Below are 144,179 nucleotides of genomic sequence, written 5' to 3' on the forward strand. Positions count from 1 at the left end.
ATTTAACAGCTGCCACATCACACTCCTAGCCCATTTCTTGCATATCACCCACGATTTTACAGTGCTTGGTTTCACAAGTCAGGAAGCTTATACCACTCTCCTTTTTTGGTAAAGTATCAAGTTCATTTATTCATTTATTCATCCAAAAATCTTTTAAGATTATGGGATGGTCTACATCATTGGTTTGCAAATATTGTACATACACACAAACACTGATTCATAAAACTACACATAGGTTGTTGTTCTTGTTGTTCCAGAAGCTTTGAAAGTGTACCTGCAAACCACTGTTTTGACTTTTTTCAGCAATAAAATGAAAACAGGTTGAAACTGAATAGAGCACAGCAGCAATTATTCCACAGCAACTGTGACAGAATGATAGTGTTTTGATGTATGGTCACCAGGGAGCATGTGTGTACCCATCTTTACAGTGCCATACTATGATACTGATTTTATTTATCTCTTCATATTATGCCATAATGCAATTTTACTGATTTTTAGATAATAGCATCAGCTGTAAAAAATTAAAATTTTGTGTGATATGCCTGAATTAACCAGAAATTACATCTTCAACTTGTAAGATCATGCTAAATTATAAGCATTAAATTTCTAGCAAAGCCTTTATTCCACAATTACAATATTTTCAATTCATTCATCTTTATGGGTGGTTTCTAAAAAATAAAAAATCTCTACAGTCAGCCCATATACATATGACATGTCCAATGGGTGAATTTTTCGAGCAATTTCCGAATAATAAGCACATATTTATCTGTGCAAATCTAATGTATCACAAGGGTAAGACTCATATAGAGACTTCCAGTTATGCTACTTTGGTTCACTGCCAGACCATTCAACATGCTACAGCTTCACCAATCATTCCACATGTTAGTTATTGGGTGATTTGACATCTTCCAAATTTGTTTTCGTTTCATAGTGAAAAGAACCAGGCTTCATTGCACAGTGTTTGTGATTACATCTTCTTGCTGTGTACTGCACTCTTTGAATTGCATTATAAATATGTTTATGTTGATTTCTGTTTGTATTCATAATATTGGGCAAGGTAAAAGATTCAATATTTGTTTTTGTTTCATATAAAGGGTGTGTGTTTGAGGTTTACGGGCGCTAAACAACGTGGTCATCAGCGCCCATTTCATATAAAACAAATGTTGGTGTCATAACATGGTATTCTGTGAACTTATGTGTATTTGTTACTATGTACAAATCCTCCTTGTGTGAGCTGGTCGATTTCAATGTGCAGTAAGTGTATTGCTCATTTTCTACTATTTTTCACATTCATTTTCTGTACTTTCTCACTTTTTAGTTGAGAGCTCAATGTTAGCAGCTTTTGACAGAATTATTATTCAGCTTATGACGTTTGGTCACAGATTGAGTATGTAACTCTGTTTTGAATGGTGTTGCAACTTGCCACTGATCATGACGCATTTCGCAGTTGTTTGCAGAATATGGATGTAAGAGTAGATGAGTACGCTTTGTAGTCTTAATGACTAGAGTTGTTTTCCATGCAAATGCTAAATATTCAACAGTAGTTACACAAATGTGTCCATACGTTATTAGCAGGTACTAAAAATGACACAGTTAGTTTCATCCTGCCACTCCAACAAAAATTTCTGAGTTCTCCATTAAATGTGAGAAAGTACAAAAAACAGACGTGGACAAAAGTAAAGTGGAGTACAAGAAAAATACGTATACTCTACTTAAACCAAGCAGTTTACACACAGATTCATAACCTGTGACAAACATAAATGAGTCCACAGAAGATGTGACATAACCTGCTTCTGTTCTGTATGAAACAAAAAAACATGGAATTATATATCACAGTCAATATTATAGATGTGAGAAAAAATGAAACAGAATATGAGCAAAGTATTTGCAACACAATTGAAAAAGTGCATTGTGCAATACAAATAAGAGTATGTGGTAAAATTCTACTTACAGCAGCGACAGAGTAGTGTGCTGATGTTGGCAAAGACTAGCTATGAAGTAAATAATTAATGCTGTTTCTATTCTATGATTGACAGGTTCTTGTTATTACCTTTATCTACCTTATGATGAAACCAGCTACCGTGTCATGTCATGTCAGATGATTTTTAGCTGTTGACATGTGCTAAGGCGCAATTAACTCAACTTGATAATGGCCACATGATTGAAATTAGAATACTGGGTTTTACAAATAAACATTTTTATAGTCAAAAGGCGACTACGATGTCATTTACAAATTTTTCGTGACTGTGAACCCTAGCTAAGAAAAGCTGATATTAGTTTTTTACTGGGATTTCACGAATGTATTATGTTGCAAGCTCACATAAACGTTTCCAGCCACACACAGCACCACCAGACTGTCATGCTGTATTTTCCCATATTCGATGCCAGATCACTAGGAGTCCTCCAGTCGTTCTGTGGTTCCATAGTGTAACATGGGCCCTGCACTTTTTATATATATTTCTACATTTACATCTACAATCTGCAAACCACTGTGAAATGGCCTGGTATGTCCCACTGTACCTGTTATTGTTTTTCCCTGTTCCATTCACTTATCAGGTGAGGAAGAATTACTGTCTAAATGCCTCTGCATTTGCTGCCGTTAATCTAATCATATCCTCACAATCCCTATGCGAGTGATATGTAGGGGTTATAGCATAATCCTATAATCATCATTTAGAGCCAGTTGTTGAATCTCTGTACGCAGGACTTTTTGGGATAGTTTACATCTATTGTGAATAGTCTGCCAGTTCATGTTCTTTAGCATCTCTGTGAAACTGTTCCACAGGAAGTGTGACCTGTGACTATTTAATAATCTCTGTTAGTCTTGTTTGGTAGGGGTACCACACACTTGAGCAATATTCTAGAACGGCTTGATGCAGTGATTTGTTAGCAATCTCCTTTGTGGACTGATTACATTTTCCCAGAATTCTACCAATAAACGAAAGTCAGCCACTTGTTTCATCCACGAATGAGTTTGTGTGATCACTTCATTTTATATCCTACGAAGTGTTTGCTATACCCAGGTATTTGTATGAGGTGGCCGATTCCTGCTGCGATTCGCTGATATTTAGTCATACGATACTACGGTTTTGCGTTTTGTGAAGTGAAAAACTTTACATTTGTGCACATTTAAAGCACCACTTTTAAATCTTATGAAAATATGGCTGAATATCAGTGCAGCTTCTTTCAGACAATACTTCTTACAGATAACTGCATCATCTGTAAAATGTCTGTGATTCCTATCATTATTGTCCGAAAGATCATTAACATGTAACATGATCAGCAGTTTCAATAAATTCAGAAATGAACTTCGCAACCACGTATCATTCGTTTAAGAATTCATTGTGGTCGCAGACGAGAAGCACTAGACAGAAAAAACAGTTGACTGAAATACGTTTCTTCTGCCAAAACTGCGGCGATTACCAGTTGACAAGCTACGATTTGTCTGTACATAGGTGAGCTGCGCTATAGCAATTTCGCTCAAAGATCCAATTTCCAGTGCTGTACACATCTCATATCTGTGTCGATTTCCAGTCTATCTCTCTGTGTGTGCGAATGTGTTATGCACAGATATTTCTGCAGACAGATTGTTGCATGTAGAGCCTTTACTTGTATTTGTGAAGATTTCATGAACTTACGCGAATCGGCAGCGTAAAACCAGCCTTGGCGAAACGCGCATGCCAACAAGAGATCACTACAGCTAGCATTCATTGACTATCAAATAACGCAACTTGCTTAATTTTCTCCAGAACAGAAATATTTCTTAAAATTTGGTATTACGAATCGAATCGAATTGCATAGTACGTTTCTTGCAATGGCCGACGAAGAAGTCATATATAAAAAAAGATTAATTATAATTTTGCTAAGTATGCGATATTAATTGCTAAATGGTCGTTATAAAATGTATAGTACTTTATATTCTCCATTTTGAATGCTCCTTTGGTTTAGTATATAACATTGATAAGTTGTAATTGTAGTCGTAGGAGATTCGCTGGACGGACTTCTTAACTTGTCTTTGGATGTGATGTAGACGTCAGAGATGTGTGATGTTTTCTGTATGGTTGGAGAAGAATGGCTGCGCGTGTGATGGCCAGCGAAGGTGATGTAAACATGCAATCTGACGACTTTGAGCCTCTTGAGCCTTCGCTTCAGAATATCCTGGAGCAGAAGTCTTTGAGGTGGATATTTGTTGGTGGTAAAGGCGGTGTAGGAAAAACTACCTGCAGGTATTAAGTTACGTTGATACTGTAGACGTTTATGATTAGTTATTTGTTGGTTATTCCATTTGTCGTTGTTGTTGTTTGGTGACCGACAGTTGTTGTATAAATACTGGATGGTCGCTCCCAGATTTTTAGTGTCATTGTTACTGCTCTATACATTTCTTGTGTCTTCTTGAGAGAAAACTGTATCAGTGCTTTATTATTCGGGTGTTGATCATGTGTCTGCGCAGATTAGTAACACTTGACAGCCATTTGTGTAAACTGATGTAACGTGGAGAACATTTTGAATTTCAGAAAGTGCTTCAAGCTGCAGTACAGTCCAATATCATTAAAACTATATTTTGCGTCAGTTGCTACAAGTGAGTGGTTAAGATGTGTACAATTTTACAGAGCAAATAAGAGTTAATAGTAACTACAATACTCGACAATCCCCCGGCGACTCTGTACACCAATGTTAATAAGGTCGATAGTACCTGTCGAAAATATACCCGCATTTCCTAACTCCTGACAGTTAGGGGCATATAGGATTACAGTGCATATATGTAATTTGAAACACTAGTGTAAGAATAATAACGCGTTAGCATACGTCACAGTATGATTGTCACAGATACTTTTGCTGATGATACTCTACCAAGTTCGTTTTCATCATATACTGGTACCAAGCTGATGCTGACTAGACTGACCCATGATCCGTTTTGTAGATAACATGTAAACCACTTTTTTGTGCTGTCAGTTATATCTCAAAGAATTTCGTAACTGTGTTAACCGTTATTGATGTTTGTTTAGTTTTGCTTGATTGACAACTTCATTATTGATTGCTATTCAGCAGCTTTTGATTATTTAATTGGTTTGGCAGCTGTGTCAGTAATCTGTGAAGTACAATGGGTTTGTGGAGAGGGCTGATACAGGACAATAGTGTTTAATCTGCTTGTGTTCTTTCTGATGTCGAATTCATTTAAGTTATTTTTGACAAAAAGCAATGCAGTACACATGTGAGGGTTTAAAACAGTCAGTATCTTGAGCTTGGTAAAGTGGCCCTACAGTAGCCATTTGGGATAGAAGTTACTTATTGAGACCGCCTTGCATTTTTCAATACGGCGTGAATATAAACGTGAGGCTTTGCTACTGATCCATTTTTTACCACAGTCATATCTTCTGCTTTCACATTTGTTGGGTTTCCCAACTCAACCAAATTGTCAGCTTCCAACCTAAAAGTTACACTACGAATCACTGTCACTGCTGCCAAGATTTCTAAAGGTGGAGGGATTCCAATATGTAACTTTAGTTACTTGTAGGTTCAGCTCTGCTTATTATTCTGATTACAGTTGTTTTTTTTTTCCTTTTAAATTTAACTATATCATTAACATAACAAGAATGTTCATCAGTATGCCATAAGAAACGTGTGAGTGAAATATGCCATAATGTGGTATTACTTTCAAATAAGCTACTTATTAATGAATTCATGTCAGTTCCCAGGTGAGATTGCACACTCTTGCTACTTTCTTGCTCATGTGACTAAAAAGTCCTTGGTGAGTAGCAATATATCCTTCTCTTAATATTGTCAGAATGACAGATTAGTTTTCTTTTACACAATTTCAGAAGTGATAAATGTCCAGAATCTTGCCACAGCTTTTATAATATCCTTGAGGGTGACAACATTCCAGTGAAGGGATTTCCTTATGAGGCTCAGTACCAGGAAGTCCAGTTGAAATCCTTGGGTAACACACAAGATATTTAATTAATTGCTGCAAATAAAGTGTAAAAATGCAGCAAATGAAACAGATGAAAGCAAATGCACAAGTCTAAAGAATGAGACTGACAGGAGAGCGAAATGGCTAGAGGAGAAATGAATGTAGAAGTGTGTGTAACTAGGTGAAAGATATACGCCACCTATAGAAAAATTAAAGAACCCTTTGAAGAAAAGAGAAGCAGTAGTTTGAATGTCAAGATCGCAAACCAGTTCTAAACAAAAAAGGCAAAGGTTGAAGGAGTATACAAAAGATCTCTGCAAGGGGAAAAAATTTGAAGAAAATACTGTAGAAAGAAGAGAGGAAGTAGATGAAGATAAATTGGGTGGTACGTTAGTGCTAAAAGAATTTACAGTGCACTGAAAGACCTAAGTAGAAACAAGGGCTCTGGAGTAGATGACATTCCTTCAAAATTATTGAGGTCCTCAAGAGACCCAGCCATGGCAAAACTATTTGACGTGGTGTGCAAGATACAGGAGAAAGTTGAAATACCTTCTGACATCAAGAAGGTGATAATTCCAATTCCAAAGAAGGCAGATGCAGACTGGTGTGGAAAACATTGACACAAATTTTTTGGAGAAGAATAAAAAACTGTGGTCAACTTTGAGGAAGATCGGGTTGGATTCTGGAAAAGTTTAGGAACATTTCAGGCAATATTTGGCCCTGTGACCTATCTTAGAAGATTAGGCTAAAGTCAGGGGAAGCAATGGTCATGGAGGGAGTGAGGTAGGCTGGTAGCCGGTACACTATGTTGTTCACTCTGTACATTGAACAAGCAGTAAAAGACCATCAAGTGTTACTCCACTGCCTTTCAGATTGGCATCTGTAACCTTCAATGCAGCAAACAGAAAGCTGTCCCCACATTCTGGTGCAAGATGCTGTAGAGTCGCCACATTGGAATTAAAGCGAGACTAGTTACCACACGCCCAGCCTCCATAACTGGAACACTGTGGATACGGAATAGTAAGAGGACAGACTGTTGCAGAGGTGCTCCAGATTATAGTACATTTGAGCCTGGCAGTATGCCACTCCCATGGCCTACACAATCTTACATTGTCCTGTCACAACAGGGTTGGGTCATGCAACTGTAAATACTGTCCATTGTAGCAGTGCATTATCTGCCATTGTTATTAGGCAGCTCTGAGACGTACTGGTGATAAGTAAAAAGCATTAATTGTTCATTCACATAATATGTATATTAAAAAATCTCTTTCTTTTTGTCGGTTTCGTGTCAAACAAGCAAGTTCTTGGCGAGGTGCTCCAATGGTGTTTTACCGATGCAGTGATCAGCAGTGCAGGTCACTTAAAGAAGAGTGCCAAAGGTTCTTGTTGGAGAGAAGTGCTTGGAATCATTATCAAGAACTACTATGCTGTCTATTGATACAAAATGCTCAAAAAAGATTGTGAATTGTGTATCAATCTTATATCTGTGCTGAAAAAATCTTCATATGTAATTATCTATGTGGTATTTATTAGTGTGCGCATAATACAAGTATGCCTTCATTAATTTGTGTCAAGCACGTCCTTTGAGTAGAGCAAGAAAATAAATATTTTTTGTATTTACCAGAAGTGATTAATATGGCCCAAGTATCAGTGAGTGATTGTAAAAGGCATTTCTTTATTTAGGAACTTAATCTGAACAGACAATCAACATTCAAAAACTGCTAGTGAGAAAATATTAATTTGCAAACTGTTACAAACTTCAAATAATATTGTTAAGTGTATTGATTCTTTGAGAAGTGACTTATGATTTATTGCATTGAATGAAGTGCTTATGTTGCATTAATGACATTGTAAGCAGTGATAATTACTTTTCGTAAGTGTGAGTCGGTGGTCAGTCCCATAAAAGTAATTCAGTTCACGATCCAAATTAGAATTTGAAACTAATTGTGCACAAACCATTTGATCTTAGAAAATTGTCTGTACATAAAGTTTGCAATGAATCAGGATATCTGTGGATGGCTTCTGATGACTGTATTAATGTTCAGAAGTATTTTGAAACCTATTAACGAGGAAGAATTGAGAAGAATGAAGCAGTTCTGTTAAGCAGAATCTGCGCTCTTTCCATTGCTGATGTGAAGCGTCATTGTACTTAAGGGAATGCTTACAATTTTACCCTTCTACGGTGATGTGCGTTAACCTTATGACACAGTCTGTTCTCTTCTATGTAGATTATTGGCCATACTTGATATCTGAAGAATTATTTAACCTATTCACAGTTAAGAGGGGCACAGGAATATAACAAAACTCATATAATGTGGAGATTGTGCAATATTTAGCACAGTCACACTAGTTCTTCAAGAGAACCTTTCTGTTTGCTATTAATGAGAAGCTGAAATCAAATACATAAGACTGTATAGTAGTCATACTTAAAAAGAATCAGCATTGGAGAGAGAGACTGGGTTGGTGAAGCATCACGGGAGATGCAAGTGCACGATTTATTGAAGACTATATAGATGAGTCTACATGTGGCATAGTCTGTAATATAAAACGGAAGTGTTCTGCAAACCAAAAGCACATTAGGTTACCACATACTCCATGACTCTTAGGCAATCCGATGTGGGTCATCCACTGTTACTAGACTCAACGTTCACTAGCTGCAAGTCTTGTGGACTGTGACTAGTCCTGATGCTGCCAGGATCTGAATTGGTGCCTTCCACCTGGAGAATATTTGCTGGCTGACTTCAACCGACTTAAAGGCACCTACTTTGGGGTCCAGGGTTAGCACCTGCACCTGACTTGTTGCTGAACCACTACCTGTCTGCATGCACACCCTCTGCTATGGGACACTTGCATCTGTGGAGTGTTGTCACTGCATCTTACATAGGGTTCCACAGTTCTTGGGTGCTGTGTGCCTCTCCTCTTCGCTTCAACTTGATGTGACCAGTGCTGGGCTGGCTGTGTTGATGTGGCATCTGATGGGGCACTGCTGGGATATGGTTACAACACAAGGCCGTGCCACTGCATCCTGATAAGTGGGGCTACTGTGGCTACCACCTGGTTTTGCCACTGTCAGCTCAGCCGCCTCGCTCGGCTCCCACTGCTGGGAGCTGACTGCAGAAAATAGATACTCTGGACTGAAGTATTGATAGAGATGAATAGCCCATTGCTTTTTCACTGCTCCTGTGACTTTGCGATGACCAACCATGTCGTTCATTGTTATCTTCTACCCTCTGACGATCCTGCACCAGCATTGTGTCCTTTAGAGTGGTCATTAGCACTAGAGCCATCCTGACCCTAGTATACAATTACAAATTTGGAGAATAAATTGAAGTACTGAGAGAAAAAATAAAAACTTTAAGACTTGGTGTTGATGATATGATTCTGTCAGAAATTGCAAATGACTTGGGAGAGCAGTTGAATGGAATTGGTAGTGTCTGGAAAAGGTGGTGAACATTGACAGTAGTAAATCAGGAGACTAGAAAGTAGTTGTATTGCATCAGGAGATACTGATGGGGTTAGATTAGGAAACGAGACACTACAAATAGTCTGTGGGTTTCGCTATTTCGTCAGACGGTGGCTGGAGTACCTGTTGATTAAAAAATAAAGAACAGATTTCAATTGTTCATTACACACAGACAAACTATAAAAGATAAACTCATTAGGCACATCACAACATGCAGGAAGAGCTAAAGTTTTGACACAGCTGCACTGCAGTTTGTTTGTAGTGACATGGTGACCACACCACAAGAGAAATCATTTTGTGCGTTGGAATTTGCGTTAAGTCCGTCCATTGTTCAAGTGCAGTATTCCTCCAAGGTCACCAGACCTCACATCTTGTGTTTTTTTTTTCTGTCGGGGTGCACAAGATGGCTGTTGCCCTACATATGGCTGCTACTCTTGAAGAGTAGGTTGTTAAAGCTGTTGATTCCATAAACAAAGACCTGTTGATTCGTGTGTGGTATGAAATGGACTACTGTTTCGATGTTTCTCGAGCAACGCACTGTGCTCATGTTGAGTGTATGGTATAGCGTGTGTGAGTGAACGTACAATCGTTGAACCTTTCTCTGTCTAGGGATATGTGCAATGTTCCATAGTTTGTCTGTAATAAAAAATTGAAATCTATTCTTTCTTTTTGAATCGCCCTGTAGACAGAATATAAAATGTACACTGTTGGAATAATAAGAATAGTATTTCTAAAGAAGAGAAATTTGTTAACATCTAATATAAATTTAAGTTTTAGGAAGTTCTTCTGAAGTGCATGTTGTGAGTGTAGCCTTATACAGAAGTGAATTGTGGATGATAAGCAATTCAGACAAGAAGAGAATAGAGGTGTCTTGAAATGTGATGCTACAGAAGAATGCTGAAGATTGGATGGGTAGACTGGGTAACTAATGAGGAGGCACTGAATGGAATTGTGGGAGAAAAGAAATTTATGGCAAAACTTGACTAAGAGATGGGACCAGTTGGTAGGACAGATCCTGACGCATAAAGGAACTATCAGTTTGATAATGGTGAGAAGTGTGAGCGATAAAACTTGTAGAGTGAGACCAAGGGTTGAATACAGTAAGCCGATTCACCAGTGTTTCTTTGGAGGTGAAGATGTTGGCATAGGATTGAATAGTGTGGAGAGCTGCATCGAACCAGTCTTCAGGCTGAGGACAGAAACAAAAACCATCAATGGCGTCTATGTTGTTAGTATGATTTCCTGTTCTTTGTCACTGCAGTTTCATTTTTACAGTTTCCCTTATAGAGTTCAACCAGTTACCTGACAGTCGCATTAAGTGATCATTTCTAAGCAATTTTGTCTTTGCTCTTAATTTTTTGAAATTTTTTCTTGTAAATCTTTACATATTTTACTCTGATGCAACACCATGAAAGTCACATGCAACAAATGTCAAGTCTCCATGAAGTGTGTTACATGGTTGGATATGCACATTATCAGCAGTTCAAGACAATTGCATAAAATTTGTAGGAGCAACACCATCTGTATTCTGTGTGTAATGCAAGATTACATAGACTTTTTCTTTCAGAAATAACATTGGAATGTTTGTTGCTTCTTGAGAAGAATGTTTTATGCCTTGTGAAAGAGGCATGAACATCATCATGTGTCAGATGTTGACAGCAGCAGGGTCATATTTTGTAGAGACGGTGTTTCATCATACCACATTATTGTTAATGGCAATGTCAGTGCCCCCACATGAGTAGCACATGAGATGACAGACGTACTGTTTGCTCAGCCATGCAAGATTGTACTGCCACATCACATATCTTGAGCCAGGAAACATCGTTTGAATTGAAATAAGTATCCACATGGACAATATGGTCACTTCTGAAGTACCATGAAATGGTAGCACTGTGTCCATTGTTAAGACTTTTCTTGATGCAGCAGCAGAAAAAGGTACATTGACAGTTGTTAGCACACTGCCAACAGTAGTACAAACAGAAGTAGCACCATGTTGCCTTTCCGGACAAGTCCCAGTTCTACAAACACATCACGATGACACATATCCCTGTGCAGAGGCTCCAATGAGAATGAACATTACGATACTGCATTTGTCATTGTCATACAGGCGCAGCATCAGGTCTGATAGTGTGTGGTGCCATTAGGAACACAAAAGCATCACCTCTGGTTTACTTAGCTGGTAATTTGGATATCACTTACTTTTCTGGTGAGTTCATGTCTATGGTTGTCTCTTATCTTTGAGGTCCCCATTACATTCTCTCTCAATATAACTGCAATATGACTTGTTTCTCATGATTTCTGGACCTAATTTAGTGCAAAATGTGTTTGACTTGAGCTGGCCAACATATTCTCTAGCTCTCAGCTGTTGAAAACATCTGGCCATGGGTTACCGAGGGACTAGCATGCACTGCTCACCAGGCACTACAATTTGTGAACTCTGGTGGCCTAGGGAATGATTTGCCTGTATCTGTCACCAAGCTAGGTTTAACTTGATGCTCAGCCGGGTTGGAACCACTGTTTGATGTCTGAGGTGGTTGATCTGTGTACTAAATTTTGCAGTCTGTATACCTTAAAATTACATTCAAATTTAATTATATATTCTTCACACTATGCTGTGTGAACAATATAAGTATACACACACACACACACACACACACACACACACACACATACACACACATCCACACATACACAGACACAAGCAAACGGAACCCTTTGCCTTTACAAATGTCTGCTTGTGTCTGTGTATATGCGGATGGATATGTGTGTGTGCGAGTGTACACCTGTCCTTTTTTCCCCCTAAGGTAAGTCTTTCCGCTCCCGGGATTGGAATGACTCCTTACCCTCTCCCTTAAAACCCACATCCTTTCGTCTTTCCTTCTCCTTCCCTCTTTCCTGAAGAAGCAACCGTTGGTTTTGAGAGCTAGAAGTTCTGTGTGTGTGTTTGTGTGTTTTATTTATTGTGCCTGTCTACCGGCTCTTTCCTGCTTGGTAAGTCTTGGAATCTTTGTTTTTAATATATTTTTCCGGATTGGAAATTTCTTTCTACTTTATTTGTATCATTAGGCTGTTAGATTTAATAAAAATTGATAGTCATTGGTAGTGAATAAACAGTTGATTTCAGGTGTATTTGTACAATCTGCCAAAATTTGTTGTGTATGAGGTCTTATGTAAAAGGAAACAAACCTGATGCTGCCAATTTAAGTAACACAGTCACTTATTGGTGACTGCCTTCAAATAGTAGACACAAATCACCATTTATGCAGTCCTCTGCTCAAAACATTTCTGTAAATCATTTGCCATGACAATGCATGGAAGCTGTCCTTATTGCATTTTCCAGTGAAAGGGTAAAACATGTTTGTAGTATCAGCAATTGATTTGGATGTAATTATGTAATCAGTCAATTTTATTTTTATTTTTGATACAGTGTATTATACTATTAACTAGTTTTCAAGCTGCAGCGGACCATCAGATAGGGGTGTTAAATTTAGTCCATGATATAATATTCCTGTAGCACTTTCATCACATGAGCCTGCAGTGGATTGAAAACTAGTTTCTGATCCAATAAATCATATAAAAAATCCAAAAAAGTGACTAGTTGTGTATTCATAGCCAAACAAATCACAGTTAAATTTGTCATCTATAATCAATATACTGAAATTTATGGTTAACTGTTGTTACCTCAACCTTCGCTGACTTTGATGGTAGCTGTGACAGCATAGGTTCAGAGCTAAAGGTTGGGAAACAATCACACAAGATATAAAATAATAAATACTCCATTAGTAATGTGAGCAGTCTCATTATTCCATTATGAAAAAGATGATTATTGTGGTATAGTCTGCCTGTAAACTCAAGAGTGTGCAGTGCTTTTGGTGGGGAAGTGGACTTTCCCAGAAGAACGCTGCCACCAGCCTACAGGGGCAACCAAAATCTGTTGCCCATTATCTGTCTAGCAGTGTAGATTGGTGTGCAGTGATATACTTCGTTTCTGTATGTGGGATCTTAGTTGCCAGAGTCAGTGAGTTAACTTTGTATACTTACTGATGTACTTCGATATTCGGAAGTGATGGATAATTGTCTAGCATTGCAAGAAAATGTGCAGAATACGAAGAGGAGGTGGTATTTGGGGAGTAACGAGCGTTCGATCATCTCTAATATTATTACAGTGTGTATTAAAGAGGCAACCCAAAAAGAATTGTTGGGTAATATTACCAGTCCCAATCAAAGGGCTGCAATTTATGCAAATGTCAGCCTCACCTAATAGGACCCATAAGTAATGGATGGAAAAATAAGCCGCATAGTGTACTGGAATTTCCACAAAGGAAAACTAATAATTTTGGGAGGAAACCCGTTGTTATTGACAGTTTCAAAAACACATAAAACCTTTGATGCTTATGGAGCACTGAATCTCTATCTCGGTCACTACTCACCTGATTCTAAGACATATTGCTTAAAACATGTGCGCAATAGCTATTCTAAACACTGCTGAAATTTCGTTCGAAACATGTACAACAATTCTGGACTTCTAAGCAAAAAGCTTGACATACGAGGTGTGCACGCATATTAATTTTTATTTTTTGGTAAGAACTTTATTTGTTAATCTACAGCAATGTTATACTTCTCAAAATATTCCCCATTACATACTATGCTTTTTCAAATTTCTGAAACCCTTTACGAACTGTTTCTTCAGGATAGTTTATAGGTCTCTTAACTGTGCATTTTAAATCTCGTCCATGCTTGTAAAACAGCTGTCCTATAAGGCCTGCTTTGAAATGTTTACACCACTCGTCTGCCCTGGGTTTACTCATAACAGGCTCACCAAAAGCAATATTTACCATTTCTAAAAATTTTATACACTTCATTCCATTCTTATAACAAAATTTAATACAGATTATCTAATTTATTTGTATACAAAACAAATCATCGTTGATGCTACCAAAACACATGTAACCTTTCTGACAGCTGACAACAGAGTAAATACCCAATATGCATAACATTGAACACATACTTTTGAGGCATGTTTACGAAGACAGTGACAAGAAAGTAGTGCAAATCGGACTAATACAACACACAAAATTATGAATTTCTGCTTACTTTTTAAACACTCTTTGTGTTTTCAAGAATTCTTAAGTTTCAATGTAGTCCTTCAAAGAAAACTTCTACCTTTTAGTAGAACCACAAAATAAGAACAAGCCTTAAATTCTACAGACTGATTGCATTATATGGGGTTCGTTTTACAAATAGCAATAGAGGAACATGCATTCACATGAACAGGCATTTGGTTCTATGTTTGTAATAGAATACTGACTTACGTTCTAATGTTAATATTATTTACTCTATAATGTTGTGTTTTGGAAGAAGCTATCGTTTTTTGTATTCCTTATGGTTGTAGTGCATTTGTCTAAAAATAAACGCAGCCTGTACATGGCATCACCACAGATTTGAGGTGCATACCGTGGCAGGGTCGGTACTATGTTGTGAAGCAGCCTGTAGAAGTGCCTTGTGACGTAGCTGGGTTGGCAGAGTGGGGACTCAGTTGCTCTTCAGTTTACCGACAGACTATATTTTCAGCTTAGGCTTTCACATCTCATTAATGGCCTCAAATCGTTGTCTGTCTGAAGCATCATTGATATATCTAAACTCAAGATTAACCGAAGGAGTAAGAACTGTGTGTGGGAAAGCTGTGGAATCTGAAATTAAAGTTTGAGTTATCTCAAAAGCTGCAGCTGCCATACGGGATCAAGCGTTGCACAAGACAGAAATCAAGCTCAAGACAGCCACTGAAACAACATTATATTACTGGCTTTAGATCTGTCTTGAACAATGTACTTACTGGCCATCTCTCTCTTGGTAATGCTCCAAAATTGGCCTACTTATATCACAGAGGATAATGAAAAGGATCTGAAGTATGTCTTTTGTTTCTTGTCCCATAATGATATGCTTTGATAACACATTTCAGGAATCCTTCTTTCAGAATTATGTAATGCAATTTTGTGTATGTATCCTCTCACTTTTGTCACAGAGCTAGCATCCAGTAGGCAGCACACATGTAATCTGCAGTATTGGAAAGCTTCATGACAGCGATAAGAGTTGATCTAACACTGACATTCAGTTCCTTGGGCAGAACCAGTTCTCACAAATTATGGCATTAGTTCGTCCATTATTCTCCGAGGGCACTCTGCCACCCTCTCTCTTGTATTTTTAATTATACAAACAACCATTAATTTTGTAGAATAGTTACATCATTTTAAAGATTGAAGAATGCTTTATTTTTTATACAATCCCCATTTTGGTTGGTGCAGTTTTTTAGGCAGCTATGGCGTTTTTACAATGCCCACGTCATACAAGCTCGCTGCCATTTCCCTCAGGTAATGTTGAACCTTGCCTTTCACCTCATATCTGGAGCACGTCCTCTGTCTAGATAAATGTTCCTTCAAATTAAGGAACAAGTGGTAGTTGCTCAGTGCCAGGCCCACACTGTGTGATGTATGGGTGATGATCCAACTAAAGTTTTGCAGGAGATACAGTTTGACCGGCAGCCTGTGGGCAAGTGTTGCTGTGGAGAATACTTATGGCCTTGCTCAATGTGCCTCTTCTCCAGTTCTGAGTTGTCCTGGGTTTTTTCAGTGCTTCACAGTACCTGTCAGCATTTCTTTTTGTCCCAGCAGGCAAAAAGTTGTCGACCTTCTGGTCCCAAAGCACAGTTCCCATGACTTTACTGACCGACAGTGTTTGTTTGAATTTTTGCTGCCTGGGTGAAGAATGATTGTGTCATTCATGTGATTGTTGTTTTGTCTCGCATGTAAAGTGGAATGCCCAGCTTCTGTCGCCTGCGATAATATAGTCCAAGTAGTTATCCTATTTGTCTGAATAATGGTGAAGAAATTCCTTGATGCTGATTCTGGTTTTCTGTCAGTATACACAGTACTCATATTGCACACACCTCCCCATATCACATTTTTTTCTGTTAAAAACCTGTGGATGGTGCTTCGGGAGCCTCAGGGAGTAAAATGCAGAGAGCATCCAGGATGATCCTGTGACATTTATGCATTATTTCCTCAACCTTTGTGACTGTCTTGTCTGAAATTGATGGCCTGCTACTCCTTTCTTTATCATGAATTTCAGTACAACTGACTGTAAAATCTCTACACCACTCTTGAATGTTTTTGACAGCTGTACACAGCTGTCCATACGTTTCCGTCTGTTGGCAGTGAACTTCAACTGGTTTAATACCCCTTGCGTTAAAAAAAATTAAATAACTGCACAAACTTTAAACTTGGTGGTAACAATAAATGTGAACTCTTTTGAAAGGCTTCCCAGCCAAGACAGAGCATCTAAGTGAAGTGAACAGGGAGTCATTTGGGATTGGAGGAATCACTGCAGTGTGACCAACAGCTGCACAACAGTTTCTCCATGTCACCGATGTTTGAGACCTTTTATTTTTTTGCTCTCACAATCATAAATGGCCACAATGAGCTGATCTGAGTGTTACATATCCACAAGTAATATTTGTTTTGTTCCACTCCCTTCAGTGAATATCTTGAGGTTATATTCCTGCTAACCAACAATATCTTATATGTAATTTCTGTTTTACTGCTAAAGACATCACCTTTTTTTTTCTACTGTGTTTCTCATTGTACAGGCAGTTCTGTCTCAATTAAATCTTTCTTTGTAGATGTTTGAAGCTGATAAAATGTTTCATTAATGTAATGCTGTCAATTTGGTGTTACTCTTTGAAAGGCATTAATAATATGGGAGTGAGTTGAGATTTTTTGGGAAAAGTACTAAACACCCATTAATTGGTATAGTTTGTAATGAAGTCATCAGGTGTCAAAAGCATGGAGCTGAATTGCTGGTCCACAATTATGTTGCTGCACTGTGTGCACCCTGGTGTCCTTAATAATCAGACATGGCATCATTGTATATTGTGTTTGGAGCAATGACTCTGTTCTGTTGGGGTGCAAAGAAGTGATTACTGCATTATGAGCTGGTACCTTTACCCCCAATTTCAATGCCAAATAATCACTCTTCCTTTACAAAGGGAAAAGGTTATTGCTGACCAGCCTCTGATGTTCTTTTTAGCCTTCTACATGGGCATGCTTACCACCAAATTATCAGTTAGGATGAACGGGCATAGGCAGACTGTATATACTGGCAACTCACAGTATCCTGTTGCAGGGCATGCTCTACAGCATGACATTCGTGACCTTCGGCGCCTGTTTCACCACACGCGCCATCTGGATTCTTCCCCAGACACCAGTTTCTTAGAACTCCCCGGGTGGGAACTAGCACTACAACATGTCCTTGGTTCTCACCACCCACCTGGCCTTAATTTACATTAATTTCTTCTGTCTCAGCTTTTCCTCACTGTAAACTACTCTTTGCTTCTCTCCATTTTAGTTTTCTGCATCTTTATCTTTCCTGTCTATTTTTCACTGCCCACTTGCATCTCTTGTTATGCACAATGCACTTAGCTTCTCACTCTTATTAACTCATGCACAATGTTTTAGTAGTAATCTCTGTCTTGCATATTACCCTGTCTTCCACCTTTAAGCTCTGAAGTTTTCAAATCCCATCCGATGCATTCCCCAACAGTCAGTCTTCCCTTCTCATCGCGTATGGTAAGTCTCCCCTGACCTGCAGTTCTGGGTGACTTTCCCAAGATGCAGTCCTGTTCCTTCACCCTTCTTCATTCCCCTTCAACCCTTCTGCCTGAAGGAGGAGCCACTGGCTCCAAAAGCTTGCTAATCACAAGTCTTTTATGTGTGTGTTCTGCTGCTGCTTGGTGAGTAGATTTTTTATCTATCCAATTAAATAATTTTATATGTCAGTTTGGATGATGTGGACTGATCACATCTTAGCATATTTTGGGTTTCATTATCTTTGCTTATGATCTGTAGTGAACTCTTTTTGGTTTGTACGCAATTGACGTCCAAAGAGCCCTTGGCAGCAGAAAATGGCGACACATTTTCTGATGTAGTTAGTGTTCTTGGAAAATGTATTATTTGTCTGTCTACTACTGTGGTCTGTGTACACGCCAGTGTAAATGTTCCAAGCTGATGATCATATATAACATTTTCTCACTTGGTCACTGGATATGTCCAACTTTGCAACTGTATTGACACATAATCTGAATTCTGAACACTAATGACAAACATAAACATTGTGTGAGACTAGAGAGGCATGTCTTTTTCTAACTGATTGTATATTTGAGTATCAGACCTTTAGCTTTTCTTCTTGTTTTGCTGGTGTTATACTTTACACAAATAACATGTTACCTTCAAATTAACTTGGAGGGAAGTATATTCTAGTCTTTTTCAACAACAAAACATTAAAAAATGGTGTAGTTCATAAAAGGTACTGTCTGTAAAAATGTTAGTCTTCAAATACCTACAAGTTGTTATTCTAGTGCCTTATAGTGGTCTCAGTTATTAAAATATTTTATTGCACAGTGTAAGATTCCATTCTATTGCTTGTAATGTCTGTAGAAAACCTGTGAAAATTGTATGTGTCTCATGTCATTGCTATTAACAGCAGACTTCACCAGAGCAATGTTTCTATTTTATATAGACCGACATCAGATTCCCACTATTCGTATTCATCGAAGAGATACTGTTAGCTGTCTGATTATTAACTTGACTTACCATAGTAGCACTATCAGTCCTACACATACGGTTTTTAGGAATAAAACTGTAATAAAATGTCAAGCACCTCTGAATGTACTTTAATTTTTTGTTGCAGTTGCAGCCTGGCTGTTCAGCTTTCCAAAGTACGAGAAAGTGTTCTCATCATATCTACAGATCCTGCACATAATATATCAGATGCTTTTGACCAGAAGTTCTCTAAAGTTCCCACGAAGGTTAAAGGATTTGACAACTTGTTCGCAATGGTAATAAGAAAATGTAACACCATGGGACAGATAATTCAAGAGTATGTGCATCTCATTGAATGTGGTTTATGTGATTTTGTCTTCTGATATTGCATGACAGTTCTACTATTCCAACAATTTTTCAAGGCAAATGATGTTTTAACTGAGGTATAATTTCCAGATAGAACATCAAAAGACCTTTTCAGTTGAAGCAAAACATATTTGTTTGTGTAAAATTCTTCTAGTGCAACTGTATTAGTTACGATGACATTGGGGGGAAGAGAACTTTCGTTGCTAAACAATGCACAATAATAACTAAGTAACTGTTCATAACTTTAAAGAAAAATAGGAAACATTTACAGAGAAAATTGTGAAGGGAGAAAGTGTGACTGAATATTGGAGTGCAACTTGATCTTTAAAAAGCTGTTGGCTTTATAGTTTACAGCTGAAAAATAGAATTTATGAGATGAACTGTGATGTTGAGTGAGTGCTTATTGGCAGTGGTGTTATTGCTTTGTGAGAAGTTAAAGGAATATTAAGAGAGTTTGCTAAGGGATCCTTCCATATTTTCTCTGTATGCTCCTGCATTCTATTTTAAATACTAGGGAAAGCTCAAGCACAGGAAAATATAAATAAAATTTTCTCTTAATAACTGATTCTCTATAAGTGGACTGTCATTGCATTTAGATGAAACAATGTATATACAGTTCTGTACTGCAGAAGTGCTGAGCATACCATTAGAAATAATGGACAAGATTAAAATCAGTAAATGAAGCAACATTTTCTGATTGTTACATGATCGTATTGATAAGAATTTGAACTGGAAGTAACATGCTGCAGAACTTTTTATACTTCCAAACTCATCCCCTAATGTCTTATGGCGTCATATTTTGGGAGTATCTTCTCATTGAACAAATAAGTGTTTGTTGCACAGGATTGTGTGTGTCGATAATACACAGATGGAAAAAAAAAATTGCAGCACTAAAAAATAATTAATGTAGAGTAATGAAATTTTGGGAATACATTTGGGTACTTTGCGCTTGCTTGTACGTGCTATAATTACCCAACTTACTCATTCTGTATCATGGCAAAAGTGCTCTATGGTACATGCAAATAACTAAACCAAACAGTTTTATTAGATTATATTAGCAAGTGTACAAGCATTTGCGTAGAAAACTGGGTAATACGTTTTTGTGGATTTCTTCAGATGATCTGGTCCAGAACTTTGATAGGATATAATAACTTTCAGATAATATCTCTAAAGTTTGCAATATTTTGATGGTGTACATGTGTGTTGCTTCAGTAGATGATGGTAGCTATTGGTAGAAAACCCCAACAATCAACACTGTTACCTGAAGATGAGCAGATGCTGTAGAAGTACTTTGAAGTTGTGGCAATGCCATATAGTGCAAAGCTCAGAGCCTTAGTGGAATTTATTGCTGGGAGAGTCTTAAAGGACATGTAATATCTAGATTTTCTCTGCAAAAAATATAAGCTGTTAAATTTAGTGCACAAACAGGAATCGGTAATCATTAGTAGGGAACACACTGATTATAGTTCAGAGAATTGTGAAGTAGACAAATGTAAAACTATCTAGAGAAGGAAGGTCTTGAATTCATATAGGAAAAAAAATCTACTTTGGGTTCCTAGCACATTTCTATACATAGGCCTTGTCAACATGGCATGGCCTTGTTTCTGCCAGTTTTATTGTAGCTATGACTTCTTCCACCAAAGCATTTCTTGACATCATGACTTGTATGTCAGTACCGCAGTAATGTTTCTCAGTAGGACTGACAGGAAATTCTTATGTTCAGGAGAAAGACTTATCCATTCGTCTTCCATTGTACAAGGTTGGTTATTGAGCAGTATTTTCAGTTCCAATAATCCTATCCATATATCCTCTTGCCCCCCTCCCATGGACCATGGATCTTGCCGTTGGTGGGGAGGCTTGCGTGCCTCAGCGATACAAATAGCCGTACCTTAGGTGCAACCACAACGGAGGGGTATCTGTTGAGAGGCTGGACAAACACGTGGTTCCTGAAGAGGGGCAGCAGCCTTTTCAGTAGTTGTAAGGGCAACAGTCTGGATGATTGACTGATCTGGCCTTGTAACAATAACCAAAATCGCCTGGCTGTGCTGGTACTGCGAACGGCTGAAAGCAAGGGGAAAATGCGGCCGTAATTTTTCCTGAGGGCGTGCAGCTTTACTGTATGATTAATAGATGCTGGTGTCCTCTTGGGTAAAATATTCCGGAGGTAAAATAGTCCCCCATTCGGATCTCCGGGCGGGGACTACTCAAGAGGATGTCGTTATCAGGAGAAAGAAAATCGGTGTTCTACGGATCGGAGCGTGGAATGTCAGATCCCTTAATCGGGCAGGTAGGTTAGAAAATTTAAAAAGGGAAGTGGATTGGTCCAAGTTAGATATAGTGGGAATTAGTGAAGTTCGGTGGCAGGAGAAACAAGACTTTTGGTCAGGTGAATACAGGTTTATAAAAGACAAAATCAAATAGGGGTAATGCAGGAGTAGGTTTAATAATGAATAGGAAAATAGGAATGCGGGTAAGCTACTACCAACAGCATAGTGAACGCATTATTGTGGCCAAGATAGATACGAAGCCCACACCTACTACAGTAGTACAAGTTTATATGCCAACTAGCTCTGCAGATGACGAAGAAATTGAAGAAATGTATGATGAAATAAAAGAAATTATTCAGATAGTGAAGAGTGACGAAAATTTAATAGTCATGGGTGACTGGAATTCGGTAGTAGGAAAACGGAGAGAAGGAAACGTAGTAGGTGAATATGGATTGGGGCTAAGAAATGAAAGAGGAAGCCCCGCCTGGTAGAATTTTGCACAGAGCACAACTTAATCATAGCTAACGCTTGGTTCAAGAATCATAAAAGAATGTTGTATACATGGAAGAAGCCTGGAGATACTGACAGGTTTCAGGTAGATTATATAATGGTAAGACAGAGATTTAAGAACCAGGTTTTAAATTGTAAAACATTTCTAGGGGCAGATGTGGACTCTGACCACAATCTGTTGGTTATGATCTGTAGATTAAAACTGCAAAAAGGTGGGAATTTAAGGAGATGGGTCCTGGATAAACTGAAAGACCCAGAGGTTGTACAGAGTTTCAGGGAGAGCATAAGGGAACAATTGACAGGAATTGGGGAAAGAAATACAGTAGAAGAAGAATGGGTAGCTTTGAGGGATGTAGTAGTGAAGGCAGTAGAGGATCAAGTATGTAAAAAGACGAGGGCTAGTAGATATCCTTGGGTAACAGAAGAAATATTGAATTTAATTGATGAAAGGAGAAAATATAAAAATGCAGTAAATGAAGCAGGCAAAAAGGAATACAAACGTCTCAAAAATGAGATCTACCGGAAGTGCAAAATGGCTAAGCAGGGATGGCTAGAGGACAAATGTAAGGATGTAGAGGCTTATCTCACTAGGGGTAAGGTAGATACTGCCTACAGGAAAATTAAAGAGACCTTTGGAGATAACAGAACCACTTGTATGAACATCAAGAGCTCAAATGGAAACCCAGTTCTGAGCAAAGAAGGGAAAGCAGAAAGGTGGAAGGAGTATATAGAGGGACTATACAAGGGTGATGTACTTGAGGCCAATATTATGGAAATGGAAGAGGATGTAGATGAAGATGAAATGGGAGATACGATACTGCGTGAAGAGTTTGACAGAGCACTGAAAGTCCTGAGTCGAAACAAGGCCCCAGGAGTAGACAACATTCCATGAACTACTGACGGCCTTGGGAGAGCCAGTCCTGACAAAACTCTACCATCTGGTGAGCAAGATGTATGAGACAGGTGAAATACCCTCAGACTTCAAGATGAATATAATAATTCCAATCCCAAAGAAAGCAAGTGTTGACAGATGTGAAAATTACCGAACTATCAGTTTAATAAGTCTCAGCTGCAAAATACTAACACGAATTATTTACAGACGAATGGAAAAACTAGTAGAAACCAACCTCGGGGAAGACCAGTTTCGATTCCGTAGAAATATTGGAACACATGAGGCAATACTGAACCTATGACGTGTCTTAGAAGCTAGATTAAGGAAGGGCAAACCTACGTTCCTAGCATTTGTAGACTTAGAGAAAACTTTTGACAATGTTGACTGGAATACTCTCTTTAAAATTCTGACGGTGGCAGGGCTAAATACAGGGAGCGAAAGGCTATTTACAATTTGTACAGAAACCAGATGGCAGTTATATGAGTCGAGGGGTATGAAAGGGAAGCAGTGGTTGTGAAGGGAGTGAGACAGGGTTGTAGTCTCTCCCCGATGTTACTCAATCTGTATATTGAGCAAGCAGTGAAGGAAACAAGAGAAAAATTCGGAGTTAGAATTAAAATCCATGGAGAAGAAATAAAAACTTTGAGGTTCGCCGATGACATTGTAATTCTGTCAGAGACAGCAAAAGACTTGGAAGAGCAGTTGAATGGAATGAATAGTGTCTTGAAAGGAGGATATAAGATGAACATCAACAAAAGCTATTTGAATTATGTTGGGTGATTCTGAGGGAAGTAGATTAGGAAATGAGACACTTAAAGTAGTAAGGGAGTTTTGCTATTTGGGGAGCAAAATAACTGATGACAGTCGAAGTATAGAGGATATAAAATGTAGACTTGCAAATGGCAAGGAAAGCATTGCTGAAGAAGAGAAATTTGTTAACATCGAGTATAGATTTAAGTGTCAGGAAGTCATTTCTGAAAGTATTTGTATGGAGTGTAGCCATGCATGGAAGTGAAACATGGACAATAAATAGTTTGGACAAGAAGAGAATAGAAGCTTTTGAAATGTGGTGCTACAGTAGAATGCTGAAGATTAGATGGGTAGATCACATAACTAATGAGGAAGTGTTCAATAGGATTGGGGAGAAGAGAAGTTTGTGGCACAACTTGACTAGAAGAAGGGATCGGTTGGTAGGACATGTTTTGAGGCATCAAGGGGTCACCAATTTAGTATTGGAGGGCAGCGTGGATGGTAAAAAACGTAGAGGGAGACAAAGAGATGAATACACTAAGCAGATTCAGAAGGATGTGGGTTGCAGTGGGTTCTGGGAGATGAAGAAGCTTTCACAGGATAGAGTAGCATGGAGAGCTGCATCAGACCAGTCTCAGGACTGAAGACCACAACAACAACAAACATATTCCTTTTGCCTGCTTCATTTACTGCGTTTTTATATTTTCTCCTTTCATCAATTAAATTCAATATTTCTTCTGTTACCCAAGGATTTCTACTAGCCCTCATCTTTTTACCTACTTGATCCTCTGCTGCCTTCACTACTTCATCCCTCAGAGCTACCCATTCTTCTACTGTATTTCTTTCCCCCGTTCCTGTCAATTGTTCCCTTATGCTCTCCCTGATTTCTGTACAACCTCTGGTTCTTTCAGCTTATCTAGGTCCCATCTCCTTAAATTCCCACCTTTTTGCAGTTTCTTCAGTTTTAATCTACAGTTCATAACTAATAGATTGTGGTCAGAGTCCACTTGTGCCCCTGGAAATATCTTACAATTTAAAACCTGGTTCCTGAATCTCTGTCTTACCATTATATAATCTATCTGATACCTTCTAGTATCTCCAGGATTCTTCCATGTATACAACCTTCTTTTATGATTCTTGAACCAAGTGTTATCTATGATTAAGTTATGCTCTGTGCAATATTCTACCAGATGGCTTTCTCTTACACTTATCTCCCCCCAGTCCTTATTGCCCCTCTATGTTTCCTTCTCTCGATTTTCCTACTCTCGAATTCCAGTCACCCATGACTATTAAATTTTCGTCTCCCTTCACTACCTGCATAATTTCTTTTATCTCATCATACATTTCATCAATTTCTTCATCATCTGCAGAGCTAGTTGTCATATAAACTTGTACTATTGTAATAGGCTTCGTGTCTATCTTGGCCACAATAATGTGTTCACTATGCTGTTGGTAGTAGCTTACCCGCACTCCTATTTTTTTATTCATTATTAAACCTACTCCTGCATTGGATGAACTACTACACGGAAATTGAAGAAGCAAGGGATCCCCTTCATACATCAAGTACATTGACGCCCGCCAGACACTGTGGTTGACAAATGCACATTCATCTTTGCATTCCATTGGGATTAACTTCCAGAGAAGATCAATATATCATTTTACTGCTGTGGTTTGATGCCGTATTTCCCACCTTATGTAGTGCTTTAAATGCCAGTACATTGGGCATATGTCTTCCCAGTGAACAGGTGATCCAATTTGTGGAGACTGTGGCTGACCATTTCATGAAAATTCCTATTGTGGGCTACCACCACCACTGTCAGTGTGGGAATGACTACACTTCTCTACCCATGAAGTGGGCTCACCTAATTTAAGGAATGTAAAATCCAGGAATTAAAGCTCACAGATCACCTCTTCTAATTTGAAGCTTGGAAAGTGTACTATCTTTTGTAACCAGTCTCAGTGATATTGACTTTTGTTGCTACTCTGGTCAGACCAGTGGCAGTACTTAGCATATTTACTCACTTGATGTCGATCTCTATTAGCCACACAAATTTGTCCAGGGGGGTGATAGGCCCTCGCCTCTTGTAGTTCTTGCAGCACCATCTTCAAGAACCGCTTTCCGCATCCAGCAAGAGAAGCAGTGTCATCCTCCATTGTCTACTGGTGACAGGGCTCCCTTTTGGGAACTTTCTCCTCTGAAATAAACACATCAGTAACTCAACACCAGCCAATAGTGGAAGAAGCCAGACACATTGGATCCCAGGGCTACCCACTCTCCTTTCATTCTGACACCCATAATGGATAAGCCATCATGAGATTGTCAACTGTCAAAAGTTTTAAATAAGAGAAAGGAAAAAATTTCCGGAGAAGGCTACTCTGACACCAGAGGCACCAGATCTCTCATGTTGGTGGACTCCGAACCAATTTTTATTGAAACTCAGTTGATTCATTGTTGATCTAGGACAGGAGCTGGTCAAATACTTTCCAAGGGAAATTACTAAACAGCCATATGTTTTGAGAAGTTAGTTTATTTAGGCAGCCAGTTTCTGCATCTCATTAACTCCATCTCCAGACTCCTATGCACTACATGTAAACATAATCAGATATATCATACTTGCATAAATGGAGCCATCAACATCTTGATTCCGTGAATTCATTTTTAGTGTTTACTTTGAAGACTTGACAACTAATATGGTTGTTTGGCATTTTACTTTGGTAAATGTTCATTGATGATGTTCCACATGCACCATTGACAGAGACCGGAGAGAGAATGTGGAGAGGGGTCTGTACGTTGGGTTGTACAGATGTAATTAGTAAGTGGGCTTTCCTCTATACCATGTTGGAATCAATAGCACTGTGACTGCAGGCAACCCCAGAAATCGCCTTTTGTATTATTTATTTTATTATTTATTTATTTTATTATTAATAAATTATTAATAAAATAATTATCATTATTTATTATTATTTATTATTTATTTATTTTATTATTTATTTATAAAATGTAGCCTGGCAATGGCAAGGAAAGCGTTTCTGAAGAAGAGAAATTTGTTAACATCGAATATAGATTTATGTATCAGGAAGTCGTTTCTGAAAGTATTTTTTTGGAGTGTAGCCATGTATGGAAGTGAAACATGGACGATAACTAGTTTGGACAAGAAGAGAATAGAAGCTTTTGAAATGTGGTGCTACAGAAGAATGCTGAAGATTAGATGGGTAGATCACATAACTAATGAGGAGGTATTGAATAGGATTGGAGAGAAGAGAAGTTTGTGGCACAACTTGACTAGAAGAAGGGATCGGTTGGTAGGACATGTTTTGAGGCATCAAGGGATCACAAATTTAGCATTGGAGGGCAGCGTGGAGGGTAAAAATCGTAGAGGGAGACCGAGAGATGAGTACACTAAGCAGATTCAGAAGGATGTAGGTTGCAGTAGGTACTGGGAGATGAAGCAGCTTGCACAGGATAGAGTAGCGTGGAGAGCTGCATCAAACCAGTCTCAGGACTGAAGACAACAACAACAATTATTTATTTACCTCCCGGCAGGGGGCATTTTCTTCAGATGATCATCTTATTGCAACCACTTCCCCTTGCCCCCTCTCTGCTTTTTTCCTACTTGGTGTATGAATTTGATGTATGAATACATACCACCTCCTGTGGGGATGTAACACTTCATTTGGTAGAGGCCTTCTGATTGACCACCTTCTTTCTAATCTTGATCTTTCTCTTCCCAATGGCAGTACTCTACCCATTCTAGTGATGCCTACAGCAGTTATCGACCTGTCATCATCATCATCATCATCATCATCATCATCATCATCATCATCATCATCTCCCTGGTAGAATGGCTTCACTGCAAAGGTCACTGCACAACTATTTTTGTGACAGCAGCAACTTTTCTATGAACCTGTTGCTTCTTTGCTACTGTCTGAAGAACCCTTACCACTTTGAGCACTTCAAAGGGCCAGCTGTGTGATGTATTTCATCTGTTGACACCTTCACTTTCCGCTAGATTGCATCATCAAGATTGTGAAAGACTTCTGACATGAGCACTTGTGCCACTGGATCTGTTGTTCCCCTTTCTGCAGGCACACTGTCACTGGCCAATGTGGTACACTAAAGATATTGCAATAGCTATTAAGGATCATTGAAGGACCCTGGAACACTTCAAGTGACACCCTTCACAGACCACCCTCATAACTTTTAAGTGATTTTGTGCTAAGGCAAGATATCTAAGCAGACACAGTAAGAAAGAATGATTGGAGTGAATGAAGCTGAACTGTTCTCCCTACTGGGTCATGAGCCATGTTTGGATAGTTCAGTTGGTAGAGAACCTGTCCACGAAAGGCAAATGTCCAAGGTTCAAATCCCATTTTGCACACAGTTTTAATCTCCCAGGAAGTGTCAGAAGTACCTTCTTGTCATTCTTAGTGTGTTCTTTACCAAATATTACTTTCCTTCCCTTTCTCCCCCTTGACCCCTCCACCTTCACTGTACTTAATACATGTCCATGTCTGATTATCAGCAACAGCAGCAGCAGCACTTGCCATTTGACACCTGGTGCAATATAAATGCATGTTCCAGGCTAATCCATCTTGCTCTTTTGTGTTTTGCAATATCATCTAACAACTTTCTATTAGGTTGTCACCCTGGTCTCAACCACCATCTTGGAATGCAAGAAGGAACTTCCTCCGTCCATCACCCATCGTTGTACATGGCTATATGTCCCACCATTTTCTCTGCAGTCCTTATTACATTGTGGGAGCACGCAGACAAATAGTTGCGTGTGCACAGTACAGGGGCAGTGGCAACTAAATACTGTTCATTTTAACATTCAGCTGTCTATATTTCAAATTTTAAATAGCCTACTTATACCCCGTTGCTACCTGTGGCTTTACGGATATGAGCAGCCCATAGTGAGTGGCCTTCATGCATTCTCCCTTTTTTTTTTTTTTTTTTGGCTAAATTCCTTCTGGCCTGTTACTTATTTTATATGTGACTTGTAAGTACTGCCGCTGTCTTGTATTGTTAGTCAGTACTTACACTTTTTTATATAAAAAGTTTCTTTTCCCATAAATTTGTAATGATGTTATAGGCCACTTTAAACATTTAAATTCTGATTAAGGCATTCTTAGAAATGTTGAAACCTGGTTAATAAGTCTAAAAATTGTGACAGAGGGAACATTTGTTTCAACTTTAATTACAAAGTAATGTTGTTGGGGGAAGCACAGAGCATACACTAGCTCTATTTGGCAATTATCTTCAAGTACATGCAAAAACGTTAGTAACATTGGCTCAGAATTGTTGCTTACCATTATTGAAGGCACTCAGCAGAAGCTTTTTAAAACAGTGGTTACTTTTTTTTTTTTTTAAAAAAAAAAGCTACTTATGTAACTAATTTAGTTCTGACACCATTTTATATAGTAAATTTGGAAAATAATGTATATGGTGCTCAGTAAGATCTTGTACTCTCCCTAATTTATGTGTTTCTTGTTTACTTTCCAGGAGATTGACCCAAATGTAGGTTTCAATGAACTCCCAGAAGAATATTTTGAGGGGGACAATGAAGCCATGAAATTAAGTAAGAGTGTTATGCAGGAAATAGTTGGAGCATTTCCTGGAATTGATGAAGCCATGAGCTATGCAGAAGTTATGAAGTAAGTTTCTGTAATGTTGGAGATGCACTAGTATTATTTAAATTCATAGTATGTTACTGCAATATTATTTATAATGCAGACTGCTCACTTTGTTTTGCACATCAATGTGAAGCAAATCGTTAGGCTAAAAGAAGGTAAGACTGCACTCCAAGCCCATCGACGATGATTTATATGTACAGTGCTACAGTTATTTCACATACAGGCATGTTCAGTTTTAATTTATGCTACACAGACTTTAATTTATAAAGGGACCTATTTCCCCTGTGATTGATTCCAGAATTTATTTTGGCCGTCTTTCCAAGCTTGTGAATTGGTTCATGTATTTACATGTTAACGCTTACATGAAATGAAATAGGCATACAGCATTATTGGCCATGAGACCCCATCTGAGATGTTCAACCACCTGGTGCAGGTCTTTACTTGGCGCCACTTCATCTATGAAGATGAGAAACCCCCCCCCCCCCCCCACACACACACACAGTCCTGAGCAAAGCAAATTCCTGACCAGCTGGCAGTCGAATTTGGGACCTCGTGATTGAGAGTCAGCAATGGTGCCCACAAGACCTTGAGCTGCTGACAACCCTTAGGTACAAACTGGTTACAATGTTTGTTGAAGTATCTAATGCACATAAATCGAAGCAAAAGAATTTTGAGCTGTTTAGCTGTAATTTGGTGTGTTTATTTGATAAATATCTGTGTTGAGCTTCCAGAGCCTGTGATGGTGATTAGTATCCCATTTAACAGCATTTTTGGTACATTACCACGTGCCCACAACTGAGTGTGTTTCAGTATGTTAACATAATACAATTAGAGACATTGTTGGCATCTTAGTGTGCCACTTCTCGATGGCGGCAGTTTCTGCCTAAGATGCCTGACCATTTATTATGCATGACCAAGTACAGGTATTTTTTATACACCTTAAGATGGGATTTTGACATTCCAAAACTGGTTGTAAATTGAATATATCATTATTACAACAAAATCGGTTGTCATTCTGTTAATCATGCTCCTCAGTTGTGGATTTTCTACAAATCTTGTGTAATTTGAGGTGTGTTCGCTTTTATTGTTTGTTCTAAATGTCTCTCTGTAGTTTAATGGGTTTGAAAGCATTGCATAATTTCATTAATATAGATACGAATCTGAATACTAAACAGCATTAAAGTTCACATATGAGGGGCATTCAGTAAGTAATCAACACATATTTTGCTGAAAGCAAATTGGTTTTACTCAGGATTCTAATAACCATATTGTTCCCCACTCATTTGGCTACAAAACCCATTTTTTTCCAACATAATCTCCAATCAATGTGGTGGCCTTACTCTTTATTACTGGGGAGGCCAGTATGCCCAAACGGCACCATTCTACTGGTTGACATCAGAGCCAACGTCTTAATGCATCAATGACCTTCCAATCATCCACGTACTGCTTCCTGTGGAGTTCATCCGTCATTGAGCCAAACACATGGAAGTGAGGTGCGAGATCCAGGTTGCTAAATCTATAGGGCAAGAACCAACTTGTTTTGCAAACTTTTTTTATCGAGGGAACTACAAAAAACCACCAACTGTAACACACTCTTCAAAACCAAAAACAATAAGGATCCCTTCTGCAGATCAAGCAAATAACAACTAATTCCTATAATCAGAGTGCCCTTTGACTCTATACCTGTACAACTGTTCCGTGTCAAAGTCAGCTGTTATCTGCTGGTAGATAGCCTAACATGAAGGAAGCGACATATCCGAATCATTGCGGAAGAGAGGATTTTTGAGGTGGCACACTACTTGACCAGGTGATCTTCTCTGCACTCGGTGTGAGTCGTGGACTGCCCGCTGAACAGCCGGGCACCAGCTTATCTGGCCCCGAGGGGAAGGATATTTCTGAGACTATTTGCACACATGTGATCACCAGGAAATAGTTCATTGATAGTCGCGTCACATTCCTCTGCTGCTGGTTGATGCCCTCTGATGGACATTGGCTGCACCTACATGTTTGATGTCAACTGTGATACTTGCTTGTAAACACTCTTGTATCGTCTAGACTTCACAACTGTAGGCAACCCCCATTGCTGGTTTGTCTGCAGTGTTGTTGCTGCAGTAGGCATCTATGGTGACTGCAGCAGTCCTCCCCCCAACTCCCCCAGGGTTGAGGTGAAGTCACATCTCGATGTTGGTCCCAGGTTCCACTGGTGGAGCAAGACCACGGGTTGCGGCGGAAGCGCTGGTGGTGGGGGAACCTCATCGACATCCATAGTTGAAGGATGCGTCCACGGAGATTATGCGTGGTGTGGCGGCAGTGACGATTGCAGTTGCTATGACAGCAGTAGTAGTAAAGAGACATCCGATAAGCCGCTGGCCTCCCGGAAGACCTCAGATCAGAGGCGCGGCACTGGAGATAATGTTAGTGCTGTGCCTGGCCCACAATGGTGCTGTAGCTGGTCAAGGTGCTTCTGACGGGGGTAACTATTGCCGAAGATGACAGTTATCATGGTGCGGCTGAGAAGCATGGAGACCTTGGCGGAATGCCAGCAGGGATGGCCCCTTGGGAAACACCAACTCCCAGGCTGGATCCTGCGGAGACAACAGCAGTTGCGCCGAGACCAGAGCAACTGTAGGAGGAGAAGCAGAAAACAGAAGTGACAAGGGCATCCAATGACGGTGGCTATGCAGCTTCTCTGCTGGAGAGGACCCATTGTGACCAGAAGAACAATAAGTAGACAAGAAGAGGTCAAGGGTAGCCGCCTGAGAGTTATGCTGACGCAGTTTGGCCATCTGTGATTGAAACGTGTGGACAAACCTTTCAGCCAACCCATTGGATGTGGGATGGAATGGTGCCGTATGGAGCAACTGGATGCCCGATGTAGCACAGAATGAAGTTAACTGGGCCGACGTGAACTGTGGGCTGTTGTCCGTCACAGTCGCCTTCAGGAGACCCATGATGGCGAAAATATGAGAGGAGGCTTGAACGGTGTGAACGGTGGTCGTCAAGGACATGCGTGCAACATATGGAAAACAACTGCTGACATCCCCCAAAATGACCCAGTAGGATCCTAAGAATGGACCTGCAAAGTCCAGTTGGAGCTGGGACCATGGGGCAGCGATCAAAGGCCTCGGTGGTGGCGCAGACTGCTGATGCTGACCAGAGGAGCAGGAACATACCATGTGGGCCATTTCGCTGTCCATTCCATGCCAATAGACACATTGGCGGACAAGGTGCTTCATCAGGACAATACCACAGTGTCACAGTAATAATAGTGTGAGGACCCGCTGATGGAGGGAGGATGGTATCACGACATTCAAATGATCAGTGTCCCCTAAGAGAAGAAGAACCCTGTCGTAAACGGCAAATTCATAGCAGCGAGGCCAGTAAGTCCGAACCCCCGGGTCCAACACCTAATGATGATTGGAGGGCCATCCAACTTGAACGTGGTGCAGAATCCTCTGGAGACCTGAGTCAGAGGTCATGAGCTGTGCGACGAGCTAGGCATTCAGTGGCAACACGGCGATGGAGGCTGCATCATCTGGATGAAAACAAGCAACCGGATCAGCATCAAAGCCGGAATCCGCCCCCACAGGAAGTCGAGAAAGGAGATTGGCCAAGGCCAAGGCATACTAACGGATGTCGTAAGTGTACCCTGCAAGCAACAATGCCCAGCACTGCAGGTGGCGAGTGGTCTGGGCAGGGATGGGGGATGTAACACTGAACACCGGGACCAAGTGCTTGTGGTTCGTGTAGAGCATGAACCGGCGGAGTAGATGAAGTGGTGGAACTTCTTGAATTCAAATACGATGGCTAAGGCCTCCTTCTCAATGTAGCTACAGTTGCACTGTGCATGTGATAGGGTTTTCGAGGCGAAAACCACTGAGTGCTCAACACCATTAGCGATATAAGACAATGTAGCCCCCAGCCCGTGATCCAACGCTTCGGCGGCCAAAGGAAGAGGCCTAGCAGGGTCATGTGGGACGAGGCATGGTGGAGTGAGAGGAGCAGATTTGAGATGCTGAAAAGCCCAATCACATTCCGGTGATCAGGTCCAGGGAACATTCTTGCGAAGTAGAGGCTCCTCCAGAGCCCAGCATGTGGGATGAAATCCTGATAATAGGTGAGTTGACCCTAGCTGGGAGAGTTTTAGCTGGGAGATGTTTTTCGGTGTCAGGAGTCGCTGAATAGCCTCGAGGTATCCAGTGTTGGGTGAATGTCTGTGGTACTCAAGACATGGTCGAGATATGTCACTTGTGGCAAAAAAAAATTGACATTTGGCCCTATTGCACTGCAACCCTGCAGCCTGCAGAACCTCGAAAAGTCTCCGAAGATTCCACACTAAGTCTGGGGCCAAGATCCGTGTGACTAAGATGATGTCTAAGTAATTGGCACCTCTAAAAAGGAAGTGTTGACTGGCAGTTGGAGGTATGCTTCCCTAAGATCAATCTTGACGAAGATCTTTCCACCTGCCAACTTGGAAAGAATATCATCGACCTACGGGACAGGGTAAGAGTCAGAAACAGACCAGGTATTGACAGTGGGCTTAAAATTGTCACATACACAGAGGGAGCCATTAGGTTTTTCGAGGATGACAATGGGCGAAGTCCAGCGACTTGGTGAACTGATGTCAGAACTCCCACCTCCTCGAGGCACCTCCTTTCCTTGTGTTGGGTGTCCCACAGGGCAAAAGGCAATGGATGAGCCTTAGAAACTTCGGAAATGCTGAGGAAGGTAGTTAGATGTGCGCTTCAAAACTGGACATCCCCAGGGAAGAATCAGAGAAGACGTTAGGGAAAGAATCAAAAAGCTCCTGTAAAGGAGTATAAGGAGACACAATTTGTACCGCCAGGGCTGAATTATGGATCTCAAGGCCAAGAGAATGAGTGATCCATCCCCAACAGGTTAGTGGCTGTGGGGGCAGCTACGACCAAAACTTGAGTGGTGACGACTTGAGAGAGATATCGTACCTGCACCAGGAACCAGCCCTGCATGCAGTTAAGGTCATTACTATAGCTCTTCAAGGGGGTCACGAACAGGCGCCACACGCAAGCGGAAGTGAGTCGCCGTCAATAATATTAACAGAGGAGTGCGGTTGATCTGGACCCTCAGAGAGATGGATGCTGCTCTGTGTGGGAGGACCATCTGGACAAAAGAGACGACGGGTACGACAATCACGGCGCTGGTGCGTAGTGAAGCATTGATGACAGGAGGGCAACTTCTGACATTGCTGAGCCCAAGAACCGATAATCGTTTCTGGAGGAGGAGGAGGAGGAGGCAGTGGTGGGGCGCTTGCTGTGGCCACTGCTCTGGTGATCGTAGCACCAAGAAATGACAGGATAGCAGTGTGGCAAAGACCTGTGGTGAGGCATGGATTGCTACAGACGAACGGGAAGACTGTTCATGGGCATGAGTGACTGTCAGACGTGTGCCCAAGGAGGGATCTTTCAGCTATAACAGATCCATTCGCAGGGCACTGGCACAAGCAGGGATCAGAATCATTTCGCGAATGAGGGCTGAACCATACGACTGCTTACATCCCAGATTGGGACAAGAGAACTGACAATCCTGGGCAAGCTATCCATTCCCTGTCAGACTGTGATGGAAGCTTCTTACAGCTGAAGAATGTGTGGTGAGCTGCTGCGACGTGGACCTGAGCATCAAAATGCTCCGCTAAACTGGCGGTAAGCTGTATGTAAGGGAGAGCAGGGGGTTCTAACTCCAGATGCAACTACTGCACTAAGTGATAAATGTCAGAACCCACATCAGGAAGAAAAAGTGCACGACGCTGGCCAGCGTCAACGATTCCATGGGCAAGGAAATGTTGTTCCAAGCAAGCTGCATAATCACTCCATGGTTCAATAGACTTGGCAAACACCTGGAATGCGGCAGAAGCGGCTAATGCCAGAATGCCCGGGGGAACATTAGTCAGAGCCTGCAGACGCTGAATCAGAAGTTAATTTGTGTATTGCATATGATCCAACAGCTCAAGGACACAAGCCAATGGCACATCTAAACCCAGAATACCTTCAGCCATGTCAACAAACAATGGAGCAATGCAGGAATTTGAACAAACTCGTCTTCACTGCTAGATTTACAGAACAAGAACCAACTCATTTTGCCAACTTTTTATTTAGGGAACTACAGTGAGTCACCAAGAGTAACACTCTCTTCAAAACCGAAAACAATAAGGATCCCTTCTATGGATCTAGCAAATAACAACTAGTTCCTATAATGAGAGTTCCATTCGACTCTATACCCCTACAACTGTTTGTCCAAGTCGGCTGTTACCAGCTGTTAGATAGCCTAACATGACAGAAGCGACGTATCACAATTGTTGCGGAAGAGAGAACGCTCGAGGTGGCACACTGCTGGACCAGCCGATCTTCTCCGTACTCAGTGAGTGGAGACTGCCCACTGAACAGCTGAGCGCTGGCGTATCTGGCTCTGTGGGGAAGGATATTTCTGAGACTATTTGCACACACGTGATCACCAGGAAATAGTTTGTTAATCCTCGTGCCCCCTTCCTCTGCTGCTGGTTGATGCCCTCTGATGGATGTTGGCCGCTCCTATGTTTTTGTTGTCAACTGTGGTACTTGCTTGTAAACACTCTTGTGTCAGCCAGACTTCCCAGTGGAGTTGGCAACCCGCATGTCTGATCTGTCTTCGGTGTTGCTGCTACGGTAGGTGTCTGTGGTGACCGCAACACAGGTGGACGAGTAAGAACACTTCAATGAAGTTTTTTGAGCTTCTCTCAGGTGCATAGACTTTTGAGGCCTTGTGTTGTCATTAAGAAAGAGATGTTAGTTTGCATTTTTGTGTCGACAAACACTCTAAAGTCTCTCTCTCTCTCTCTCTCTCTCTCTCTCTCTCTCTCTCTCTCTCTCTCTCTCTCTCTCTCTCGTTTTCTTTTTTTTCCCCTTCAATTGTCTGAGGGTAGCACAATACACTTCAGTGTCTATTGTTACGCTATGATGGAGGACATCAAACAGAATAATCCCTTCAGAGTCCCAGAAGACTGTCGCCATGACTTTATGGTTGAGGTTGCAGCTTTGAACATTTTCTTTGGAGGAGAGACGGCGTGGAGCCACTCCTTGGATTGCCATTTTGTTTCTGGTTCAAAATGATGAACTCATGTTTCATAGCTTATTAAAATCTTTGACAAAATGTGTCGCAATCAGCTTTGTAATGTGCAAGCAATTCCATACAGTCCTTTGTTGCTCTTATGGTCTTCTGTTAGGCGGTAAGGAACCCAGCGACCAAACACCTTTGCGTGCCCGAACTGGTGGACAAGTGTGCTAGCACTACTAACAGAGATATCCAGTTGTGCTGGGAGGTGTTTGATTATGACTCATTGATCACATTAACTGAGTGTGTCCACACATTCAAACATTGTAGGATTCACAGTTGTGTGTGGCCGGCAAACCGGCTGCCAGGCGGGATATAGGTCAGGTTTGCACGACTTTGTTGCCATTAAAAATGTCTCGCGCAATGACTTGTCATGCATCTGTTCACTGCCAGGTCTCCATAGAGATTAAGCAAGGACCTATGAGTACACCTTTGAATAACTGTAATGTTCTTGTTTTCCACCAAAAGGAACTCAGTGACAGCTCTCTGCTTGGAACTCGCCTCCGTTACAGACACCATACATGTAGTGTCACCATCTATTGTAACTTCATGAAGCTACAGAGGCTGAAGCAGGAATATTCTACTGTGTCCCACACCACGTTCTGTATTTTGTCACCTTAAATTGGCTGAGAAAAGAGGTGTCGCATTACTTATTGAACACCCCTCATAGTTATGGTGGCAATAAATTAATAACAATGAAACTATAATATAGTGTTTAAGAAAGAAAATTTGATGTTGAGAGATGTTTCTCATTAAACATAGTAGGGTCGATATAGATCACAAGTAGTCATTAACAAATTATAATTCAAATTTTTTTTTGTAATTACTTTTCAGTTGAAAAGCTTCCAAAACATACAAGGAGACCACACTCTGGTTTGTTTGTAGTTTTCATATTTCGTGAGATCCAGAATTCGCGTATGAATCTGACAGAGCGTTAAATGCAGGTCTAAAAAATTCTCAAGAAAATTGACTTTGAAGTTTTCCAAGCAATGTTAATTCACCAAATTTAGGATGAACCGTATGGCTTAATCGGTAGCGTTCAAGATTGGTAATAGTCAGATCACTGCCTTGATTCTCATTTTGGTGATTATTTTTTCTTTTGGTTCAATTTGGATACTTATGTGGCTGAAATTTAACTCGTCAAATATATGATAACTAACACATTTAATTATCATTTAATATGACAAATGCACATCACCTTATTTCTAATTGCATATTGCACAGTTACTCTCATAAGTTACTGTGCTGAGACTGATCATAAAGTGAAGAAGTCAAGGCAACCGTTGTCAGTTAATAGTAAAATATGTACTGCAAAGACTGTTTACACACAGAGGTAAAAATTAGCATTGTTAATTTTCTTCGTATAGGTGTGCTCTAATATTTTCTCAGCACTCACATGCATTTGTCATATAAAGCAATCATTATATATGTGTTAATTATCAATGTATGATGAATTTTATATTTAAATTACATTGTTGATAGAGCTGTACAGAAATAAACGAAAAAAGACCAAAATGAGCAAATCCAGTGATTATCAGTTTTGAGCCCCATTGATTGAGCCACGCAACTCCCTGAAGACTTGTCCTAACTTTAGTTAATTAATGTTGTTCATAAAACTTCCAGTCTGGTTTTCTTGAGAATATCTGAGAGGTGTATTGAACACCTTTAGGTCATTGATACTAGAGTTCTGAACTTCACACACTGTAAATATATAAAATCCAGGTAAGTGAAGTAGGACTCAAACACCGAAGGTTCTGTATGACGTAATGATGTATATAGATTGTTCATCTATTCTGGGAGTTTAGAATTTTGACTATTTTTTTCCGTTGTCAATATCAGTAGGGGCAAGATATCAATAAGTGACACAAATGGCTGTATGGTTTGAAAAGTTCTTGACCATGAGAGGTCAGTGCTAGTGCAACAAGTTGTTCACGTGATATTCATTTGACTGTTGCCTGTAAACACGAGCTATGTCAATGCTCTTGGAAGAGAGCTGTTGCATAGTGATTTGCGAAGATGGAAAAAATAGACATTCAAGCAGTGATTAAGCACTTCATAAAGCAAGGTATGAAAGCAAAGGACATTCATGCTGATTTCCAGAATACACTGGGGGACTTTTCTCCTTCATTTTCAACTGTTGCCAAGTGGACAAATGAATTTAAATTTGGTCAGGAGAGCTTAGATGATGATCGGTCTGTGGTCAGCCAAGATGTCACTACTCCAGAAATCATTGCAAAAGTGAACAAAATGGTCATGGAGGATCACTGATTGAAAGTGCTCACACTTGACAGATGTCATCTGAAAGGGTATATCACATTTTAACTGAAGAATTAGAAATGAAAAAAATTATCTATAAGATGGGTGCCACAACTCTTGACGCTGGACCAGAAACAGGAGAATGAATGTATCGGAACAATATTTGCCCCATTTTAGGAGAAACAAACAAGATTTTTTGTGCTGGTTTGTGACCACAGATGAAATGTGGGTGCACTACTATACCCCAGAGACAAAACAGTCAAAGCAGTGGAAACATGCTCATTCTCCACCACCAAAGAAACCAAAGACAATTACTTTGGTGGGAAAGGTCATGGCATCAGTGTTCTGGGATGCGGCGGGGACTATGTTTGTAGGTTAGCTCCCCATTGCCAAACAATTACTGAAGAATACTATGCTAACCTCCTGGACAAATTGCAACAAAAGATACGCAAAAATGGCCAGGTCTCGGAAGGAAGAAAGTCATCTTCCATCAGACAACGCACGCCCGCCCACATGTGCCATTGCCATGGCAAAATTATGCGAACTAAAGAATGAATTGTTGCCACATCCATCTTATTCACCAGACTTCCATCTCTTCCCAAAACTGAAAATTTTTCTTGGTGGACGAAGAATCACTTCAAATGAAGTCCCTTTTGTGGGTATGTGTGTGGCTCCGAGTTACTGCAGTCTCCTTCCTTTTTCCAGACTGCATTACCGTCCCTGTTCCTCTCCTTTCCTGTCCTTGTTCCTTCCTCCCTGCCTCCTCCTTTCCCTCTTGGTGGACTTCTTTGTATCAACCTGGCTATCCTCTTGGCTTTGTTTTGGTATGTGCTATTGTTTAGTTTGCTGTTTCTATCTCCTTTTTGGCGTTTTTGGTCCCCTTGGAGTTTGACCTTTTAAGTACCCACTTGGCTGAGCTCCCTGACAACACAGGGATCACACTGCTGGTACCTGAGCTGTAAACACCTTGTTTATACCAAGGAGTCGATGCTCATCACTTTGGGGCATCATAACTCCCAGCAATGGCCGCCGTACCAATCGGCCCTTGCGTTGGCTGGGTGGCGCCCACGGGCGAGCCCCTGGTCAGAGTGGGTGGTACTAGGGCAGACACCTTGCACATGAAGCGACAAAAGCTTCAACATCCTGGCCATTCTGTGTCGTGTCTAAGAGAGATAGAAGATGTGACACTCCTTATTCTGATCCTTCAGCCTTCCCCTCCCTGACCACCCATTGGGAGGAGGGTTAAGCTCACTGGCTTGGGTTTAAACCTTTCTGCCAGTACCTGGTTTGTACTAGGACATATGTCGAAAATTTTGCCACGACCAAGCCTTTGGTTTCCTAGTGACGATTGAAGATAAGTATGGTGAAGTGGAATCGATGAGTAAAATGCGGTCTGGTTCTTTGCTCATAAAGACATCTGCAGGTGTCCAATCTTAAGCCCTGCACGCTTGTGACCATCTTGGTGACAACTCAGTCTCCGTTGTACCCCACCAATTTTTGAACTTGGTATAGGGCATCATTTTCCAACGGAATTTTCTTCTCCAAACTGATGAGGCACTCCGTGCATACCTCGAGCGGCGAGGAGTTCAATTTATCCTCTGTGTACAGCGAGACCCTAAAAACAATTGCACTGATACAGTCGCCTTTATCCTGGCCTTCGAGGGGGATACTCTCCCAGAGAAGGTCAATGTCATGGTGTATAAGTGTGATGCTTTAAATGCTTACAGTTTCGACATGTCTTCCTGCTGCACCAATGATCCGCTCTGCGGTGACTGCGAGCACCCCCTCCATGAGGAGAGAGCCTGTGCTCCCCCACCAGTGTGCGCAAATTGTAATGCACAGCATCCTCCACGCTCGCCAGCATGCCCGGTGTATGTGAAAGAACGACGGATTCAAGAGTACAAGACCTTAGATCGACTTACTTATCCCGAGGCATGTTGAAAGTATGACTGGCTCCATCCCGTGCCTATAACTTATACATTTGCTTCAGTTACGTCCATTCCCCTTCCTACTCTTTCCTCTTCCCAACCCCGCTCCATTCACCCCACGCCTTCTGCCTCACGCTCCCTCTCCCACTACCTCTCCCCCAACCCATCAGTACCCATACCCTCTCCCGCCTGAGAAGCGCTCCCCTTCTTTGGCAACTGCTGGTATTGGAGCTGCCTCCCAGAACTCTGCTTCCTGGCACCCCCTTAAAGGTGATCTGCAACTCCACATCAGCTGTGTGATCCACGGCCGGTGGTTGCTAAGATTGCCACGTATAGTTCTGTGCCCGACCTCAGTGCAGTCTGCCGTTCTCTTCCTTCACAAGAGAAGAAGCAGAAACACAAGAATAAGTGCAAGGCCCCTCCGGTATCCCCTGAGGTGCTGCCTTGCCCTCCTCCAGCCAATGAACCAACAGAGTCTGACCTCACCTATATGGGCATTACCTCATCCATATCGGTTATGGATGGCGACTCAGCAGCATGACCAGCTCTGGTCCATTTGGTTACCATTTGGACTCCTTGAGAATCCTCCAGTGTAATTGTAATGGATGTTTGTGTCACCTCCTGAAGTTGCAGCCCCTTCTTTCCTTCTACTCTGCTGCTTGCATTGCTCTTCACGAGACCCAATTTGTCAATTGTTACTCATCCACTCTTCATGGGTTCCACACTTTCTGTTGGAACTGAATTGGCCCCTTGTGGTCTTCTGGTGGTGTTCGCACCTTGGCCTGCAAGGACATTGCTATAAATGGGTTCCCCTCTATACCACTCTGGAAGCAATTTCTGTCAGGGTCCATCTGGCCACTCCAATCACAATCTGTAATCTCTACCCCCCGCCTGACAGGCCACCCACATCCCTTGTCCTAACCACCCTTCAACAACTCCTTTCTCTCTTCCTGCTTCTAGGGCACTTTAATGCTCACAACCCTCTTTGGGGTAGTCACATGACTACTGCACTGGGCACGACAGTTGAAGCTGTTAAGGCAGGGCTTGACTTCTGTCTACTAAACACCGGCGCTCCCACACACTTTAGTGTGGCACATGACACTTTCTCTGCCATTGACCTCTCCATCTGCAGTCCGGGCCTTCTTCCTTCCGTTCAGTGGAGTGTCCACGATGATTTATGTGACAGCGACCATTACCCGATTGTTTTGACCTTCCTTCAATGTATCTCACTTCATCACCCTCCCAGGTGGGCCCAGCAGTATTGATGAGTCTACACAGACTTTGACTGTCGCCGTTCTTTCTGTACCTGTTTTAGCCATCCTTTCTTCCTTGGGTCCCCTTCCATAGGAAGAAGGTCCCTTGGTGGACTCCAGAAATTGTTGCGGCCATAAGAGACCGCCGCTGTGCTCTTCAACACTTCAAGCAGCATCCTCCTACTGCTCTCCTTCTGGTCTTTAAACAATGCCGCACTCGGACCCGTTACCTAATCAAATTTCAGAAATGGATATTCTGGGAACGATATGTGGCAGCCATAGGACCACACACCCCCTCTTCACAAGTCTTGGTGAAAGTCAGGCAAATTTTTGGCCACTGTCCTCCCACTGGTGTTGTAGGAATTTCTGTGCATGGTGTTGTCCTTGCCCATGCGGACTTCGTCGCAGAGCATTTCGCTCAACACTAAAGCTTCGGCATCGACTCAGCATCCGCCCACGTTCCTCCTCCTGAAAGAGCGCTAGGAATGACTGCCTTTGTGTTTCATTTCTCGATGCTTGCAGCCTTATAATGCCCCATGTAGCGAGTGTGAATTTGCCAGCACCCTTGCCCTTTGTCCCGACATGGCTCCTTGACTGGATCAGATACATAACCAAATGTTCCATAACTTAACAGTGGCTGGCCACCATCGTATACTAACCGGATTCAACCGTCTGTGGAGTGGGGGGGGGGGGGTATTTCCTACCCAGTGGCAGGACAGAATTGTTATTCCGATGTTGAAGCCTGGGAAGCAACCTTTTCAGTTGGATAGCTACCGTCCAATCAGCCTTACCAACACCCTCTGCCAGCTCTTTTAACTCCTGGTGGATCGGTGGCTGTTTTGGATCCTTGAATCCTGCACACTTTTGTCATCCACTCAAGGTGGTTTTTGCTGTGACCACTCTACGGTGAATACCTTGGTCCACCTGGGGTCTGCTATCTGGTCGGCTTTTGGCCATTGGCAACACCTCATTGGAATCTTGTTTGACCTGCATAAAGCCTACACCACCACCTGGCACCCCCACATCCTCACCACCCTTCACGAATGGGGCCTTCGTGGCACTCTGCCCATTTTTATCTGTAACTTGCTTTCTTGTCGCTCTTTCCGGTCCAAGTAGGTTCTTCCTACAGCACTTCCCATCGGCAAGAAAATGAGGTTCCACAGGGTGCAAGAAAATGAGGTTCCACAGGGTTCAGTGCTGAGTATCCCTCTCTTTCTCATAGCCATTAATGGACTGGTGGTGGCTGCTGGGCTGACAGTGTCCCCCTCTTTGTATACTGACGATTTTTGTATTTACATAGCTTCCTCCGTCATGGACACTGCAGAATGCCATCTACAGGGGGGCAATATTCTGAGTGCAACTTCGGGCTTCCTCCCATGGCTTTCAGTTTTCGGTGGCAAAGTCATGTTGTGCATTTCTGCCATCGCCATACAGTCTGTCCCCATCCGGACCTGTTCCTCGATGGCCAATCCCTCGAGGTGCTGGACACCCATCTGATCTTCAATGCCCGGTTGACCTGGCCCTCATCTTTGCCAGCTGAAGAGGACGTGCTGGTTACATCTCAATGTTCTTAGGTGTCTGTGTAATACCACTTGGGGTGCAGACCGCTCTATTCTACTGCAATTGTACAAAGCGCTGGCTCAGTCTTGTTTAGACTACAGGAGTCCTGTCTATGGTGCTGAGGCTCCTTTGACATTGCAGATATTAGACCCCATCCACCATTGTGGGGTATGACTTATAACTGGTGCCTTCTGGACAAGCCCTGTGATTAGCCTCTCCACCACTGCGAGTTTTGCGCCAACAACAGCTGATATCTTACGCGCTCTGTATTCGCTGCATCCCAAAGTACACTCCTTTATCCATACACAGAGATCCCCCTCCGCGGCGGCAGCCACGATGTGGGCTTACCATGGCTGCCCGCATTCAGTCGCCCTTTTCCGAGCTCCAGCACTTCCCTTTACCACCTCTTTTCTCCACTCTTGCACGTACCCCTCCATGGTGCGTCTCTTGGCCACAGCTCTGTCTTGATCTTCCTGTCAATTCAAAGGATTCTGTCCCTCCGGAGGCTCTTCACCACCAATTCTACTGTGTCCTCATTCATTCCAGGGTTCGGAAGTGATTTATACTGATGGCTTCATGGTTACTGGTTACACTGGTTATGCTTACACCTCTGTGAGACACACGGAACTTCGTTCCTCGCAAGATGGCTGCAGTGTTTTTACTGCAAGATTGATAGCCCTCTTGCGCGCATTGGACCATGTCCGCTTCTGCTCAGGACTGTCCTTCACTATCTGTAGTGACTCCTTGAGCAGCTTGCAAGCTATTGGCCAATGCTTCCCTTGCCACCCATTGGTCATAGCTATCCTGGACTCCCTTTCTCTCTTTAATCAATGTGGATGCTCCTTGGTTTTCATTTGGACCCCAAGCCATATTGGGATCCCTGGCAATGAACTTGCCGATCAACTGGCTAAATTGGCTACTAACAGGCCATTTCTTGCTATTGGCATTCCGGAAGTAGACTTTTGGTTGGCATTACGTTGTCGGGTTTTGGGCCTTTGGGATGCAGAATGGCACACTCTTTCTTCGTCAAACTAGCTCAGGGTGATCAAGGATTCTACAACTACATGGCGGTCCACCTTCCGGGCCTCTCCTAAGGCCTCTGTTGTCCTTTTCTGGCTCCGCATCGGCCATAATTGGCTGACTTACAGTTATCTCCTTCGTTCTGAGGACCCCTCTCTCTGTCATTGCAGATCAATGTTGACTGTGGTTCACCCCTTACTGGACTGTCGCAACTTAGCCACCCTGCGACGGACTTCCAGCTTTCCTAACTCGCTAACCCTGGCGTTAGCTGACAGTGCCTCAGTGACTGATCTAATTTCTTCGTGATTGGTATTTTTATCGCCTTATTGGTGGGTGGAGGGGATGGCAGGCCGTCTTGCTCCCCCCTTTGTCCCCATTGGACTAGCTTCGACTGGGCTTGGTGGTTCATGGTTCATCCCCACCCTCTGCCTTCCCAATCCTTTCCTTATGGGGTCTGTTTTACCTTAAGTGTCTATCTTGTTTACCTGTGCTTCTTCCTTCATGCCCCTGTCATTAGTCACTTTCTTTCCCTTCTCTCTTATTCTGCCTTTTTCCTTCTTTCTCTGTCAATAGTTTGCAATTTTATGGCCATTGTAGTTCCCTCTTACAGTGTGAGGTTTTTCGGAAGGACTGATGACCGCGTAGTTTGGTACCTCCTCCAATCCAACCAACCAACCAACCAACCAAATGAAGAATTGATAGCCGGAGTTGACAACTATTTTGCAGGCCTGAAGGAAACTCATTTTTGAAATGGGATCAAGGCACTAGAACATCGTTGGACCAAGTATATTAATCTACAAGGAGATTACATAGAAAAAATAAAAACACACATTTCAGTGATATACGTACCTTTTTTCTATTCCATTGCAAGAACTTTTCAAACCACCCTCGTAAGTGCCATAAGTAGTCATATTACGAGAATCAAAACTCTGCAACTCAACAGCACCAGTAGCGCTACCACCAGTTCTTAAAACAGCAACAGTAAATCAACCGTTACCGTGACTGAATGTATCGTTATTAACAATACTAAAATTAAAGTGATAGAGGTAGAAGTAACTCCTTTCAGTTTATTCTTTGTGATGCCCCCCTCCAGTGCCACTCTTCATTTCTGTGTTAAGAATCCTCTTGAGTACAGTAGCATGATGACAAGTTAGCAATTTTCAGATTTTTCCTTATTTGTATTGTGAAACATATCTTGCTAAATTTCATGAATCTAGGCCAATGCGAAGTACCCGGTAAGTTTCGATGAGTGACTTAGTGAGTATCAAAATATGTGACATAAATGACTGTATCTTTGCAATACATTGATTCAGAGGCTTAAATTTATTACACTGCCAAAGAACTGTAGACCTTAGTGTATGACAAATCTGAACTTGATATGTTTACCCATTCCTATGAGAAAGGGTTCTTAACAGTCATATGGACAAGACGGACAGCAAAATGATTCTGTAAGGTTTCCATTTTTACTGACAAAGACACACAACCCTAAAATTACAAAGATCTTATTGCTCAGTGATATTGTAAACAGAATTCCCATTGAAAGTGAACAGCACTGTCTTCCTTTTTACGGGTGATGGCACTTGACAGTGGCCTCTGTTATTGTGTTGTCTCTTTTGCTGCATGTTTGTAATACAAATATTTCACTTGTATAATTTACTGGCTCACATGCATGTGAACAGTTCATGAATTACACGAGAAATTCTTCCTTGCAGCATTGAAAGAAAAGTGGAAGGTAAATTAAATTGATAATGTTACTGCTATTGTGATTGATTGTGGATGAAATGTACATCATTTCAATGAAACAGTCATTCAGATGATCTATGTAACATGTAACTAACTAACTATCTAACTAGTTGAAACATAAGCCGTTGCTAAATTCAAACAAAAGTTACATCCTTAGTTCATGTGCAATTTATCAGAATTCCTGACAATAAATTACCTTATTGATCAGTAATTACCTTGAAGCAAAATTCCAAGACAAAAACTATACCTAGATTTCAGAACTGTTATAGTGATATGCACATGCATTGTGTGCTCTGTGCGGAGGGGGATGGCTTAGCATCACCACTGTGCGCTCTGTCTCTGTTCCATGCCTCACACTCCAGCAGTTGTTTACCCTGGTAACTAGCAACTCTGGGGTGAGCACCACATTGTGCCACTGTTTCTGCTTCTGACTTTCCCCAGAAAAAATTAAATGACTGGAAATCTCTCACTGCAATTTCTTAATGTAATACTTTGCTTTATATCACTTGTAATGAGCACTACAGTAACTAAGTACCCTCACCATACCTATTCTTAACATGAAAATCAATACTAAGTGTTCTACTTGCACCCTGAAGCACACACTACGTACAAACAACAGAAAGATTCTGTTGGTTGGAACATCACATGGTTAACTGCTCCTTGTCACTGTGCATTGTGCCACCATACGCTTTCTTACATGCATAACACTGTAGTTCTTTTCTCATGGAGGACAGTTGGAAAGGAGGGACAGATCACTCTGACGTCCAAATTGAGATGGATCCATTTGTTGTGAGGAAGCGATAGAAAAACATGTAAGGGTAGGTAAGGAGAGAGACTGTTTGATTTGATGGATCTTGCCTAGATGAGTGTTTCCACATGTGCCCTGTGAATGATTTAATGGGTGCTTTAAATGCTTTTAAGTAATCGAGATGATGTTGTTGAAGTTAAATTTCTGTTAATGACATTTATTGTCGGAGGACAGTTCCACAATGGTCGTCTTGCAGATAATAAGTTGCAGTATTGTTTCAAAATTGGTCAGCAATGCTCGAAGATGTAAAGAAGTCTAACTTAAATACATGGCAGTTTCTCTGAATATATGCCATTGACTTAATGGAACTGAATGCGTGGAATACACAACAGACTGAATGAACATGACTATCATATTACTGAGTTGACTGTCGCATTGTGCGCAGCTGCTACTTAAAGACTTTTGTAGGAAGGGTTTTAAATAGTGTCAAAATACAAAGCTGTTACATTCTTAATAGCAAAATAAAATCCAGTAATTTTAAGCAATATAGGGTTATTTATACGTACCATGCAAACTACAAGAGAATTTTTGAATCGCTGACAGATAAACACAAAGATAACTTTTTAGTTTTCAGAATAAATTCTTTGATAAGCTAGAGTGCAAATGCATACTGAAGCTTCCTGTCAGATTCCTCGTATTCTATGTTAAGGAATCTTTTACGTCTGTGGTATATTTCTTTCACCTTGTCAGTTGCACAGTTTCGTGGACCTTTGTTGTCAAAGACTTTCCTTATCTCACTGTTGCACACACTGTCAAGCTCCTTAAGATTCGGGAAAATAATAAACAGATCTTGCCAATGCTCATTGTTTGTCCTGCAGCTGCCCTATTTCAAAAATAAGATATGTTTCCGTTCCTTCCATTTTCTTCTTGACTTTTTCTCCTTTTTTGTATTCCTTAGTATTTTCTCAAATATTTTTGCACAGTGACCAGCACATCAGTGTCAACCTTCTAGTTGTTATACTGTATTTTGAAGGCAGAGACAATCATTTGTTTGTTCCAGTCTTTTGAGGTTGTTTTCTCCCTCCAAACTATCTTCATAACAACTGTTTTTCATAACAACTGTTTTTCCTATGATTCCAACCACTTGTACCATTTCTGCTGACTTTATTCACACATCTAGTGCCTTTCCTCCTTTCATACTGCCCAGTGCTGATTCTAGTTCTTCCCAGATCAAATCGTTTTCAATTGCCCTCCCCTCATTTGGCCTCTCTTCCTCAGTTATCGAGTGTGAATTTAAAAGAGATGTGAATTGGTATGTCCACATTACTTTCAACTTTTTGTATTATTTACTTATTTTCCATTTCATCCAGCATCGTGGTGTTTTTACTATCTCATGGCACTCACATGTGTGCAAATAGTGCCGGAAGTAAACTTCAGCCGGGGCTAGATAAGCCAGTGCTCGGCCGTTCAGCAGGCAGTTCTCGACTCGCTGAGTGCGGAGAAGATCGGCTTTCCATCAAAGTATTCTCTTCCATCATTTAATGTTGTTCTTCCAATGTGTGTAGTGCTAGTTCTGATTTTCTTATTTAGTGTAAGGCTTGCGCTCATATTTCCTCCCTGTAATGAAACACATTAATTGATTAGAATTGTTTTTCGCATTTCTGATAATGTTACTTCATACCATTTGATATTATTTGACTCCTCTTCCAATGCCATTAACCTATCTTTCTCTCCTAGAGTCCTGCAATTTATTTACAGTATAAATATTTATTTTGCTCTAGTGCCAGTCTGTGCAGTCTGTAGTTACAACAGATAATATTTAGTGTAATTATTCTGAATATTATTTCTTGTTAAAAGTGCTGAATCGTGATTGATGACAAGTATTAATTTAAGTGGTTATTTATTGTAACAATAATGGAAATTTTTCTGTACAGGCTTGTGAAGGGTATGAACTTCTCTGCAGTTGTGTTTGACACTGCACCAACTGGCCATACACTTAGATTGTTGTCATTCCCTCAAGTTGTTGAAAAAGGACTCGGCAAGATTATACGATTGAAAATGAAAATTAGCCCTTTCGTTTCCCAGGTATGTGTAAGTAAAAGAATGTGTTGTTAGCAGTAGCAAAGTAAGAAAAGTTAAGAACTACAACAGAAAGAAAAGATGAATAACTGTATGTAAATTATATACCAGCAATTTTTTTTCTTTTTTTTCTTTTTGTAGTATGTCAGTTCCTTTTTTCGACATTGGTGTGAAGTTACCAGGTGTATATGCATGCTTTCAATAATATTGGTAGCATTTAGTATCATACTAGGCATAAGTTTTGGAGTAATGACCATCAAAGATCCCAACTTTTCCTGTAATTTGCAACATTTTCTAATGATAAAATTTGTTGAAACATTTTAAAAACTTGGTTTATTTACACCATTTACAAAGTCAGAAATCTGAAGCAAATACAAGTAAACATAGGGTGCAGTGCAATGTGTCTCTGTGTTACACAATTGCAAATAGATCACGGTTCATATGTTCACTTCTTTTCACATTTTTTGATGCTTTTTATTTTTATCATCATAATTATCGTCATCATCGTCTTCTTGAAGTACAAGGCATATTGAAAAAGAAAGGGCCATTCAGTCATTAAAAAGGGTATTAAATAGACGCAGTTTTTTTGTTGTTGTTGTTGTTTTCGTGCCCAAAAATTTACTTTACTTTTCCACATAGTCATTGTTCATTTCCAGCTCTTTCCATAATTTTAACACACTAGATTTTTCAAACCCTTTGCATAAAACTTCTCCAGCTGGAAAATGGAAACAACTGACATCTGTGATCTTGAGTTCCTCGTCATCATCAAACCATTGTTTCTGGTACAGGAAGACATATAGTTGCTGTGTACGGAGTTTTGACCGTACGGAGAGTAGTTAAAAAGTTCCCAATGAAAGTGCTACATCTTATTCTTGGTATGGACAATGGAGTGGAAACATGTCTTCTTATGGAGGAAGTTTATCTTTGCACACGATTTATGATATCTGAGCTTTTTTGTGACAGTTGTGTAATTGTGGAGTGTCCAACATCAGGAAATTCATCGGCCACATCACCAACCATCAGTTTTTGGTTCACTTGTTCCATGATTTGATTGGTTTGGGTACTGGGTGTACCACACCATTCCTCATTGCACACACTTGTATGGCAACTTTTGAAGTCTTGATAGCATTGTCTAATGTGTTCTTCAATCATTAGTGTAGGCTCATAAACTAGCCACAACTGTTCATTGTTTCAAGCAGCTGAAAATCCGTATGCACATGAAAATACAGTTATAGCAAGGATTTCACAAGTATCGGGAGAAATTTTTGTAAGAGGCACTGTTTGTTACCCATAGTCAAATGACTACTGAATTAAAACAATGACTTCATGGTTTTGTAGATGAGCAATAGATAGGGCAGCATTTGGGCAACTTTGACCTATGCTGCCAACATTTAACTAAAAGAAAATGTCCCTTACTTTTTGAGTACACCATGTGTTCATGTGATAACTTCTTTATGCATGTCAGTAAATAATTTTAGGAGTGAAGGTAACAACTCACCAGATAGTTATTCTGAGTCATTGATAGGCACATACACAACTTGTCAAATAGGCCAATTTCATGGTATTTTTTTGTGCTTCCCTCCCCAGTGAAGAACCTTTCATTCCAAAGCTGTGGAAGAAAATCTGCCTCACATTACTGTCAGTTTCTCCATTATGGGCAAGATTTTAAATGAGCAGCAGCAAATGTTGAACATAGTTTAATTTACAAAATCGTTGTGGCTTTTGTGACCACTTATTGACATATTGCCTATTGGCTTCTGTCTTGGGTTCTTCGGCCAGTGTTTGACATTTTCTGACTTCATATTGCTCAAAAAAGGTGTGTAGACTATATACAAGCCAAATATGAAAGAGTGTGTCTGATGAACAAAAGAAAAAAAGGGATTAGGGCCCAATTGCAATGTCAGGATTATACTGCATACTCTGTACATTTGGAAAAGTGTATGTGGGAAAGACGAATCCACAAATCCATTTAAACCAGGATCACAGAACATAAATGGTACTGTGGGTTGCGACATGTTGAGAAATCAGCTATGGTGAAGCACGTGCTGTGTGAGACTTGACAGTATAATGAAACTCACCAGGATGGAACTGCTCATGGTGGAGAAGAGCTGCCGTGCCTGCTCGTTCAGGGAAGCCATAGAAATCCACAAAAATGATGAAAGCTTAAACAAAAAAGAGGAATGCCTCAAGCTAAATGGAGCATGGGTTCCTGTACTGCAGTGAACGACCATTGCAAGTACAAGGGGATAACACGGCAGTAATGACGAGGGAAAACCCCTCAGATGTTGACGTAATAGGTACTTATGATCTGTGGTCGTAAGCTTGTTGCCAGTCCAACATGAGCAATGGAGGGTGAAATTTTAACAATGCCAGCCATTCATGCTGGTGGAACATCAGAAAATTCACTAAACAAATTTCAAGAGAAGAAACAAAGACAGAAGCCAACAGGCATTATGTCTTAATGTAATTTACATAATGATGTGAATTACATTTTAAGTACTCATTATAACGTTCACTCACTGCTGCTTAATTTTGTCTGAAGGCAATGAAGTAATGTGAGGAAAAAAAGTAGAACTATCAAAGAATGATTTCAGGCTATTGCAGTTCCATTTTCTCATTCTTACTGGAAACCAGATCTTTTGAGTTTTAAAGCCCAAACAAATTTTAGTGCTGTTGTACTTTCTTCATGCACTGGTTTTTTTCTACTGCAAGGTAAGAGTACTGTAGGATCCTACAGATGCAGTCACGAATGATCATGGGTCAGTTTAAGCTTGTTCTGCGCACATGCGTTATGCATTCTCTGACAGACAGTGAACATTCAGTAGGATTCTGAGTACTCTGTCATAACCAATGCAAACATTAAACATCATTGTAGTTAGTTATTTAGTGAGGTTTTATTCGATTCATTGTGAGTTGTCTTTGGTGGTGGTGGCAAGCAACAAATTCTACATACGCAAGCGAGAGACATTATTTGTAAGGTACTTGCTTCTTCAGGTGCAAAGCACATGCATGTGCATACTGCACTTGTTGTTTAGAACCAGCAACAATGCAAACTCCGTCGTGCCTTGACCGGGATAAACTGCCTTCATTCATGAATCAGACTAGGCATAAAAAATGTCGATTGATACCTTGAGAACTTTTTATTTATTAATTATTTTTTTCCTCCCCTATTCATCTCATGCGATAACTTTGTTGAACAGAAAAGTGCACCAGGTTAGCAGTTTCTGCAACATGCCCTGAAGTTGGATGTACAGTTTGAAATGGAATACAAATATCACCACTTTCAGAAAAGCGTCACATGTACAGGACGAAAAAATATAAAAGGAGAAAGCTATGTGAAAGTAATATCTTCTGGATGATTAGGTCCATCATTTTCCTCTTTTAGTGCTTCAACAATGGACTCTTTCAAAACCTTCTACTGGAGTCTTCTAAGGTGTGTTCTGATGTTTACCGGAGACTGAACAATGTTGAAAGCTGGTTACACATTCACATGTAAATGGATATTCTCCCACTTTTTTTCTAAAGAAGGGTGGGGTGTTATGGGTGGCCTGTTAGTTTTAGAAAGGTATTGATAGAAGGCAGTACAAGATGGGGTTGGAGGGATGTTTTCAAAATGTCAGAAAAAAAAGAAAAATTATTATTGTGCTGCCAAATTGGCCTCCTGGGAATTGTTTGTATTCCTAACAGCGTGTTATTTACTGTCTTGATTGCTGAAATATTTGACATTAACAAGATGTAACCATAATCTCTCTTGCTCTCATACTCACTCTTGGTCACTTCAGTGTTCCCATACTTCTCTTCTGTAAATGTTAAATCTTTAGATGTATGATTTACAGATCTAACAGTACTTTGAGAACAGGGCATGCTGGGTGTGTCGTAGCACAAATAGGTATTTAGACACCAATTTGATCTACCACCCATCCCAGAAGCAAGCAGTACTAAACACAATCTTTCTTTCTGTTTTCTCTTTGGATTGCTTGCTATTAGTATCTAGCCAGTAGCTATGGTCTACCGATAAGAGCGCGAGAAATGTTTACCCCTTAATTCCTCTTCTTCAGAGAAAGCATGGAAGAATGCCTTTATGTAATGGAATATGACACTGACCTGTGGTCATCTCAAGACCACCCCAGGAGGGGGGTCAAAGCTTGGCATTGTTGAAGAAATAGAATGGAAAAATGGTGTGACATAGTATTCAACAATAGTATACATTGCTACAGACAGTTGACTAGGCATAAAATATGTCAATTGATACTTTGAACTTTTTACTGTTTTTGTCTAAGTGTGACACAAGAAACAAAACACAGGGTACAACAATGTCACTTTGGCTTGTACTGCTTCAGGGTATATTTCCAAGGTTAGCAACAAAAGCTGAATCTAGCACAATTTGTTCATATTTTCTGCTGCTCCAACACCAGGGAGCCAGGAGATCAACATGTTGTTGTTTTTATTCTGAATTTAATTGCATTTTCCATCACTTTCAAGTTAACATGCAAATTTTGTGAGAGTAAAGTAACAATAGTATTCACTGTGCTTTCATTGTCAAAGCTGTAATAGCAGTAAATTGAAGTGATCAATAATGACTGCATATGAGAACTGAGTCTTTGTTGGGGTACATGGATCCAAGTGTTCAAGTTTCATAATTAGTTTATACAGACAATATAATGCTATTTTCGTCGTGGTAGCCGTCATGACTATTCTTGGCAAGTCTGGCATGGCAAAATGAAGGGAAAAATTAATAATAAAGTCTGCATATTGTATTTTCAATACATATTTAATTTGCCAATGTACGTTTTGAAGTAAAACGTAATCAGTGTTATTATTGAAAATTGTGTATGTTTATATACTAATTCTAACAACTTGTGGAAGCTTTTTCACTGCAGTGTCATTGCACAGATATCAGCAAAATTTACAGATATGCATTCTGATGTGTTGACATCACAGTGCAGGCCCTCTCCTAACTAACTGAAACCATGATGGTAAAGCTGTGCTTTGAAATGTACATTAACAAATTAAGTATGCTATTAAAGAGACAGTTTATAATTTTTATTGTTAAGTTTTCCAATATAATGCCAGTTTTAAGTTAATCACAGTACAAACAAGAAGAAAATTTACTGTGAAAGAAGTGAAAGTTCTTAGGTGAACAATAACTTAAAGAACACCAGTTGTAAATTCCTAACTTTCAGGAGACTGAACCAGGAAAAGATTCATAATTGAAGCAGTAGTTAGTTTCACGCACGTGAGAAACACCGTGAAGGCTTCGGGATTACTTCAAATTTCCAGACTGAAAGTGGTGGAGACAGGAAGATTGCAACAGTAGGCAGCATGGAATTCAAAATTAGTATAGGCTGCTGTATGAGAATGATAAAGTGAGTGGGGATTCATTACAGTAAAGACCAAATAGAGCTCAGTGAGTTCCCACTTCACAGAATGAAGAACTACTGGCACTTCAACATTATGGAATCAGCCTAAGGGAACAATAAGCAGACACTTGTTTATTTTGGCATGATGTAGAATGATATATTGTTGTTACAAGATGTTCTGGCAATGAAAAGGACAGATCAGTAATGATGAGTGCTCTGGTTGATGATGATGATGATGATGATGATGATGATGATGATGATGATGATGATGATGATGATCATCATCATCAGCTGCCCCACTATGTGGTTATTCACAGGGGACCATATCAAAAAAGAAACCTCAAATTGGTTGATGGTTGTTTGGAGCAGAACACTAGTCTACTTGATTAACAGGAGGGGAATGGTGATGCTGGATTCTTTCAGGTAACACCTTCCCAGGGAAGCTAAGGTTCTGATATCTAAAGATAACACAGTGTCAGTAATAATAGGCTGTTTTCCTATGTTAAAAATATGGTTCGGATTATTATTATTATCCTGAGTGATTGTTATAATCAAATAGCATTTACGGCCTATACTCCTGCAAAGTATGTTGTTCATGTGATTAATGCTTAAAAATCATTAAGTATAAAGATTTGCTCACACAATAAAAAAGGCTCCGTTATTGGCTGAAGCTCTGGTGATGTCACAGATGAGAAGCAAGATGAAGCTATATGTGTCTTATAGGAATGTTAACCAAAGTTACTAGATTCTTGCATACGTTTCTGCAAATAGTTTAGCTATTTAGTGATGGAATATGCAATTACAATTTTTAAGTAACAGTAGAAAGGAATTTTGTGAATGCTCATAGTAGAAACCTTCCAAAAGTTGCTACGTTTATGTTCCACCCATTTACAGCGGTGATCTGTGCAAGGACGAACATTCTTTTCCCTGCTTCCTGCAACGTCGTTTAACTCTCAAAACTAAGAGCTGCAGAACTTTTACAAATGCGTCCATATCTAGTATCTAATTGTAGACTAGCAGGCATGAAATGACTGAGAGCACAGTAAAATTATCCTTAGCAAATATTAGTGCTGATTTCCTTATACAGCAAACTCTGGAGAAGTCCAGCTCTGTGGTGCAATGGATAGTGTATCTGACTACGGTTAAAGAGAAAACTGGTTCAAATACTGGAAGGATCATATATTTTTTTAGAAGTGTTGCACGAAATATGAAAATACTGTTAGCAAGAATTCACTGCAGCCACTGTTTAGATGGTGGGATGTATTATATATAGCTACACATTAATCTTTGTCTCTGAGAAATGGATAACTGAGGATAAATGCATTTACTTTGCATGCAAACAATACATCTTTTTGGAAAGCATTGCTTGTAGTGAAGATATCAACACATGCCAACAGCACAGAACAACGAGGTGTAGGACAATGAGGTTTTGTTTGGGGAGATACGTAAAGCGTTCACAACATGTGGGTAGCACAAACATAAGGCTGTGATGTAAACTAATGTTTGTGTCGGAAGCAGACTTACTTCATCTTTATTTAAGATTATGAAACTTCAAAAGTTTAAACAGTAAGGACTCTAGCTGGTTATACAAAGATAAAAAACATTGTTTCTAATAAGGTAAAAAGTTTGTGGTAACATCAACAGAAAAATATATTTTTGGACATGACGTGTGTGAACAGCAAATGAAAATGTAAGCATATGCAAACAGCAAGGAAAACAAAATAAGTGTCTGATTGGTGTGGTGAAGTTTTGTAATAGTGATTTGGTTTTGATGTAAAAGGACTGTTGAGTCATTTTACAAATAAGTTAAAACATTCTTTTGGTTGTATTTGAGTCAACGATTTATAGATAATCACCTTATAAATTTTGGTGGACTACCACTTTACCGACTGAGCTACCGAGTGATGTGCTAGATAGTGGGTATAATGACAATTTTTATTAACAGTTTAATTTTGTCGAATGACTCTATCCTTCCATTTAATAGTGGGAAAACATTTCTCGGAGGTAAATTGATGTCACCTTCAGAGTGCAAGAATTTTTGCATCAACGTGGTGGCATTTTGCTGGTGCTATGCAACCACATTGTACGCATCTTCTCATTCTTTGGCACATTTAAAAACAATTTTTCAGGAGTTTTTGTACCTGTATTTGTACAGAGTGGTACCACACGCTATTTGCAAACTGGTTTGCTGTAATGTAAATTCCAAAGCAACACAATTAGCTTCATGACAGTAGGAGCAGTGAGTTAGCCAGTGACGTCATGTGCATCACATGACTTAAAAGGAGCATTTTTGTGGCATTTCAAATCATTTGAATTTCATTTCCATTCCTTTAAAAGAGGGAAAAAGTATATTATGGCCATAAAATTACATAATTAACCATTTAAGACAATTTCCAGAAAATGATCAAATACCCATTACTGGTACAATGACCACACAACTTCAAGTAATGGATGCTGTTGTGAACAGGCCTTTCAAGGTTCATATTCAGCAGCCTGTCGTATGAAGCAACTAAAGGGAGTTTCCACGTTTCGGCCTTTATGTGATGGTCCCCTGTAGGGTTTGACCTCCATTCTTCAAAATTTTCCCAAAGAGCGAGCCAATTGGGGAAGGGTGCCTTAAAATGTGCTTCGTGTCCATCGTGCATTGAGATCTTTAGCCAACTTTCTTGTCATCGCATTGCAGTCCTGCCCATTCTCCATCTCTTGGGCGAGGACACCTTCCTGGGTGCCTTTTCCACGATGCACTATGCAGTGTCGATTTCTGCATCGACGATGACCATGGACTTCTTTGCACCTGATATCCAGCACGGTAGCCAATCCGTTGTGGTGGGGCTGCCATGTACCCAGTTGGTTGTAGCCCCCTGACCACTCTGCTGATGCGTGCCGTTAACTCCCCACATACACCAAAGGGTGGATGCCCATCCCCCTGGAGCATTGGGACTCCTGGCAATGACCATCGTGCCAGGTGGCCTTTGCTGTGGCTGGGTGACATCCATGGGAGGGCCCCTGTTTGGAGAGTGTGGGATCAGGGTGGAAGACACGCGATGGAACATAGTCCATCATCTCTTGCTGATGGTGAAACCAGCAGTCTCTAAGCGATCACGAGCTCAATTCAACGCACAGAAGTGCAAGCCCAAATCGTTTCTCTCCCTGGCGACACCACGGGAGGAACGTCAGGCTAAGGTTGGCAGCGGATCTTATTCACCCCGGTACCTCGTATGTTCGAGAGTTGATGGGGAATCTTTCATGACAATGAAGCCTCAGTTTTTTGTTGAGCATTTAGAGGACAAGTTTGGGGAGGTGGAGAGCTTGTCCAAAATGAGATCTGGGTCAGTCTTGATCAAAAGAGCATCCTCTGCCCAGTCAGGGCAATTACTCGCTTGTGACGAGCTGGGGGATGTTTCTGTAATCACACGCCCCATAAGAGCTTAAATATGGTCCAGGGTATCATTTCACAGAGACCTTCTTTTGCAGTCCAACGATGAACTGCATGCCAATTTAGAGCGGCGAGGTGTACATTTCGTTCGGCGTGTCCATCGGGGCCCGAAGAATAATCAGGTTGCCACCGGTGCCTTCATCTTGGCCTTCAAGGGTGATATATTGCCCGAGAAGGTCAAGGTGATGGTCTACTGATGTGATGTAGAGCCCTATATCCCTCCCCTGATGCAGTGCTTTAAGTGCCGGAAGTTCTGCCATATGTCTTCCTGCTGTACTTCCAGTGTCACATGCCGAGATTGCAGACTTCCATCACATCCCAATACTCCATGTGCCCCGCCTCCCATCTGTGTCAACTGCGGAGAGCACCATTTGCCTTGCTCGCCTGACTGCAGGATTCTCCAGAAAGAAAGGAAAGTCGTGGAGTACAAGACCCTAGACAGACTGACCTATACTGAGGCTAAGAGAGAATTTGAACACCTGCTTCCAGTGCGTATGAAATTGTCTTATGCCGCCGCTACAATAGTTCTGGCACCATCAGCTCTGCCAACCCAGGTCACCTCTCAGAGCCGGAAGGCTACACCTCCCTCTTGATGGTGGGGGCATTTCCCTCCCTGTTGATCCTGCACCACCTACTTTGGGAGCAACACCCTCTCTCCCCCCCCCCCCCCCCCCCCCCCAACTATTGGGGACGTCTGTCCCCACTTAGAAACCAGAGAAGCGTAAGTCTTCTTTGGCTTCTCTTGCTAGGTATGGGTCCCTTGGGTCACTCCCTTCCCAGGTTTCTTCTAGTGGGAAAAACAACCGCCAGTGGCTGAAGAGCCCAAAAGCAGCTGGTCATAGGGTTTCACGCTCATCCTCAGTCCCAGAGACTGAGTCAGTGAAGTCCTCCAAGCCAGGGAAACACAAGGAGCGGCGAGAGGGGGGGGGGGGGCGGCACTAAGACCAAGGAAATTGTGGTGGCACCCACACCACCACTACATACAAGCTCTGTGTCTGAGGATGGGGTGGAGATTTTGGCATCTGCTGAGGACCTAGATCTCGCCAGACCCTCAGACATAATTGATATCGACTGCTCAGGCAATAAATCGGTGGCAGCAGGTGACTCTGAGGTGTAAACTGTCTCATTGAATGATTGAATGTTCCATGCCTTCCCAGTCACACGATGTCAAAGATGTCATCCTCCAGTGGAACTGCGGCGGTTTTTTCCACCGCCTGGTTGAGCTATGGCAACTGTTAAGCTTTAGACCTGCTATCTGCAATGCCTTGCAGGGAACCTGGTTCCCAGCAATGTGGCCCCTGCCCTCCATGGCTATAAGGGATATTACAGGAACTGTAGCGCCTATAATCGAGTGTCAGGTGGAGTTTGCATTTATGTCCTAAACTCGGTCTGTAATGAACATGTTCCCCTTCAAACCTCTCTTGAAGCTGTGGCTGTCAGAATTAGGATGACACAGGAAATAACTGTCTGCAATGTATATCTTCCTCCAGATGGTGCATTACCCCTGAATGTATTAGCTGCACTGATTGATCAACTCCCTCAACCTTTCCTACTTCTGGGAGATTTTAATGCCCGTAAACCCTTGTGGGGTGGTACCATGCTTACTGGCTGAGCAAGAGGTGTCGAAACTTTACTTTTGCAATTCGACCTCTGCCTCCTAAATACTGGGGCTGCCACACATTGCAGTGTGGCTCATGGTAGTTACTTGGCCATTGATTTATCAATTTTCAGCCTAGGACTTCTCCCATCTATCCACTGGAGAGCACATGACCTGTGTGGTAGTGGCCACTTCCCCATCTTCCTGTCACTGCCCCAGCATCAGGTGGCGCACGGACACCTGGCCAGATGGGCTTTGAACAAGGCGGACTGGGGAACTTTCACCTCTGCTGTCACCGCTGAATCTCCCCCACACAGTAACATTGATGATGGTTGAGCAGTTGACTAGCGGCAGAAAACGTGATCCCTAGCTCATTAGGGTGCCTGAGACGTAAGGCAGTCCCTTGGTGGTCACCAGAAGTCGCTGAAGCAATTAAGGAGTGCTCGCGACCTCTACAGCGACATAAGCGGCACCCTTCCCTGGAGCACCTCGTAGCCTTTAAACGGCTTCGTACCCATGTTTGCTACCGTATCAAACAATGGAAGGAGGAGTGTTGGGAGAGATACATCTCCACCATTGGGTGTCACACATCACCTTCCAAGTCTGGGCAAAGATCAAACATCTTTTCGGGTACCAGGCCCCAGCAGCTGTCCCCGGTGTTACCATAAATGGCGAGTTATGTACCGATGTGAACGCGATTGCCGAGCACTTTGCTTGAGCCTCAGCATCAGAGAATTACCCCCAGCCTTTCGCACACTCAAGCAGCAGCTGGAAGGGAACGTCCTCTCATTCACTACATGCTGCAGCAAATCCTATAACACCCCATTTACAGAGTGGGAGCTCCTCAGTGTCCTTGCACACTGCTCCGACACAGCTCCTGGGCCTAATTGCATCCACAACCAGATAATTAAACATCTATCATCTGACTAAAAGTGACATCTTCTCGTCATCTTCAACCGGATCTGGTGCGATGGTGTCTTTCCATTGCCATGGTGGGAGAACACCATCATGCCGGTGCTCAAACCTGGTAAAAAGCGCTTGTGGATAGCTATCGGCCCATCAGCCTCACCAACGTTCTTTGTAAGCTGCTGGAACTTATTGTATGTCGGCAGATGGGATGGGTCCTGGAGTCATGTGGCTTGCTGGCTCCATGTCAGGGCGGCTTCCACCAGGTTCGCTCTACCACTGATAATCTTGTGACCATCGAGTCTGCCATCCGCACAGCCTTTTCCAGACGCCAACACCTGATTGCCGTCTTTTTTGACTTACGTAAAGCTTAAAACACAACTTGGCGACATCATATCCTTGCCACATTATGTGAGTGGGGTCTCTGGGGACCACTCCTGATTTTTATCGAAAACTTCCTGTCGCTCCATACTTTCCATGTCCAAGTTGGTGACTCCCATAGTTCCATCCATATCCAGGAGAATGGAGTCCTGCAGGGCTGTTTGAGTGTGTCTATTTTTAGTGGCCATTAACGGTCTAGCAGCAGCTTCAGGCCCTCCTTCTCACATTGTCTATATGCAGACAACTTCTGCATTTCGTACTGCTACTCCAGTACTGTTGTTGCTGAGTGGCACCTACAGGGAGCCATCCACAAGGTGCCGTCACGGGCTATAGCCCATGGTTTCCAGTTTTCAGCCGCGAAGTCATGTTTCGTGTACTTCTGTCGGCGTCGTACCATTCATCCAGAACCTGCACTTTACCTTAATGACGATCCACTCTCTGTAATGGAGACATATCAATTCCTAGGACTGGTTTTCAATACTTGATTGACTTGGCTCCTTCATCTTCGTCAGCTTAAGCAGAAGTGCTGGCAGCACCTCAATGCTGTCCGGTGCCTGAGCAACACCAATTGGGCTGCAGATTGTTCTACACTGCTGCAGTTCTACAGAGCCCTTGTCCAACCCCGAATTGACTATGGGAATGTGGTTTATGGTTCAGCAGCGCCTTCAGCATTGCATTCACTCGACCCTGTGCACCACTATGGGGTTCAATTAGTGACATGAACTTGTAGAACAGAGTCCAGTGACCAGCATACTGGTGAAGGCTGGTGTCCCTCCTCTGCAGATCAGACATGCGCAACTGCTCGCCAGTTATGCAGCACACATTCATAGTTCCCGTGAGCGTCCGAATTACCATCTCCTTTTCCCACTCGCGGCAGTCCATCTCTCGCATCGGCGGCCCAGATCGGGGCTAACGATTGCGGTTCACGTGCGGTCTCTTCTCTCCGAACTGGAGTCCTTCCCTTTACCAACTCTACTTGTGGTCCTTTCACATATACCTCCGTGGTGTACGCCTCGGCCACAGCTTCGTCTGGACCTTTTGGATGGTCCTAAAGACTCCCTTAACCCCGTCGCTCTCTGCTGTCACTTCCTCTCGATTCTTGACATGTTCCGGGGCTCTGAAGTGGTTTACACTGATGGCTCAATGGCTGATGGTCACGTAGGCTTCACATATGTTCATGGAGGACATATTGAGCCACACTCCTTGCCAGTTGGCTACAGTGTTTTTACTGCAGAACTGGCGGCCATATCTTGTGCTCTTGAGTATATCTGCTCATGCCCTGGTGAGTCATTTCTCCTGTGTACTGACTCATTGAGCAGACTACAAGCTATCGATCAGTACTACCCTCGCGACCCTCTGGCAGCATCCATTTAGGAGTCCATCTATGCCCTGGAACAGTTCCGCTGTTCCTTAGTGTTTGTGTGGATGCCAGGACACGTCGGAATCCCTGGCAACGAACTTGCCGAAAGGCTGGCCAAATAGGAGATGCAGAAATCGCTTCCAGAGATGGGGATCTCCGAAGTTGACCTGCGTTCTGTCTTACACTACAGGGTTTTCCAGTTTTGGGAGACGGAATGGCATAACAGCACGCACAACAAACTGAGTGTCATTTAGGAGACTATGAATGTGTGGAAGTCTTCCATGCAGGCCTCTCGCAGGGAATCAGTTGTCCTCTGCTAGCTCTGCATTGGCCATATGTGGCTGATGTATGGTTACCTACTCCGTCCCGAGGCTCCACCTCAGTGTCGCTGTGGCTCCCAAATGACAGTCATCCACCTCTTGATGGACTGCCCACTTTTAACCGCTCTGCAGCAGACTTTTAACTTTCCCAGCACCCTGCTTCGGTGTTGGGTGACAATGCTTCCACAGCAGCTTTAGTTTTACGTTTTATCCGTGAGAGTGGGTTTTATACTTCTATGTAGGTTTTAGTGCATGTCCTTTGTCCCTCTGTGCCCTCCACCCTAGTGCTCTTAGGGTGGAGGTTTTAATGTATTGCAGAGTGGCTGGCTTTCCCTTTTTATTCTCGTGGTTGACCAGCCACTGTAATCTGCTTTCATGTTTTATTCTCTTCTGTTTCTAGTGTCTCTCTGTTGTTTTCTTGTCCTCTTTTGTTCCTTTGAGTGTTCGTTGCCTTCCCTTCATTCTTGTGGCTTTTCCTTTCTTTTCGTTTTGTTTTATATGTTTCGTCTGTTTTATTCTCACATTTGTAGCATTGTTTTATTAGGAACAAGGAACTGATGACCTCATAGTTTGGTCCCTTCTTCCGCCTCTAAACAAACAAACCAACCAACCAACCAATCTGTACATACTTAAAATCATTAGAAACTCTAATAACACTTGCTGCAGCTGTTTTTGCTATATGTTCAACTGTAATATGTTGGTCTTCATAAATACTGTTGTCAATGCAGATGTCAAGCAAAGGAGCTGACACACCAATTGTCCAGCCAGGATATTGCTCTGTCACTGACATTTGACCATCTTTAAACTCTGTAATATTCACTTATGAAAAGGTTTGCAGTTCATACTACTTTTAGCATACTGTAGAATTGTTCTAGAAAAGATTTTAGGTGGCTTTTCATCTTCAGAAAGCAAAAAAACAGATCACTAAACATTGTTCAACAAATGTGGAAACTTCAAGTGAACATTCCATTACTACATACAATATTGAGGTTAGAAAGAAAACAATTTTTATCTGTCAGCATGTCTCTTCTCATCTCATTGTTGCCAATCTAATGTCTTGAAAGTATGAAACTTCTCCCAAATGTTTCATTAATACATCAGTTTGTCTCTCTAATTCTTGAAATGTCCCTTGTATAATAACACTAGTTACTGGCTTAGAAAGTAAGCAAAACAGAGGTTGTGAAGGTAAAATACAAGTAAACTATTTCTTTTTGTTTATTTCTTCTTACAGTACAAAAATGTGGATAATCAATAAATGGTGTAAGTTTACAGTAAGTAATGTTAGTTTTTTGGAAGATCTTTATATCAGTGAAACAGTTTGTAATCTTCATTAGCTAATATTTGTCCAAATAACAAAATTCACAAGAACCATTTTCAAATAGTGGATCATCTTTTATTGAAGGTTGTCTTATAGTGAGGTAATTAAGATAAAGCACTTGGCTGAAGGTTAAACTAGAAATTTTGCAACTATCAAGCTGAAGACTGTAGTTCGAAAGCTGAGATAAATTGACTTGCAACTGTAATTGTTCTGATTCTAGTTACATACTCAGTTGTAGATTCATGAGTAGACTAATGTGTAAATCTGTTGGCCAATCATTGTATTTGAAAAGAGGAAATAAGAATGTACACTTAATCCAAACTGTTTTCAAAATTAGGACTCAACAGATGTTTTCTATATTTTGCAGATAAAATTGTATTATTAAACATAGTTGTTTCCACGGTATAAATTACTGGGGGATGGTAACTTAGACATGACTAAATAAAGATTCAATATAAAGTATTAGAGATGTAATTTTAAAGATTCATTGAGCTTCCTATACACATCACATTCTTTTGGTTTTCTTTCTTTTGTGCTTCCCCCACATGCTTGTCGTCATGCTATGTTGAGTTTCTTTATCAGTTATATTGCACATTCTGTTACTGTGAATATGTATACATATATAGCCACTTAATGATACGTATAGGTTGGTGCACTCCTTGGTTTGTCTGACTTCAATGCAGATTCGTTTTCTGGGAAACTGGAGGAAATGCTGGCAATCATCCGTCAAGTGAATGAGCAGTTCAGAGATCCTGTAAGTACCTCTCACATTTTAGCTTGTATCGTTAAGCATAATTTACATTAATGGAATTAGAAAACTTTGATAATTTATAATAAAGTTGCGAAATGGTAAATAGTCTTTCTTCATAGTTGAATGAAGTAACTTAAGTTATTTTTGAGTACAAGTGCTAAAGGAAGTCCTTACCGTGTGGTAAGATTATCTTTCACGTTACTGTGTTGTGTTGCATGTATGCCAGTATCAGTCTGTTTGTTATCGTACTTCTCAGTATAGCTGAATGAAGACATTTGATTCTGTCAGTTGTTGGAAAACAATCTACTCATTCGGTTGTAGTTTTAAGTGTTGTTGGAATTATTATTCATTTCTTTCCAATGAAATCAAACTGTGAAAATGGTTGACACAGTCCAGTGTAATTCAGCATATTGACTGAATTTTTTTTTCCAATTAAAACCAGTGTTTTTATAACCATGTCTTCGTTCTTTCAGCTCAAACCACTCTTTGGTGATATAGTTCACTGAGTTACACATTAATTCTTGTGAATAAAGCCTGTCTGTAGTTGGTTGAACTAAAGCAGTGGTATACAACTGGGGTATGCATTGCCACGGGAGGTAACACTACTTCGGGGTATGTGAAGAGATCTGAGGGTACAACCAAGTTAAAATAAGCAGTATACATCTTCATTTAATTGTGTAATGAATAGATTAATTATTTTTTGTAATTTAAAATTGATTTGCTGTGGATTAAGTTGTTTTGGATGCAATTAACACAAAAATAATAAGCTGACATATTATTGGCAGTACAGAGTTAGTGTAAAAGTTCCCTTATGTACATGAGAAGAAAAAAGGAACGGTGCCAAATTTTAGTGGGAGTTTGAATTGCGTTTTACTGAAAAGGTATGATACCCTCAATAAATTAAAAAAAATTGAATCCAGCCCTTAAATGCTCACCCCACCATTTAGGTGTGTGGAAGGTAAATGTATTGTACAAAAATTTGACACTGGCTGTACACGTGCATCACATCCAGGCACACAAACCTCTTTACATTTCGTAGCCTGTTGAAAAGTAGGAGTTCTAGTATTTAATGTGTGTGAAGAAGTGCTGTTCACTTTCACTCATTGGTACTTCAGTTTCATAGTTAAAACTGTTGGAAGTGGCAATTGGACTCAGCTGACCCAAGCACATTAAATTCTGAACAAAAAAATTATATTGTTTTGATGTTGTTAAATAATTATTGTTGACTTCTGTCCATTGTCATTCAGTTCACTGTTGTTGTTGTTATTCAGATATTTGTTTTGTATTTAGTATTAACAAGTAACTTTCAGTTCAGTTTTTTGTGCTTGTGTGTTTACTTATGCCTGGATCAAAATGTTGAAATCGTCAGTCTGCTGGAGAGTGCAAAAAAGTCACATATCTGATGTGGCAATCTGAAAAACAGATTGAACAAAAAAAAACAGTTGTCTGGATAATCAGTTGTTAAAACCAGTCGGTTGTCCCATCAGTAAAGAACATAGATTCTGCATAGGGATAACATCAGGATTTCATGACTTAAGGCTTTTTTTTTGGGGTGATGTTTAAAAATCTACTTCATGTGCTTTGTGTTTTTCAATAACTATGTTGATAAGTAGCATAGGAATGCAGTTGGACATATACGATGAAAGTTATGTACCAGCTTCTGAGTATCTAGAATGTCTGGGTAGAGGCTCCATTCAAAAGAATCACTATATATATTGTGCCATTCACACTTATCACAATCCCATACTTCTGTAAACATATAGTATTTATGCTTCAGACATACATAAGAACATGGGAATACAAATAGCATAAAACAGTTGTCTGAAGATATTTTTATATTGTTTTAACTGTTAAAATTGGCTGATGGAGTTTCAGTCCTCAAAATGTGAAACAGGGAGGGACAAGTGAGATGTAAGATGGGAATGACAGTGAAAGCTGCAGAAATTTATAAATGAGTGAATGAGATGCTATTTAGTTTCTTGTTTATCTACAATTTTTAATTTTCTTGTCACCTTCTTAACAAGGCCATTCAACTATATTTCAATATGTTGTTATTTGTAGCTGAAATTTTCTTTCTTTCCATGTTTCATCTGTGTTAGTATGGCATGCTTGCAGCAACCACATGTGTGCCTGTGCATGTTGTCTTATGTGAAATGATTTAAAATGTTTTTTTCGTATTTTAAATTTTTTCTTCCAGGAACAGACAACATTTGTTTGTGTGTGCATAGCAGAATTCCTGTCACTATATGAAACAGAGCGACTTGTACAGGAACTCACAAAGTGTGGAATTGACACACACAATATTATTGTGAACCAGTTGCTGTTTCCCTCTGCAGGAGAAGTGCCATGTCGCATGTGCGCAGCAAGACACAAAGTCCAGGAGAAATATTTGGACCAGGTGAGCATGTATTCTTCGCTATTCTAATATAGTAAAACCTGTTTTCAATTAACATCGGAGAACCCATAACTTTTCCCTTAAACTGCAAATTTCCGTAAAGTGGGCTTTAGCCCAAGAGCACTGAAGTGGTGACCCACAACCTGAATTTTAACATTAAGCAAGATAAGAAATTTTTAATAATAAAACTCAGGTACTACAGACAAAAATCTATCTTAACATTAGTATAACTTGTCCTTCACAAAACTGAACATAAGCAAAAGCATTATCTTTCAATAAATACAGTCTTTTTTTTATTTATTTAGAAGAGTTGTTTGTTTCTTTCTTCCAACATAGCGCAGTGACAGATATCGCTTCAACACGTTGATGATGGTAAGGACTGAATTATCTGCACAGAAAGAGGAAAATAGTTCCTAACAGTATCAAGTCCTTGCCCAACTGCAGTGAAACTTAGTGCAAGTGACTCCTCGCCCTCTTCCTCATCATTGTTATTATTGTCGCTATCATCTAGTGCAGAGTGCTCTTTCAACATAGCTTACTCACATACAGCTGGGATGTGGAAGTGAGGGTGTCATCATTAAAAGAAATGGAAGTTCTGAAGTGGTACACTTGCTGCTCCTACTTCAGTGACGTGGCTTCTTTAACAACAGTGAGTGATTCTGGATTACAGCAAGTCTTCACAAAACAGTTCAGGGCAGTTAGTTGTGTCACGGCATTCCAGTGACAAATGTATTAGGGTCATTATTTAATTTCTCTTCAGAAATGAAATTGACCTGTGTAAAAACGGCTACTCCATATTTAGCTCGAAAAGACCTTTCTTGAAGATGTCAGTAAATTGTCAGTTATCTTCGATGTCGTAAATAATATTCAGCTCCTGCTGAACTGGAAGTTTCCTCCTTTTTCAGGACATAATTTTCTTTAGGTGTAACTGGCAGTACTCAATTCAACACTTGACTGAATAACACAATGTTAGTTATCATATTGATGTTTTCGTAGGGCAATTAATCATATTTGAATGTAAATCATCAGCCACAGTTTCTGCTTCCTGATTAGTTCAAGCTTTTGCTCAACATGTTATCAAAGTCCTGATAAGAAAGGTATGTATTGTAACCCCAAGTGCGAATGGATCTAGCATAAGGACCTCACCCTGATGACAAAGTTGATTTGTTTGATTATATGACTTGGAGCACAGTAATATTGATTTTCAACAAACACTATCTACCTTTTTTTGCTAGACCATTGACCAAAATAACCAGCTGTAATTTATCATTTGCAAACCTATTTTTATTAGCACAATGTGTTCAAAACATTAGCATATGCCACAAACTCTGTTTTAGGACTTTCACAGAAGCTGAGTGTTGATAGACTCTTTCATATTTATTTCTTAAAAGGAGCTGCCTTAAAGCAGAATTAGTTAAAAACAAATTTAATTAACATCATCCTTTTGGGGGTTACATTGGGACCTTAATTATCATAAAGTTTTCATTGGAACAGCAAGAAATGCAGTTGGAGTTTTCAGAGGTAAAAATGATAATCTTGATTTAACAAAACAGTGTAAGTTGTATTGTTTATGGAGGTGTGTGTGTGTGTGTGTGTGTGTGTGTGTGTGTGTGTGTGTGTGTGTGTGTCAAATTAATTACCAGAAAACTTCATATGACGAAAGAATTGAACACAGAGCTTTCCAGTCTGCCAATGTGCTGCCAAACTGCACCATACCAATAATGTGGCTACACCGTCTTTCTTCTTCCTGTATTAATCCTCCCATTCCAACCCAATTTTTCTTTTTACATGTCCATCCTCCATTCGTGCAGAATGATAAATACATTACTAATAGATTACATATAGGTAGTTTCAAAATAAGGCCATAGCTCTACATAAGCTGATGATAGCACAGCAGACTTTTGCTTACAAAGGAAGATAGAGAATTACTGCCACACTTAATTCTCACTACCTTTCTTGACATTGATCTCCATCTCACTGAAGCCCATATCTAAACATCAGTCCACACACAACCAAGCAACAGCGCCTACACGCTGACAGTTGTCACCCCTTCCACATCAAACTGTCACTTCCCTACACCCTAGACAACTGCAACTGCAGCAAACCACCTATACTGATGCCAACAGCCTGTCCTTGACTTTTCTCCCCTTCACAGGTCTTATTCACAAACAACTAAGAGTTACAAAAACCTCAGGAGCCTCCTCTTTGTCACTCAGTACTGGCTTTGAATGCTTCAGTGTTAATCCATCAAGGCTGTCATTTTCTCAGATCTGGCCCTCCTCCCTGATACCCTCCCCACACCATCCAGTCATCTTCTTCACTCTCCTAATCTCCGTAGTATCCTAGTTAAACAGTATTACTTTCCCCGTACCATTGCCCCGTTTGCAAGGTTCCTATCTCTGCAATGGTCCCCAATATAAAACCTGCACAGTGCGTCCACTCATAACAAATGTGCTCTGTCCTTGCCATTAAGTCGTACATCATATTTGAAGGCAGACCAACTTGCGAAACCATGCATATTTATCAATTAACTTGTGTCCACTGCATAGCATTTTATATGGGAATGACCACTGCAAAACTGGGTAACTTTGGAAACATTCAGTGCCCAGTTACTACAGTGCTCTGAGGGACCTGAGTGCCTGCTACACCACATGGGCTCTTTGGATCCTCTGATTCCATATTAATTTTCCGGAACTCTACAGATGGAAACTTGCCTTCCAACACCCCCTCTACTTTTTCTTTATGGTGGCCATTTTTAATCATATATGAATACATGTATTTCATCTAACCCTTTAACTGCAGGTGATTTTCCAATTTTTACCGAAAGAATTGCAAGGCATTTTTATTCAATAATTAGAGTAGTTGTAAGGATAAAATTAAAGGAAAGTAACTAGGAAACAAGAAACTTAATTTAGAGTTGATTGTTGCTTGATATTCATGTTACTTATAATGGGGAATATGAAAACTGCACTCAACATTGTAAAAGCAAAAAAAACTTAATGATACTTTTTGCGAGTGTCGTATATTTTGAATTAAGGATCCATACATGAGCATGGGAACTTGGTTACAAACTTGCTGGCACAAAAAGGTCTATGCAAGTGAAACTGGACATCATGTAAAATGTGACTCCTGATGCAGACCAAAAGATGAAATATTCAGCAGGAGAATAGTGACCTCTGATGTTCCAGGGCAACAGAAAAGTGTTTGATAGAAAATTTCAACTTCTGAGATGCAAACAGTGCTAAAATTATGTCCAGTGTGATAAGTGGGGCCTGCAAAGTTGTCTGGAAAGACTAGAGCTGAACGCATACCTCTGCACTTCACATGGCTGGAGGGTTAATTTTCCTTTTTTTACTGTTAAATTTTCATCTTTGTTGTCCTCCCTGCCACTTTCTCATATTTTTATTTTCATCCTTTGGTTCTTGATATTACTGTTTCTTTTTCTCAAAAATTCATCTTTCTCTCTCTGGATTGAAGCTGGCACAATGCTTACCATATCTGACCACTACTTACTCTCTCTCTCTCTCACACACACACACACAGCTCCCCCTTCATCTTTGTAAACTCTTCTCCTCATAAGAGGTGGTTCTATATCACCCATGGATAAGATAGCCTTCCTTTTTAATTTTTCTCAAGCTATCCCCTGCCTTTTTCCCAAGGAATGTGATGGTTAAAACCTTAACATGTTACACAATGCTAAGTACTATTTGCTACGCACTTTGCAGTGGTTTGCCAAGTATTTAGATGGAGATATATTGGACCCTTATGACAATCTGACATAAAAATAGAAAAAAAACAGAAAATAAAACAAATATGAAGAAATATGAAGAAATGACACAGATTCAACCATTGGAAACAACTCTTTGTCTAAAACTTACACAGGAAAGAAAAATAACATTGGGTTTTACGAGACACACACATTAACTGCTAACAGATTAAAACTATGTGCTGGACTGTGACCCAAACTTGGGAACCATGGCATTTCACAGACAAGTGCTCGACGAACTAGTGTATGCAACCTACACTCACTTCTTTACTTCTGTCAGTACCGCGTCCTCTACCTTCCAAACTTCACAGAAGTGCAAAATGAAAATTCATTCTGGAACCAATCCAGCAGGCTGTGACTAAGCCATGCCTCTGCATTAGCATTTCCTCCAGTACTAGTCCTGCAAGGTATGTAGGAGAACTTTGGTAATGTTTGGAAGATAATAGATGCAATACTGGCAGACATCCAGCTGTGAAGGCAGGTCATACTAGATGCATTCAAGTTCTAAGGGCTCCGATTTTTTTCTCCGGATTGGAAAGAGAGAGAAACATGCGCAATGTTTTAAAATGAGGCCACATTCATTGTCAATACGTTCCAGAGATGGCAGCACCGTACGCCAGATGGAATTTTACTGCCAGCGGCGAGAATGATAACTGTTTTAAATACTTAAAATGGCGACGTTTTCCTCACTTGAGCAGCGTGCAATCATTCGTTTTCTGAATTTGCATGGTGTGAAACCAATTGAAATTCATCAACAGCTGAAGGAGACATGTGGTGATGGAGTTATGGATGTGTCGAAAGTGCGTTCGTGGGTGCGACAGTTTAATTAAGGCAGAACATCGTGTGACAACAAACCGAAACAACCTCGGGCTCGCACAAGCCGGTCTGACGACATGATCGAGAAAGTGGAGAGAATTGTTTTGGGGGATCGCCGAATGACTGTTGAACAGATCGCCTCCAGAGTTGGCATTTCTGTGGGTTCTGTGCACACAATCCTGCATGACGACCTGAAAATGCGAAAAGTGTCATCCAGGTGGGTGCCACGAATGCTGACGGATGACCACATGGCTGCCCGTGTGGCATGTTGCCAAGCAATGTTGACGCGCAACGACAGTATGAGTGGGACTTTCTTTTTGTCGGTTGTGACAATGGATGAGATGTGGATGCCGTTTTTCAATCCAGAAACAAAGCGCCAGTCAGCTCAATGGAAGCACACAGATTCACCGCCACCAAAAAAATTTCGGGTAACCGCCAGTGCTGAAAAAATGATGGGTGTCCATGTTCCGGGACAGCGAGGGCCAAATCCTTACCCATTGCATTCCAAAGGGCACTACGGTAACAGGTGCATCCTACGAAAATGTTTTGAAGAACAAATTACTTCCTGCACTGCAACAAAAATGTCTGGGAAGGGCTGCGCGTGTGCTGTTTCATCAAGACAACGCACCCGCACATCGAGCTAACGTTACGCAATAGTTTCTTCGTGATAACAACTTTGAAGTGGTTCCTCATGCTACCTACTCACCTGACCTGGCTCCTAGTGACTTTTGGCTTTTTCCAACAATGAAAGACACTCTCCATGGCCGCACATTCACCAGCCGTGCTGCTATTGCCTCATCGATTTTCCAGTGGTCAAAACAGACTCCTAAAGAAGCCTTCGCTGCTGCCATGGAATCATGGCGTCAGCGTTGCAAAAAATGTGTACTTCTGCAGGACGATTACATCGAGAAGTAACGCCAGTTTCATTGATTTCGGGTGAGTAGTTAATTAGAAAAAAAATCGGAGGCCTTAGAACTTGAATGCACCTCGTAAGAAATGCTTGGACAGCTCAGTCGGTATAGTACTTGCTCATGAAAGGTCATAGTCTCAGATTTCAAGTCTTCTGTCCAGCACACAGTTTTAATCTGTTCAGGTGTTTGAAATTGGTGTACACTCTGATGCAAAGTGAAAATTCATTCTGGAAACTCTACATGTGGTTTTACAGTTCCAGAGGTAGAGAAAGCCATGCACTATAAGGTACCTGACTTGAAAAGGCGCACGTGCGTGCGCGCGCTCGCGCACACACACACACACACACACACACACACACACACACACACACACACACACACAGAACTACATTGTGCCAGCTGAACATACTGTGCTGGGACAACAACTGTTTTGTTGCTTGACTAAGATTTAGGGTTCTGTCAGGTGTACTGGTAGAGGGGAGGAAGGAGAAAGGAAATGGGACATGAGTTGCGGTAGTGTGGCTGAGGGCTGACTACCTGGATCCCTACTTGTCACTGTTGATGCCAACAACCACCCTCGTGTCCATAGCATTGCCACTGCCAAACACTACCTCACCCAGCATCTTCTCTGACTACAGCCACACCACTTTATTCCTTATACATCTAACAGAGTACATCTTCACACATAACAACTAATCCTGGAGGCAAGTGTACAAATAAATCCACAACATGACCACGGGCATCCATGTGGCTCCCTCGTATGCCAACCTGTCAGTGGGTTACATAGATGGTTGAATCTTTACTTTATTTTTTCCTTAAATGTTTACATATCTTGTGGCAATCTTAGGTGCAGAGAAGAATATCCTAACTCACTTTATTCATTGTCAAAGAGTGAAATAAAAATGCCACTTTTACATACCATCCACATTCACCACTACAGAGAATTGGTGAATAAAAATAATGTGCATTCCTTGAAAAGCCTGGGTGCAGAAATGTAGTGATCTACACTTCCTCTGTTACTGTGAATTAAAGACAACTCCAGTAAATCAAAACACAAAATGCAAGCAGAAATGACACACATCAATAACTTTTTACATATAATTATACCAGTATATATAGACATAAAAATTCTCCAAAAAATTGTTTCACAAGTAAATTCAAACATAAAGAAGGAAATTGTGTTTTTAAAACTCTTCCACCTTTCATACAACTTCGTTTTCCTTGGCATCTTGATCAAGAAACGAAATGAGTTCACTTGAAGGTGAGGGATACAATTTTTTCATAGCACTTATCGTGAAGTTTGTACAATTGTGCACTGTGCCTTTGTAATGATGGGACACACACCTAAGGGAATCCAAACATCATCTTTCCTATTGTGCCATGAAAAGAATTGTGATTCAGCAGGAGACATGCAGTTAATCTGAACACCTTTGAATTTGTGTGATACATGGGAAATGTGTGCTTTGTACCAGTTTTTATTGTATTTGAAAGCCAAATACTGCCTGAATGGCAGGTGTTCCCACAAAGCATTTTCATGAACTTCCATAGCAACAGTGCTCCCATCATGGTCTAACCTATGTTTTAAGCATTATATCAGCTGAGTAACTCCATAAAAAAATGAGGTCTGTAGGACAACTCATTACCAAGTAGTACGTCTCGGAAAATAGGGAAATTGGTGCCTTCATAATGAAAGAATTCACATGCTTGAGCTTTCAAACCTGAATTTATCGTCAATGGTTGGAGTTAAGACAGTGCTAGTTGGCCGTTTTCTATTAAAACGTGTATGTACCCATGTACCAAATACACTGAAGTGCCAACGAAACTGGTATAGGCATGCATATTAAAATACAGAAATATGTAAACAGGCAGAATACAGCGCTGCGGTCGGAATTGCCTGTATAAAACAACTACTGCCAGGTGCAGTTGTTACATTGGTCACTGCTTCTACAGTGGCAGGTTATCAAGATTCAAGTGAGTTTGAAAATGCTGTCATAATCGTTGGTGCAAGAGCGATGGGACACAGCATATCTGAGGTAGTGATGATGTGGTGATTTTCCCGTACTAACATTTCACGAGTGTACCGTGAATATCAGTAATCCAGTAAAACATCAAATCTCCGACATTGTTGTGGCCAGAAAAAGATCCTGCTAGAATGGGACCGGGGATGACTGGAGAGAATCGTTCAACATGGCAGAAGTGCAACCCTTCCACAAATTGCTGCAGATTTCAATGCTGGCCCATCAGCAAGTGTCAGCGTATGAACCATTCAACAAAACATTATCGATATGGACTTTTGGAGCCGAAGGCCCACTCGTGTACCCTTGATGATTGCACAGCACAAAGCTTTACAACTATCTTGGGCCTTGAACCTTGACATTGGACTGCTGATCATGGAAACGGGTTGCCTGGTTGGACGAGTCTCATTTCAAATTGTATCAAGCGGATGGACGTGTAGAAGTATGGAGACAACCTCATTAATCCATGGACCCTGCATGTCAGCAAGGGGCTGTTCGAGTTGGTAGAGGCTCTGCAATGGTGTGGGGCATGTGCAGTTAGTGATATAGGACACCTGATAAATCTAGATGCCACTCTGAGAGGTGATATGTACATAAGCCCCGTGTCTGATAATCTGCATCCATTCATTTCAGTTGTGCATTCTGACAGACTTGGGCAAGTCCAGCAGTACAATGTGACACCCTACACATCCAGGGTGTTGCTACAGAGTGGCTCTAGGAACACTCTTTTGAGTTTAAGCAATTCTGCTGGCCACCAAACTCACCAGACATGAACATTATTAAGCACATCTGGGATGCTTTGCAACATGCTGTTCAAAAGAGATCTTCACCCGCTTGTACTCTTATGGATTTATGTACAGCCCTGCAGGATTCATGGTGTCAATTCCCTCTGGCACTACTTCAGATATTAGTTGAGTCATGCCATGTTTGTTGCAGCACTTCTGTGTGCTCCAGGAGACCCTACACAATATTAAGCAGGTGTACCAGTTTATTTGGGTCTTCAATGTATGAGTAAATTCTGAAATAGTCACCTTAGGATCTACCAAAATATGAGAGTTTACATGGAATGACTGTAAAAGCTTTGTCACAGGGGCTGTGGAATTTGAAATGCGATGACCTCCACTGTGCTGCTAAATATTCAGAAGGAACTCGGATTGGACATATGGCACATGTGCGTCAACATAGTGTGTGTGTCCGCAGTGCACTCAAGTGGCAATTCACAGCTGCAGGTGATGCTTTGAAAACAAGACTAGTGCCCACAAGTTCTTGAAACTAGCTGTGATAGCTTTGACATCCTCACACGGAGCAAGGTAGCTGACATCCACATAGATGCAGATGCTAAAACCAAACAGGAACATCCACAAGATAAAAAGTATTTTGTCATTCTCACTTTTTAGTAAAACTTCAAGGTCATTCTTAGTTGATAACTTTTATATTCAGTAGCAGACTCTATAGAACAAGTGAATTATAAGACTTAAAACAGAAAAGACTAAAAATTATATATCTGCTAGTAGTGCAAGCTCTCTTGTAGATAGCCAATTGAAGAAACTCACTCCTGAGCAAGGTGAACCCAGCGACACACCACTTCGTAACTCTGCATCTCTGTTCATTACACTACACTGCACTTCTGTAACATACAACCATGTCTTGAATGTTACCATCCCCTGAAGGCTTTAATTTCTGATATTGCATTAGCTGAATTATTTTATTAATTGAATTACAACAAATCGCACCAATACAACATGATTTTTACGGGTCTTCAGTGTGATTCCATATTATGGTCACCATGGGCTACACAAACGTACCACTGGTGGTGCCATGTTGCTTTCCTGTCCCATGCAACTCTGTTTTTCCTTGTAGCATTCCTATCCCATGCACCTGTTATCTCTCCCAGCTACCGCAGCTGTCAACTACCCTTCCTTAACTGTCCCTCCTGCTCACAAGTTATAATGTGAAAAAAAGACTTCAAAAAATTTGTGAAAATTCTCCTGAGGTATAAGATAATTACTAACAGTTTAGTTTGTTGTAAGAAGCTTGAGAGCTGAGCAGAAGGAGGAAACCAGTATGAAACACATCCCCACCAAAGGATTAGCGAGAATCATTGATCAATCAGAAAAATCCAATACACACAATAAAATTTTTGTTCAGAACACTAGAACACGGTATATGCAACAGACTTGATGAATGCAGCACTGCAGATTTTACAAAACTGGGAAGCCCCAGAATTTGGTTGTGCAAATGTAGAACTTTGTACAGATGACTCTTGTAAGAAAAAGTATTTATGAATTCCATCTATAAAGTTTTACAACAACAACAACAATAATAATAGTAATAATAATAATAATAATAATAATATAAATTACCCATACAATCAGGAATCATGTTTTGAGAGTACTGTAATTCTGTGCCCTTTCTTTAGTTTACTCAAAACCGACATGGATATGTAGTTATGTATGTCATTTAATGGTATCACTTCAGTGGATACCCGATTTCATAGAATATTTAAAATAATCTTGAGTGTCGAAGGTGGCCTTTGAAGCCCCAACCCCTATAAGGCAGTTATGTTACCCTAAGACTATGATGTGTGTCCAGCCCATAGTTACAGTGTACACAAGGTACAGAGGATCTTCATGAGTGTACTATAATGTGTGCAAAAGCACATCTTCCTATAAATTATCTATTACAATATTGCAGCCATCATTGGTACAGTGATTATTTTCTGTTCCAGATAGCTGATCTTTATGAAGACTTCCATGTAACTAAGCTTCCACTTCTTGACCATGAAGTGCGTGGGGTGCAGCAAGTAAAGGAATTTTCTGAGAACCTTGTACAACCTTATCGTCCAAAATAATTTTGATATAGTTATAAAGAATTATTAAGTTTGTATTGTGATGAAACTTATTTTTAACCAAAATAAATTTGACAGTGTCTGTTTAAACTGGTGAACATTTTATTACAATTTGCTATTTAGGCCTTGTCTCATGATGTAACAAAGTCTTAGTAGACCTCTACAAATAATATTACTTTATTTCTGTTTGTCTTTCTTTTTGGTGAAGAAATATGTTCAGTGTAAACCCTCTGGTCCCTACTCCCTTACCTCTGTCAAGGTCTGACATTCTTTTTTGATTTAAATAAGCGCTAAATTTACATACATTCCATTTCTGCACATTTCTGTAAGCTCTATATTCGTTGCTACTTTTTGACATGTTTTGATTTGTATTTTTCTTTACTATCACATGATGTTATTTAATATTGTTTCACTCTGCAAATTTCTCAACTCCTTTTGATTTCTGTTTGCATAGTGCTCTTGCCCTGTGTCCATTCAGAGTTATATCTACATCTACATGATTGTAGTGTAGGATACCTTGTCCAAGTATTATTTATGCCATACTTCATCGCATTAAGGTATGTTGCGCTTACCTTCAACTCCATATGAAATCTAATGTATTTCATTACTGTTCCTGTATAATGTCTGGTAGAGGGGTGTACTATGTTTTCGAACGTGTAAATGACACTAGACTCTTCAGATCTGAAGAGCAGATCTTAACAGCTGTTTGATCCCTTGCTTGTAAGATATCCCCTTCAAATTAACTGTGTATTTCAGCCAAAACTCTAAAAAATAATCCTCTCAAAAATCATATGGCTTTTCTCTGAGCCATTTCAGTTTCATCAGTAAATGTGATCATGTATGGTCCCAGACAACTGAGCAACACTCATGGATGAAACTGGAAGTGGGGGTATTGGAATAATATCTGAAATACTTTGGCTTTCCATAAATTACCATAGGTTGTATCAAATAGCAAACGTTTCAGGGACATCAGCCAACAATATTTGTGATCAGGGTTACTGAACTTTGCGTTTCTGAGTGTGATAGCAGTCACTCTGACCAGTCTTCTATTAGAATAATCTCTGTGTATTCCTCATTAATAACTGTAAGGTCTGAGGGTGAAACATTGTGCATTAGAGAAAAACAAGGACCTTTAATTCCAAAGATGAATGCAGCCTACATTGAAAACTTAGATCTGGAAGTAAGGTATAGTGTGAGGGAAGAAAAAAGTGTTAAAGTGAAATACACAGTAGGGAATAAGTATCAAATCACCTTCTGCAGCCCATTTGAATCATATGATACTAAGTTCACCTTCATTTCCCTAACTTCTGCTGACACTGTTCATTGGAAAGTTAAAGCAGGAATGTTATGTAGTGACAGTGTCCAGTTATTGATGATGTGATTGTGTGACAGCATTGTGTGTGAAAACTCGGGTAGTGAAGACTGCATTGTCTAAATACACACATCAAAAAAAGTTTTGCATCACCTCAGTTCCGAGACTTCCACAACCTGTACAGAAAATAGGAATGGGGATAACATGAACATCATTTCCGCCCTTTTTATTTTTCATGAAAACCACACATTGCATTTTGTACCACCATACAGCGAGACCTTCAGAGGTGGTGGTCCAGATTGCTGTACACACCAGTACTTCTAGTACCCAGTAGCACGTCCTCTTGCATTGATGCGTGCTGTATTCATTGTGGCATACTATCCACAAGTTCATCAAGGCACTGTTGGTCTGGATTGTACCACTCCTCAACAGTGATTCAGCGTAGATCCCTCAGAGTGGTTGGTGGGCCACGTCATCAATAAACAGCCCTTTTCAATCTATCCCAAGCATGTTTGATAGGGTTCATGTCTGGGGAACATGCTGTCCACTCTGGTTGAGTGATTGTGTTATCCTGAAGGAAGTCATTCACAAGATGTGCATGATGGGGGTGCGCATTGGTGTCCATGAAGACGAATGCCTCCCCAATATGATGCCAATATGGTTGCACTATTAGTCAGAGGATGGCATTCACATATCGTATAGCCGTTACAGTGCCTTCCATGACCACCAGTGGCGTACATCGGCCCCACGTAATGCCACCCCAGAACAGCAGGGAACCTCCAACTTGCTGCACTCGCTGGACAGTGTGTCTAAGGCATTCAGCATTCAGATTGTCTCAAAACATGATTCCGATGATTGTCTGGTTGAAGGCATATGTGACACTCATTGTTGAAGAGAAAATGATGCAAATCCTGAATGGTCCATTTGGGATGTTGTTGGGCCCATCTGTACCGCACTGCATGGTGTTGTGGTTGCAAAGATGGAACTCGCCGTGGGCATCGGGAGTAAAGTGCAGCGTATTGCACACAGTTTGAGTCATAACACGACACCCTATGGCTGCACGAAAAGCATTATTCAACATGGTGGCATTGCTGTCAGGGTTCCTCCAAGCCATAATCCATAGGTAGTGGTCATTCATTGCCTTTCCTGGCGCAAACTAACAACGTGGATGTGATCAACTGCTGTATTGACCATCCAGGCATGGTTGAACTACAGACAACACGAGCCGTATACCTCCTTTGACGTGGAATGACTGGAACTGATCAGCTGTTGGACCCCTCTGTCTAATAGGTGCTGCTCTTGCATGGTTGTTTACATCTTGGGGTGGGTTTAGTCACACCTCTGAACAGTCAGAGAGACTGTGTCTGTACAATATCCACAGTCAATGTCTATCTTCAGGAGTTCTGAAAACTTTTTTTTTTTTTTTTTTTTAATGTGTGTGTATGATTTCTATAAAGCAGCCGACAGTTGTGGTAGCTGACACAGGTTACTGTCCCAGAGGAAGCAGTGCGACAACAGCCAGAGATCAGAGTAGTCTTCATACCACATCAGTTAATGCAAATTTTTGCTACAGAAGAGTTTTTCATGCTTGTAGGTCAAAAACATGTTCAGAATGGTCTCCAAATTTCCTTGTATTTTTGTATTGCCAGTTCAAACTATAATGACCAATATAAGCATGTGCTTGTAAGGCAGTTGCAGTATTCATCAAAGACTTCACACCTAATTGCTCTTACAATTCCATAAAATGAATAGATATGAAATTTGCTATGTGATTGGATGTCTGGAGCAGAGAGGAGCGTGCCAACATAATTACAGCACACTTTCACCATTGTGTTGTGACAGACAGGTAACATGAGGTTCAAGTTTGTTGCATAGTAGCTTGACACTTTTACTGTTCAACCTCTCGCCTTTGATGGTTATGGTTACTGTACTAAATGAGTCACATTGCTAAGTAAAATTCTGATAATTACGCATAGATGTTCGCAGTTTAACTAGCTAACCCAGGCTGATGCAGCGTATGCATGTTGCAAACTAGCGACTGGCACACAATACTAAATGCCTACTTATACAGATATGGATGAGAGTAAATATCAAAATTTGTTAGTTCTAAATACTGACATAAAAGATAATAAGATTCGAGAACATAGAGACACAAACATATTAGAAGCAAATCAGTGTAACTGTGTGTGGATAAATAAAAAATGACAAAGTATAGGCGTTATTTTATGAAAATGATTTACTTTAGGATTCCTGAAATCTGGCAAAAATTTTTGAGAAGGTGAAATTCCCTAATTTGTATAATCGGTGAATTAACAAGTCCATTTTATGAAGGGAAGTATTTTCGTAATCTGAAAAATTAGGACTACTGTTATATCCACAGATTAAGACTCATGTGCGAACAAAAATTTTTATTAGGTGGAGCAAGGCCACTGCTTAAATTTACAAACAGATAAACTTCCTTTGAAAACAAAAGGCTTGTTCTCCTACCAAAATTTTATAACAAGCCAAAGATTATGCCACCTTATCAAATTGAAATATTAGCAACTGAACTGAATTTACATTCCTTTGTCAGATTTTCTACGCCAGAAAAAGGCTTGTGTGCATGCGTAGTTCGCGGCTAATTGAATGTTTGGTTGGAACGCCTCTAGTGCCGGCTGGCAGAACGTGCCGGCACTAAGTTGCAGGCGCCGCTTATCTCTGCCGTGGTAGCCGACCGTTGCATTTGTGTGGCTGTGCGCGCCGCGGCAACTACAAAACTGTGGTTTGTATTTTGGAAGCAATCACAAGTTAAGATTGGTATTGTAGTGTAACGCGAGATTCTCCGAAATAACGTGTTTCACTGTTACCCTCTTTGATGAAAGATGTTCATTAAAGTTGAAAATGTATGTTAGCCAGTAGATAAACATTCAACAGTGCGTGCTTTGTGTTGATATATGTGCAGAGATAATTAAATAAGTGTGGACACAGGACACCGGCAAAGTGTGGCAGCCATTGAGCATCTCCACCTGCTGTAAAAGGATTGCTTATGCTTTGGCAATGGCTGAAAGGTTGTTTGGATGGCAGAGAGAAAGGGGCACTGTCTACAGTGTCAGTACCCAAGAAAACAATTGATAACTTGAGTCGATATCATAAGATCTGCTACAGATACAGTGCTCTGCTTAATGTGAGAGCTGTTCACCCAACTGTGTAATTGTAATGGAAACACGAGTCAATGAGGTGTTAATCATTTGCTCTCAAACCACACAGTGTCTATTTTGGGCCATGTCAGATTACTTATAGATTCTGGTGTAGGAACAAACTGCTATTTTGAAAAATATACAGTGTTTTTGAAAAAATGGCTAGATTGAAATTTACTGTTTTTGATGACCTACAAGAATTAACAGAATTCTGGTTTACAGCAAATAATGGTGCTTGGGAATTACAAAAATCCATTGACACTATTTTTCTTGTACATTGTGATTCCCCTCATTTACATGAATAGGTACAATATTGGAAATCAAATATAATTGCATGAAATTTTTAATTATTGAGTTAATCGGTTAATACTGTGTGTCCCTTTCTACAGAAGAATTACAATAACGAAAGTATGTAGTGAAACTCTGGAAGTTAACAATGATTTTGAAGAAACTTGGGTAGTTGGAATAATAATAAATTTATCATCATTATTTACAACAAATACCCATGCCCTGATCCCACACAAACCTGATCCCCTCATTAAGGTGATAAACCTTGAATGATGCATCCCATACAGTTAATGTAGTTACGAAGTATGAGAAGGGGGAAGCCTGAATCTTACCTGTCCAGAAAGGGGGAAGGGAAGGAAGGGGGAGGGAGTCCCAGAGGGGTGGGGGTGGCCTTGAAAATAACTTTCCCAATTGCCTCGGGTGTAACCTGACACAGGATGTGTAACCAAATACAGTCAAGGTTATCCAGAACCCATAGTGCTTATCAATGGTGATAGTGTGTGAGGAGTATTGTCAAACAGAATATTAGTCTATGTTTAACCCTTGCATGGCATTGTCATAAAGATGTATATAATGTGTGGCTGCCCTACACATGTAAAGATGCTACCACAATAGTACCTGTTTTGTTCACTTTGCCAGCTGATGCATGATTCCAGTATATTCCTTCCTTCCACATATTTTGGAAGCACCTAAAGATCTGTATAATTCAAATGATCTGCCCTTTGATGGCAGTCCTTGAGGGTTTCAGTTACAAGTGCCATATGAAAATTTAAATGCCGTGTGGTTAGGACCTCCTGTCGGGTAGACTGTTTGCCTGGTGCAAGTCTTGTGAGTTGACGCCACTTCGGCGACTTGCATGTCGATGGGGATGAAATGATGATACAGACAACACAACACCCAGTCCCTGAACGGAGAAAATCTCCGACCCAGCCAGGAATCGAACCCAGGCCATTAGGTATAACATTCCGTCGTGCTGACCAGCTACCAGGGGCGGACACAAGTGTCATGTAGAACTTTCTGATTAATCTTGGAGTGTATGTTTTTGTCTCATTTCTTCCTCCCCTCCTCTGCAACTGCAACAGTAAACCCTCCTCTGCAACTGCAACAGTAAAATTCCCTTATTGAATGGTTGCTGTTCTGTTTTCAAACTTAATTCTGAACCATGTGTTTCTATCCTGTCCAGTGATGGAAAATTATGAGCAAGTCCAGGTACAAAAAGTATGGTTTTAATTTGAAATAAGCGCTCCCTCTGTACTGACAACTGAAAACTTTCATTTCACAACATATCCAGTTTTTGAGAAGTTAATTGTTACATCTCTTTTAACAGTTTGCATTTAGCACTGCTTTGTAAATCATTTGTAAAGTGTAGACTTGCTCCACAGTCCAAATACCAAGAAATGATTTGTCTTTTAAATGAGAACCTGGACGGATCTCAAAACACTGGTCATGCGAAATCCATCCTGGGCTTTTCTAATATCACATCCTCAAAAAGCATTTTATACCACACCAATTTTTATCAACAAAAGTACTATTTTATGGAATATCAGACAAAATTGTTATTAGGTTGAGGAATTCATGATAAACAGAGTGCAACATGTTATCTTGGATGGAGAGTTGTTGACAGAAGTAGAACTACAGGTGTGTTCCAAGGAAGTGTGTTGAGACACACTTGTTTATGTTGTGTATTAATGACCTAGGAGACTGATGATAGTTGTACATAATGAAGTAAAGTTTTGCTGCTTCACATGCACAGAAATGTAAATTCATGCCTGTCACAAAATGATAAAATGTAGTATTCTATGATAACAATATCAGTGATTCACATTTTGAATAAGTCATCTCACCTGGGTACAATAATTCTTGGGGATATGAAACTGAACAATCACATAGATTTAACCATAGGTAAAGCAGGTGTGACAACTCCATTTATTTGCAAATAACTGGGAAAATGCAGTAACTCTGCAAAGGAGACTGCTTAAAAATCACTTGTGTCTCATCTTGAAACATTACCCAAGTATGTGGACTCACTCCAAACAGGACTTACAGGAATACTGAACATGTAGGAAGGGTGATGGTGCAAAAGGCCACAGGTTTGTTCCATTCATGGGAGAGCATCCTGGAAATACAGGAAAACATTATTCGCATTTAATCATGACAAATTTTAGTGTAGCATTAATTGAACTGAATTGTAACCTGCACACATTGTGTTGCACAATGGTCAACATTCTAGGATATGAGAGGAGAAGCACTGCATTTGTAGTTGACTTATACAATATCTCGATTTGAAATGCTGTATTTTATGTAGCATTGTCTCAGTATTTTCACACTGTGGAACAAAAGCTTGTTAGCTATTCATTTTAATCTGAAGTTTTTGTATTTTAGGTTTGTAAGTGCTGATTCATTAAGAATTTTAGTAAAGTACTGATGCTGTATGCGATAACATCCTAATAATTAGAAATATGCTGTCTTCTCAGGTAAACAGTAGTGACAGCAGAAAGAGACAGTGCACACGCACAGACAAGTTAAAAGCAAAATACCATGCCTCGTATCTGGACGAAATGAAAGTGAATCTAAATGTGTAGTATGTTATAGTTACTTTAATGTGGCATTAATGGGCGCTATGGACTTGGAAAGCCATCTTAGCACAGAAAACATACAAGGATGGTCGATTTTGTGACAAGAAAACATACACCTGTAGTTAGAAATGTTCAAGCCACTCTGATATGCCACAGTTTTCCATCACCATGTGTACAAATCTATGGATTGATCTACCAAATTAAATAAAGCTTTTACCAAAATCTTTGGTTTTACAAAACTTATCTTGTGGAAGTAGCAAACAGAAGCCATTATAAATGTCATTGCATTGGTATTCAAACAAAAGGTTCTTGATGTACATAATGTCTGAATGAAACTTCAGAAAGTATTGCCACCTATATTACAGGTAATTTGAAGAAGCATAACCTTACTACTTTTCAATGCATTGCTTTTGCTGGTGACAATGCAAATGTTAACTTAGGTGGTCTTGCACACAGTGGAGGGTTGTTCCCCCCCCCCTCTCCCCCAGGTCAAAACAGTTTGTGCTAGGCGATGGAACACTCCAGACCAACTCCCAGCCAATAATGGCATACCATTTAATTTTTATAATAGGAGTTGGATTCACTGCACATATAATACATATTATCTTGCAAGACGGAACTGATTCTGTACCTTAAGATATAGAATCATTTGTTACGGAAGTGTTCAACTTTTTTTCACGGCAATACGCACAGAAAAACTGAAAGCTTTTTGGAAATTTGTGGTAAGTTTCTATGGGACCAAACTGCTGAGGTCATCAGTCCCTAGGCTTATACACTAGTTAAAAACTAACTTAGGCTAAGGACAACACACACACACACACACACACACACACACACACACACACACACAAGGGACGACTCGAACGTCCGATGGGGGGAGCCACGCTAACCAAAGCATGGCGCCTCAAACCGCACTGCTACCTCAAGCAACTGAAAGATTTCTGCTAATTTGTGGAAATAAGGTACCAACAGGTTCTTAATCAGTCCAGGGCCTGATGGCTATCATTGTCTCCAGCATTAGAAAGGATTCTGGAGTTTTACCGAGCACTTAACGTCTTACGTCCTCTCTGAGGATAGGAAGTCTGTCCCTACAATAGTTGAACTCTGTAAGTTACTTATTTATGTGTGACATACATAATATTTTTATTATATGGTTCTTATGTAATAAATTTAAAAGAATGAAATTGTCCTCTCTTGGATTTCAAGATATGGTAACCCTAACTTCACCTCAAATGGTATGGACTGCGACCAGGAGTATGGACGTGACATACTAGGGCTGAGCAAGAGATCAACTGCGACCAGGAGTATGGATGCTACATACTAGGAGTGAGCAAGAGATCGCATATCTGTTATAAATCACAGTGATTGAGATGTCAGATTGCAATAACAACTATGCCAAATAAAGGTTGTGCTAAATGATAGACCTGTAGTGTAGCCTGGGGATGGACAAATCAACATCACACTCCAGCAAGTCTTTATCACTAAATACATGGCAGAAAATTGTGGGGTATGAGATGGCTTAAAGAAGATGAGAAGAGAATTTTCATTATTCACTCACAGTGGAGTTCACATTTATCTTCCCCTTGAAATAACATAATGACTTCAATGACACAATGTACCAATACTCATTTTGCACACTCACATTGTCAATTATGGCTCTTTTATTTATTTATTTATTTTTCAAGCAGTGAGTTTTTCAAGTCGTCTTGACTCTTCACAATTATCTCTTCTACATGTGGATGGGTACACAGAGCAGCTAGTAATCGAAATGGGAACTGCGTCTGGGAAGTCACAAGGATATGTGTAAACCATGTCATTACTTTCATTCACAGAATTGGAAACTAACCTTACTTCTACCAAAGACTGTGTAAAGACGCTGTGGCAGCTTCTCCAGTTCTGCTGTCAAAGATATTTTGAATTATGGTTATATGGAGTGACTGAAAATGTGGTTCAGATACCTGTGAAAGTAACAAGGTGGTTAGAATAAGTATTCTAAACATGAACTCTTATGATACTGTGTGGTAATTTTTGTCATGATTCTCAGCATCACACTATCAATATTTTCACACGTTACATTGCTACAAAATTAAAGGCAAAGGAAGAACATATGTAAAACATACCACAGCCGGTTTTACTGAGTCGAAATTTGGGCTGTGGGCATGCCTCTGTTTCATATATCATGTAACCACTGAGGAAGAATCATTAGCAAAATTAACAATACCATTTCATGTAAGTTTTTGACAGTTGGGTTCTTGAAACGTTAACCTTAGGTACTAAAGAGTAATCGCTCATACAGGCGAGAACATATTTCTTGATTTCATTGACACAGATCACCTCTTACTTGCGACTAATGACAGACATAAATACAAGTTTTGAATTCATTAGTTACTGAACTGTACCATTCACAAGAAAACACTAATAGCGGAAATCGTAGTTTGCACCACCCATTCTACATACACAATATCCTAATACTTGATGCACTTGCGTGCGCAGTTGACACACTTGCGAACTACATACCTCCAAAAATTGGTGTAAAAATTAGTTGGTGATTAATTTCTCTCTCTCCCCCCCCCCCCCCCCCTTTTATTGTAATTTCATGCCCCTGCTCCATATGGGCAGGGGAGGGCTGGTAGTGGCACAAGCCGCTGCTCTTCAGCTGAGTGGCTTTACAAAAAATATGAAAAAGGGAACTTATACATAAAAAGGGTGGAAATGGGGGACATGAAAACACAGTAAATAGAGATAATGGAAGTTAAAATATACACTAACAAGGGGGGCATTTACTGGGGGACAGTTAAAAAGTTGACAGAAAGTGAAAAGAACACAGTTGGCAATTCGTGGGGCAAGTAAAATACACTGGAGTCAAACACAAGTTAAAAGTCGACCAGAGCATAAAAAACACACAGAGCGAGAGACATTTAAAAAGAACATTGTAAATGACGGAGCACACACGAAGAATAAAAACTGCTGGTAGCAGCCTGGAGGCCTGAGAGGAGGGAAAAAGAGGGGAGGAAGGTGTGGTGATGGTGCTGGGGGTACACAAAAGGCAGGAAATGGGTGAGGCGGAGGTGAAGAGGGAAGACAAGGGAGGAGGGAGCGCAAAGACACAGAAGGGGGGGAGGCACAGGAAAAGGAGGAGGGAAAGGAGGTGGAGGGTGTCGAGATGGAGAGAGGGCGGGACACAGTGGGCTGGGGGTGGATTGGAAGCGGGACACAAGAGGATTGGGGGGGGGGGGGGGGATCAAGTCAGTCAATGTACAGGGTGTGGATGTGTTCGAGGAAAAGAAGAAGGTGGGGAAGGGGATGAGGTCGTAGAAAGGGTTGCCAAAATTTGTTGCCAGCACACCAGGATGTTTCTCTAAAATTAACTAAAAACAGCCATAATTTGTGAATCATAAACCAGGACATTTCAGGACACTTTTCTTAAAGTTAAAAAAGTGGAATACTTGTGCAAATTACTTCTTTATTCAATTGATCTCATAAAATAAATAAATTAATGAACACTTTATACTGTAATTAATTTAATAAAATCCAAGGCATTTTACAATATTAGTACTGGTAATCCAAGAATTTTTTATTTTGAAACATTAATACTAGATACAAAATTGTCTACTGAAACACTGTAGGTTGAAGTGCAAAGCTCACATAATTTGTTATCCAACCTTCATATTTATCTGAATTCTGAGATTTGTACAGGTCTTTCCAATGTAAAACATAGAGCAACTCATCTGATAATTAAAATACATGTAATTATTGCTTTGACGTTTGGTACTTGTAATCTCTTTTGTTCCTCAGTCCATTGCACTTCCATGAGAGAAAATACTTGTTCCATGTTTGCGTTATGCCCTGGAATACTGAAGACGAATTCACACAGATTCATTAACTGAGAATACTGTTCTTCGCATCGAATCTGTTGAAAGAAATAGGTCCATTTTTGCTGACATGATCAGTTATCACTATTCTTGTTGATTTCTGATTCAGTGAATTGCTCGAGTACAGAAAACAGGTCAAACAATAAACTGCCATCTACTGATAATCTACTACCTTGTACAAATGTTACTGTCCTTGTCACATTGGTCCACTTGGGTTCTGCGTCCAGCAACATCTATTTAAAAATGGAAAACTCATTGAGATTTGTTGGCCATTTTCCTAAATAAGCTGTACACTTTTTACAAAACTGTTCTACATCAACATGAAATATTTGAATTTCACTAGTTAATGCAACTTTGCTGTTCTGTAAGAGAGATGTCACTTTCAGTGGAATAAAATTTTCTTCTTTACGGCGTTCTACAATTCTGCTAGTATTTTCCTAAATCACAGCTACTTCTGTAACACTGCTGTATGCTTTCTCAAATTTAAGTATTTGTCTCTGAAAAACGCTCAAGTGACTATGCAAGAACCACAGATATGCTTCCATTAGTGGCTTCTGGAAGAGGGTTGTCAGAAATTTAGGTGCCTTTTCTTCTAAGAGGAAGAATGATTTAAGACCATCATACAACTTCAGTACTCTCTCTACATCAACAAACAAAGGTAACCATCTTGTTTTTGTATGTGACAATATTGGATGGTACTATTATGTCCACAAATTCACAAAACTTCTTAAGACGTTCCATTCATAGTGTGTGTATGGAGAAGTAATTGAAAAGTTTAATTATAAAGGTTTCTGCACCAACACTCATTACGTTGGCAGCTGTCTTGGCAGCATTGCGTAGTATGCGAGCAGGGCAGCCAACTCCTCAAAGGTTTTCATTTACTTCACTTTTCAGTTTAGCACATACATTGTTTGCACCTGCCCATTGTACTCTTCCAAAATTAGTGTTGGTATTGTCACTGCAAAATGGAATACATTTACTCATTAGTTTTATTTTTTTCTAATGCAGTACATACTTAGTGTAGAGGTGGTTGGCAGCGAAACTAATTTAAGCAGTTTCACTTGAATGCCATTCTGAGGTGAAAAATATTGAACAATTAATGGAAATATTTTTTTAGTATTGTTATTACTTACATCTATAGCTATTGAATAATAGCAGACCAATGAAAGGCAGATGCTTGAGGTGGTCAATAGTGACCACACCTCGGGCGAGGGGAAGGGGATAGGGAGAGGTGCGGACAACATAGTTAGGTTGGAGGAAGGTTTCATTAAGGATGAAGGAATTGGCCTGATGCTGGGATAGGGTACACATGAAGAGGTATTTGTTGGCAAGGAGGGAGCAAATGTTTAGGTAGAGGAGACAATACGGTTGACGTGCCAGGAGGTGGGGAGAAGGAAGTGGAAGGCTAGGAGGAGAAAGAGGCTTAAACGAGGGTGAAGGTAAAGTGGGTCTGGTTGTGGAAGTAGGTGGCATAGGTATTCGAATGAAAACGAAGTGGGCAGCAAGGGAAATCTGCTGGAGGGTGTGAGGGCGTTGGAAGGGGTGGATGTTCTGCAGGATGATGGTCAGGAACTAGATGATGTCGTCAGCCTTAGGGGGAGAACAGAAGGAATTGTTGGGGTGGATGCACTGGTAGATGGGCAGACAGGGACAGTGAGATCATGGTTGGTGGGAGGGGGTTTGGCTTTGCATTTGGAGGAGTAGGTGGGGTGGGGTTCGTTGCAGGTGTTGCAGGAAGGAGGAGAGGCAACATTAGGACAGGCTTTACAATGGGAGCAGGTGGAGGGGTTCTTGCAGTTCTGGTGAGGTGGTCATCGTACAGGAGGCAGCATTGGCAGCAGCGGTAGGATTGAGGAGGGGAGCGGGATGGGTAAACGGGGGTGGCGGCGTTGAAAATCGGGGCTAACTGAGTGAGGAGGTGATCTATAGAGGAGGCGGACTCAGTAAAGACGCGCATGAGGAAGGTAGGGCCAGAGAAGTTGTATATATGGTTGGCCGAGCGGATTTCCAGGGTGGGGTGGGCATTCAGTTCCGCCAACACCTCCACCTCTGTGATCACAGGGCTGAGTTTTGTGATCACGGCGGTGAGGGTTGGCGGACAACAAGGGGGTTGGAGCTGACGAGGAGAGGAGGATGTAAGGCAAGGGGTGAGGGAAGCATGGGGGCCAAAGGTGATGCGGAGAAGCGCCGGAGGCAATCACAATGGAAAGAGGGAGAGGGGGATTTGATGAGGACAGAGTCTCTGTGGAGGATAAGGTGGCTAATGGGGGCACTGGGATGTACTTAAGGATTTTGAGGGTGATGGTGCGGGCGTCTAGGAATTTCCGATTGGGGTTGGATGAATATGTACGTACCAAATGTAAACATCACATTATATAATATGTTGTTGCGTATGGAGCACCTTTATTATAAACAATTACATCTCAAAGGCACTTTATGCAACTTTTTTTTAAAAAAATGAAAGAAATATGTGGTTGACAGAGGTAAGATAACTTCTTTTTGATAAAATGTTTTTCCATGAAACTCAAAAATATGTAATGGTAACAACTACATGGTGCTGCTATCAACTGGCATGCCACACAATTAACAGCCCATTGCTAGGCACCGCTGGAAGATAGCAGTACAGAACACCAATTTATCAGAACTCCGAGGCCATCTTCCAACACAGTAACAGACAACGAGCAGTGCTCTGAGTGGCATGGCAGTGAACTTTGAATACGAGAAATATGGCGCAGAAATATGTATTATTGCTTTTCGGAATACTGCACTTCATCATAAGAATAAACCTGATATAAGCAGACATAAACACGACAATTGGTCAGAAGCTGTAGCACATGTACACTAGTGTTATGCTCCTTGTTGATTAGATATCTTACTACTAAGTTGCTTTAAAGGAAACTGTAAGATATTCAATGTATTAACAGCCATCAATGTTTTTTCTAATCACTATTTAACTATGTAGTTCTTATTTCAAAAATCGTGTACAGTCACAGTCTCTGTACTGTTGTGCTCTGATTGTCGCACTGTTAATACACAGTATGAAAATGGCTTAGGCTACTTCCTGCTTCATAGTGAAACATGGCTAAGAAGTACCAAGAAATACATTGTTCTTAATGTTTTCCATAAATTTGCTCAAAAAGTCAGCTCTGAAGTTTTCTGAGGAACTGTATTTGATATAGTTGGGATATAATTACAATCTGGAAGTTGAGCGGAGTCAATAGCACAGTATATTAATAATGTGAAGGAATCATTGGATTGCTGGTTTAAGTCTCACCTTGGTCATGCTTCTGTTCATTCAATTTGAAATACATATGTCTGGTAATCGAAGAAAAAAAAGAAAAAAAAATTATGGATAATGCATAAATTCTTAACTGTCAATACTTTATGAGAGACTGCTAATGAAGGTTGCTTAAATTAAGAAAGCATAACAATTTAACTCCCCTATGGACCATGGACCTTGTCGTTGGTGGGGAGGGTTCCTCAGGGATACAGATAGCCATACTGTAAGAATGGAGGAGTATCTGTTGAGAGACCAAACAAACATGTTGTTCCTGAAGAGGTGCAGCAGCCTTTTCAGCAGTTGCAGGGACAACAGTCTGAATGGTTGAGTGACCTGGCCTTGTAACATTAACAAAATGGCCTTGCTGTGGTGGTACTGCGAACAGCTGAAAACAAGGGGAAACTACAGTTGTAATTTTTCCCTGAGGGTATGCAACTTTACTGTTTGGTTAAATTATGACGGCATCCTGTTGGGTAAAATATTCTGGAGGTAAAATAGTCCCCCATTCGGATCTCCGGGCAGGGACTACTCAGAATGACATTGTTATCAGGAGAAAGAAAACTGGCATTCTATGGATTGGTACGAGGAATGTCAGATTGCTTAATCGAGCAGGTAGATTAGAAAATTTAAAAAGTGAAATGGATAGGTTAAAGTTAGATATAGTGGCAGTTAGTGAAATTTGGTGACAGAGGAACAAGACTTACGGTCAGGTGAATACAGAGTTATAAATACAAAATCAAATAGAGGTAATGCAGGAGTAGGTTTAATAATCAATAAAAAATAGGAGCCCAGATAAGTTACTACAAACAGCATAGTGAATGCATTTTTGCAGCCAAGATAGACACAAAGCCTATGCCTACCACAGCTGTACAAATTTATATGCCAAGTAGCAACACAGACGATGAAGAGATTGACAATATGTATGACGTGATAAAAGGGAGATGAAAACTTAATAGTCACAGGGAACTGGAATTCAATAGTACAAAAAGGAAGGGAAGGAGGATTAGTATGTGAATATGGACTACGGGCAAAGAATGAAAGAGAAAGCTGCCTGGTAGAATTTTGCACAGGACATAACTTAACCGTCCTAACACTTGGTTTAAGAATCATGAAAGAAGGTTGTATAAGTGGAAGAGGCCTGGAGATACTGGAAGGTTTCAGATAGATTATATAATGGTAAGACAGAGATTTAGGAACCAGGTTTTAAATTGTAAGATATTTCCAGGGGAAGATGTGGATTCTGACCACAATTTACTGGCTATGAACTGTAGATTAAAACTGAAGAAACTGCACTAAAGTAGAAATTTCAGGAGATGGGACCTGGATAAACTGAAAGAACCATAGATTGTAGAGGGTTTGAGGGGGGAGCATTGGGGAACAATTGACAAGAACAGGGGGAAGAAATACAGTAGAAGAAGAATGGATAGCTTTGAGAAATGAATTAGTGAATGCAGCAGAAGATCAAGTAGGTAAAAAGACAAGGACTAGTAGAAATCCTTGGATAACACAAGGGATACTAAATTTAACTGATGAAAGGAGAAAATATAAAAATGCAGCAAATGAAGCAGGCAAAAAGGAATACAAACGTCTAAAAAATGAGATAGACAGGAGGTGCAAAATGGATAAGCAGGGATGGCTAGAGGACAGATTTAAGGATGTAGAAGCATATATCACTTACGGGTGAGATAGATGCTGCCTACAGGAAAACTGAAGAGAGCTTTGGAGAAAAGAGAACCACCTGTATGAGTATCAAGAGCTCAGATGGAAAACCAGTCCTAAGCAAAGAAGGGAAAGCAGAAAGGTGGGAGGAGTATGTAGAGGGTCTATACGAGGTTGATGTACTTAAAGGCAATATTATGGATATGGAAGAGAATGTAGATGAAAATGAAGTGGGAGATATGATACTGTCTGAAGAATTTGATGGAGTACTGAAAGACCTAAATCAAAACAAAGCCCCAGGAGTACACAATATGCCATTGATGGTCTTGGGAGAGCCACCCCTGACAAAACCTTGGGCAAGAAGTATGAAAGAGGTGAAATTCTCTCAGACTTCAAGAGAATATAATAATTCTAATCCCAAAGAAAGCAGATGTTGACAGGCGTGAATATTACTGAACTATCAGTTTAGTAAATCATGGCTGAGAAATTCTTTACAGATGAATGGAAAATCTGGTAGAAGCTGCCCTACTGAATGATTAGTATGGATTTCATAGAAATGTTGGAACATGTGAGGCAATGCTGATCCTGCAACTTATCTTAGATTAAGGAAGGGAAACTTACATTTCTAGCATTGTAGACTTAGAGAAAGCTTTTGACATTGTTGACTGGAATACTTTATTCAGATTCTGAAGGTGCGAGGGGACAAATACGGGGTGTGAAAAGCTGTTTACAGTTTGTGCAGGAAGCAGATGGCAGTTATAAGAGTTGAGGGGCATGAAAGGGAAGCAGTGGTTGAGAAATGGGTGAGACAGGGTTGTAGCCTATCGCTGATATTATTCAATCTGTATATTGAGCAATCAGTCAAGGAAATAAAAGAAAAATTTGGAGTAGGAATTAAAATCCGTGGAGAAGAAATAAAAACTTTGAGATTTGCCAACAACATCTACATCCATACTCCGCAAGCCACCTGACGGTTTGTGGCAGAGGGTACCTTGAGTACCTCTATCGGTTCTCCCTTCTATTCCAGTCTCGTATTGTTCGTGGAAAGAAGGATTGTCGGTATGCCTCTGTGTGGGCTCTAATCTCTCTGATCCTCATGGTGTCTTCGTGAGATGTACGTAGGAGGGAGCAATATACTGCTTGACTCCCCGGTGAAGGTATGTTCTCGAAACTTCAACAAAAGCCTGTACCGAGCTACTGAGCATCTCTCCTGTAGAGTCTTCCACTGGAGTTTATGTATCATCTCCGTAATGATTTCGTGATTACTAAATGATCCTTTAACGAAGCACGCTGCTCTCCATTGGATCTTCTTCTATCTCTTCTATCAACCCTATCTGGTACGGATCCCACACTGCTGAGCAATAGTCAAGCACTGGGCGAACAAGCAATTGCGTTTCCTTATGATTCTTCCCAACACTGTTATTCTGACAAAGACAGAAGAGGTAGTCGAATGGAATGGACAGTGTCTTGAAAGGTGGTTATAAGATGAACATCAACAAAAGCAAAACAAGGATAATGGAATGTAGTCGAATTAAATCAGGTGATGCTGAGGGAACGGGAAACTTAAAGTGAGAAGCTTAAAGTAGTAGACGAGTTTTGCTATTTGGGAAGCAAAAAACTGATGATGCTCAAAATAGAGAGAATATAAATTGTAGACTGGATATGCAAGGGAAAGGATTTCTGAAGAGGAGAAATTTGTTGACATCGAGAACAGATGTAAGTGTCAGAGAGTCTTCTCTGAAAGTATTTGTATGGAGTGTAGCAATGTATGGAAGAGAAGCATGAACAATAAATAGTTTAGACAAGAAGAATGTTGAAGATTTAGCTCACATAACTAACGAGGAGGTACTGGATAGAATTGGGAAAAAGAGAAATTTGTGGAACAAATCGACTAGAAGAAGGGATCTGTTGGTAGGACACATTCTGAGGCATCAAGGAATCAGCAGTTTAGTATTGTATGGATGCGTTGGGGGTAAAAATCATAGAGGGAGACCAAGAGATGAATACACAAGCAGATTCAGAAGGATGTAGGTTGCTGTAGTTTCTCAGAGATGAAAAAGCTTGCACAGGACAGAGTAGCATGGAGAGCTGCATCAAAACAGTCTGTGGATGGAAGACCACAACAACAAAACAACAATTTAATTTTTTAGGAAAAATGAAAAAGCAAATACTCTTTATTTGGACTGTGTCCCTTGCGTTGTACCACAGTTTTAGTCTCACATGAATCTGAGTGAAAAGTGTTGTTGAAACATAAAAAAACCATCATTTACACTACATTGAGCACGTCATACAAATGCTGAATTTTTATATTTGCCACTGCGCCATTACACTATGAACCTAATAGAACCGATCTGGAGCCAAGTTAAGGGATTTGTCATGAGAAATAACAAAACTGTTAAGCTGCCAGACATCCTGGAGGTAACACATGCAGCTTTTTCACATGTCATTGCCGGGATATAGTATGGCATGTGATAAAAGAGGAGGAGAAAGTGCTGCAACTTGATGGTTTCGTAGAATCTGTTGTTCATCGACTCATTATCAGTGTAGCACATGATGATTCTAGAACTGAAATTTATTTCTCAGATTCGGACCAGTGGCTTCACAAGTAACATTCTCTGAATTGTCTCCAACAGATTGGGTATAGGCTAGGGACACGTGGATTCCTTGTGGAGAGGGGATTGGTTGGGTTGGGCCACGAAGTACTAGCAGTACCACTTAGTGGCCCCAATACTTCCGTAGCGCGTTCCTGACCCTAACCTCCTCCACAAGTCAACATGAAAAATAAATCAGTAGTACAGCAGATACAAGAATATTATGGCAGACATTTGGTGACTGTTACAAAGGAAGATCTTGAACTCCCTAAGGATGCTGTTAGAAGATTGAAACTGACAAAAAATAACAAGGCAGTGAAGGACTTTGCGATGTTGATGTAAGGGACTGCTCTTCTGTCCACATAATTTGCACTGGAGGAGACTTAGGAACACATGTCAGCGATTTACTGGATGATTAAGTTGTGTCTGGGAAGGAACGTCAGGCTGCAGAAGAAAATGTGCATGCTGAACTACTACCAGTTGAAGATGACAGTGAAGATATTAAATGTGTGCTACTGTTAAAGACTGAATACCATTCCTCATGCAATGAATGCTGTAATGTATGACTGCAATTAGCTCTCACCTTCTTTATGTCATTTCATTACTGTTTTTGTGGAATTAAAAAGAATTAGTGTGGCACACTATAAACACTCACACACACAAGTGTTTTCTGTTTGTCTTCCACAAATTAAAAATAAAAACATTTACTTCAGTTAAATACATAATTTCTGCATGTCCTACAGAAACGAATTTTTTGTCATTCTTGCTGAAGAGCAGTAAGTTTTATACCTAGTATGAATGATGTGTTGTATTAACTGTACAGTTCAGGCCACTTGCTGTCTCAGAGGATTCAGCCTGACAGAATGGTATAAAATGTAGAAAGTAACGCATAGCGTTAATAGTATTTGTTTAGTGGTATGATTGTAATTGGGCTAACCATTGAAATGTTGTAGGTAAAATTGCTAAAAGTGTAACTTTACTGAGTATTTTGTATGGTGTGATTGGTACCACCCATACTGAAGAAGTCCAGAGAACACACTGTATTACTAGGCTTGCCCAAAAAGTAATGCACTGCTGGTTGTGCTAAACGGTAGCCCTATAGTGAAGGATGGATGAATCAGTATCACACTCTGGCAAGTCTGTGTCACTAAATACATGGCAGAAAGTTCTGGGGTATGAGATGGTTTAAACAAGGTGAGAATGGAACTTTCATTATTCACTGACTGTGTAGTTCACATTTATTTATCATCCCTTTCAAATAAAATAATGGCTTCGATGGCACACTGTATCAGTACTCATTTTGCATACTTACGTTATCAATTATGGTTCTTTTATTCAGGGAGTTCTTCAAGTCGTCCTGAATATTCACGGTTATCTCCTCTACATGTGGATGGGTACACAATGCAGTTAGCAATCAAAATAGGAACTGTGCCTGGAAAGTCACAAGGGTCATTGAACTTTTATATTGCTGCTAATTACTAGCAATGCAATTCACATTATACAACTGCTAATATTCCTGGTAATGAAAGCAAGTGAGTGTGGGGGAGGTTTCACACTTTGCTTTCATTCACAAAATTAGAAACTAACCCTACTTCTGACGAGAACGGTATAAAAACACTGTGGCAGCTTCTCCAGTTCTGCTGATTTTTGAATCATCGCTACATGGGCTGACTGAAACTGTGACTCGGATACTTATGAAAGTAGCAACGTGGTTCTAATCAGTATTCTAAACACGAACTCTTATAGTACTGTGTGGTAATTTTTGTTATGACACTCAACATCATATTATCAATATTTTCACACTTGGTCCATTAATAAAAAATTAAGCCAAGGGAAGAAAATAAGTAAAACGTACTTACTACGGACTGTTTTGTTGAGATGAAATGTTGTCTGTGTGCATGCTTATCTTTCGTATATCATGTAACAACTGAGGATGAATCGTTAGAAATATTAAATTAACAATACCATTTCACCTCATTTTTCGAGGCGTTAACCTTGGTTTACAAAACACTCGTTCGGCCTATACTTGAGTATTGCTCATCAGTGTGGGATCTGGGATCCGTACCAGGTCGGGTTGACAGAGGAGATAGAGAAGATCCAAAGAAGAGTGACGCGTTTCGTCACAGGGTTATTTGGCAAGCATGATAGCGTTATGGAGATGTTTAGCAAACTCAAGTGGCAGACTCTGCAAGAGAGGCGCTCTGCATCGCGGTGTAGCTTGCTCTCCAAGTTTCAAGAGGGTGCGTTTCTGGATGAGGTATCAAATATATTGTTTCCTCCTACTTATACCTCTTGAGGAGATCACGAATGTAAAATTAGAGAGATTCGAGCACGCACGTAGGCTTTCCGGCAGTCGTTCTTCCCGCGAACCATACGCGAGTGGAAGAGGAAAGGGAGACAATGACAGTGGCACGTAAAGTGCCCTCTACCACACACCGCTGGGTGGCTTGTGCAATGTAAATGTAGATGGTGTCGAGGGCATATTTCTTGATTGTATTGACACAGATCACATCCTACTTGCGAGCTAACGACAGTGTAGCACTAGCATCTGTTGAAATCGAACGATCGGTGTTTACAATTTGCATAAATTCGTATTAATTCACATCTTTGGGCGTAGCAGGAATGTGAGCACCGCACGTCTTCAAAAATTGTTCAAAAAGTTTTGCACATTCGTCTCTACATAAATTCGTATTAATTCACATCTTTGGGCGTAGCAGTGAATTTGAGCACCGAACGCCTTCAAAAATTGTTCAAATAGTTTTGTCTCAACATAAATTCGTATTAATTCACATCTTTGGGCGTAGCAGTGAATTTGAGCACCGCACGCCTTCAAAAATTGTTCAAAAAGTTTTGCACATTCGTCTCTATACACTGAAAACAATACCGGATGCATATATAACATTACAGTACATAATGTTTTGCTGGGTGTGAAGCCCCTTGATCATAAACAGTTACAACTCAAGCCACTTTATACAACTTCTTTGTTTTCAGAAAGTAATATATGATTAACGGACGTAAGTTAACATATTCTTGATAAAATGTTTTCCATAAAACTCGAAAATATTAAATGGTACCATATATCTTAAGGTGCTGTCATCAGTTGGCAAACTACCGAACTAACAGACCATTGTTAGGCGCCGCCGAAAGATGGCAGCACAAAACTCCGAGACCCGTATTACGGCATGGCAACGGAGAATGAGCAGCGCTCCGTGTGGCGTGGCAGTAAACTTTGAATTCGAGGACTATTACGCGGAAATCCGTATTATTGCTTTTCGAAACACTACACTCTCTTCATCATAAGAATAAACCTGATGTTAACAAACACAAACGCGACGATTGGTCAGAAACGGTAGCACAGGCACACTAGTGTGTGCTCTTGGAAGTAGGTCCTACGTATGTATTAGACATCTCATTACTAAGTTTATGTTACATGAAACTTTACGATATTCTAATGCATTAACAGCTATCAAGGTTTTTCTTAATCTCGGTGTACCTATTTAGTTTTTATTTTCAAAATCGAGTACAGTCACAGTCTCTGTACTATTGTGCTCTGATTGTCGCGCTGTTAATACGCAGTTTGAAAATAGCTGAGGCTGCTTTCTGCTGCGTAGTGAAACACGGTTAAAAAATGCCAGGAAATAAGTTGTTCTTAATGTTTTTCATAAATTCACAGAAAAAATCGCCTTTGAAGTTTCCCGAGAAACTGTACTTGATATGATATAATTACATACTGGAAGTTTAGCGGAATCTATAGTGTAGTACTTAATTTCTCTTGTTGCTATGGTAAGATCTGCTTTTTTTGTCAGAACATGGCAGAGTTTAGAAATATTCATCTCCATAACATTGTGATGCAGTTGTAATTGCGACATAATACTGAAATAGTGTATTGTAAAATTAACAACTGCGTGCAAGTCAGGTCAATTGTTTAGAAATCAGACCATTCTCCAATAATACTGAACGTCTAACTTCATCTCATATTGTTACAAAACCTGCAGCAGTTCTCGTTTCACCAGCTACCGATGGCCCTGATTAATTACATTATTTGACTGTAAATACTCGCGGTAGATATGTAAGTTTCGCATATTAATCATATGGCAAAACACTCTCCTCTTTGAGCGCTATCATTTGCCAAGATCTGGTTTCGATACTACAAAACATTCATGAGATACGAAGAATATATGAATATCTCATCCTAGCTTTTTCACTGACGCATGATTTCGTGACGGAGAGCTTTGCATAAATTACATTTTCTCGAGATTGGAAACAACAGTTGGATCCTTCAAAATTTAAAGAATAATTACATAATCTCTTAATGTCCCGCTTGTTCCCGCCGGGGCGGGCTCTCCTACTTCTCGTTCGCCTTTGCTTGGACCAGGAGGCACTCGTGCATTCGGTCGCCGTTTTTGTGTAGATTCTTCGCCGCTGAGTCGTGACGCAGCGTTGCCCAGGGTGCACCATCGGGGAGGTGATCTACACTTCGCACCCCAAGAAGAAATCAGCTGCTGTCAAGAGAATATAGCAAAATACTGGCAAATCCAAACCTACCCATACATCAGGACCTGACACCAAAAAACCGCCTGAGATCGAGGTCACCTCTATGGCAAATACGTGAAGAGGTGTTTCCCTTCGACCCAGAAAATGAATGGAAAAGTTTATGGAGTAGAAGCGCAGTAAAGAACAAAAAACTAGTTACTGACCCAAGCATACAAATAGAGGGCTTTAAGCTTCCCAGAAGAGTGTGGACTACGCTGAACCGTGTGAGGACGGGTGTCGGAAGATGCAGGGAGATGATGACAACATGGGGCCTCGCGAACGACCCTCAGTGCGAATGTGGACTCAATCAATCAATGGCCCACTTGATCGAGTGTACTGTGCATGGTTTTAATGGTGAACTGGAGGATATACATAATCTCACGGACAATGCCATTGAATGGCTAAAAAAATAAGTCATATAGTATAAAATTTTGTATTATGTAATTAGGTAAAGCTGAATGTCTCATTATTAATACTGTAATGTTCAAATTTAATATTTCGCCTTGTAAATGCCGATCGAGTAAATAAATAAATAAAGAATAATTCAATATATTACCTACATTTAATCCACAGGAACACCTAAGCTCACACGCACCACATAAAAATTCATAGCGACATCTGTTTTTCACTGCAAACTAAGAAATTCTTGCATTAGTTTATGTATTATTGAAACATTGCAATGACTATGACAATTAACGGTATGGCAGACGGTTCATCACGGAGCTGACGAATTAAACTAAAAATGTGCGAGAATGAGAGTTTACTACCGAAAATGACCATCTAACATCCGCGTTGATACATCGCGATAAGCGCAGAAGTCATGGAAATCACAAAAATGGCATTAGTTGAGTGCGGACTGATACAAGATTTGAATTCGTTAATTGCTGTAAAATAGCATTCACACGAAAAACTGAGATCTAATAATCTTAGTTTAGCCCATTCATTATACATAGATTACATTACCATATCTATGCGTTCATCATTATTAGCGGGCGCAGTTCACGTGTTTAAGAACTACACGCCTCCAAAAATTGTTTGTAGCTAAATCAGCTGTAACATCACATTATATACTATATTACCGGGTGTGAAGCACCTTCATCATAAACAGTTATAATTCAAAGATACTTTATGAAACCTTTTTTTAAAAAAAGTCATTATGTAGTTGATAGAGGTAATATATCTTCTTTCTGATAATTTTTTTCCTGCGAAATTCGAAAATGTGAAATGGTGCTAACTACTACAAGGTGCTGCCATCGACTGGCATGCTACACAACTAACATCCCATTGCTAGGCACCGCCGAAAGATAGCACCACAGAACAGCAGGGCCAAAAGCGTGACAGCGCTGCCTGTGACTAGACCTGCAAGCAGCTCTATTGACATAAATGAAGTCAGTCAGCTGTTGGCGCAGATGTATTATACACGTGCCTTGAGCTGTCATTTAGTTTTTTTTTCTTTATCGAGTTTCGATCCCCCCGAAGGGGGCGGGTTGGCAGCATCTTAGTATGCCGCTCTTCAGCCTATTTAAAAAGACGAAGAAAATAGATAATAAATAATAAAAACAGGCGATAAAATCGTGGAACTAACATAGAACAAAGGGATGATGGTGCTAATAAAATACATATCAAGCAGACTACCTGTAAAATAATAGACAGACAATTAAAAAACACGGCGACAGTCTCGTTCCTGTTCGCAAAAGACATAAAATTCACACCCAGAGACAGCATGGTTTCTGTTCGCAACACTTTGGAAAGACGAACAACAGTGGACATTCACTTGAACACTGCACTAAAAAGTTGGCAAATATGACATACCACAGCCGAGAGTAGGTGGTGGGGAACTGGACAGATGATGAGAAAATAAAAGGGGGGGGGGGAGGAGAAGAAAAACGGAAGGGGGGGAGGGGGAAAAAGGAGCCGATGGAGGATGAGGACCCATAAGAGGGTTTGGTGGTGCTGGGCAGACGCGACAGGGAGAGGGGAAGGCAGAGGAGAGGAATACATAAGGACTCGGGGAGGGGCAGAAGGGAGGTAGGGAGAGGTTAGGCGGGAAAAAACAGGATGGTAGGGGAGGGGAGAAGAGGGAGCCCAGGGAAAAGGATGGAGGAAATGGAGGGTGGTGAGGATCAGAGTTTATAGGAGGGATAAATGGCGGGAGAGAGGGCAACATCCGGGAGGGGGAGGTGATGGAAGCCACCTTGGCAAAGGAGATGGAGGGTAGGGGGGACACAACAGTGAAGGCGTGGTAGGGGGCGGGGACGGGAGAGGAGAGGAGCAACCAGGGGGTGAGGGGGATCAAGGCGGCGGGAGGTGTAGAGTATGCGGATATGTTTGAGGAATAGGAGCAGATGGGGGAAAGGAATGAGGTCATAGAGGATCCGCGTGGGGGACGGGAGGCGTATACGGAAGGCGAGGCGGAGTGCATAACACTCAAGGATCTGGAAGGACTTATAGAATTTGAGGGGGGGAGGGACAGATATCCAGACGGGACTGGCATAACAGAGGATGGGGCGGGTTAAGGATCTGTAGGTGTGGAGGATGGTAGAGGGGTGCAACCCCCATGTCCGGCCAGAGAGGAGTTTGAGGAGTCGGAGGCGGTTGTGGGGTTTGGATTAGATGGAGCGGAGATGAGGGATCCAGGTGAGATGCTGGTCAATGGTGAGGCCAAGGTAGGTGAGGGTGGGGGAGAGGCAGACAGGACAGGCGCAGATGGTAAGGGAGAAATCCAGGAGCCAGAAGGAGCGAGTGGTGTGACCTACGATGATTGCCTGGGTCTTGGAAGGATTGATTTTCAGGAGCCACTGGTTACACCATGCGGCAAAAAGGTCAAGGTGCTGTCACTTAGGAACGTCAAGTTATTACATACTGCTTGAATGAAACTTCTATTATGAGAATTAAATATAGAAACAATGTTCGAATGCAAATAATCTCGATTATGGTGAGATAATAATCGGCAGCATAGTCAGACAGATTAGAGTCTTATGCTATTGATTGAAGCCAATTGATTACGAATTATTAGCGGAATGGCAGAGTGATTTACAGCATAACACATATTACGCCAACAGGACAATGTGTCTAAATGTTTTCTAGCATATGACTTGTGGCTTACTAATGTAGCAACCAGTCAGACGTGTGCAATACTTAACTACGAATTTGTCTTTACATTCGTACGAGCAGTAGCAAATGCTGAAAAATGGATCAAATTTGATAAAAGATACGTAGTGGGACACCCCTAGCATTTTTACAGTTTGTATGCAATATTTGTACGTAATATGCACCAAAATGCACATCGGATGCTTGTTCATTGTCTAATATATGTTTTCTGGAATGACTTAGTAGTTTTATTTTTTATTATGAGGAATACATTAAATATGGGAAACTGCATTTAAATAAAGCGCAAACAAAATATTAGGGAATGCAACACGTCCGTCTGTTACCAAAACCTTTATTTCTTATTCGCTGAGTTCCACAACTGTCAAGGAAATTATCACTTTTCAACCTAATGTAGACCTCAGACTATGCCACAGATCAGATAAACTTGTTACTCCAGCCAAGGTTTTTCTACGGAAAGGGGGGTGGGGGTGGGGGGAGGAAGAAATTCAATACAGTACTATAGCCCAGATATGTGCTCTTGCCCTGTCTGTGTTACTGATATGCTTAAATTCTGATTGTTGTTGTTGTTGTGTAAACAAACAGCTATATGCCAGTTACATCTTCCCATATGTAGTTTCTAAAAATTCAGTTTATTTTTATGTTATATTTTGATAAAGAGAGATGAAGGGGGGATTATTAACAAATGCAAGCAATACTGAGATCTCCGAATTGTAAGACTGTTACAGATGCAAGTCACTGATTATCAGAGTGTAACAGGTACAGTTAAATGTGGAACAGAACATTTGAAATAAGTCAAGAAGCATTAGGTTAGTTTTGTTAACATAGGAGGTTGTCACAATTTTCTTCTGTGTTTTAATATACGTACATACTACACAAACAACCAAATAGTGCATGGAGGAAGGTACCTTATACCACTACAACTCATGTGCTTTCCTGTTCCATTCACAAAGAGTGTAGGGAAGGAAGGCTATCTATATGCCTCCATATGAGCCCTAATTTCTCATATCTTCGACATTTTCTCAATAGTGTTCCACGAAAAGAACACTGTCTTCCCTCCAGGGCTTCTCATATGAGATTGCCATGTATCTTCATAATACTCACATGTTGTTTGAACTTACTAGGCCTATAACCTATCTAGCAGCCTGCCATTGTGTTGCTTCAGTGTGTTGGTTTAATCTGACCTGGTGGGTACCTCAAACACTTAAGCAGTACTCATGGATGAGTCACACTAATGTTCTTCACAGGTGCTCTATGTGATCTTCCCCTCATTCCCAATCTTCCAAAACATATCCATCTTCCCTGAGGAAGGAACTAATGGTCCCGAAACCTAGATTTTTTTTTTTTATCTAAGTGCTGTTTTTCTCTCATACTTCATAGAAGGCATTTCATTATTTTACAAAGAGTATGGTCAGCCTTACATATAACATTAATGTTAAAATTCTATTTAATACAAACTTTAGTGTTAACCAAGCAGAAACACCCTTGAGTCAAAACATTATGCTTAATTATAGGAGAGGCAAATACAATAATTTTTTACTTTGTATTATTTTAATATCTTAGGATTTCCAGTTTTTTGCCCGATGTCTAGCAGAAACCTGTTACAGACTTTTGTATTAGAATGTCAAATTCTGTTTCAGAACTGTAAGCAGGGATGCATAATCTACATGGCATTATTTTTACTTCTTGTATTTTGTAAGTTCATTTCACTGAACATAATAAAATTACATCTGTTGTTAACAACAAATACTATTAGGGAGTAAATATATTGACATGTAAGTGTAAGACTCCCAAGGACCCTGAAGATATTGCTGTAAGATGCTGAGCTATAAGTTTTTCACACTAATTTTACTAACGTGGATAAAAAGTTCTGTTAACTTGCCATGTCAAATCTGTATAAAATACCAAGCTTTTAATAACAGCCTTCGTCACCACTCACAGGGACTAAATCTGATTGTCATAAAACTGGTGAGGCTCACACTTCTATGCCCAGTGGATGGCACCTGATTGGCTAAACTACACATGATGTCACCATGGAGGTGATGTGTGCTAAAGTGACGTTCTCTGCATTTGTAGGCTACATTTGTGGTGCTGTCCTGCATAACTTGCAGCACCATCATTCATATCGGATGATGAATATCATATTGAATAGGTACCCAGATATATAAGTCATTTGATAACTTCCTAAGAAATATAACTCAGTACATTGTCCATGAGGTGAGTATTCATCAGAGATGAGTATAATGAGGAAGGCCCCATGGAAGTGTGATAGGCCTGCTATTTTTCTCTGAATATGTAAATGATCTGACAGACAGGGTGAGCAGCAATCTGCATCTTTTTGTTGATGATGCTGCGGTGTATGGGAAGGTGTTTGTATACAAGATGATTTATAGGAAGTTTCTAGTTGGTGTGATAAATGGCAGCTAGATCTAATTAAGAAAAATCTTTGTAATGCAGATGAGTAGGAAAAACAGTTACGTAATGTTCGAAATACAGATATGTTCTTTAAGTATCTAGGCATAATGCAGCAAAGCAATATGACATGGAACTGGCTTATAGGTGTTGTAGTACATAAGGTATTAATGCTCAACTGTTGTTTATTGGGAGAGTTTTGGGAAAGTGTGCATCATCTGTAAAGGAACCTGCACACAGGATACCAGCGCGACACATGCTTGAGCACTGCTAGAGTATTTGGAATCCCCACCAGGATTAAAGGAAAACATCGAAACAATTCAGAGGTGGGCTGCTAGACTTGTTACTCATAGTTTTGAACAACGTGCAAGTATTATAGAGATGCTTTGGGAACTTAAACAAGAATCCCTGGATGGATAGCAATGCTCTTTTTAAGGAGCAATATTGAGAAAATTTGAACTGGCATTTGAAGCTGACTGCAGAACGATTTTACTGCCACTAATGTACATTTCACATAAGGACCACAAAGATATGATGAGAGAAAATAGGGCTCATATAGAGGCATGCAGATACCCATTTTCCTCTCTCTATTTGTGAGTGTAACAGGAAAGGAAATGAATAAATCAATTTGAAAACTCCAAGGAAATAAAATGACTAGTAGTGATACAAGGTACCCTCTGCCATACATCATATGGTGGTTTGCGGAGTGTGTGTAGCTGTAAAACTATGTTTAAGTTTCCCTCTGCAATTTTTCTTTCTCAAGTGCATGTTTTCACGTATTGCTTTAGTAATAATACCTTATTTGAAATTATTTTAAAATATTATGTTTTAAATTCATATATATTAACTTATGTGTGACATTTGATCTGTTCTTGTATGTGCGATGGTTGGAACAGATTTGCATGACAATGTGCGGGTGCATACAGCACAAGCTGTGGCTGCTCTGTTCGGTCGATGGAACTGGGAAGTACTGTACCATCCACTATACTCCACAGACTTAAGTCGTTGTGACTTTGATTTGATTCCAAAGGTGAAGGAACCACTTCGTGGCATTCGCTTCAGAACTGTTCCAGAGATTCGACAGGCAGTAGACCGCTAGTCTAGTCTATTTTCTGTTTATGTCTTCCTTTGATCATGCATGGTCACATTCCATTTAATCATGCACAATCAACTCCATCTTTTTCTTGCTCCCCTCCCCACACTTATGCATTTCACATGTAATCATTGTGAAAATAAACTGATGTGGTTTTTTAACCAGGCTGAGTAACTTTTGTTTATCTGAGAGAATAGATGATTCCTTATTAGGTATCAAAACAGTACTGTAATTTTAATGCTATTCATGGTGTATTCAAATGCCTGCCATTTTCCTATGTTTAATGTTGGAGTACATGAACTCTTCTGAGGCCTGGTGAACACTATTCCGGCCCTTCATTGCATCTTTGGTGTTTATATGTTTTAAGATATTTTATTGTACTGGACTTTGTTTGTGCAGTGTCATTATAAGTCAATAAAGATACATTTTCCGAGTGCCCTGTGCTCCTTCACAATCCTCCTCCCCATTCCGGTGCATATTCACCCTTGCTTCTTCCTATCCCGACTTACTCATCAACTGTAAATAATATTATATGCAATACATTACCTGCCCAAGTATATACAGCTGTAATAACATATTTATGCACTATGAAGAAATTTCACTTTCGCCTTATTATGCGTTTTTGCAACACCTAATAGTAGGTCTCCCTTCTGTATTTTAAGTTTGCCAATGTTAGGTATTGCTGGCTATCGTTTACATAAGCTGCAATTATTTTGTATTCCTCCCATTGTATCCCTCTTGTCCTCCTTTCCTTCCCTTCCCATACTATCACCCCTTGCTCATACCACACGTATTACTGATGAACTTTCGTTTGTGATCTTTTGCACTTTTATGATTTTTAGTTTTCATAAAGGAACAAACCATTTACCATTGTTTACAGTTATTTTATGGTTGATTTTGTTAACAGCTGTCCATCACAATCTGACACAAGATCCCAGCAGCCGTACAACCATTCTATCTAGTGGTATGTTATGATAGCTAATTTTGTAATGGAATGGCACTGTTCATTGAGCACCAGTATTACAATAGATAATACTTGACATGATATTCTGAAATTAGGTTTCTCTATACTACGTAAACTTGTTTGTTGATGAACCCACATGTTCATACATAATTTGTGCTTGTATGGCAGCTGTGATGTTTTTTGATAGACATTCTGAAGATGGGCACTGCCTAAAACGCATTAATCAGAAAGTTTCAATAACAATTGGACTATTATTATTAGTGACTTAAAAAGGTAGTAGGAACATACTCAGTTGCTCATATAATTGCTGTGTGAATCTTGCGTGACTTAAGTTTGAAAATTTAATCAAACAGGGAGTAGGAACTGCAATAACTTATCAGTATAATTAAATATCCTGCATCTCAAAAGAGCTGCTGTTTTCCAGTTACAAAATTTAGCTGATGTTTACCTGTTACTGCTTGTTTAACATTTATGCAAGTATCTACACCACTGCTGGTGATTCATACATTAAAATTTTACATCCACCCATTTCCTTGTGCATTTATTAAAACAATTTAAAAATACTCCCATCTCAGAAAAAACAGTACATTGTTGTTGGAAAATCCATCTTTATTTGTTCTGTTACATGGGCCTGCCATTGTTTCAGTTTTTACTTTTTTTAATAGAATCATTTTACAATTTTTGCTTTCTTTAATGCATTTCAAAACACATAACAGATGATTGAAGCCACTCAAATACTAAGAAGAGTTTAGTCACAGCACACCCAGAAATTCTATAGAATGTGTTAATACTGTGGTTAAGATCACTTTACAGATAACTCTCAAAATAATCATTTAAACTCTCACTTTGCAATTTATCACTGTATCTGGTGAGATGCAAGGACCTTTATAAGATTCTGGCATCCAGACAATTTTAACTGGAAATATATGGAGAATACTATGCCAGTGATTATTTAGGCAAACATATTATTGACTTAACCTGGAAGTACAGTGTTTTCTAGAATACAGGAGATTTGAAAATATATTCCAATTATTAGACAAAATTTATCTCCTGTATTTGGTTTTCAAGTGCATCTTTATTTCATTTATACTTACCCTTTACTTTCACTTGGTTCTTTTATTTCAGTGCCCCAATACTCTTCTTTGTATTTTATTGTTTTGACAAATGCGTGCCGAGTCATCAGGTCTAACCTATTTAACCTGTAACTAGTACGGTCAGGTCTTGCGGACTGTAGGGAATTTTATTGTCTGTTTAGCTTGAAAGTTTGTAAAACTGTGGCACTGCAATCTCAGTATCTTTCAGTCCATCTGCTTTGAATTGTCAGATTAGTTGTGTTTACAGCTGGGAAGTTTGTGACTGTACCAATTTTTGTTTGAGTTAGGGCGAGACTGACACCATCCTACTGCCTAAGAGATTTCTCTCCTAGACTGAAGTGGTGTTACATTCTCATAAAGAAATGAAAGTAATTGAACAGATATGTTAACGTATGAGGATACAAAAGTACACATTGAGGTTTTACATGGATTTGCGAGGACCAGGAAGCTTGCTGTTGGTAATTTTTCTACATAAAAGAGCTGTCGTATGTTTGTGTCTACATAGCATGAAACTGGTTACAGATTGTGACGTGCACATCATCACCATTAGACATTTGAAACTTACAAAAGACTGAAACTGGCCAGTAATGCAATAAAGGCATCTTGAGTAACAAAACAGGAAACATACAGTGGTTTTTCAAAATGGTTTTGTCATTTAGAAAATTGGTTCTCTTCAACAACAACAATAATAATAATAATAATAATAATAATAATGACAAGAACTTTTTCAACATCATCACTGTTTTGCTTGAAAGTTGAACTAACAATCGCCTATAAAATAAATACTTGTTGACATCCTACACTGGTTTAAGTGCAACGGACTAACTCTAAATATTGAAAAAACTCGGTTTATGCAATTTCACATATCCCAGAAAGAAAATGAAGTATGCCACTTAAACTGTGGCAAACTAAATATACTATGCTGCAAATCATCTAAGTTCTTGGGCATTCTATTTGATGACAAGTTGAACTGGTCTGTGCATATCCTAGACCCATATAGAAGGCTCAGTGTGGCAACTTATGCTGTGCATGTAACCACCTCCATTGGTGATGTGGACACTGTCAAAGCTGCCTACTTTGGTAATTTCCATTCTATTGTGTCATATGGCATAATTTTTGGGGTAACCAGCCTTTAGCCAAAAAAATATTTACTGCACAGAAGAGAGCTGTTAGAATCATGAGCAGTGTTCATACGCGATATTCTTGCAGAAATCTCTTCTGTAAGTTACAAATATTAACAGTCACCTCTCAATGCATATTTTCTTTGATGATTTTTGTTTCTAATAACCAGTCTCTTCTTAAAACTAACAGTGAATGTCATGACCATGATACTAGATCAAAAAATGATTTACATAGGGGCCTCAAATATTCTGCCAAAAATCTTTCAACTTTCTTCCTTCAGATATTAAAGTTCACATTAGTGTCTTACGTACTTTTAAACATAAATTATGAGAATACCTAATGGGAAATTCCTTATACTCTCTTGTACCTGCAGATAAAGCAATGACTGTTTTGTGGCATGTTATGTAATCATGACTCATTCCACATCCATGTGACTCACCACAATACAGATTAATTGAATAGTAATAAAAATAAATAATCATTGTATTGCCATTGGTATTTATATCCTTAAGACTTTGTTTTAATGTGGTTTGCCATAACTCATCTTAACTGCTTAAATTGGGCAATGTACTATATTTTCTTGTTCGGTAATTGTTTTATGTTACTTGAGCTATACCTCTGATTTGATTTTAACTGTCAAGCCTACTCATCATTTTATGATGCATTTTTGTCATTTTACACACATATATTATATCTATGTTATGTAATCATGACTCGTTCCACATCCATGTGACTTACCACAATACAGATTAATTGAATAGTAATAAAAATAAACAAACAAGGATCATTTTGCTGAATTTGTCAGTTCATAACAAATGGCTAAACATATGCACATTTTTTGCAACAAACTGTCTTGCAATAAGGCACCAGGTCTACAAGTAATTTATTTATAGGTGAGGTTCGATTTGAAGGAAGAGAGCATTTCACCTTAGCATCTAAGATCTATATCAACAATATAAGGAAAAAAATAGATTACTAGTCACTGTAAATATGACACATTGACTTACGGACAGGCCAGGCATAACAAAATGACGTTTTAAATCAAAGCCTTCTTTTCTCTTTTTCTTTTTAAACAAACAACACACACACACACACACACACACACACACACACACACACACACACACACACACACATTGTGAATCAATTCATTTTCTGAAGAAGGTTTTGGCAGAAAGGTAATTTTTAGTGTCTTTTCATTGTGCCTGTCTGTAACTCAACGTGTCATCTTTACGGTGAGCAGCAATCTACCTTTTCCTTATATTGTTGATATTTCATCCTGGAGATTCCATTGTATGATTTCAACTAAGATCTATTTTAGATTAGTTGTTTAAGAAATAACTTAAAACTAAAACTGGATGATAAAGCATTTATATAAAATGATGCTAAAGATACATAATGAAGCCTATACAGAATTGCATTTATTCTGTGCAAAACAGAGATACACATCTAGTGGTTAATGTAGGTAGGCGATTAATATTCTTTCTAATTTGGCTTTAAATTTTGTAGTGACAGTGATGAGACTGAGCTCTGTAATGAATTGAGAAGCCTCAATCTTGCATATAGTAGGTTTATCTGATAAAGTGCAGTTCAGTGGCTTTTGAGACAAAACTGATCTCTGTTTCTGGTATTGTGTTTGTTCAGGTACGAGTTTACATTTAGATTAAGTGCTTGGGGCAACATAATTGGTTTAAAAATGTACACTGATCAGCCAGAACAATGGAATCACTGACCTACTATTGATATAAACCCATCCAGGCAATAGCAGTGTCACCTGGTGAGAAATGACTGCTACTCAGACACAGACATGGTGCATTGTAGTATAAGTGAGTCTGCTGTCCATGTGTAGAAGGGGGAAGGCATATGATCTGACTGAATTTGACCAAGGGCAGATTGTGACAGCCTGAAGGCTCAACACGAGCATTTTGGAACCTGCACAACTTGGCAGATGTTCGAGGAGTGCTGTGGTGAGTTTCTTCAACATGTGGTGAAATCAAGTCCAGACATCATGGGGTTGGACGGCCACCCCTCAGTACAGATGTTGGATGTCGTAGGCTGGGAAGACTGGTAAAACAGGACAGGTGGCAAACTGTGGCGCAAAAAACACGGGACTTTAATGCAGAGAAGATTGCATGTGTGCCTGACACACAGTGCACTGAACACTCCTAATGTTGGGCATCTGCAACCAACGATCAATGTGTATGCCAATGTTGACAACATGATATTGGCAGCTGTGACTGAAATGGGCACGTGACAATTGGCACCAGACATTTGTGCACTGGCAGAGGATTGCATGCTCTGATGAATCCTGACACCTTTTTCATCGTGCCAATGGGAAGGTGTGAATCCGTCATCCTCCAGCTGCTTGATACCTGTACTGAGGGATGCAGACAAGCTGGTAGCAGCTCCATTATGCTCTGGGGAACATTCACTTGGGTATCCATGCATCCAATGGAGCTTGCGCAAGGCACCAAGATGGCCAAGCAGTATTGTACACTGGTTGCACACAGATACCCTTCATGACAATCATGTTTCCCAATGGCAGTGGATTTTTTCAACAAGATAATGCGCAATGTCGCAACACCAGTAGTGTGATGGAGTGATTCGAGGAACGCGGTGGTGAGTTACAATTGATGTGCTGGATCCCTAACCAGCCAAAGCTGAACTGAATCGAACACATCTGGGATGTGATTGAACACGGCGTCAGAGCTCACTGCCATTCTGCCCTCAATTTATAGGAGTTAGGTAACTTGTGTGTGTCTGTATTTGGTACCAACTCCCTTCAGCGACCTACAAATGCTTCACTGCTTCCATGCCATGATGTATCACTGCTATTATCCATGCCAAAGATGAACATACCGGATATTAGGTGGGTGGTCATAATGTTCTGGCTGATCAGTGTACATATTTATGACCATTAATATCCCAACTTTAGGGAATAGAACACAGCGTGAGTCTCTTGGTTTTGCACCACAAGTTATCCTTACAGCCTTCTTCTGTTACTTTAACAAGATTTGCTTGTGTTATAGCATTTCCTAATTCTACTCCATACTTTATACTAAATATATTGACATACAATAAGCAGACCACAGTACATAGGTATTGTTTCAGTATTTGCTCAGCAGATTTATCACAAATATATTTTTAGCCATTATGTTTGCCAGAGAGTGAGCCTACATATCCTAGCGTTGTTATTCCCAGGATTCAATGGCTATATCAGTTCCACAGTAGAACTGAATTTCAAAATTTTGTCTTGTGGGGTTAAAATCCATTACCGCTGTTATCATGTGCTGACAATGAGATGACTTTCATTGAAATACTGAAGTATTTGTATTTTCTCATGATCTTTATGCTTGCACAAAATGGATATAGCATCAGCATACAGAACTATCTTTGAATTTCGGGAGCAGTATTTTATGTCATTTACATGAACCAATGAAAGAAGCCATCCCAGTACAAAGTCCTGGGTGTATTACACAACAGTAATGTTAGGTGTGTGTGTGTGTGTGTGTGTGTGTGTGTGTGTGTGTGTGTGTGTGTGTGCTAATCACCATTCTTAACAGTGAAAACTGATTTCTGTTAGATAACAATTATCAGCATAATTACCTAGCCGTTTTCCCAGAGTACTTACTGTGTCTCTCTACAAGCAGTTGATAGAGATTAGCTAAAGAAATATCAATACTTGCAAATGGAGGTCTGTCTATATCCAAAATTATGTCTCGCTTATTTCCTAGGGTTAGAAAGTTTTGGTGGATAATCTTGAAACTGTATTTTGATCAGTGGATCGTATCTCCAGATTTAACTCCAACCTGTGTAGTAACTAATTTTGCAGGTTGTATTGTCACCACATTTTTTTGTTTAAAGCCATAAATGTCCTAATTAAGCAAAGCAGGCTTGTCAAACAGTTATGAGGACACAAAAAGGTGACACACATAAAAAATAATAATAAAAAGAAAGATTCCAAAGGAATTCCTTACAGTTGAATGTAAAACTTATTTGCTTGTGGAGGTACTACTTACTTATGTTTTTCATCCGAAAATTTAAGAAGGCTGTTAGTTTAATGTCTTCAAGCCATAATGCTGCTTCATTGAGCATGGCAACAACCAAGCCTGAGATAACAGGGTACCTAAGAAGAAATTGATGCACTGGATGCAAAGTGCACAATTTACTCTACCAGCAGGTGTTTCAGAAGATAGCCTCACACTATTCTATATCATCATGAATATTTCTGTGGTAAATACAATAGTGATATATTCATCACTGACAGAAAATTGAAGTGTCACATTTTTGCTTCAAGTCCCTACAACAGCAGCTGATGAGACCATATTCCAAGAACAGCTATCAACCCACACTTTCCACAGGAGGTAGTACTACCAATGACCAGTATTCTGAAATGTGGATCTTTTAAACCTAGAATTGATCCAGCAAAACGAGAGTAATATGTGACATGTGTCCCAAATTAAAGATGAGAAAAAAAAAGGTTTCTGCATTAGTAATGGAACACAAATATGCAGTGATAGAACACAAATATGCAGTGACTAAGAAGAGTATGTAATGACTGTATTCAAAGCTCTGTAGATTTGTTTAATTCCAGGATTAAGTAATTTACATTATTTCATTGCTATGGTTCCTAATGTTATCCATTGTCATCAGAATGTCAACAACTACTTTGATACTTTAAAATCTTCACATGTTCATTGCAGTGTCAGCGAACACTTATAAATGTAAACACAAGCCACTAACCCCGTGCTTTCAAGTGTCAGTCGCAGTGAATGTGAGAAATGAGAGAATTTTTGCAATTTATTTGAAAGTCCTAATTCAGGTTTCTTTTTCAGGCATGTTTATTTTGAAATATTAAAACTGGTGCGAGTTTCATTTCTACACCCCAAATTTTGAAATCTGGGTGACATCATCCCAGCACTGAAACAAAAAGTGCACGATACACATGACAGCTTCAATGTCATCTCTCCTCTCCTACAAATCTGCACCTCAGACATGTCAGGATCAAAGAAAACTGCATCAAATATGTCAATATAACACTATAGTTCATTTTCCATGTATGTGAGTGAAACAAGTACTTACCTACCCACGTTTATCTCGTTTATCCTCTGCATCTTTCCCTTAACTTTAGTGTGCATTACAATAAAATTTGTATGGAAAGTTTTCTGAGTAAATTACCTCTTCTATACCAACAGCTAATGTTGTTTAACCCAGTGTGACATTCAGATGGGTTTACTTGTGTGTCAGTTAACTGTCAGGTTTGATTGTGGAGGGTTTCTTGAAATATATTCCCACATCAATTTGTAAGTATGAAGATGAGTTAAATGAAAACCTTAAATTTGTAATAATAAATCAAAATTTCATGCCATTATCCTGTAAGTTTGTAAGTGTGCTACAAACAGCATGCAGAATGGCCTGTAGGTGGCACCATAGTGCAGATGCACACATACCATCGCGGTATCAGTATAAAGATGGCTGCCCCACTTGCAACTTGCACCAGGAAAGAACAGTGTTCAGTTAATTGGTTTTTGCATAATGAAGGTGTGAAACCTTTTGAAATTCATCAAAAAATGAAGGTTCAGTATGGTGATGCATGTTTGTCACAGCAACAAGTCTACGAATGGAGTAGGAAGTTTGCAAATGGTGTGACTTCAGTGGAAGATGCTTCTCATCCAGGTCAGGCACAATGAGTTGTGACTCCACAGAACATTGCAGCAGTTGAAGCCATAGTGTAGGAAAACCACCGAGTGACACTGAATGACATTGCAGCATGTTTACAGATTAGTCATGGGTCAGCAAACACCACATTGTGCATGATGTGCTCCAGTTTCACATAGTGTCTGCAAGATGGGTGACACGGCAGCTGACTCCTGAAATGAGAGAACAACGTGTTGATGCTTGTAAGAAATTCTTCGGTGCTTTGAACGAGAAGGTGATGGCTTCCTTGCAAGAATCGTTACTGGGGACAAAACCTGGGGTTACTTCCACCAACTGGAAAAGAAGAGAGCGAGCAAGGAATGGCGCCATTCCTCATAACCAAAACCAAAGAAGTTTTGAACAGAACCGTCAGCAGGGAAGGTTATGCTGACTTTCTTTTGGGATGAAAAAGATGTCATTTTGGAGCATTACATTCCTAGAGGGACCATTCTCACCAGTGCATCATACACAGATCTCCTAAAAAATCATCTGTGGCCTGCAATCAAATCAAAGTGAAGTGGATTGCTGTCAGCAGGTATCCTTTTGCAACATGACAATGCAAGGTCCCACACTGCCTGTACAACATTTGCAACAATCATATACCTGCATTTTGAGTGTCTTCTTCATCCACCATACTCACCAGACCTTGCCACAAATGATATGTTTGGACCACTCAAGAACACAATGGGAGGAAAGAAGTTCCATTCTGATGAAGAGGGCAAATCAGTGCATGAGTAGTTGCGCAGACTACCAAAAGAATTTTTTTCTAAAGGCATTTATGCACTTTGTAAGCGCTGGAGGACTTGCATTGAGTGTGGGGGAGATTATGTTGAAAAGTGATACAGCTTTGTACCACTTCTGCACAATAAATAATATTTAAAAAAATAATTAAGGTTTTCATTTGACTCACCCTCATATTTATTCTCAGTTGCAAAAAACATTATGCCATTTCAATGTAAACACTTTAAATTATGCTGGGGAATATACTGATAACACAGTTACAGCATACCTCAGAAATTTAATTTTAGGTGCTTCAACCAAAGAACTAGGGACTAAGTCTTCCACTGCTCTCTTTTGTTTATTAACCCATTGACTGGCATGAAGGTGCTGGTGGTCATATCATATAGCTCTGCTGTGGCTGGCAGCATGGTAACAACCTTATATCAGCTTCTTTATGCTTTAATCTGACCGAGTAAAAATATTTATTTATATCTGATATTCCTTACCATTTCCAGAAGTGTTTTGGGTCTGCAGTATTTTTATTTCAATGTCTTACAAAATCAAACAATTAAACGACTAGAGAGTTGTTCATGAATTCAGTTTTGGACACATATTTAACATAAGATACTTAACTGTGTAAATGATAGTCACTCAAACAGTAATTAAAATTCTAGCTGTAAGACTATTTATTATAGATGCATTTTCTAGATGCTCAAGGTTCCTAAGAGCCTGCTTAACACATTGACTGCCATGCTACTGCCACTGGTGATAGCAGAGCAGCACAGTGCTGTATGCCTGACCCAGTGGCAAAACATCCATCGCTATGTCAGTACACTTCTTAAATATATAAAAAAACTACAGCCAAGAAAGCCAGCAACATAACCTCTAGGGAAATACTATAATCTAAAAAAGTAAAATTACAATTAAAAGGCAATTTACAATTATCTTTACCAAGCAAATTATGCTTTGTGTCATTGGTTACTTTTGCCATAACTGACTAGTAAACAATCATAAAAGGGGGCTGGTGAATATTCATACTTAACCCATTAAAAAGAAGCAAAGCCATTAGAAACAGCTATACACATAGTTCAATTTATGTTGAAATTATCAACTGTGCATTTAAATTAAATTTTGACAACTATAGGCAACACAATACAGGAATCAAGAGAAACAAACAAAGAGGCAAACACTGAATTACTTTCTTTATTAACAACACTTGGATTTCCACATCACCATAGATGTGAGTTTCCCCAGAAGGCCCATAAACCATGGAACACACAAAAAGCTACTTCTCGGTGTTTTCTCTTCTTTGAACTTCCACTTCAGAAACTCTGAAACATCCATTACAAAAACAGATTACACTACTCACACATCTGGATGCTGTCACTGCAATTCATATCTATTTTACTGTAAAAAATACTGACTATGGTCACTGATGTGCTTTTGACAATTCAAGTTTTCATGCGTGCAGGAACATGTTACTGAAAGCAAATATTCGAGAGGTACTGAAGTTAGAATACTGCTATTACACAATTCCTGACAAACAAAAAGTTACGATGATTGGAACTTGAATACCAAAGCCAGTTCTTATGAGGCTACGCCGTTACCACAAAAAATCCACATAGATGCACTGAAAGAAACTTTACAGCGTAACATTGCATCGGAATACTGTAGGCACAAACAACGAGTTTCTATAGGTCTACCAGACACTCTACTTTTATTGTGCATCATAAAAATTTTATACGAAGTCACTGACCATCCATTGGCTGGAATATCAACATTGCTTCCTCTGTTGCAACTCTGCCATTATAGATACAACCACAATGCACAAGGCATCAGCAAAGAATGACTTAGTTCAAAGAATAGCAGCGGTTCAAAAACTACCAGCAATAATGAATGGTGTGAGAGACGACATCAGAATATGATACATCTTGATTCCTCTGGACCTGCATGCCACATTAATGCGAGACCAGTGTTACGACACGATAATAGAGAACGGACCACATTCCATATGGATTGGCAGTAAACTTTGAATACAAGAAATATGAAGCAGAAATCTGTATTATTGTCTTTTGAAGTACTACACTCTCTTCAGTATTAGAATAAACCTGATATAAACAAACACAAAAGCGATGACTGGTCCGTCGCACACATACACTGGTGTTATCATGCTCTTGGAAGTAGGTCCTACTTATGTATTAAATATCTGGTTACTAAGTTAAGTTAAATGAAACTTTAAGATATTCTAATGTATTAACAGCCATCAACAGTTTTCTTAATCACGGGTTAACTATGTAGTTATTATTTAAAAAATGGTGTACTGTTGTGCTTTAAATGTCATGCTGCTAATATGCAGTACGAAAATAGCTGAAGTTGCTTCCTGCTCCATAGCTGAACATGGTTAAAAAGTGCCAGGAAATAGGTTGTTTTTAATGTTTTTCATAAATTTGCAGAAAAATAAAATCGGCTTTGAGTTTTCTGAGGGACTGTATTTGATGCAATTGAGATATAATTTCATTCTGGAAGTTTTGCGGAATCAATAGCATAGTAGAAATTAATGGATCGCTGCTTTAAGTCTCACCATGGTCATGCTTTCTCGTTCAATTTGAAATACGTAAATCTTGTAATTGTACTTCTCTATACGGCGAACATGCCATCACTCCAACCCCCCCTCATCCACCTCCTCCAATATGCCTATGATACCACCTCCCTTGCCCTCGCCCCTACCCTTCAATGCTCCCAACGCCTTGTCCAATCCCATCTTGACCAGTTCACCGCTTGGTGCAACCAGTGACTGCTCAAAGCAATCATCATAGGCGAAACCACCCCTTCTTTCCATCTCCTGGATTTCTAGCTTACCATCTATGGCCGGCCCATTAACCTCAACCCCACCCTCAAGTACCTTGGTGTCACCTTCGACCGCTGCCTTTCCCGGACCATCCCATCTATGGACAGTCCAAGTCAAGGCACGAACCCGTCTCCATCTCCTCAAACTCCGCTCCGGCCGAACATGTGGTCTGGACCCCTCCACAATCCTCCACATTTAGAAGTCCCTCATCTGCCTCATCCTTTGTTATGCCCACCCCACCTGGATATCCACCCCTCCGACCTAATACATGTCCCTTAAAGTCCTTGAACACCAGGCACTCTGCCTCGCCTATTGCATCCGTCTCCCTTCCCCCACATGTATCCTTTACAACTTGATCCCTTTCCCGCACCTCCTCCTTTTCCTTGAATGGATACGGATTCTCTACACCTCCTGCAAGCTCGATCCTCCCCACCTGATTGTCTCTCCCATCCTCTCCCACCCCACCCACTGCCATACCTATACTCTTGCATCTCACCTGCTCTCCATCTTCACACTCTCCACACCTTTGCCCAAGGTGGCTTCCGCCAACTCCCCCTTCCTGAAAATGTCCTTGTTCCATCCATATACCCTTCCTATCAGCTCTAATCCTCCCCTTCCTTTCCTACCTTCTCCCCTCTTTCTCAATGACTCCCTCTCTCCTTTCTCACCTTCCTTTCTCCCTCCCCCCTCTTCTCTCCCATTTCTCCCACTTCATCCCCCCCTCCCTGGGCTTTCACACCCGCCCTGCCCTCTCCCTTCCTTTCTCCCATTGGCTTCTTCCCCTGCCCCTCCTCCCCCCTGCCCATATCCTGCACCCAGTGGCAGCCCCCCCCCCCTCCCAATCTCCTCAGTGTGTTCAGTGCGCCGAAGATCATCACCAATGTGCTACAGTGTTCTCTTCGTCTTAAGTGTGTCAGTGTTCTTCTTCAGGGTGCTCCTTTGTTTGCTTGTGAAAATGTTTGTCTACATTTGAGTGCATTGCTGAGCTTCCCTTCCTCGAATGCCTTAATTTCCTTTCTTATGTATGTCTCCTGTTTTTACCATTCATGTATGCCTGTTTTTGTGTCTCCATGATTACTGTCCGTTTTTCTGTGGCCAAAGAGTGGCGTAGATAGGCCACTGCAGGCCTACCTTTTTGTAAGGTATTTAAAAAAAACTAGTTGTAAAATTCTTCATCATTTTTTATGAATATCACACGTCTCCTTGTTTCTAATTACATATTGTCTACGAAATTCCTGTTTTCATTTCAAAAATAAATTCTTAGCTTTCGATATTTTATGAGAGATTGTTAACAAAGTTTGCTTAAATTAAGAAAGCATAACAATCTAATCTTTTAGGGAAAAAACAAAATACCAAACACTCCTTATTTGGACTGTGTCCATTGTGTTGTACCACAGTTTAATCCCACACGAACCAGAGTGAAAAGTGTCGTAGAAACATGAAAAACCATCATTTTCACTGCATTGAGCACACCATTCAACTGCTGCATTTTTACCTTTGCCATTTTGCCATTACACTATGAACCTAATAGAATTGATATGGAGCCAAGCTAAGGGATTTGTCGTGAAAAATAAGACTGTTAAGCTGCCAGATGTTCTAGAACTAGCACATGTAGCTTTTTCACATGTAATTGCTGAATGCTGTTGGGATATAGAATGGCATGTCATAAAAGAGGAGTAGAAAATGCGGCGACTAGGTAGCTTTGTGGATTCTGTTGTTAATCGATTCATTAGTAGTGTTGGAGTTTTGCTGAATATTATTTCGCACTTAAAAAAAAAAAAAAAAGGTATTCAAAGCTATATTGTTTCTTTACTTGTCTCTTTTTACATTTGAAATGCAACTGCACACACAACACTGCAAGTTAGTTGGACCAAATGGCTTGGACCGAATGGCTGGCCATTGCTTTCCAAGTTACATGTACTGGTAATACTTTGTCCCACATTATAGCTCAGTCTATGGGCCTGTAACACAACATAAAATATATCCTTATGATCGTACTTGACTGTACTGGACACAGCTTGGCTTCGATCCACATGAAACACAATCCAATGGGATTCAAGCAAATACAGGAGAATACGTGGTGTAATGTTTACATCATGTTTATTCTTAGGATGAACACAGTGTTTTACTAAGGTGATAATATTTTTCAGTTATTCTCCCTTTGTCAGAGAAGTTCCAGGACAGGTGTTTTCATTTCTGAGTTTGCAATACTAAAATGAAACAAATGATTTTATGTTCTGGATAGATCCAGATGTGGTCCCACATTTCTGTCAAAGATTATTGCTGGGGATGAAAGTTGGTGCTATCAGTATGACCCTCACACAAAGCATCAAGTGCTGAATGGCGGAGTCCTGGATAACCAGCTAGAAAAAAAATAAATTCAAATGATAACATTCGAGGATAAAGAATATTCATTGTATTCCATGATAATAATGGATTAGTTCATCATTAAGATGTTAATCCAGGTCAAACAATGAACCAAACTAGTTACTTCGACGTGTGGAAACATTTGCGACAAGCAATTCAATGTTGCCACACTGATCTGTAGCATTCTCTGAACTGGATCATACTGCATTATAATGCAAGGCCACTGCTGCTGTTTCCGAGTATGTGACCAGGCATTATGATTGCCCCAGAATCACCATATTCACCCTACCTCTAGCCTTGCGATTTTTTTTCCTGTTACCATCAATGAAAAGGTGACTGAAAGGAAAGCAGACATCCAATCAGTTGTAACAAATGAGCAATTGAAAATTTTCCTGCTTGCTTGCAAGATCTCCAGAAGCATTGGCAACTGTGCTTAGATATCCAAGGGGACTACTTCGATGGGAGCTAGGATCATTACTTGGTAACTGTTATGGGCAACGGAGTACTATATAGGTGAGTCTGGTGCTAAAGAGAACTTACTTGCAAAACCAAATACTGCAGTTTCGATCGTGTGGCTGTTATCAAGTGGCAGTTTTGTTCCTGATTTGTTTATTTATTCATCCACAGATGAATATACATTGTATGGATGTCACCAAATGTTTCTACAATATTTCTTATTAAAATAAATATTTCTCTTACAGTATTAATAGCTCTTACACTTAGTCCTACATTAATAATCATGTCATAAATTGTTAGATAGCACAATGTTCATGAACTTTAAGTTTCTGTATGATCTGTAGTTATTTTAAACACTCTTGTAGGTTAAATTTTTATATATCTATATTGCAATTTCAGGCATTGTAACACAACAAACTGACAAGAAAGGAATATCTCTTGACTAGATCTTTAATGCAATGTAGCACTGAAACTGCATATTTTCATAAAAATTAAATCTACCAAATACGGAACGACAGCTTTGGAAACAGTGAAATTGAGATTGCGCAACACAATTTGATTTTATTATCCAATCTGAGCATGGGACATGTGATCTAATTAGACAATTGCAGTGAGTATAGGAGATCTGATCTATTCAGCCAACAATAACGTGACTATTATGTCAGGTGCACACACAAATTATGAAATATATAAAGTATAGGAATAAGCAGAGCTGTGGCTTCATACATAATTTTGGTTCTGCCCTTTCTCTTTTTGTCAGAGATGTGGTTAGGCTAGGATCTAATTTAAGAATTGATGTGAATGAAACAATGACATAGCTACAATTGTCTGAGGTAAATTTATGTCTCTCTTATTCCAAACCAGATGCGGTTTCCATACTGCGATTTCCGAGGATATGGTATGTCTTGGATGTAACAACAAAACTTAATCCTAGAACATTAAAGGGAAGGACATGCTGACATTGCTGCTAAACCGGCATAAATTTTACTACACCATCTTTTAATCAAAGGAAGTCATAATTTATAGTGTTTTTTGATAATTGAGAAATGTTTCCTAATGAAATGCAGATGAAACAACTTTACTGGAAGGAAGGAAGGAAAGGGAAGGGAAAGAAAGAAACAAAAATGTTTCCTAATAAAATGCAGAAGAAACAACTTTACATACATACATAACATAAATACATGGATGGATGGATGGATGGATTGTTATATTGATTGATTGACTGACTGACTGATTGATTGATTGATTGATTGATTGACTGACTGACTGATTTATTGGTTGATTGCCAATTGCCTATTGCATAGCAAATATTTTTACGACGAACTTTCAACAAGAATTTATGATAAAATCCCTCAATATGCTAGAAGAATAATTTTATGGAATAGATGTGCTGACAATGTTTTTATATTATATGATGGTAATACTGTTGAAAGTGACCAATTTCTCTGGAATCTGAATAGTTTGAACCAAAAGATTCAGTTTACTGGGCATTGCACTAAGGGTGACACTTTACCATTTTTGAAGCTTTAAGTGACTGTAGGAAGTGGAAATATTGGCTTAATTATTTACTGACAGTTATTTTTATGCACAGGCAATCAAGTCACCCAATGAAATATAAATTATAAATCTGCAGCATTCCGAGCCATATTTAAGTGAATGCATGAAGTGCCCTTCACTAGTGAAGCTCAGATGGCTAAATATGAGGTTACACAGTATACAGCATGTCAAAATGGTTATAATCCGAAATTTGTTAACACAATTAATAGAAGTATATCAAAAAAGAAAAATCTTCTTTACCGAAATGGATCAGAAACAGATTTCATAATGCTTAGACCAGACAAACAAACAAAGGAATACTCTTTTTTTTGTAGAATATTGTATCTGGATGCAGTATCTGAAAAAATAGGCAAGACGCATGACACTTTAACAACCTTATTCCAGCAAACTTTACTTTTTCGGATATAAGTAGAAAACTCAGGCACAAGGAAAAACTGTGGTAAATCAATATAATGAAGTGGGTGCAAAATTTAACCTGAGAAATATACAGTGCCATTCTGGAAAATCTTAATTTGAATGATCCTCGATGTGCATTAACACTTATCCAGAGAGAGGCGCAGCATCACAAAACTCTTCAGAAAACTTAAAAATACATCACAAAAAAGAAAAATAGATTTATTTCAAATATATTAGAGAAAGCTGAAATTTTAAGACATAAAAAAGAAAATGCACAGTTAATGTTGAATGATCAATTAGAATTAAAATTCTGTAGCTTCTGGCTGATTTTGATTGTTTCTATGAGTAACGTAATAATACTTTACGTTATTATAGCTTGTGCTTGTGGTATTCTAGCCAGTGCTCCTAGTCATGAGTATATGACATCACACTGTCAACATGGATAACATCTGTTCTGAAAACCAGCTTGTCTCTCTTAGTCATTCAGGGTAACTTTCACTTTGCCCAACACTGGGTCACTCTGCTGTCACACCATTAAGACACTGCCACCTGACACAGGCAACTTAGTAATTTGTGTAGTGCCATGTTTATTCACATTAGCAATGTAAATTTTTCATCACCCGTCTGGCCCATCATCCTCTCACTGTAAAATATTTTTCCTTTTTTTCTTTTTAGATGCAGACAAATGTTAAAATATGGTTCTGTAACAGCAAATTTCCCCTATCAGCAATTTATCTTAAATGACTGGAGCACGTGTTTGTTATCTTTTGTTCACCATAGTATTGACAATACTCATCAAATAGAAAATTTTCAGTTGGAGCAATGGCTATGTCTATGACCCTTAATCATTGAGAGTATATTTTAGACATTGTTTTATTAATTGTCGTATCGAGAAAGTGGTGATGATGTACCCACTGCTCTTTACCATGTAGGTAGTATCTGAGGGTGTGGCTTTCAGCTGTGAAACCAGTTTTTTTTAAAATAAATAACAGTTTTACCAGATGTTAGTGGAATTCGTCTAACACCATGCCTTTTAACAGCTTTGGATGCCCAGAATAAAAAATAATATTTGGGCTAGCAAAATGTTTGTCAAGTGCTACCATCCCCATAATATATGAGGCGATAAGGGCTGTCCTTAATAAAAGTTCGCTGGAAGATGCTTGAGGCTTGAAAAAAAATATTGACTAAGTTAATGAGCAGAACATGCCAGAAATTGCTGCTTTGTTGTGAAATGTTGTCAAATTGCTACAACATAATGCTTGTATCAGGACTTTTATTTTATCTTGCCCCCACCTAGTGTCAATCTTTTCTTTCAAATAGTGTTCCCCTGTAGCCGACTAAGTATATGACTCTATTCTATGTTGTTAGTAATAGTACCTCTGTAGACAGTATTTTGCCAATGTATGTGCTCCAAATTCAAAACCGTGTCTCCACTTAGCAACGTAAACAGAGATCGTAGTTTGGTTCACTCTCAGAAATAATTTAAAAATATAGTTATATCACAGACAGCTCAAATTTAAGCAGTGACTATTGTTGTTACAGCCTTTCGACAAGCGATTGACATGAAAGTTTTGTTTGTGGGGACCAGAACAGCAATCTTTGTGGCCGTCCTGAGCAGATGCGCTGTGGCAATCAAGATGCTGTGCTGTTCTGTTTGGATGTCACGAATATTTTTGCAAGCTGTTAACTACTGACATTACTACCATGTTTCCCAGGAAGCTTACTCTAAGATTTGGATTTCACAAAGAAACCTGTATGTTCCGACGAGTTCACTGGAAATTCATGACTGGATCATTGATGTTATTGGAATTATTTTGGATCAGATGCACACTGCTCATTACGACTTGGAGCAATACTGCTTTTTTGTGAATCTGGTTACCCCGTTGGTGTTGGAACAGATATTATAGAAATTTGAAGGGAAAGCTGAATTCCGCCATCACAACAGCGCGGTGGATACAGTCACCATTTCAAATGCTGACGTTGATTATAAATAACTCAAGAGTATTTAATTTGTCCCTTGAGGTAGAAAACTGCTATTTTAAATTTGTGCTACATAGATTGCAATGCTTTAGGGGAGTTCATTCTGTCGAGATGAATGTGAAACAAAATATCCAATCTCATGTTTTGGTTTGTGGTTACATGTTTATGATGGACAGACTTTGACTTATCACATATGTAACATTAGTGGGGATCTCTGGTAAAACTGCCCAAACAAGGTTTTTGGTTCAAAAATGGCTCTGAGCACTATGGGACTTAACAGCTGTGGTCATCAGACCCCTAGAACTTAGAACTAATTAAACTTAACTAACCTAAGGACATCACATACATCCATGCCCCAGGCACGACTCGAACCTGCGACCGTAGCAGTCACATGGCTTCAGACTGCGCGCCTAAAACCGCGAGACCACCGCGGCCGGCAAGGTTTTTGTATTGCCGAACAATTTACTACAGCATAAAAGGGTTATGGTGGCTAATCATATGACCAAAAATCAGATGACAAGTGGTGAAGGTTCCAGCATTACGGGAATGTAGAGGACAGGCCACAAAATATAAGCATTTCCACCTTTACTTAAGAAAGGCACTGTAGACAATACAGTTGCAAAAAGTAGTACAGTAACTAACAAGAGACATCAAACTTATGACAGCAGTAGCACAGATGAAGAGGAAATCAACCTTTTGTTGAATGCTGTAGTGACATTCACTGCCGAAGTCCCACATTGAACAAGTGGAGTTTTACAGCAGGTTCATTCCACGTCAAATCCTCCAGAAATTTTAGGAAATGACACCCATCATCATGCAAATCTTTGAAATTTTGGGTAGTGGAAGTTTACCTAGATATATTCACATTTTCAAAATGTAAAGGTTGCAGGTCAATTACTTTTTCACATATGATAAAAAGAAGTTCTATAGATTCAGGAATTCAGGCTTTCATAGACGAGCTCCTTTATAATTTAAAAATGCAATAGTTCCTACAGTTTTTGCAGTGGAAACTTGAATTTTTTCAAAGATATGCTTCTTGTGTGAATATCCATCATCGACATAAAAAAAAGAGAGAGAGAGAGAAAGAAGGAAAAAAATTGTAAATAATTTCTTTTAAAAAATTCCATGTATGGGCATTGTAATTTTTAAAGGTTTGTCTCCTCACGGATACCTTTGAAAAATTTACAATATTATTATAAATATTCCATTATGTCACACAAAAATAATGGGTTTATAGAAATATTGGGAAGTGTGAAAAACAATGTTATTGTAAAAGAAATACTGAAGCTGCTAATTCATGACTACCATGTCACCATTAAATTGCTGAAGTAGGCTACACTGGTTTTCCCTAGGAAGAAATCCTATTTGAGAACAGTTTTATTCCCACTACATGTATTGCATCATCCAGTTCCTTTGTTTTGAGTTGTGTTCACTAAGCATGCAGTTCTGAGCTCTCGTACTGAGTTGTACCCAGAGTCAGTTATTGGTTAAAAATTCAGTTGTTGCAGTTTTTAACTATTCATTCCAAAACAAAAGTAAGTCCCTTAATTTTAAAATAATAATGTGAAGTACTTTTGTAATGAAACAATGGGACAGAATGACTTTTCATTATTTAACTACTTTTTAGGTTACACCAATCACCTTTTGAATTATTTACGACAAATAGTGGTTTTATGACTGAAGCCGTATGGAAAGTACAAGTAATCAGTGTTTTCTTGGACAGTATCTGCAAGATATATGTTATAAAGCCCTGACTTGTGTGAATGAACTAACCAGTGAAGAACAAGAACTTTTACTATGGCAAAGCAACAGTCATTCATACTGTGATTTAAGTGTTTCATGTGTGTGTGTGTGTGTGTGTGTGTGTGTGTGTGTGTGTGTAAAACACACCTGCACAGATTTTCTCCACACAAGAAAATTTGCTGTGATACCTTTGAGCACCATAAATGATCTGTTTCATCTGGATTGCATGAAATTAGTTTAGACAAGGCAAATACCTTCAAAATTAGGGGCTTTAGTGTTATTCCTGGGGAGAAAATGTGCCGAACCTCTATCAAACTTATTAATGAAAAACAAGCAAGTGACGACTCTCACCAGGCTATATAAATGACAGTAATGTGAAGGTGCAGACTCCTCAAAAATCTGTGCTCAATGCTCACTTGTGGGAGAAGACTGAGAGGAAGAAGGAGATACAAGATAATAGACGTCATAAAGAGAAGAGGAAATTATGTGGACCTGAAGAGGATGGCAGAAGACCGGACAGCCTGGAGAACTACCATGTGAAAACCTGCCTTTTGGCAGAACACTAATGATGATGATGATGATGATGATGAATACTAGCTTAACTAGCTTAGGAATATCTTCTGCAAAGCTGCATTCAGCTGCTTGACATAATCGGTATGCAGCAGCCAGACGAAAATTGGAATCGGCAGCTGGGTCTCTGAAAACTAAAATTTCACATACATATTAAGTTGAGCTGGCTGCTGATGCAAGCACTATCCCTGACAGTGATTTAATAGTACTGGAAGAAAAGGCAAAACATCATGGTGAACTCATGGACAAAATGAAACGGAAAATTGAATACGCAAATAATAGTGAAAAAATTTCAGTTACTTGTGCCGCTAAATTTGTCTCAACAGAAAGTCAGTTGCAGATTTCAGGTTTCTGAATATTTGATACGACAAGCAAGAGCTCTTTTAATGGAGAAGCAGAAAAGAAGAAAGAAATTGCCACATGATACAGTGTAAAAAGTAAAGATTTTTTATTTGGATGATGAGTGCACAAGAACAGTGCCTGGGAAAAAAGACAAAGTGAGTGCCAGCAAAAATACCTATGAACAAAAGCTTCTTGTTTTAAATAATTTAACTGAACTGTATTCCCTCTATAAAAAAAAGTATCCAGAAGGCAAAGTAATGTTCTGAAAATTTGCTTCTCTTTGCCCAAAACAGTGTACACTTGAAAGATCATCAGGAACACATACTGTATGTGTGTGCATTTGCCACCGAAACGTTAAATTGCTTCTAAATTCTATTTCTATTAAAGAAACATACCATAATCTAATTAAAATAATAATATGTGATATAAATAACCGAGCCTGTATGCTTTGTCTGTGTGAAAAATGCCCCACCAGTTCATTGCTTCAAACCCATTTAGAAAATGAAATAGAAGACTATGATCCTGATGAGATGATACCCCAGTTGATACCCCAGGGTATCAACTGATAGAATGATAATAAGTGTTCAAATCACTTATCTATCAGAATTCTGTGACTCACTAACTAAGAAAATTGAAAAACTTTCTCCACACTCTTTTATTTCTCAATCACAATCTGATTATCTGAAAATGAAGGAGGAGACACTTGATGAAGAACAAGTGTTAAATTTTAATGGATTCCAGTGAAAATCTCAATTTTGTTGTTCAAGATGGACAGGGGCACCTTTACTCTTCACACTGTCCGTATATATTACAGAGAGAGAGAGAGAGAGAGAGAGAGAGAGAGAGAGAGAGAGAGAGAGAGAGAGAGAGAGAGAGAGAAGAGAGAGAGAGAGAGAGAGAGAGAGTGTGTGTGTGTGTGTGTGTGTGTGTGTGTGTGTGAGAGAGAGAGAGAGAGAACAGTGTGACATTACATTATTTAGTAAGTTATTTGTAAAAAAAAAAAAAGTATTGTGTACCAGGAATAAATCTAATAATTGTCTCTAACTAGAAGTCTGTATATATATGTGTATACAAATTAGCTTATTTTAAATTGATCTAAATTTGTAAATATATGAATATAATAGAAAGAAACATTCCACATGGGAAAAATATATTAAAAAATATGCTGCGAGTTACCAAACGAGAAAGCATTGGTAGATAGACACAATAAAAAACACACAAACACACACACAAATTTCAAGCTTTCGCAACCCACGATTGCTTCATCAGGAAAGAGGGAAGGAGAGGGAAAGACGAAAGGATGTGGGTTTTAAGGGAGAGGGTAAGGAGTCATTCCAATCATGGGAGCGGAAAGACTTACCTTAGGGGGAAAAAGGGACAGGTATACACTCGCACACACACACAGAACTATCCGCACATATACAGACACAAGCAGAGATCTACGGATGAATAAAGCTAATATTACTGCTACTACTACTACTAAAAAGGACAAACAGTTGTATACAAGAAGTATTTGTATTGTTTCTGATGATCTAGAACATGATGCCTTGGTGTACCAGACTCAGAAGACTGTATCGAATTTTTTAAGTGAGAATTTCCAGAAATTCATCTTGCGTATGCTGAATATTTCACTGATGGTTGTGCTGCATAATATAAAAATTGTAAGAACTTCAGAAATATCTGCTACCATGAACACGACTTCACCATAAAGTGCAGCTGATCCTTTTTTGCTACCAGCCACAGTAAATCTACCTGTGATGGTATTGGTGGCACTGTTAAAAGACTTGTCACAAAAACAAGTTTGCAAAGAATTTGTAAAGATCAAATCCTTACAGCTTCACAGGTATCTGCATTCTGTTGCCAGGACTTGCAAGGCATTTTAGCTCTCTTTGTTTCAAAAGATGAAATGGTACAAGTCACACAATATCTTTCTCAGTGCTTCACAAGTTCAAAAAGAATTCCTGGAACACAATCTATGCACCAAATTGTACCAACATCAACAACCATGACTGGTGCAAAAAGGCTGAGCTGTGGTAGGGATTTTAGTATTGTGCATGAATTCTCAGATGCACTTCCACCACTAACACCAGAATGCACTGTGCAGCCCAACTGTTATGTTGTATGTGCATTTGACTCTTTTTGGTATTTTGGAATTGTTGAGAAGGTGAACTGTGAAGAGGATGTTACAGTAAGGTTCATGCATCCTCGAGGACCATCCCCATCCTCCTATTGGCCTGATGAAGATGTTTGTGTGGTTCTTTCTCTCAAATTCTGTGTGAAGTTGATATCACCACAGCGTTAGGCCATACTTATTCTCTGAGCAAAGAGTCCTAAAAAGTGATTCTCTTCAGAAAAATATTATTTAAGCCTGAAAGTGTCTTGTCACATGTGTAGTTTCAAATAGACGTGAATGCAGATTGCAGCACCAGCCTTTTCTGCAGTGTTGACAATTTTGGCTTTTGACAAAATGCTTAAATATTATAAACAAAATGCTATGTACTTTTTCATTGAGTAATTTGGTTTTGGCAGAGGTAAGGAAGTGTTCATATGTCATGTAATGTACAAGTTGCCCTATCTCAAGTTGATTCCGTATTTCTAGATTTCCGGAAAGCTTTTGACACCGTTCCTCACAAGTGACTTCTAATCAAGCTGCGGAGCTATGGGGTATCGTCTCAGTTGTGCGACTGGATTCGTGATTTCCTGTCAGGAAGGTCGCAGTTCGTAGTAATAGACGGCAAATCATCGAGTAAAACTGAAGTGATATCAGGTGTTCCCCAGGGAAGCGTCCTGGGACCTCTACTGTTCCTGATCTATATAAATGACCTGGGTGACAATCTGAGCAGTTCTCTTAGGTTGTTCGCAGATGATGCTGTAATTTACCGTCTAGTAAGGTCATCCGAAGACCAGTATCAGCTGCAAAGCGATTTAGAAAAGATTGCTGTATGGTGTGTCAGGTGGCAGTTGACGCTAAATAACGAAAAGTGTGAGATGATCCACATGAGTTCCAAAAGAAATCCGTTGGAATTCGATTACTCGATAAATAGTACAATTCTCAAGGCTGTCAATTCAACTAAGTACCTGGGTGTTAAAATTACAAACAACTTCAGTTGGAAGGACCACATAGATAATATTGTCGGGAAGGCGAGCCAAAGGTTGCGTTTCATTGGCAGGACACTTAGAAGATGCAACAAGTCCACTAAAGAGACAGCTTACACTACACTCGTTCGTCCTCTGTTAGAATATTGCTGCGCGGTGTGGGATCCTTACCAGGTGGGATTGACGGAGGACATCGAGAGGGTGCAAAGAAGGGCAGCTCGTTTTGTATTATCGCGTTATAGGGGAGAGAGTGTGGCAGATATGATACACGAGTTGGGATGGAAGTCATTACAGCATAGACGTTTTTCGTCGCGGCGAGACCTTTTTACGAAATTTCAGTCACCAACTTTCTCTTCCGAATGCGAAAATATTTTGTTGAGCCCAACCTACATAGGTAGGAATGATCATGAAAATAAAATAAGAGAAATCAGAGCTCGAACAGAAAGGTTTAGGTGTTCGTTTTTCCCGCTCGCTGTTCGGGAGTGGAATAGTAGAGAGATAGTATGATTGTGGTTCGATGAACCCTCTGCCAAGCACTTAAATGTGAATTGCAGAGTAGTCATGTAGATGTAGATGTAGATATTTTATAATGTGTAACTTTTTAAACATATTGCAATTTTTGTTCAATTTGGATATTGTTATGTGTATTTTATGTTGTTAATGTCTCTTGGGTAGTAATTGTATTTCTCTCTAGAAGTTTATATATACTTGCTAATTTTTTCAGTGTTTTGCAGAGGAGAGCAATTGTCCACAATATTTATCCTAATTTAGCAATAAAATTAAATAAAATTAATTTACAAAAATTTAATTGGACAATTGTAACGTTTTCAGAAACTACATATCTGAAAGGATATACAGGAAAAAAACTGTCAGCATACCATTTTTTGTTTAAAAACTGCAGCCATTTTTTAAATTTTTACATTTTTCTTTGAAGAAACGCATTGCATCAAACTTTCAGGAACTGCTACCAACAGAATGTATATGAAGCACTGAAAATTGGCAAAGGTTCATGCTAACACATACAAAGGCAGTACACAAAATCTCAGTTCACGACTACCTAATGGGTGTTATGGCCTGGATGACTTGACATGAAATGCCCCAGCAATAACAAACAAACAGTAAATGAAAGTGATCGCAGAAGTGATCGGACATTGGAAGTATTTTTGCAAACTGAGAATGTGCACACTCGGCAAAGAGAGGCTTTAATGACTGCCCCTCATATTCACTGATGCCACCCTTGGTAGAAAACTACTCAGGGAGTGGGCAGGGTAGACATTCAGTCAAGGCCAGTGTCAAAAAAAGGGTTCAAATGCAACTCGGGATGGTAGTTTCCCATCAGATTCTCAGGAAGGATCCGGCATGGAATGTCATGAAATGACAGACTAGAAAAAAAGTTACTCTCCAATGTTAGTCATATACAATTACCACATTAAACATTAATAGGATACAGTCGGTGTAAAAATGGCTGCACTGAAACAGTTTTTGTATGAGTCAGCGAAGGACATTGCTCTCCCACAGGAAGTAATATCCACACAACTAAATTTTTCCAGTTACCGTATGTTGGTGTTTCAATATATCCACTGAAACGAGTGCTGGCACAGCTATTTTAGCTATAGAAGGCATTCCCCCCTCCCCATGAACCACAGACCGTTGATGAGGAGACTTGCGTGCCTCAGCAATACAGATAGCTGTACCATAGGTGCAACCACAATGGAGGGGTATCTGTTGAGAGTCCAGACAAGAGTGTGGTTCCTGAAGAGGGGCAGCAGCCTTTTCAGTCATTGCAGGGGCAAACTGATCTAGCCCTGTAATACTAACCAAAATTGCCTCGCTGTGCTGGTACTGCGAACAGCTGAAAGCAAGGGAAAACTACAGCTGTAATTTTTCCTGAAGGCATGCAGCTTTACTGAATGGTTAAAAGATGCCTATGATGGCATCCTCTAGGGTAAAATATTTCGGAGATAAAATAGTCCCCCATTTGGATCTCCGGGCAGGGACTACTGAAGAGGACATCGTTATCAAGAGATAGAAAACTGGCGTTCAACAGATCGGAGCATGGAATGTCAGAACCCTTAATCAGGCAGGTAGGTTAGAAAGTTTAAAAAGGGAAATGGATAGGTTAAAGTTAGATATAGTGGGAATTAGTGAAGTTCAGTGGCAGGAGGAACAAGACTTTCGGTCAGGTGAATACAGGGCTATAAATACAAAATCAAATAGGGGTAATGCAGGAGGAGGTTTATTAATGAATAAAAAAATAGGAGTGCGGGTAAGCTACTACGAACAGCATAGTGAACGCATTATTGTGGCCAAGATAGACATATAGACATGAAGCCCACGTGTACTACAGTAGTACAAGTTTATATGCCAACTGGCTCTGCAGATGATGAAGAAACTGATGAAATGTATGATGAGATAAAAGAAATTATTCAGATAGTGAAGGGAGACGAAAATTTAATGGTCATGGCTGACTGGAATTCGAGAGTAGGAAAAGGGAGAGAAGGAAATATAGTAGGTGAATATGAATTGGGGGTAAGAAATAAAAGAGGAATCCGCCTGGTAGAATTTTGCACAGAGCATAACTTAATCATAGCTAACACTTGGTTCAAGAATCATGAAAGAAGGTTGTATACATGGAAGAAGCCTGGAAATATTAGAAGGTATCAGATAGCTTATGTAATGGTAAGACAGAGATTTAGGAACCAGGTTTTAAATTGTAAGACATTTCCAGGGGCAGATGTGAACTCTGGCCACAATCTATTGGTTATGAGCTGCAGATTAAAACTGAAGAAACTGAAAAAAGGAGGGAATTTAAGGAGACTGACTAAACCAGAGGTTGTACAGAGTTTCAGGAAGAGCATGAGGGAACAATTGACAGGAATGGGGGAAAGAAATACAGTAGAAGAAAAACGGGTAGCTTTGAGGGATGAAATAGTGAAGTCAGAAAAGCATCAAGTAGGTAAAAAGATGAGGGCTAGTAGAAATCCTTAGGTAACAGATGAAATATTGAATTTAATTGATGAAAGGTGAAAATATAAAAATTCAGTAAATGAAGCAGGCAAAAATGAGATTGACAGGAAGTGCAAAATGCCTAAGCAGGGATGGCTAGAGGACGAATGTAAGGATGTAGAGGCCTATCTCACTAGGGGTAAGATAGATACTGAATACAAGAAAATTAAAGAGACCTTTGGAGAAAAGAGAACCACTTGTATGGACATCAAGAGTTCAGATGGAAACCCAGTTCTAAGCAAAGAAGGGAAAACAGAAAGGTGGAAGGAGTATATAGAGGGTCTATACAAGGGCGATGTACTTGAGGACAATATTATGGGAATGGAAGAGGATGTAGATGAAGATGAAACGGGAGATATGATACTGCGTGAAGAGTTTGACAGAGTACTGAAAGACCTGAGTTGAAACAAGGTCCCGGTAGTACACAACATTCCATTAGAACTACTGACAGACTTTTATTTATTTATTTATTTGTCCATATATTTCCAGTATATAAATGCAGAGAAGGGGTAGGATCATTAGATCTTTAAAGAAATGTTTGCATGATTTCGTGCTGTTCACTTGTTTCATTATTCTTATAAATGCCTTTTGTTTCCTGAAAACTGTTATGGCCTGATGTACATTTCCCCAGAAAATGATACCGTACTTCAGTATTGAATGTACACGAGCAAAGTATACAGCCCTAACTGTTTCTGCACTAGTACTGTTGCAAAGAATTCTTACCACATAGCTCATTTTTGCTAGTTTTGAATTTAGGGATGTGATATGAGTGTTCCATTTAAGATAATCTTGGATATGAATCCCAAGAAATTTAGTTTCATTGACTGCACTAATGTTTTGGTTATCTATACATATTACAGGTTGTGCCGGATTTTTATTTTGATCAGTGTGGAAATTCATGAGTACCGTTTTTTGGGGATTAACTATTAGCCTGTTTCTGGTAAACCATTCAGACATTCCTTTTGTAATATTTTTTGCAGATGCAGTAAGATTTTCTTCATTATTCCCTTCAATCAATAGACTGGTGTTATCTGCAAACAGTACTGGTTCAGAATCCCTAACGTATGATGGGAAATCATTAATGTAGACCAAAAAAAGAAAGGGACCTAAAATGGAGCCCTGTGGAACACCATAACTTAGTCCACATGGTTTTAAAAGGTGTACCTGGAGTTCATTTCCTTCCATGTACTTAATTTCAGTTACCCGAGAGCGATATTCAAAATATGATTTATTCCGCTGATTTGGCACACCTCTTACGCCATACCATTTGAGCTTCCTCAGGAGTATAGAATGATCAATCATGTCAAAAGCTTTTGTTAGGTCCAGAATAAACCTGAGATATTTCTGTGGTTGTCCAGTGCATTTAAGACATGGTTTATCAGATTGAAAGTGGCAGTTTCAATTGATCTCTGTGGTCTGAACCATGTTGACATCCAGAAATAATATTATTCTTGTTGAAGAATGTAATTAGTTTTGAAAGGAACACTTTTTCAATAATTTTCGAAAATCCTGACAATAGACACACAGGCCTATAGTTATCCATACATTGATGATCACCTTTTTTATATAGGGGTATTACTTTTGCCATTTTCAGTTGCTGAGGGAAGACACCACATGATAAGGATGAATTGCATATGTCCAATAAAGATGAAGTATTTGCCTTGCTGTTATTTTTATAATATAATATGGAATATCATCAATACCAGTTGAATACATACTCTTCAGTGAATTAATGGTATTTAGGAGCTCTGTTGGGCTTAATGGTCTGAGGAACATGGATATATTATTTATTTCAATAGATGAAAGTTCTTTCCACGTTGTATTAGGTGGATTTCCAAAATTTTCCTTCACTAATTTTCCAGCAACAGTTGCATAGTAAGAATTGAAACTGTTTGCAACTGCCCTAGTGTCAGTGACACTCTTGCCATCATGTGATATCACAATATTTTTGTGAGTTGTCTTCTTCCCCGTAAGATCCTGCACAGCTTTCCACATGGACTTAGTTTTATTGGATGACTTCATAATATATTTGTCATTTTCCTTAATTTTTACCTCCTTTATGACAGTTTCAAAACTAGCTTGTATTTTTTTTAAATAATTAATAAATTCTGGACTGCTGTGAGTTTTTGACTGCAGAAAAAGTTCCCACTTCCTTTTACAAGATTCTCTGATGCCTGGTGTAATCCAGTTTTTGAATCTATCTGTGCTTTTGGAAATCACTTTCCTTTGTGGAAAAGCTATGCCAAAATTATGCTTGAAAATGTTCAAAAAATGTTCCATCTTTTCGTTAGTATTAAAAGTATCATATACTCCTCTCCAAGATTGTTCACTGATTAGGTACTGGAAGTATTCAATATTTTCCCACTATAAATCCTTTTATGGATAACATTTTCTATACTGGTCCAAATGTGATTTACAGGTATGATCAGTAATTGCAAAAGGTGGTCACTATAGCCGGAATCTAAGTTTTCTGATGTACACTTGTCCATGTTTACACATACCTGATCAAGGAGAGTGACACTAGTTTTAGTTACATGTGTTGGAGAGCTAACAGTAAGACAAAGATTGTAGGCTTTTATAATATTTAAAAACGCTTCCATGTGAGGGCTATAGCTCAGAAACTCAATATTAAAATCACCACATAGTTCCGCTGTTTTCCCAGTTGTCTTAAGTTTGCCCAAAGCAAGGTCCAATTTCTTGGAAAGAAAACCACTTATGTTGCTAACAGGAGATCTATACACACATAAAATAATAGTGTTTTCAGACATTAACTCAAGAGCTGAGATTGCAAAGTCTCTTTCTTAGCCAAGTTTGCAAACAGACACTATACTCTTATAATCTACATTCTTTTACACATATACAAGTTCCCCCATGTTTTGATTCCATTCTACAATAGCAGTTTGCAAGGTTCAAATGTGATATTTTTAAGTACTGGAAATACTCATTTTGTAACCAATGCTCACAAAAACATAACACTGAAACATCTTTCCATTCACTATTGAGGAGTATATTTATTTCATCAACTTTGTTTGTTAACGACTGTACATTCTGGTGTACAATCTTCAGTCTATATTTGCAATTTAATTCTACATCATATTCTTTTGTGATACAGTCTACTTCCCTAAAAAATCTCTTTCACCCTTTTTATAAGACATCGCATCTTTCTTTATGACCCATCTGTCCAAAGTACTTTGGACTACTTCTATATTAGGCCTATTGTGGCTCCAATTTGCTAGACAACAGATTTCTTCAACCAAAAATTGTTTCCTACTGTGATTTAAATGAAGGCCATGGCTGGTGTGCATGGACCTGTCTAACATCCTTACATTTATTAAGTTCACATACAGAAACCTTTTTCATACAGCATCTATCTCTTTGTTTACTCTTTCTATTAATTTATTTACACATGACCAAGGAGGAAGGCCGTATCTGTGTGGTTGATTTACAACAGCTACATTTGTGTCGCCTAATTTGGGTAGCGCACTTTCAAGAACAGTGATGAGTTCACTACCTTTATCTCTGGCAACATCATTTGCACCTGCACAAATTATGACACAGTCTTTTGGGTTAAGGTTTTCACACGATTTTACCACTGTTTTTGTCACTTCTGCATTGCCTGCTCCTGGTTTGACAAAGGCTTCGACACTTGCGTTAGTTTGTTAATATGCTACCTTTTCTGCTATCTGACGTCCATTATTATTGCCAAAAATCAACACTTTTTGTAATTTTTTTGCACACCTGAGGCCAGTTGACTGATTTTTTAACCACACATTTCTTTGTTTAGGATGCGACATGCGCAAAACATTTTACAGTGCACGGCTGTTGTTGTATTATTATCTGGACTCAGATATTCCTGATTGACATTATTTGTGGAATCACATTTGTCATTATAACTGTTTGATGCACTTACTTTATTATTTCCAAGTTTTGTACTGGTTTCCACAACAGGCGAAATACCCTCAGACTTCAAGAAGAATTCCAATCCCAAAGAAAGCAGGTGTTGACAGATGTGAAAATTACCGAACAATCAGTTTAATAAGCCACAGCTTTACAGACGAATGGAAAAACTAGTAGAAGCCGACCTCGGGGAAGATCAGTTTGGATTCCGTAGAAATACTGGAACACGTGAGGCAATACTGACCTTACGACTTACCTTAGAAGAAAGATTAAGGAAAGGCAAACCTACGTGTCTAGCATTTGTAGACTTAGAGAAAGCATTTGACAATGTTGACTGGAATACTCTCTTTCAAATTCTAAAGGTGGCAGGGGTAAAATACAGGGAGCGAAAGGCTATTTACAATTTGTACAGAAACCAGATGGCAGTTATAAGAGTCGAGGGACATGAAAGGGAAGCAGTGGTTGGGAAGGGAGTAAGACAGGATTGCAGCCTCTCCCCGATGTTATTCAATCTGTATATTGAGTAAGCAGTAAAGGAAACAAAAGAAAAATTCGGAGTAGGTATTAAAATTCATGGAGAAGAAATAAAAACTTTGAGGTTCGCCAATGACATTGTAATTTTGTCAGAGACAGCAAAGGACTTGGAAGAGCAGTTGAACGGATTGGACAGTGTCTTGAAAGGAGGATATAAGATGAACATCAACAAAAGCAAAACGAGAATAATGGAATGTAGTCAAATTAAGTCGGGTGATGCTGAGGGAATTAGATTAGGAAATGAGACACTTAAAGTAGTAAAGGAGTTTTTCTATTTGGGGGAGCAAATAACTGATGATGGTCGAAGTAGAGAGGATATAAAATGTAGACTGGCAATGGAAAGGAAAGCGTTTCTGAAGAAGGGAAATTTGTTAACATCGAGTATAGATTTAAGTGTCAGGAAGACATTTCTGAAAGTATTTGTATGGAGTGTAGCCATGTATAGAAGTGAAACATGGATGATAAATAGTTTGGACAAGAAGAGAATAGAAGCTTTCGAAATGTGGTGCTACAGAAGAATGCTGAAGATTAGATGGGTAGATCACATAACTAATAAGGAAGTATTGAATAGGATTGGGGAGAAGAGAAGTTTGTGGCACAAGTTGACCAGAAGAAGGGATCGGTTGGTAGGACATGTTCTGAGGCATCAAGGGATCACCAATTTAGTATTGGAGGGTAGCGTGGAGGGTAAAAATCGTAGAGGGAGACCAAGAGATGAATACACTAAGGAGATTCAGAAGGATGTAGGTTGCAGTAGGTACTGGGAGATGAAGAAGCTTGCACAGGGTAGAGTAGCATGGAGAGCTGCATCAAACCAGTCTCAGGACTGAAGACAACAACAACTGGTTTCCACAGAAGTTCTTCCTTTGATTACATCACTCATAGTCGATATTTCTTCCAGGTTCAGATGATGCTCTGTTTGTTGAGTTTTACAGCCAAAGGGTTGCAGCTGTTTCTCCAATAAGGCTACAGTCCTTTTAAGTTTACTGATTTCACTGTTTTTTGCGGTTAAAATGAGATAAAAACCATCACAATGTTTACATATCATGACAAAACTCTACCATCTGGTGAGCAAGATTTATGGGACAGGTAAAATTCCCTCAGACTTCAAGAAGAATATAATAATGCCAATCCCAAAGAAAGCAGGTGTTGACAGATGTGAAAATTATCGAACTATCAGTTTAATAAGTCACAGCTGCAAAATACTAACGCGAATTCTTTACAGACGAATGGAAAATCTGGTAGAAGCCGACCTCAGGGAAGATCAGTTTGGATTCGATAGAAATACTGGAACACGTGAGACAATACTGACTCTACGACTTATCTTAGAAGATAGATTAAGGAAAGGCAAACCTATGTTTCTAGCACTTGTAGACTTAGAGAAAGCTTTTGACAATTTTGACTGGAATACTCTCTTTCAAATTCTGAAGGTGACAGGGGTAAAATACAAGGAGCAAAAGGCTATTTACAATTTGTACAGAGACCAGATGGCAGTTATAAGAGTTGAGGCGTATGAAAGGGAAACAGTGGTTGGGAAGGGAGTGAGACAGGGTTGTAGCCTCTCCCCGATGTTATTCAATCTGTATATTGAGCAAGCAGTAAAGGAAACAAAAGAAAGATTCAGAGCAGGTATTAAAATCCACAGAGAAGAAATAAAAACTTTGAGGTTCGCCGATGCCATGAATTCCATTTACTTCTATTAAAGACTTAATTTCTGCATGTCCTACATAAATCAAAATGGACTCAGACTGACAGAATGGTATAAAATGTATAAAGTGTTAATAGTTGTAATTGGGATAACCATTGAAAAGTTGTAGGTGAAATCGCAGATGGTGTAACTTTACTGAGGATTTTGGATGGTGAGACGTACCATCCATATTGAAGAAGTCCAGAGAATGTACCATATTACAAGGGTTGCCCAGAAGGTAATGCACCGCTGGTTGTGCTAAATGATAGAACTTTAGCATAGCCTGGGGATGGATGAGTCAATATCACATGCTAGCAAGTCTTTATCAGCACATACACCACAGAAAAGTTTGGGGTATAGGTGGGCTTAAACAAGGTGAGAATGGAATTTTCATTATTCACTCACAGGGTAGTTCACATGTATTTACCATCCCCTTCAAATCACATAATGACTTCAATGACACACTGTACCAGTACTCATTTTGCACACTTACGTAATCAATTTGGCTCTTTTAAGCAGCGAGTTCTTCAAGTTGCCTTGTTTACCTCTTCTACATATGGATGGATACACAGAGCAGCTAGTGATCAAAATGGGAACTGCGTCTGGAAAGTCAGGAGGATTATTGAACTTTTACACTGCTGCTAATTACCAGCAATATGATTCACATTATAGGGCAACTGCTAATATTTCTGGTAATGAAAGCAACTGAGTGGGGAAAGGTTTCACACTTTGCATAAAAAATGTCATTATTTTCATTCACAAAGTTAGAAACTAACCTTACTTCTGACGAGATGTTGTGGTTGCTTCTCCACTTCTGCTGTCAATAAACTAAACTAAACTCTGCCGGAACAGACCTCGGAAGGTCCAACGGTACCCACCGACCGCCGTGTCATCGCCAGCCCACAGGATGCAGATACAGAGGGGCATGTGGTCAGCACAAAGCTCTTCTGGCTGTAAGTCAGTTTAAGAGACCAGTCTGCTGTCAATAATATTTTGAATTACTGCTACATGAGGTGATTGAAAATGAGGTTCAGATACTTGTGAAAGTAACAACGTGGTTAGAATCAGTATTCTAAACATGAACTCATGGTACTGTGTGGTAACTTTTCTTATGATTCTCATCACATTATCAATATTTTCACACTTGTCCCATTAATACAAAATTAAAGCCAAAGGAAGAAAATAAGTAAAGCATACTTACTAACACCTGTTTTTCTGAGATGAAATATTGTCTGTGTACATGCATATCTTTCGTATATCATATAACAACTGACAAAGAATTGTTAGAAATATTAAGAACACCATTTCAAGTGACTTTTCGTCAGTTGGGTTATTGAAAAGGTATCTTTAGGTCCTGAACAGTAATCGTTCTTACAATTTCTTAACTGTACTGACACATTCACTTCTTAAGTGTGTATTACATGACGATACAGCATGAACGGTACTCATCTGGCACGACAGCCATCTAGTGGTAGAATGGGTGAAACTATGAAAATTGTTTGTTCTTTTAGTGTTCAACCCTGAGGTTGGTTTGCATTAGAGCGCCATTCCTCTCTTCTGTCTGCCTTCCTCTTCATTTCCACATATATGTTACATCCAACGTCATTCATGATCTGAAGCATGTATGATGTCCTTGGTCGCCCCTGCTGATTCCTTCCCTCAGTAGCTCCTTCTGCTATTGTTCCATTGATGTTGTTGTGTCGTAGGAAGTGCCCTTCAAGTTTGTCTCTTCTTGTTTGGATGTGCCTCCACAGAGACCTGGTTTCCTGTACTCTTCTAAGCACTTCTTCATTTGTTACTTTGTCTCTTCAGCTGATCTTCATCATTCTTCTATGGCACAACATCTCCAGGGCCTCTAGCCATCTTCTCTCTCCTCTTCCAATTGTCCAAGTTTCACATCCATACAGGGCCACACTCCAAACGAAACCTTTCATGATACGTTTCCTTATTTTCAGACTGATGTTGTTGCTGGTGAGTAAGTTCCTTCTCTGATTAAATGCAATTTTGGCCTTTTGTATTCTGGTCACAATTTCTTTCCAGCTTCTACCATCTCCTGTGATTCTGCTTCCCAGGTAAGTAAAGTCCTCTATCACTTCCAACTCCCCTCTTCCAATTCTCACTCTCAGAGGTTCATATTCTGCTCCTGTACTGTATACCATCACTTTAGTCTTTTTCTTGTTTATTCTCATTCCATACTGATTGCATAGAACTTTTTCCATTGTTCTGAGGACTTCCTCTAGATCTTCTATTGTCTCTGTGACTATAGCAATAGCATCTGCATAATGTAGCATGTCTATCTTATGCCCATTAATTTTGACCCCCCCCTCAATAGTTTCTCGAACTTCGTCTATAGCTTCCTGGATGTAAGCATTGAATATAAGAGGAGAGAGAGCACATCCTTGCCTTACCCTTTTTCTAGTATTTGCTTCTTGTTCATGGTGACAGTTCCTAATCACTGCCACCTCATTCTTATAGAAACTGAGTATCACACAGATGTGTTTGTACTTTATTCCACCTTTCTTCAGCACTCTGAACATTTCTTGCCAGATAACGTTATCAAATGTCTTTTCCATGTCTACAAAGGCAATATAAGTTGGTTTATTTTTCTGTAATTGCTTTTCGGTGATGAGTCTCAGTGCCAGAATCACCTCTCTCGTGCCCAATCCCCTTCTGAAACTAAACTGATCTTCACTCACCATATACTCCACCTTCTCTTCATTTCCCTTCAGAACTATTTTTATGATAATTTTTGATGCATGTGATATTAGGCTTAGAGTTCGGTACTGTTCACATTTTGTAGCTGCTGCCTTCTTTGGTATAGGAACAACGATACGTTTCTGGAAGTCTATTGGTATCTCTCCTGTGTTATGGATGGACCTAATAAGTTTAAGCAGCATCATTTTTATGCTGTCACCAGCATTCTTTATT

The 144,179-nt window shown here is 39.8% G+C and overlaps 1 protein-coding gene across 1 annotated transcript; it reads left to right on the forward strand.

The window, feature by feature from the left end:
- The first annotated feature begins 4,031 nt into the window (after nucleotides 1–4,031).
- LOC126272863 (ATPase ASNA1 homolog) lies at nucleotides 4,032–77,365 on the forward strand. Its single transcript, XM_049976082.1, has 7 exons — nucleotides 4,032–4,226; nucleotides 19,116–19,263; nucleotides 29,256–29,407; nucleotides 48,951–49,101; nucleotides 64,420–64,527; nucleotides 66,722–66,922; nucleotides 77,156–77,365. The coding sequence occupies exons 1-7, from the start codon at nucleotides 4,072–4,074 to the stop codon at nucleotides 77,276–77,278; spliced, it is 1,038 nt and encodes a 345-aa protein (XP_049832039.1). The 5' UTR covers nucleotides 4,032–4,071; the 3' UTR covers nucleotides 77,279–77,365.
- Nucleotides 77,366–144,179: the final 66,814 nt, after the last annotated feature.

This window comes from Schistocerca gregaria, chromosome 5 (assembly GCF_023897955.1).
Source record: "Schistocerca gregaria isolate iqSchGreg1 chromosome 5, iqSchGreg1.2, whole genome shotgun sequence".
Classification (NCBI taxonomy): domain Eukaryota; kingdom Metazoa; phylum Arthropoda; class Insecta; order Orthoptera; family Acrididae; genus Schistocerca; species Schistocerca gregaria.

Coding starts and splice junctions, on each gene's coding strand:
- LOC126272863 (XM_049976082.1), top strand. CDS start 4,072: ATGGCTGCGCGTGTGATGGCCAGCGAAGGTGATGTAAACATGCAATCT. Junction 19,264..29,255: donor TTGACAACTTGTTCGCAATG/GTAATAAGAAAA, acceptor TTTACTTTCCAG/GAGATTGACCCAAATGTAGG. Junction 29,408..48,950: donor AGCTATGCAGAAGTTATGAA/GTAAGTTTCTGT, acceptor TTTTCTGTACAG/GCTTGTGAAGGGTATGAACT.